Source organism: Moschus berezovskii, chromosome 13, assembly GCF_049115385.1.
Source record: "Moschus berezovskii isolate FMDL1 chromosome 13, NW_MosBer_1.0, whole genome shotgun sequence".
NCBI classification, from domain to species: domain Eukaryota; kingdom Metazoa; phylum Chordata; class Mammalia; order Artiodactyla; family Moschidae; genus Moschus; species Moschus berezovskii.
Genome location: NC_142472.1, coordinates 86,736,587 through 86,880,765, shown reverse-complemented (window position 1 = coordinate 86,880,765; position 144,179 = coordinate 86,736,587). Strand labels below are relative to the sequence as shown.

The 144,179-nt window shown below is 38.5% G+C and overlaps 1 pseudogene; it reads left to right on the top strand.

Annotated features, from left to right (window-relative positions):
* The first annotated feature begins 35,891 nt into the window (after positions 1-35,891).
* Positions 35,892-36,113, top strand: LOC148775881 (small integral membrane protein 15-like; annotated as a pseudogene).
* Positions 36,114-144,179: the final 108,066 nt, after the last annotated feature.

Genomic DNA, 144,179 nt, shown 5'->3' with positions numbered 1-144,179 from the left:
GGAGGCAATAATAGCACACTTTTTTAGAGCTTGAACAACTACGAAGCAATAATAATCAAATGTAAAAAGCACTACCACTGTCTCTAAAAAGGAAAGCACAGCATGTGCTATGGAAAATCACCAAACTGAATAAACAAACCCTCTGAAATTGCAAGGCACACTTCCAAAAAAATGCACTCCACTCAAATACACACATGCACAAGAAAATATGACAAGGGATCTTAGGTATTCTGATCACTGAGGCTACCAAATGGTTTACTTAAGTGATATAATCCCAAAGGACTTCAGAGTGCTGCGGACAAAATGATGACCTATTATAACAGTACTTCGTGAACTGTAGGGCAATTTCTTATGAATTGAAGATCTGCATCAAAGGGGAGCATTATATTTTCTTCTGTCTCACAGCCTCTCCTCCATTGGGCTAAACAGGGACAGTTGCTCTCTCTCAGTGAGAAAGAATAAGAGGTTTTAATTAATTTCAAACACAGCTTGCTACTCCTCTACCTTAACTTATGAGGCAGCTGCAAAAGTAACAGCCATCAGAGAGAGAGAAGGCAGCAGCCATTGTAAAATGAGATCCTTAACTCCTCTGACACACCATTCCATCCTGTGAGGAGCCATATATTCAAAGAGGAAAATGTGGCTTTTATAGGAATGCACCTACAACAGCAGAACTTCATCCTGAAAAATGAATCTCAATCGCTATTAAGTACTTACATGAATATCCTCAGAGACAGAATAGTAATATGTTTTCAACTTTGAATACAACTGATAGCATCCACATATGAGATTTCTAATTATGTCACTGGCATTGTACAGCTGTGAGAGGAAAAAAAAAGGCAAATACATGAAGAACTCTGTGAAAAAATGGATTTCCTTATTATATGTGTGTATTTTCTATTCTAGAAATGATATCATTGTCGCATTATGTGATAAATAGATACAAGTGGATCTATTACGAAAAAGGCATACTTTGCTGTGACAAAGGCTGGTTCTTATTTTATTCACCCCTAAGAAATTATAATATTTATTGAGAGACTTTCATGTGCCAGAAAGCCAGAATATTAATATATTACTGGTATTGCTTCAGTTCGGTTCAGTTCAGTCGCTCAGTCGTGTCTGACTCCTTGCGACCCCATGAATCACAGCACGCCAGGCCTCCCTGTCCATCACCAACTCCCGGAGTTCACTCAAACTCATGTCCATCGAGTCGGTGATGCCATCCAGCCATCTCATTCTCTGTCGTCCCCATCTCCTCCCGCCCCCAATCCCTCCCAGCATCAGAGTCTTTTCAAGTGAGTCAACATGTCGCATGAGGTGGCCAAAGTATTGGAGTTTCAGCTTTAGCATCAGTCCTTCCAATGATCACCCAGAATTGATCTCCTTTAGAATGGACTGGTTGCATCTCCTTGCAGTCCAAGGGACTCTCAGGAGTCTTCTCCAGCACCACAGTTCAAAAGCATCAATTCTTCGGCAATCAGCTTTCTTCACAGTCTGACTCTCACATCCATACATGACCACTGGAAAAACCATAGCCTTGACTAGACGGACCTTGGTTGGCAAAGTAATGTTTCTGCTTTTTAATATGCTGTCTAGGTTGGTCATAACTTTCCTTCCAAGGAGTAAGCGTCTTTTAATTTCATGGCTTCAATCAGCATCTGCAGTGATTTTGGAGCCCCCAAAAAATAAAGTCTGACACGGTTTCTACTGTTTCCCCATCTATTTCCCATGAAGTGATGGGACCAGATGCCATGATCTTCGATTTCTGAATGTTGAGATTCAAGCCAACCTTTTCACTCTTCTCTTTCTCTTTCATCAAGAGGCCTTTGAGTTTCTCTTCACTTTCTGCCATAAGGGTGGTGTCATTTGCATATCTGAGGTTATTGATATTTCTCCCAGCAATCTTGATTCCAGATTGTGCTTCTCCCAGTCCAGGGTTCCTCATGATGTACACTGCATATAAGTTAAATGAGCAGGGTGGCAATATACAACCTTGACGTACTTCTTTCCTGTTTGGAACCAGTCTGTTGTTCCATGTCCAATTCTAACTGTTGCTTCCTGACCTGCATACAGGTTTCTCAAGAGGCAGGTCCGGTGGTCTGGTATTCCCATCTCTTTCAGAATGCTCCACAGTTTATTGTGATCCACACAGTCAAAAGCTGGAGATGTCAAAAGATGGAGAAGCTCTATATAGTTAGCAAAAAAAGACCAGGAGCTGACTGTGGCTCAGATCATGAACTTCTTATTGACAAATTCAGACTTAAATTGAAGAAAGTAGGGAAAACCACTAGACCATTCAGATATGACCTAAATCAAATCCCTTATGATTATACAGTGGAAGTAAGAAGTAGATTTAAGGGACTAGATCTGATAGATAGAGTGCCTGATGAACTCTGGATGGAGGTTCGTGACATTGTAGAGGAGACAGGGACCAAGACCATCCCCATGGAAAAGAAATGCAAAAAAGCAAATTGGCTGTCTGAGGAGGCCTTATAAATAGCTGTGAAAGGAAGAAAAGCAAAAAGCAAAGGAGAAAAGGAAAGATATGAGCATCTGAATGCAGAATTCCAAAGAATAGCTAGAAGAGATAAGAAAGCCTTCCTCAGCGATCAATGTAAAGGAATAGAGGAAAACAACAGAACAGGAAAAACAAGAGATCTTTTCAAGAAAATTAGAGATATCAAGGGAACATTTCATGCAAAGATGGGCTCGATAAAGGAGAGAAATAGCATGGACCTAACAGAAGCAGAAGATATTAAGAAGAGGTGGCAAGATTACACAGAAGAACTGTACAAAAAATATCTTCACGACCAAGATAATCACGATGGCATGATCACTCACCTGGAACCAGACATCTTGGAATGTGAAGTCAAGTGGGCCTTAGAGAGCATCAGGACGAACAAAGCTAGTGGAGGTGATGGAATTCAAATTGAGCTATTTCAAACCCTGAAAGATGATGCTGTGAAAGTGCTGCACTCAATATGCCAACAAATTTGGAAACTCAGCAGTGGCCACAGGACTGGAAAAGGTCAGTCTTCATTCCAATCCCAAAGAAAGAGAATGCCAAAGAATGCTCAAACTACCGCACAATTGCATTCATCTCACACGCTAGTAAAGTCATGCTTAAAATTCTCCAAGCCAGGCTTCAGTAATATGTGAACCGTGAACTTCCAGATGTTCAAGCAGGTTTTAGAAAAGGCAGAGGCACCAGAGATCAAATTGCCAACATCTGCTGGATCATGGAGAAAGCAAGAAAGTTCCATAAAAACTGGTATTGCTTAGCTCTGAGTAAAACAGATATACCCACAAGCATTAAAACTGTGTGGAAAATTGTTCTACATTATTATATGTATGCAATTCTTATTATATGAATCTTATCATCATTCTATTACATTAGAAATACATACCTGGACTTGTCAAGATAAAGATATAATTCACTCTGAAGAGAGCTAGATCTTACTTTCATTTTTTCATAAATTCAAAAATTGTTATTGAGAACCTTCACTCAGCCCAAAGTAGTATTCAGTCCTAGAGAATACAATGAAAAGTGAAAATGTTAGTCATCAGTTCTATTTGACTCTTTGCAATACCATGGACTCTAGCCCACCAGGCTCCTCTGTCCATGGAATTCTCCAGGCAAAATACTGGAGTGTGCTGCCATTCCCTTCTCCAGGGGATCTTCCTGACCCAGGGATTGGACCCAGGGATCAAACCCTTTTCCCCTGCATTGCAGGTAGACTCTTTACTGTCTGAGCCACCGAGGAAGCCCATGAGAATGCAATACACAAGACAAAACAACAAGTCCTGCTTTCAGAGACCTAACAGTGCAGAGAAATAGTCAGAATTTAAAGCAGTGACTGCTCTTCATGGTAATGAGTATTCAGAGATAAGAGGTTAAGGGGACTATGGGAACATCTAGGACAGTGAAGATGAATCTGAAAAAAATCTCACCATAGATCTGATGTCAGATACAACAGATAAGTGGAGCAGTCTCTGGTAGGTATCAAAGTCTTAAGATAAAAGAGAAAAGTGACTTCATCTACGAACAAAGAGAGAATGGACATATGGCTGAACTAAAATGTGGTCAGAAGTGAGGCAGAACAAATCATCAGGGATAAATTTGAAGTTCCTTATCCCATGATGTGGGGTGTGAATTTTATCTCAAAGAATAGTAAATTCAAGATAGTGTTCTAATCAGGTGAATGATAAGATCAGATTGACATTTATTCCTCTAGTTGTAGTTAGAGAGTAAATTTGAATAAGGTGACTTTAGAATCAAGAGATTGGATGTGAAGATTGTTAACTTATTTAGTTAGTAACTGAGAATGGTAGAGCTAACATAGTAAGGATGACATATGAATGGAGAAACAACTGGACAGCAAAATTAGCAGGGAATGGACAAACACACACATAGAAGATTCAGAAGAAGCAGAGTTAAAGATGACACACACCTGAATTAGGAAACAGGGAGAATGGAGCACCTATTGATGAGACAGTAGCAAAAGAGGAGATGTAGCTTTAGGGGACCAAGAGAAATGGTAAGCTTGTTTAAAACTTGGCAAATGAACATAACACTAAGACATTTAAATAAGAGATATCCAGAAACCAAGTAGTAACAGGGTTCTGGAGTTCAGAACAGGGTCTAAGTTTGAGAACAGTCAGCACTATCAATTTTATGGTGTCACATATGGAAAGTGCATAAACAAAGGAAAAGAATCACAAAGGATATCAATGATTGTAAAGGAAGAGAGAAACACAGAGGCGACTGAGAGGTGATGATGAATGGAGAAGTTATGATGAAGTGAGATGCAGTTCTACAGAAATCAAGAAAAAAATCTATGTTTCAAAAAGTCTGACCTCCCTGATAGCTCACAGCTTGTTGTGAGATCAAGGAAAATGAAGACTGTAAAGGTCCATCCTCAAAGAAGTAATTTCTGCTATAGATAAAATCAGCTCCAAATAGAAATATGTTGAGAAGTAAGCTGGAGATGTAAAAATTAGAGTGAGCTCTTTAACGTGGTGTTGAGTAGAGGAAGAGATATTTTTCTCACAACAAGATACTGGAACTGATCTAGGCAAGAAGAAGTGGATATTCTTCACTTTGTTCTACAGCAGGAACTAACACAACATTGTAAAACAGCTATACTCCAAAAAAAAAATTTAAGATACTCTTTTGAATAAGGACTCTGGGAGTTGTCTTAGAAAGTATCAGTTCTCCATGGATCTCTTGTATTTCTGCATATCTTAAAAGCAGAGGCACTGACTTCCCTGTGTTTCAGAATTTGTACAGTAAACAGCCTTGGATAGTAGAATAAGTCTACAGCAAGTGGTAAGCATGCTTACTGACCCTTATAAGATAAATATTCAAGTTCCCTCAATTTGGGGTTTCTCTCTTATAACACAAAACACTACCTATGCAGGTGTCACCTGACCCTCTTCACACATCCTTGTGGAAACTGGGTCTCAGGGAACATGCACAAAAAATGATGAGACTCTGGCTATTTTAATACTGTGAGTGATAAAGTCCTTTTCCTCAAGCCAAGGAAGTCTTTTGTCCTCTGACAGTTTGATTATTTCCACTTCTGTCCTGGTTCTGTTCAGAACTTTGACTTTTCAGGATTTATGCCACCTTAAAAGTCATAGTAAAACTGTTACTGTTAAAAGAAAGAGCTTACTGCTTTACATTGTGTTCTCCCAAATATTTACTGTCAACTCCAATGAAGCTACAGACCAGCAGCATAAATTAGGAAAATGAGACTGCATCCTGCACGCCACTGACAAGCTTGCAAGACAATATTTCTTAGTTCTGCATTTGAGCACATCATTTAGAGTGCATATTTCCTGGTTATGTTCACTCTGCATACATATATACAGCAATAACTGCAGTGCTATCATTTTAATGACAAGTTACTGATATGACACAGATGTATGATTCTGGTAAGACACCACAGGTTGAATAATTTCTGAATGATGGAGGCTCTTTGGAAATACGTGACAATTATTCAAAGAATGCTATGTAATCTAAAAATGGTTATTCTCTTTTGAAAAATGAAGACTTTTTTAAAAAAAATAATATACTTCTACTTAAGGATATAATAAAATCCAACTATGACTTAAGTAAAATGCTACACTGACCAGGTGAATTAAGACTGACATGAACTGAAGACTTTATGCTAGCTTGGAGACTCACTGGTTAAAGTTATCTAAAGTCTTTTTTGAGTAAAAACAGCAAAATTCTGTAAAACAATTATCCTTCAATAAAAAATAAATTAATTTTAAAAAACTTTCAATCTTTTAAATAGATTTTGTTCCCTTAAAGAAGTATAGACCCTATCAGGCTCAAAATTATTGAAAAAAAGTCATATTAAACTCAGTTCAGTTCAGTTCAGCCGCTCAGTCGTGTCCAACTCTTTGCACTTCATTAAATGTTCAAAAATAAAAATCAATTGAAAACAATATAAAGTTAAAAGGACAAACACAGAAGGGACATGTATATACATTTAGTTCAAAGGAACATAAAAATATTAAAAGTAGAATTTTCACCTTGAAATCAAATGAATAGATCAGATATACCAGAGAAAAAATAACCAGAAAGATGAAATAGTTGTATTCTTTAATGTCTATTGAGAACATCATTATGCAGATTCCTCCCTGTCCGATAGGACTCAGTATTAGGTTTGACAAGGAGAGATTAGTAATCAACTAAACACTGCAAGTGTAGAGGGGGAGCATTCTAAAAATCATATTAAGCTCCAAGTAACTCTGGGCAGAATCATTGCCAGATGCATTGTGTATGGAATTACCAGTAAAATTTAAAAGATAGATAGGCATCATCATTCTCTCTGGTGAAAAGTCAGAACTCAAGAGCAGACACATTTATGAAACACAAAATTTTCAGTTTTTGTTTTTTAAAAAGTTCTTTTTGGGATGCAGTAGTTAAATGCCCACAATTTCTACTAGTAGAGAATCTGAGCAAACCCTACATGTCCTGAGAGTAGCACAACTGTAGATTATCACTAATGGCCATTTGAAGAGAAAATAGCATTTAACATATAATCATGCTAGAGTAACTATTCTTTTTTCACATTTTATAGTTTCCATCTTAGTATGCTATTATGCCAATATACGGAAATTTTCCTAGATAATCAAACAATACCTTTAAAATACCTACAGACCTTTTCAAACCCCAAAACAGAATCTTCCAAATAAATTGATCAGTATGGGAAATATTTAAGTAAGTTGACAACTGACTTGAGAGAGAAGCCAAGTTATCAAGAGAGAAATAGCTATACTTACAACTCTTTTAAAAATTATTAGCTTCAGTCCATGGGATACAGAGAAAAGGACAACCTGAGTTTTGAGTAATAAGCAACACAACTAACCTACAGTAAGCAATCAAGGACATGCTATTGCTTACCATTATCCATTTAAAAGGGTTCCGTTTGTGTCTATCTGGGCCATAGTGTGCAGGTGTATGAGTTTGGATGGTGCATGAGTTTGGGGAGGAGAGAAAGTGAAATCTGTTTTCGTGAACATGGAGGAAAATTTATGGAAAGGTGATTAGTAAACATGGTGGAAAATCTTATGAGCTTAAACCAGGAGAATATTTTGGATGAATCATTTAGGCTATTCTCATTATATATTCCTCCAAATATAGTTATTTTTTCCATGCTTCTAAATCTTCAGAAAAAATAACCCTTAATACTGCCAATAAGATGTTTCACATCTGGTAAAAGCAAAAACTTTATCATAAAATCTAAAGCCCTTTTATACAGTTTTATAGGCATACACCCTGGTCCTGACATCCAGAAAATGAGAGGAAAATTTAGTCAACCTTACTCACAAAATATAACTCTATTGTTCCTAATGTATGTAAGTTACTATCAAGACAGAGAGAAAGTATGGCATAAGGGACAGAAAACTGGAATTAAATGTTAAAAACAGATAATTTTAAGTCACAGTTCCAACAGCTACTAAGAAAGTCCTGGGAACTTACAATTTAATTGAACCTTTGTTGTCTCAGCAATAACTTGGAATTACTGAGTCACTATTAATAAATACAAAGAGATGTAACCTCAAACAAGATAGCAAAAGGGATAAAGCTTCTAAAGTTCTGTAACATTTCTAATCTTCCAGTAAAAAAGTCAGTACTATACTAGTCAAATATGGATTTCTCATCTACAACACTGCATTTAAAATTTCTTCCTGATGAAGTTAATTTTAAAATTATGTACAGAGACCATAACATAGACTTAATAAAATAGCTCAAGGGCATACTAGAAGCAATCAGTTCAGTTCAGTTCAGTTCAGGTGATCGGGCATTTACGACTCTTTGCTACCCCATGAATTGCAGAATGTCAGGCCTCCCTGTCCATTACAAACTCCCAGAATCCACCCAACTCATGTGCATTGAGTCAGTGATGGCATCCAGCCATTTTATCCTCTGTCGTCCCCTTCTCCTCCTGCCCCAAATCCCTCCCTTCATCAGGGTCTTTTCCAATCACTCAAATCTTCGCATGAGGTGGTGAAAGTATTGTAGTTTCACCCTCAGCGGTTGGTCATAACTTTCCTTCCAAGGAGCAAGCGTTTTTTAATTTCCTGGTTGCAATCAGCATCTTCAATGATTTTGGAGCCCAAAGAAATAAAGTCTGACTCTGTTTCCACTGTTTCCCCACCTATTTCCCATAACGTTATGGGACCAGTTGCCATGATCTTTGTTTTCTGAATGTTGAGCTTCAAGCCAACATTTTCACTCTCCTCTTTCACTTTCATCAAGAGGCTTTTGAGTTCCTCTTCACTTTCTGCCATAAGGGTGGTGTCATCTGCATATCTGAGGATATTACTATTTCTCCAGTCAATCTTGAATCCAGCTTGTGCTTCTTCCAGCCCAGCGTTCCTCATGATGTAAGCTGCATATAAGTTAAATAAGCAGGATGACAATATACAGCCTTGACATATTCCTTCTCCTACTCTGACCCAGTCTGTTGTTCCATGGCCGGTTCTAACTGTTGCTTCCTGACCTGCATACAAGAGGCAGGTCAGGTGGTCTTGTATTCCCATCTATTGAAGAATTTTCCACAGTTTATTGTTATCCACACAGTTAAAGTCTTTGCAATAGTCAATAAAGCAGAAATAGATATTTTTTCTGGAACTCTCTTGCTTTTCCGATGATTCAGCAGATGTTGAAAATTTGATCTGTGGTTCCTCTGCCTTTTCTAAATCCAGCTTGAATATCTGGAATTTCACAGTTCATGTATTGCCGAGAATTTTGAGCATGACTTTACTAGCGTGTGAGATGAGTGCCTCTTGATGAAAGTGAAAGAGGAGAGTGAAAAAGTTGGCTTGAAGCTCAACATTCAGAAAACAAAGATCCTGGCATATGGTCCCATCACTTCATGGGAAATAGATGGAAAAACAGTGGAAACAGTGTCAGACTTTATTTTTTTGGGCTCCAAAATCACTGCAGATGCTGATTGCAGCCATGAAATTAAAAGACGCTTGCTCTTTGGAAGGAAAGTTATGACCAACCTTGATAGTATATTAAAAACCAGAGGCATTACTTTGCCAACCAAGGTCCGTCTAGTCAAAGCAATGGTTTTTCCCGTGGTCATGTATGGATCCAACCAGTCCATTCTAAAGGAGATCAATCCTGGATGTTCATTGGAGGGACTGATGCTAAAGCTGAAACTGCAATACTTTGGCCACCTCATGCGACGAGTTGACTCACTGGAAAAGACTCTGATGCTGGGAAAGGTTGGGGGTGGGAGGAGAAGGGGACGACGGAGAATGAGATGGCTGGATGGCATCACGGACTCTGTGGACATGAGTTTGAGTGTACTCCGGGAGTTGGTGATGGACAGGGAGGCCTGGCATGCTGTAATTCATGGGGTCGCAGAGAGTTGGACATGACTGAGCGACTGAACTGAACTGAATTGAACTGAGATGAGTGCAATTGTGCAGTAGTTTGAGCATTTTCTTGTCATTGCTTTTCTTTGGGATTGGAATGAAAACTGAACTTTTCAAGTCCTGTGGCCACTGCTGAAATTTCCCAAATTTGCTGGCATATTGAATGCAGCACTTTCACAGCATCATCTTTCAGGATTTGAAATAGCTCAACTGGAATTCCATCACCTCCACTAGCTTTGTTCGTAGTGATGCTTCCTAAGGCCCACTTGACTTCACAATCCAAGATGTCTGGCTCTAGGTGAGTGATCACACCATCATGATTATCTGGGTCATGAACATATTTTTTGTACAGTTCTGTGTATTCCTGCCACCTCTTCTTAATATCTTCTGCTTCTGTTAGGTCCATACCATTTCTATCCTTTATTGAGCCTATCTTTGCATGAAATGTTCCCTTGGTATCTCTAATTTTCTTGAATATATCTCTAGTCTTTCCCATTCTGTTGTTTTCCTCTATTTCTTTGCGTTGATCACTGAGGGAGGCTTTCTTATCTCTCCTTACTATTCTTTGGAACTCTGCATTCAAATTGGAATATCTTTCGTTTTCTCCTTTGCTTTTTGTTTCTCTTCCTCTCACAGCTATTTGTATGGCCTCCTCAGACAGCCATTTTGCTTTTTTCCATTTCTTTTCCATGGGGATGGTCTTGGTCCCTGTCTCCTGTACAATATCAAGAACCTCCGTCCATAGTTCATCTGGCAATCTATCTATCAGATCCAGTCCCTGAAATCTATTTCTCCCTTCCACTGTATAAACATATGGGATTTGATTTAGATCATATCTGAATGGTCTAGTGGTTTTCCCTACTTTCTTCAATTTAAGTCTGACTTTGGCAATAAGGAGTTCATGATCTGAGCCATAGTCAGCTCCCATTCTTGTTTTTGCTGAAACTGAATAGAGATTCTTCATCTTTGGCTGCAAAGAATATAATCAATCTGATTTCGGTGTTGACCATATAGTGATGTCCAAGTGTAGAGTCTTCTCTTGTGTTGTTGAAAGAGGGTGTTTGCCTTGACCAGTGAATTCTCTTGATAAAATTTTATTAGCCTTTGCCCTACTTCATTCCGTGCTCCAAGGCCAAATTTGCCTGTTACTCCAGGTGTTTCTTGACTTCCTACTTTTGCGTTCCAGTACCCTATAAAGAAAAGGACATCTTTTTTGGCTGTTCGTTCTAAAAGGTCTTGTAGGTCTACGTAGAACCTTTCAACGTCAGCTTCTTCAGCATTACTGGTTGGGGCATAGGCTTGGATCACCGTGATATTGAATGGTTTGCCTTGGAAACGAACAGAAATCATTGTGTCATTTTTGAGATTGCATGCGAGTACTGTATTTCGGACTCTTTTGTTGACCATGATGGCTACTCCATTTCTTCTAAGGGATTCCTGCCCACAGTAGTAGATATAATGGTCATCTGAGTTAAATTCACCCATTGCAGTCCATTTTAGTTTGCTTATTCCTAGAATGTCAGCATTCACTCTTGCCATCTCCTGTTTGACCTCTTCCAATTTGCTTTGATTCATGGACCTAACATTCCAGGTTCCTATGCAATATTGCTCTTACAGCATTAGACCTTTCTTCTATCACCAGTCACATCCACAACTGGGTCTTGATTTTGCTTTTGCTCCTCCCCTTCATTCTTTATGGAGTTATTTCTCCACTGTTCTCCTGTAGCATACTGGGCACCTACCAACCTGGGGAATTCCTCATTCAGTATCCTATCATTTTGCCTTTTGATACTGTTCATGGGGTTGTCAAGGCAAGTATACTGAAGTGGTTTGCCATTCTCTTCTCCAGTGGACCACATTCTGTCAGACCTCTCCACCAAGTTTATATAAAGCCACTGTCCCAATTGTTGTGAGAGTTGGACTATAAAGAAAGCTGAGTGCCAAAGAATCGATGCTTCTGAACTGTGGTGTTTGAGGAGACTCTTGGGAGTCCCTCAGACTGCATGGAGATCCAGCCAGTACATCCTAAAGGAAATCAGTCCTGAATATTCGTTGGAAGGACTGATGCTAAAGCTGAAACTCCAATACTTTGTCCACCTGATGCGAAGAACTGACTCATCTGAAAATACCCTGATTCTGGGAAAGATTGAAGGTGGGAGGAGAAAGAGAAAACAGGATGAGATGGTTGGATGGCATCACCAACTCAATGGACATGAGTTTGGGTAAACTCTAGGAGTTGGTGATGGACAGGGACGCCTGGCGTGCTGCACTCCATGGGGTCACAAAAAGTTGGACATGACTGAGCAAAGGAACTGAACTAAACTGTACTGTCCCAATATAGATTACATAAAAGCTGCTCGATAAACAATAATTATTGTTAATAGTAGTTAGAAGTGGTAGTAATACTCCACCTCAGTTATGCTTTTGCTTTATTTTTAAGAGAAATAATTGAAGCAGTTGATTGGTTGAGCATCTTATGTGACAGACACAATATCCGATATCATTTGGAACATATTAACTCCAAGAATTAGATATTCGTTTCTCCACTTTGTATGTGAAGAAATGGAGACTTGTGTAGACTATGACTTGTCAAAGGCTCAAAGCTGTAACCAAGTTATGTTCACTTCCAAAGCTGTTCTTGTTCAGTTACAATCTATTGTCTCCCACATGTTCAGAGGTAATCCTAGTCTTACGAAAAAACGGCTAGAATAAATGTGTACTAGAAGGTAATCCTTCTATCTCCCCAGACTCTTTAGGCATTTACATGGGCTTTACAATTTTAAACTAACCCCTTAGATTCTTAAAATACACTGAAGAATGAAATAAAATGATAATTTTATTTGTTTAACAGAGCTTTAGTATTTTGATTTCCCTAATAAATATGAAGAATTATGGTAATGCATGCAATTAAAATTTCCTTTGTTAAATATCTCCATTACTGTATAAAGTAACTTCATTAAGGAGAAATATATTTCCTTACAAATTATAGCATATGTGTTTTACTACATCCTACTTGTCAATATTGTCCTACTAAATGTATACCATTAATGTCTCTCTAAATAACACAAAATTATTTTTAAAAAGGGATGAACTTTTTTGAGAGGTAGCATCTTGTGAGCCTGATGCTTTTTTGAATTTCACCTTTTTCTCAAGCGCACAAGGAACCTTTTCAGGGATAGATCACATCGTGGGCCATAAATCTAGCCTTGGTAAATTCAAAAAAATTGAAATCATTCCAATCATCTTTTCTGACCACAATGCAGTAAGATTAGATCTCAATTATGGGAGAAAAATGATTAAAAATGCCAACGTATGGAGACTGAACAACACGCTGCTGATTAATGAACAAATCATAGAAGAAATCAAAAGAGAAATCAAAATATGCATAGAAAATGAATGAAAATGAAAACACAACAACCCAAAACCTCTGGGAAACTGTAAAAGCAGTGCTAAGGGTCAAGGCTATGGTTTTTCCCGTGGTCATGTATGGATGTGAGAGTTGGACTGTGAAGAAAGCTGATCGCCGAAGAATTGATGCTTTTGAAATGTGGTGCTGGAGAAGACTCTTGAGAGTCCCTTGGACTGCAAGGAGATCCAACCAGTCCATTCTGGAGGAGATCAATCCTGGGTGTTCATTGGAGGGACTTATGTTAAAGCTGAAACTCCAATACTTTGGTCACCTCATGTAACGAGTTGACTCACTGGAAAAGACTCTGATGCTGGGAGGGATTGGGGGTAGGAGGAGACAGGGATGACAGAGAATAAGGTGGCTGGATGGCATCACCGACTCGATGGACATGAGTTTGAGTGAACTCCGGGAGTTGGTGATGGACAAGGAGGCCTTTCGTGTTGTGGTTCATGGTGTCGCTAAGAGTCGGACACGACTGAGTGACTGAACTGAAATGAACTGAACTGAAGGGGGAAGTTCATAGCAATACAGGCACACCTCACGAAACAAGAAAAAAGTCAACTAAATAACCTAACTCTACATCTAAAGCAACTAGAAAAGGAAGAAATGAAGAACCCCAGGGCCAGTAGAAGGAAAGAAATCATAAAAATTAGGGCAGAGATAAATGCAAAAGAAACAAAAGAGACCATAGCAAAAATCAACAAAGCCAAAAGCTGGTTCTTTGAGAAGGTAAATAAAATTGACAAACCATTAGCCAGACTCATCAAGAAAAAAAGGGAGAAGAACCAAATCAATAAAATTAGAAATGAAAATGGAGAGATCAAAACCGACAACACAGAAATAAAAAGGATTATTAGAGAATACTATCAGCAATTATATGGCAATAAAATGAATAACCTGGAAGAAATGGACAGATTCCTAAAAAAGTACAACTTTGCAAAACTCAACCAGCAAGAAATAGAAGATCTGAACAGACTCATCACAAGCATGAAACTAGAGGAAGTAATCAGAAATCTTCCAGCAAACAAAATCCCAGGTCCAGATGGCTTCACAGCTGAATTCTACCAAATATTTAGAGAAGAGCTAACACGTGTTCTACTCAAACTATTCCAGAAAACTGCTGAGGAAGGGAAACTTCCAAACTCATTCTATGAGGCCACCATTACCCTAATCCCAAAACATGGTAAAGACCCTACAAAAAAAGAAAACTACAGGACAATATCACTGATGAACATAGATGCAAAATCCTTAACAAAATTCTACCAATCAGAATCCAACAACACATTAAGAAGATCGTACATCATGACCAAGTGGACTTTATCCCAGGAATGCAAGGATTCTTCAATATCCACAAGTCAATCAACATAATACACCACATTAACAAACTGAAAAATAAAAATCATATGATTATCTCCATAGACGCAGAGAAAGCCTTCGACAAAATTCAACATCATTTATGATAAAAAAAAAAAAAAAAACCTCTAGAAAGTGGGAATAGAAGGGACATATCTCAACATAATAAAAACTATATATGACAAACCCACAGCAAACATTATCCTCAAAGGTGAAAAACTGAAAACATTTCCCCTAAAGTCAGGAACAAGACAAGGGTGCCCACTCTCACCACTGCTACTCAACATAGTCCTGGAAGTTTTGGATACAGCAATCAGAGCAGAAAAAGACATAAAAGGAATCCACACTGGAAAAGAAGAAGTAAAACTTTCACTGTTCGCTGATGACATGATCCTCTACACAGAAAACCCTAACAACTCTACCAGAAAACTACTAAAGCTAATCAATGATTACAGTAAAGTGACAGGATATAAAATCAACACACAGAAATCCCTTGCCTTCCTATACACTAATAATGAGAAAATAGAAAGAGAAATTAAGAAAACTATTCCATTCACTGTTGCAACAAAAAGAATTAAATACTTAGGAATATATCTACTGAAGGAAACAAAAGAGTTGTACATAGAAAACTATAAAACACTAGTGAAAGTAATCAAAGAGGACACTAATAGATGGAAATATATACCGTGTTCATGGATTGGAAGAATAAATACTGTGAAAATGAGTATACTTCCCACAGTGATTTATACATTCAGTGCAATCCCTATCAAGCTACCAATGATATTTTTCACAGAACTAGAACAAATAATCTCACAATTTGTATGGAAATACAAAAAACCTCGAATAGCCAAAGCAATTTTGAGGAAGAAGAATGGAACTGGGGGAATCAACCTGCCGGACTTCAGGCTCTACTACAAAGCCACAGTCATCAAGACAGTATGGTACTGGCATAAAGAGAGAAATATAGATCAATGGAACAAAATAGAAACCCCAGAGATAAGTTCACGCACCTATGGACACTTTATCTTTGACAAAGGAGGCAAGAATATAAAATGGAGAAAAGACAGTCTCTTTAACATGTGGTGCTGGGAAAACTGGTCAGCCACTTGTAAAACAATGAAACTAGAACACTTCCTAACACCATACACCAAAATAAACTCTAAATGGATTAGAGAGCTAAATGTAAGACCAGAAACTATAAAATTCCTAGAGGAAAACGTAGGCAAAACACTCTCCAACATAAATCACAGCAGGATCCTCCAAGACCAACCTCCCAGAATATTGGAAACAAAAGCAAAACTAAACAAATGGGACATAATTAAAATCAAAAGCTTCTGCACAGCAAAGGAAACTATAAGCAAAGTGAAAAGACAACCTTCAAAATGGGAGAAAATAATAGCAAATGAAGCAACGGATAAAGGATTAATCTCCAAAATATACAAGAAGCTCCTGCAGCTCAATTCCAGAAAAATAAATGACCCAATCAAAAAATGGGCCAAAGGACTAAACAGACATTGCTCCAAAGAAGACTTAAAGATGGCTAACAAACACATGAAAAGCTGCTCAACATCCCTCATAATCAGAGAAATGCAAATCAAAACCACAATGAGATACCATTTCACACCAGTCGGAATGGCTGATATCTAAAAGTCTACATGCAATAAATGCTGGAGAGGGTGTGGAGAGAAGACAACCCTCTTACACTGTTGGTGGGAATGCAAACTAGTACAGCCACTATGGAGAACAGTGTGGAGATTCCTCAAAAAACTGGAAATAGAACTGCTATATGATCCAGCAATCGCACTTCTGGGCATACACACAGGAAACCAGAATTGAAAGAGACACATGTACTCCAATGTTCACTGCAGCACTGTTTATAATAGCCAGGACATGGAAGCAACCTAGATGTCCATCTGCAGACGAATGGATAAGAAAGCTTTGGTACATATACACAATGGAGTATTACTCAGCCATCCAAAAGCATGCATTTGAATCCGTTCTAATGAGGTGGATGAAATTGGAGCCTATTATACAAAGTGAGAGAAGGCAATGGCAAGCCACTCCAGTACTCTTGCCTAGAAAATCGCATGGACAGGGGAGCCTGGTGGGCTGCAGTCCATGGGGTCGCTACTAGTCGGACACGACTGAGCGACTTCACTTTCACTTTTCACTTTCACACATTGGAGAAGGAAATGGCAACCCACTCCAGTGTTCTTGCCTGGAGAATCCCAGGGACGGGGGAGCCTGGTTGGCTGCCGTGTATGGGGTCACACAGAGTCGGACACGACTGAAGTGACTTAGCAGCAGCATACAAAGTGAAGTAAGCCAGAAAGAAAAACATCAATACAGTATACTAACGCATATATATGAACTTTAGAAAGATGCAAATGATAACCCTGTATATTAGACAGCAAAAGAGACACAGATGTATAGAACAGTCTTTGGGACTCTGTGGGAGAGGGTGAGGGTGGGATGATTTAGGAGAATGGCATTGAAACATGTATGTTGTCATATGTGAAACGAATCATCAGTTCAGGGTCGATACATGTTACAGGATGCTCGGGGCTGGTGTGCGGGGATGACCCAGAGGGAGGATAAAGGGAGGGGGGTTCAGGAGGGGGTACTCATGTACACCCAGGGCCGATTCATGTCAATGTATGGCAAAACCAACCAATATAATATTGTAAAATAATTAGCCTCCAATAAAAATAAATAAAAATAAATAAAAAATAAATGTGTAAAAATAATGAAATTGAGATGTACATTTAAAGCTTTGAATATTATGTCTAGACTACTTTCAACAAAGATTACAGACTCAGTTCAGTTCAGTTCAGTTGCTTAGTCGTGTCCGACTGTCTGCGACCCCATGAACCACAGCACGCCAAGCCTCCCTCTCCATCACCAGCTCCCGGAGTTCACTCAAACTCATGTCCATCGAGTCGGTGATGCCATCCAGCCATCTCATTCTCTGTCGTCCCCGTCTCCTCCTACCTCCAATTCCTCCTAGCATCAGACTCTTTTCCAGCGAGTCAACACGTCGCATGAGGTGGCCAAAGTATTGGAACTTTCAGCTTTAGCATCAGTCCTTCCAATGAACACCCAGGATTGATCTCCTTTAGAATGGACTGTTTGTATCTCCTTGCAGTCCAAGGGACTCTCAGGAGTCTTCTCCAGCACCATAGTTCAAAAGCAACAATTGAACAAAGATGACAGACTAGGCTCCAGTAATTCTAATTAGTATCAGGACAGTTGTAGTTTATCATTTTTATAAATGTTTCATATTTGTGATTACGTAATGCTATGCATGTTTGTCCTTTATTCTTATTACTTAAAAACCTTCCACAGATTGTTGTCAACCTTTTTTTTCCTAATGACTTAGCCCATTTTGTAAAAGCTCTTTTATATTTTGCATAGAAGCTTGTACCAACAAGCTTTTAATATGTATTTTTACAAAGCATTTACTGCTGCAATCTCTGGATAAACTGTTTTCTCGTAGACTATTCAAATGTAGTCTTACTACAAAATAGCAATGAAAATACATTTACAGGAAACAATACATTTGCAAATTCAATGCAAACCAATCCTTTTGAAATTTGACAGAAAATCTTATTACTTGTTTTAATACTGAGTCGGTAAGAAAATTTGTATAACAGGGAAAATAAAACAAAAACCTTCCTTTTGATCACAGTCCAGCTCTATTACTGTTGGCTCCTGAAGAACAGGAACTATTATTCCATCTGTCAGGCGAGTGTAATCTCCTCGGTTCTGTCTCATCTTAACAAAAATGTGAAGCAACAGACATTAAAGCGCTCAGCGCATCACAGCTCTTGGACAGACTGTGTTTTAGTTCTCGGGTCTCGAAAAGACCGTGGTATAGCTCTTAGACAGATCAGTGTTACAGCTCCGTGTTACAGCTCAGTTTATTTAGAAAATAGCAGGAAAATACATCATTGAGGCATAAGGGGATGCCGACCCAAAGACACGAAAAGAAGAGAGAGAGAAAGAGAGATGCACGGGAGAGAGAGAGAGAGAGACCCCCGGCCCTTTGGCTCCTTTTTTTATATGCTTTTTCCTCCCCCTGGGCCTGCCCTATATAAATTGGGCTAGCCACGAGTGCTGTTTGTTCTACCTGAGGTCCTCACTTTTGTCCTCGGACCTTCCTTTGTTCTATTTTCACAGGCTTTTCCCTTCCTTGTTTTTAGCCACTGCCATTCTGGACTCCTTTCTTCTATTCTAACTGCCTAACACATCCATCCTAGTATGAACTCAAAGCCATCCTAAGCCCTTCTCCCCAACCATATCACCAACATAAGCTGTTTCTTACCATTGGATCTGGTTTTGAGGCATAAAACAGATGCCCCCTCCCCCACCCCCTGCCCCTGGCTAAAGCAATTGTAGATTCATTCTGTGTTGACTGAAACTCCAAGAGGAAAAGAACAGGACAATTAAAGGGGGAGGCTGGGCTCTGCCCAGACCACATGTTTCTTGTTACCAAAGTCAGGAGACCTCCCTGAACAGACAGGTACACAGAAAGGCTCCTCACAGTCCCAAGGGGGAGCAGTGTCAAGGGATGCTCTACCCATACACCTTTGCAGTAGAAGCCATTTTGGCTAAGAGATGGTTGTGCACACTTGGAAGGATTCTGAGATATATCAAATATGGACTGTGAACCAGGTAAATCAGAATGACCAGCCAAAGGAAATTTGGAAGAAATATCCCATAAAAATGATTCAAATTATCATAAAAGCACAACTCAGCAACTCAGTGACTTTCCTTCTGAATCTGCCAGTATGCGTAGCTACATGTACTGTAATCTTTTTCCTCTTAATGACTTGCTTTCACTACTTTTCATCTTTGTGGAAATTCTTTTCTGCAAAGCCTAAGGGCCAGGGCCCTTGTCACTGACCATGGGTCTAGGGGCTAGGATCTGGTGCTTTCACTTCTGCAACCCAGCCTTAAACTCTGGTTGGGAACCTAAGCCCTGTTCCAAGCCATCGCAAGTTGAGGTCACCTGCGATGTTTGATTTTTTTTTTTCCATTATAGACTTATTTGATCTGAGGTGGTCATTACTCTTGTTTCATCATCTGACCAGATCTACTGATGAACAAGCTAGCTTAGATTCAGATTATCCCAGTCCAGTCACAGAAGCATGAGCTTCCTGCATGCCCTTAGTTCACATAGAATTGCTGTCTCACATATGTGTGTGCATAGTACTATAGTCAATTTTAAGACTGATTCATGATTAGGCTTCCAGTGCCAAGGACAGCTGAAGTAAGCTATCATTACCTCTGGCTACACACCACGTTCAAAAGACAGATAAAATAAGGATGTGCTTAGTTGCTCAGTCATGTCTGACTCTTTGTGACCACCATGGACTGTAGCCCACCAGGCTCCTCTGTCCATGGGATTCCCCAGGCAAGAACACTTGAGTGGGCTGTCATTCCTTTCTCCAGGGGATCTTTCCAACTCAGAGATCGAACCTGGGTTTCCAGCATTGCAGGAAGATTGTTTAGGACAAACTGGCAAATTTTCATAGATAAACATGTAGACATTCTCATTCATAGACTACCAAAAATCTCTTTTAGGAGAACCAAAGAGGGAGACAAAAAATTATATATTTATGCTAAAAAATCAAGATGAGACTGTACATTTATCTAGGGGAGAAGAGGACGTACTTGTGAGGAATTTTTAAAAATCTCTATGACATTGTGAAACTCTTTAGTGGCATCTTCTATATTGTTTCATATTATTATTCTTTACCTATCTGTCTTATCCCCAGAGTCTCAGATTCTGCAAGTGGAACTCAAGAGCCAGTTCTTGTCAGCAGCTTTAGAACATGAAGCAAAAGGCAACTGAAGCCTATTTAGTAAGAGTGGGCACAGGAAGAAATGTCTAAAGCACCATATCTGAAGGTTGACATCAAGACTCAGAACAAAGAAAAAGTCAGAAGGCAAAATCAGGCAAGTTTTCCTGATACGGATGCAATAGGGAGTAAAATTTTTTAAAGAGTGTCACTGATATTCCCATGGGCAGGCAAGCATCTGTTACAGACACTGCCACAGTTCAGACTTGTAGACTGCAAACTTTTAAATGTCAAAGATGCTATATTTCTGACATCTTTCAAAGACAGCTCAAATGTCACCTCATTTGTGAAGGCAACTTTGACAGATCCCTATATGAGAATTAATTTCTTGATTCTTAGTGTTCCCAAAGCCACTAGAATGTCTCTTGCTTTTCTTTTATGGCCAAATGTTTATTTTCTCCCTCATCTAACAGAGCTTCTTGAAGTTGAAGTCCATATTTTATTTATATTTTTATCTACCTTCCCTGTCTTGGAAGATTGGCATAGAAGAGGTAATTAATAGACACTTGTTAGACTGGCTTGAGGTCCCCATCATACACAGAAGTGTGGAAAGATTTAATTAGATTAGAATAGAAAGGACTACATATATGAAAGTAATTGAATATATGAAATTTCGGTCATATGTCCTGGGAGGCTTGAGTTAGCAATAAAGACAACAGGGGTCACCCAAAGAGAGGCCGATCAGTTCTGAACAATGAAGACGTGCAGGAGAAATGAAGAAAGTTCAGTGCTGTATCTTGGGAAGGAAGCCAATATGGGAACATAACCTTGAGACTCATACAGCAGAGAAATTAATTTAACCTGTGGGAACAAATTATATTGCCAAGGGAAAAATGAGATGAAGATTAACGACAAAACTTTAAAGAATTCCTATATTTACAGGGTGAGAAGAAAAAAATTTCCCACATATGAAGAAAGGAGAAACCTTATAAGTGGGGGGGAAAAAAATGAAATAATACCCAGTATGAAACCCTAGAAAGGATTTAAGAAACTATGGAGGCAAACATATAATTAAGCAAGGGTACTCAGTTGTTCAGTCGTGTCTGAGTCTTTGCAACCTCATGGACTGTAGCCCTCTAATAGGTTGTTGCTGAGTCATGAAAGATGCCAGGATTCTTAGCCTCCAGAGGAGAGGAATTCAATCCGGGGCCAGGGATGTGGCTTGACTGCTCAGAACTTTTGTGTGATAAAGTTGCATTAATGCAATCTCAAAAATGACATAATGATCTCTGTTCAAGTCCAAGACAAACCAGTCAGTATCACGGTAATCCAAGTCTATGTCCTGAACAGTAATGCTGAAGAAGCGGAAGTTAAATGGTTCTATGAAGACCTACAAGAGCTTTTAGAACTAAACCCAAAAAAGATGTCCATTTCATTATAGGGGACTGGAATGCAAAAGTAAGAAATCAAGAAACACCTGGAATAACAGACAAATTTGGCCTTGGAGAACAGAATGAAGCATGGAAAATAATAAAAGACTTTGCCAAAAGAACACACTGGTCATAGTGCCTGGTCAAACACCCTCTTCCAACAAAAAAAAAGAGAAGACTCTATACATGGACTTCACCAGATAATCAACACAGATATCAGATTGATTATATTCTTTGCACCCAAAGATTGAGAAGCGCTATACAGTCAGCAAAAACAAGAACAGAAGCTGACTGTGGCTCAGATCATGAGTTTCATTTTGCAAAATTCAGACTTAAATTGAAGAAAGTAGGGAAAACCATTACACCATTCAGATATGACCTAAATCAAATAATTTATGATTATGCAGTAAAAGTGAGAAAGAGATTTCAAGGACTAGATCTAACAGAGTGCCTGATGAACTATGGATAGAGGTTCGTGACATTGTACAGGAGACAGGGATCAAGACCATCCCCAATAAAAAGAAAAATGCGAAAAAGCAAATGGCTATCAGAGGAGGCATTACAAATAGCTGTAAAAAGAGAGGTGAAAATCAAAGGAGAAAAGAAAAGATATACCCATTTGAATGCAGAGTTCCAAAGAATAGCAAGGCGAGATAAGAAAGCCTTCCTCAGTGATCAGTGCAAAGAAATAGCGGGAAATATAAAATGGGAAAGACTAGAGATATATTCAAGAAAATTAGAGATACCAAGGGAACACTTCATGCAAAGATGGGCTCAATAAAGGACAGAAATGGTATGGATTTAACAGAAGCAGAAGATATTAAGAAGAGGTGGCAAGAATACACAGAAGAACAGTACAAAAAGATCTTCATGACCAAGATAATCACAATGGTGTGATCACTCACCTAGAGCCAGACATTTTGGAATGTAAAGTCAAAAGTGTGTCTTAGAAAGTGTCACTACGAACAAAACTAGTGGAGGTGTTGGAATTCCAGTTGAGCTATCTCAAATCCTGAAAGATGATGCTGTGAAAGTGCTGCACTCAATATGCCAGCAAATTTGGAAAACTCAGCAGTGGCCAAAGGACTGGAAAAGGTCAGTTTTCATTCCAACCCCCAAAAAAGGCAATGTCAAAGAATGCCCAAACTACTGCACAATTGCACTCATCTTACACGCTAGTAAAGTCACGCTCAAAATTCTCCAAGCCAGGCTTCAGCAATAAGTGAACTGTGAACTTTCAGGTGTTCAAGTTGGTTATAGAAAAGGCAGAATAACCAAAGATCAAACTGCCAACGTCCATTGGATCATCAAAATAGCAAGAGAGTTCCAGAAAAACATCTATTTCTTCTTTATTAACTACACCAAAGACTTTTATTGTGTAGATGACAACAAACTGTGGAAAATTCTGAAAGAGATGGGAATATCAGACCACCTGACCTGCCTCTTGAGAAATCTGTATGCAGGTCAGGAAGCAACAGTTAGAACTGGACATGGAACAGAAAACTGGTTCCTGATAGGAAAAGGAGTATGTCAAAGATGTATATTGTCACCCTGTTTATTTAGTTTATATGAAGAGTATAGCATGATAAACACTGGGCTGGATGAAGCTCAAGCTGAATTCAAGCTGAGAGAAATAAGAATAACCTCAGATATGCAGATGACACCACCCTTATGCCAGAAAGCGAAGAAGAACTAAAGAGTCTCTTGGTGAAAGTGAAAGAGGAGAGTGATAAAGATGGCTTAAAGCTCAACATTCAGAAAACTAACATCATGGCATCTGGTCCCATCACTTCATAGGAAACAGTGGCAGAGTTTATGCTCTTGGGCTCCAAAATCACTGCAGATGGTGACTGCAGCCATGAAATTAAAAGATGTGTACTTCTAGGAAGAAAAACTATGATAAACTTAAAAAGCATATTAAAAAGAGAGACATTACTTTGCCAACGAAGATCTGACTAGTCAAGGCTTTTCCAGTAGTCTTGTTCACTTCAGTTCAGTTCAGCCGCTCAGTCGTGTCCAACTTTTTGCGACCCCATGAATAACAGCACACCAGACCTCCCTGTGCATCACCAACTCCCGGAGTTCATTCAAACTCATGTCCATCGAGTTGGTGATGCCATCGAGCCATCTCATTCTCTGTTGTCCCCTTGTATGCATGTGATATTTGGACTATAAAGAAGGCTGACTGCTGAAGAACTGATGTTTTTGAACTGTGGTGTTGGATAAGATTCTTGAGAGTCCCTTGGACTGCAAGGATATCTAAGCAGTCCATCCTAAAGGAAATCAGTCCTGAATATTCATTGGAAGGACTGATGTTGAAGCTGAAACTCCAATACTTTGTCCACCTGATGCGAAGAGCTGACTTATTTGGAAAGACCCTGATGCTGGGAAAGATTGAAGGCAGGAGGAGAAGGGATGACAGAAGATGAGATGGGTGGATGTCATCACTGACTCAATGGACATGAATTTGAGTAATCTCTGGGAGTTGGTGATGGACAGGGAGGCCTGGGGTACTGCAGTCCATAGGATTGCAAAGAGTCAGACAGGACTGAGTGACTGAACTGAACTGAACTGAAAGTATAAAAGAGATAGAGAAAGCTTCTAACATAGACATCAGAAGGGGAAATAAATAGTGCCTCCCTGCTAGCCTTCAGCAGTATGTTCAGTTCAGTTCAGTCACTCAGTTGTGTCCGACTCTTTGTGACCCCATTAATCACAGCACACCAGGCCTCCCTGTCCATCACCAACTCCTGGAGTTCACTCAAACTCATGACCATCGAGTCTGTGATGCCATCCAGCCATCTCTCTCTGTCCCCGTTTCTTCCCTCCCCCAAACCCTGCCAGCATCAGAGTCTTTTCCAGTGAGTCAACTCGTCGCATGAGATGGCCAAAGTATTAGAGTTTCAGTTTTAGCATCAGTCCGTCCAATGAACACCCAGGATTGATCTCCTCTAGAATGGACTGGTTGGATCTCATTGCAGTACAAGGGACTCTCAAGAGTGTTCTCCAACACAACAGTTCAAAAGCATCAATTATTCGGCGCTCAGCTTTCTTCACAGTCAAACTCTCACATCCATACATGAGACGGGAAAAACGATAGCCTTGACTAGACGGACCTTGGGTGGCAAAGTAATGTCTCTGCTTTTTAATATGCTATCCAAGTTGGTCATAACTTTCTTTCCAAGGAGTAAACGTCTTTTAATTTCCTGACTGCAATCAGCATTTGCAGTGAATTTGGAGCCCCCAAAAATAAAGTCTGATACTGTTTCCACTGTTTTTCCATCTATTTCCCATGAAGTGATGGGACCAGATGCCATGATCTTCGTTTTCTGAAAGTTGAGCTTCAAGCCAAACTTTTCACTCTCCTCTTTCACTTTCATCAAGAGGCTTTTGAGTTCCTCTTCACTTTCTGCCATAAGGGTGGTGTCATTGGCATATCTAAGGTATTGATATTTCTCCCATCAATCTTGTTTCCAGTTTGTGCTTCTTCCAGCCCAGCGTTCCTCATGATGTACTCAGCATAGACGTTAAATAAGCAGGGTGACAATATACAACCTTGACGTACTCCTTTTTCTATTTGGAACCAGTCTGTTGTTCCATGTCCAGTTCTAACTGTTGCTTCCTGACCTGCATGCAGGTTTCTCAAGAGGCAGGTCAGGTGGTCTGGTATTCCCATCTCTTTCAGAATGTTCCACAGTTTATTGTGATCCACACAGTCAAAAGCTTTGGCATGGTCAATGAAGCAGAAATAGAAGTTTTTCTGGAACTCTATTGCTTTTTTCATGATCCAGCAGATGTTGGCAATTTGATCTGATTCCTCTGCCTTTTCTAAAACCTGCCTGAACATCTGAAAGTTCACAGTTCACATATTGATGAAGCCTGGCTTGGAGAACTTTGACCACGACGTTACTAGCGTGTGAGATGAGTGCAATTGTGCGGTAGTTTGAGCATTTTTTGGCATTGCCTTTCTTTGGGATTGGAATGAAGATTGACCTTTTCCAGGCTAATAGAGTTTTGCCAAGAGAACGCACTGGTCATAGCAAACACCCTCTTTCAACAACACAAGAGAAGACTCTACACATGGACATCACCAGATGGTCAACACCGAAATCGAATTGATTATATTCTTTGCAGCCAAAGATGGAGAAGCTCTATACAGTTAGCAAAAACAAGACCAAGAGTTGACTTTGGTGCAGATCATGAGCTCCTTATTGCCAAATTCAGACTTAAATTGAAGAAAGTAGGGAAAACCACTAGACCATTCAGATATGACCTAAATCAAATCCCTTATGATTATACAGTGGAAATAAGAAATAGATTTAAAGGACTAGATCTGATAGATGGAGTGCCTGATGAACTCTGGACGGAGGTTCGTGACATTGTACAAGAGACAGGGACCAAAACCATCCCCATGGAAAATAAATGCAAAAAAGGAAAATGGCTGTCTAAGGAGGCCTTACAAATAGCTGTGAAAAGAAGAGAAGCGAAAAGCAAAGGAGCAATGGAACGATATAAGCATCTGAATCCAGAGTTCCAAAGAATAGCAAGGAGAGATAAGAAAGCCTTCCTCAGTGATCAATGCAAAGAAATAGAGGAAAAAAACAGAATAAGAAAAACAAGAGATCTCTTCAAGAAAATTAGAGATATCAAGGGAACATTTCATGCAAATATAGGCTCGATAAAGAACAGAAATGGTATGGAACTAACAGAAGCAGAAGATATTAAGAAGAGGTGGCAAGAATACACAGAAGAACTGTACCAAAAAAGATCTTCACGAAGAAGATAATCACGATGGCATGATCACTCACCTGGAGCCAGACATCTTGGAATGTGAAGTCAAGTGGACCTTAGAGAGCATCACTACAAACAAAGCTAGTGGAGGTGATGGAATTCCAGTTGAGCTATTTCAAATCCTGAAAGATGGTGCTGTGAAAGTGCTGCACTCAATATGCCAGCAAATTTGGAAAACTCAGCAGTGGCCACAGGACTGGAAAACGTCAGCCTTCATTCCAATCCAATCCCAAAGAAAAGCAGTATGTTATGTACCTGCTAATTAGAGAAAGGAAATGTCCCAAAACTCAGTGGCACCAGGTCCCTCACCCACAACGTGTGTTTTGAGATAACATTGGCTCAAGGTTATTCGTCCCAGACCATAAAACGATTTTCATGAATCTTGAAGAAAGATAGTTTGTCAAGCAAATATATAATTTCATTAACATAGATTAGGAGAACAATTTTATGAGTGAAACATACTGGTTTATTGAGCCCTTACCCGTTCTGAGTCTTAAGTGGAAGAGATTTGAAGAAAGACAGAGTCTAGGGCAAATACATAGCTCTTTAACATAGCTTAACAAAAACATTTGTATCAGAAAAATGCATTGGTTTGCTTAAGTTTGTGAAAAGTTAAGTTCAGATGAAACCAGGTGTTGTCATGGCAATACAGAATTTTAAGGGAAACTTCCTTTTTCAAGTTGTATAGAGAAGGTAAAAAGATATGACACTTGTAGCTTGTTTCCTCCTGCCACTTAAGAGAGAGGTAAAAACTATCTGATACTTGCAGCCTTTTCCTCCTTTTGGAGACCCCTAGGCTTGGACGGAGGAGCCTGGTGAGCTGCAGTCCATGGGGTCGCAAAGAGTCGTACACGACTGAGCGACTTCACTTTCACTTTCCTGCATTGGAGAAGGAAATGGCAACCCACTCCAGTGTTCTTTCTTGCCTGGAGAGTCCCAGGGACGGGGAAGCCTGGTGGGCTGCCCGTCTATGGGGTCACACAGAGTCGGACACGACTGACGTGACTTAGCAGCAGCAGCAGCAGCAGCAGGCTTCTCACTTCCAGGCTCCTCTGTCCATGGAATTTTCCAGGCCAGAATACTGCAGTGGGTTGCCATGCCCTCCTCCAGGGGACTTTCCCAACCCAGGGATCAAACCCAGGTCTCCCACATTGCAGGCAGATTCTTTACACTGTGAGCCACCAGGGAAGCCCAAGAAGACTGGAGTGGATAGCCTAACCCTGCTTCAAGGGATCTTTCTGATCCAGGAGTCGATCTGGGTTCTCCTGCATTGCAGGGGGATTATTTAACAGCTGAGCTATCAGGGAAGGGAGTGCAGTGGATTTAAAACTCTGAAGCTGGCAGGGAACAAGGTGAATTTGAGCCAAAAGTTGAAAGAGATACACAGAAGTGAAAAATGTCAAAAATTATCTTGAAAAAAATGAATGAACAGTGTAAAGGATATACTGCCTGAAAAATGCAATGAATCCAGAGGAAGAGCTTGAAATACAAAGGAATTTGTAACACTAGGAGAAAGACAAGTTTCAGTGCAGGGAATCATGCAGGCAGTTTTAAAGGCAGTTCTAACCAAGGTGGAGGCCTTGCTTAGGACTAGGCAAAAAAAATGATACAATAAGCCAGGAATGGTGGAACCAGCAAGATTGGGATTTTGAATCCAGTGATTCAGAAAATCTTACAGCCCAAATTATCTATTAGTTTTCCTTTGAAGACTTGATAGGTCATTCAGAAAGTTTCAGTAATGAATAATCAAGTCACTTATCTGAGCAAGAAACTCTAGGAAAAAGTTTGGGCATGCTAATGAAGACAGTAGAGTAGCAAAATAATGTTAATGTAGACAAAAAGTATAGTTTTTTTCAGTACTAGGACTATATAAAATATTTCTTCATATCCTGAATGCCTACCATAGTGCCAGCATTTGTAGTTATTTTCCATAGATGCCTACCAAAAAATGAACTTACTTTTATTTTTGCAGATGATATTTAGACGACAAGGGGGAGACATATATAACATGTATCAATAAATAACAACTTAAATCAGCCCAGCTATGTAAATATTAGTTCAGTTCAGTTCAGGCAGTCCCTCAGGTGTGTCCGACTCCTTGCGACCCCATGAATCACAGCACTCCAGGCCTCCCTGTCCATTACAAACTCCCAGAGTTCACTCAAGCTCACCTCCATCGAGTCGGTGATGCTATCCAGCCATCTCATTCTCTGTCGTCCCCTTCTCCTCCTGCCCCCAATCCCTCCCAGCATCAGGTCTTTTCCAGTGAGTCAGCTCTTCACATGAGGTGGCCAAAGTATTGGAGTTTCAGCTTCAGCATCAGTCCTTCTAATGAACACCCAGGACTGATCTCCTTTAGAATGGAATGGTTGGATCTCCTTGCAGTCCAAGGGACTCTCAAGAGTCTTCTCCAACACCACAGTTCAAAAGCATCAATTCTTCAGCACTCAGCTTTCTTTACAGTCCAACTCTCACATCCTTACATGACCACTGGAAAAACCATAGCCTTGACTAGACAGACCTTTGTTGACAAAGTATTGTCTCTGCTTTTTAATATACTCTCTAGATAGATCATAACTTTCCTTCCAAGGAGTAAACGTCTTTTAATTTCATGGCCGCAATCAGCATCTGCAGTGATTTTGGAGCCCAGAAAAATAAAGTCTGACACTGTTTTCACTGTTTTTCCATCTATTTCCCATGAAGTGATGGGACCAGATGCCATGATCTTTATGTTCTGAATGTTGAGCTTCAAGCCAACCTTTTCACTCTCCTCTTTCACTTTCATCAAGAGGCTTTTGAGTTCCTCTTCACTTTCCGCCATAAGGTTGGTGTCATTGGCATATCTCAGGGTATTGATATTTCTCCCGGCAATCTTGATTCCAGCTTGTGCTTCTTCCAGCCCAGCGTTCCTCATGATGTACTCTGCATATAAGTTAAATAAGCAGGGTGACAATATACAGCCTTGATTTACTCCTTTTCCTATTTGGAACCAGTCTGTTGTTCCATGTCCAGTTGTAACTGTTGCTTCCTGACCTGCATACAGGTTTCTCAAGAGGCAGGTCAGGTGGTCTGGTATTCCCACCTGTTTCAGAACTTAGTTTCTTGTAAAAATAGCTCCCATTTAAAATTTTCCAGTTCTCAAGGATCATGCCTTTCCTTCACATTAATGCTTTTTTTTAAAAGTGTATTTTGAATTAGAATGTGTTTTTTTTACTAAGTTAAGACAATGAATTTAAATCAACCCCTTACTCAATTTTTAATAAATATATACCATGAATTTAAGCCTTAGAGCATTAAAAAATGACCATTAAAATCATCTTCTGCTACAACTAAGCAGCCAGCTATTATTTTTCTACGAAAGATTTACAGTTAAATCACATTTCTGTATAATTTGTTTTAGGTGATTTTTCTGGCCTTTCTAGAATCCCTAAAGTCATACTTGCTTTGCTGTGGCTGATAATTATGTTGCTTCATTCATTCTTCAACTCAGCTCCATTAACAGAGGTAAATAATAAGAAACCTACTCATGAAATGGACTTTTTTTATACCTGCACTCCTTGGAATAGTTTTGAATCTACACATGGTAAATAATGATAATGATATTTCTGAAAGTAATGATAGCAATAATGAGACTGATATTTATTGAATACCTGCTATATTTCAAGCATCATAGAAAGTGCTTAAAATTATCTCATTTAATTCTCACAGCAGTCTTATAAAGTACATATTATTAGTATCTCCATTTCATAGAAACCAGTGTTTGGAAAAATGAAATAATTTGGCACAGCTAGTAAGTGACTGAACCAGAACTTGAACTGTGGGGCTTGATCAGATTCCAGGATCTGTGAGACCTTTGAGGTCAAATATTACATCTCGTGTATTTCTATATCCTAGGAATTATGACAATGACTAGTGTATTTGTTGTTCAGCCCCTAAGTCAGTCCTATCTGACTCTTTGTGATCTCATGTACTACAGCACAGCAGGCTTCCCTGACTACAGCATAGTGAGAATTTAACACATATTTGTGAACTGAGTGCTACTGTTGAAGAAAAAATCAACAATAATATAATACAAAAAATTAATTGGTTAAAATGGCACAAATATAGAAATGCTCAGTTTTCATAAAAGTTCTAATAGAAGAGTTTGACATGTTCTTTACATAACATCACATTACTTTGTCCAAAATATTTTGTGCATACAATCATAGTATCGTATCAATTATACTCTTCCCTAATATTTTATAACAAAAATGCGACAATATGTGTTTTGCTCATAATAATAAAAACAAAGTCAGTGAAACATTGAGGCATGTCTGTTCTAATCTCAAGACAAAATACTTGGAATTTCTCTGATGTAAGGGTTGTTTTGTCCTCAAATCTTCTCATACTAAGTTTATATTATACCCTTTGCCTTCAGAGATTATAGAATATGAATAATTTATCACATAAACTGAAGTATTATGTCAGATATGCAAAACTCATACAAAACTAAAATGACAGCCAGCAGCATACATGGAAAGGAAGACAGACTCCAGCCCAGTATAGGCCCCAAGACACATCACCCCCACAAATTCTCTCAGCAAATATTAAACACTGAGATAATACACTTATGAAAAACAAATATCCCTACAGACAAAAAGAGTCACTTTGTTAATAACTGTCTAACTGCGACATCCATAAATTTTATCCTGAGTTCTTACTAAGCTAATCATAGTCTTCATTCAATTATTTGCTGCCTTAAGCATAGCAGATCATACTGGGGAATTAGAAGGAATTGTTTACATCTTGAACATCCTTGCCAAATGAAAATAAAAGAAAGTTGAAGTGTTGTTATCTCTCATCAATTGTTTTAACTATCTTTTCTCTCTCTGTGCTGAATTAATAGTGTTGGCTATACTGTTGCATTGATGTTACTGCACATTATATTGATGTAATAGTCTGCCTATTGTAATCATTTTACCACTAAGATAATGCACAAAGGTTGATGCTAAGTAATATCAATTTTTAATAACATGATTATTTATCATTATTAAAATTCTCATGACTCTTTTTATCATTAGAAATTTTTCAAATTAAAGATGGGCAGAGGGAGTGTGCTTCAATGTTTGAAAGATGTTACAGAAGGGGACCAGCCTCAAGAATCCTGGTAATAACAAGCAATAAAGCAGTGGGATAGGCTTCAGAAAGCTTCAGGCGGATAGCCTTGTGGGAAAGGAAGGAAAGAATAACTCACGACCTCTCATCCATGGTAAAGTAACTGTGAATTATTCATTCACTTGTTTTAGCAAATCTATATTGAAGACTTACTAGATGCTGAAATATAATGGTAAACAAGGTAATAATAAACAGAGAAATAAATAGTCATGGAGCTTAAGGTTTAGGGTAGAGGGTCATCATACACCAACCAAGCACAAATAAATATAAGTGGAGCTTTGTGATCAGAGAGAGGGAAAGCTTCATGATAGTAGGAAAACATCAAATAAGGTGAGTGACAGTGTCAAAAAGTCAAGGATGCTTCCTTGAGGAAGTAATGATTAAACTGGGATCTGAGGGAGGAGGTGGAGTTAGCTAAAAAGTGTTGTTTGTCTGTACATAGCGTAGGAGCATTCAGACACAGGGAAGAGCATTTGGAAAGGTTCTGTATTAAGGGAGCAGGGAACATTCAAAGAATTGACAGAAAAGAAAGTTGTATGACAGAGAGCTGGAAGGAATATGGGGAAGGATGATGGTGAAGAGGTAACGAGAAGCCACCCCTCTATTGTCTTGTAGCAAAAGCGTTAGTTGCTCAGTCGTGTCCACCTCTATGCGACCCCATGGACTGTAGAGTGCCATGCTCTGCTGTCTACATAATTCTCCAGGCTAGGATACTGCAGTGAGTTGCCATTCCCTTTTCCCGGGGATCTTCCTAACCCAGGGATCAAAGCCCAGGTCTCCCACAAGAGGTGCAGATTCTTTACCATCTGAACCACCATTGCCTTGTAACCAAGATAGTATTTTTAATCTCAAGAACAATGGGAAGCCACAGATGGTAGAGGGAAGGTGAAGGCTGGGTATAATCCAATTGGATTTTGAAAGTGTTTCTCTGCTGAGGTGTGCAGAATAGATTTTCACGGGCATGAGCAAGTACAAAGAGAGCATTTAGGAGGGCATTTTAGTACTTGAGGGAAAAGATAAGGATAAGTCGGAGAAGGCAATGGCACCCCACCCCAGTACTCTTGCCTGGAAAATCCCATGGGCGGAGGAGCCTGGTGGGCTTCAGTCCAGGGGGTCGCTAAGAGTCGGACACGACTGAGCGACTTCACTTTCACGCATTGGAGAAGGAAATGGCAACCCACTCCAGTGTTCTTGCCTGGAGAATCCCAGGGACGGGGGAGCCAGGTGGGCTGCCGTCTATGGGGTCGCACAGTCAGACAAGACTAAGTGACTTAGCAAGGATAGAGTGGTATAAAATGAGATAGGCAGAATTGAATAAATTTAAGCTATCTGTATACAGACATAGAGATTTAGATTATCTATACATATGAGGAGAAAAAAAGGAGAAGAGTTTGGTAGAGGATAGATGTTTAGATAGCATCACTGACTCAATGGACATGAATTTGAGCAAACTCCAGGAGACAGTGAAAGACGGAGAAGCCTGGCATGCTGCAGCGCATGGGTTTGCAAAGATTTGGACATGACTTAGTAACTGAAAAACAAAACCAAATACATATGAAGATGACCTAAGGAGCAGTATATGGACTGGATGTTAAAGAGAGGGGGGAAAAGCAGCATGATTGAACAATAGATTTCTGGACTTCATTAATGGCTCAATGGAAGTGAAAAGTTGTTGCTGAAAGAAAAGACGCCAGGATTCTTGGCCTCCAGAAGAGAAGAATTCAATCCGCGGCCAGAGACAAGGCTTGATCACTCAGAGTTTTTGTGTAATATAGTTTTATTAAAATATAAAGGAGATAGAGAAAGCTTCTGACATAAGCATCAGAAGGGGGCAGAAAGAGTACCCCCCTGCTAGTCTTCAGCTGGATGTTATATAGTCACTCAGTTCAGTTCAGTTCAGTCGTTCAGTCGTGTCCGACTCTTTGCAACCCCATGAGTCACAGCACGCCAGGCCTCCCTGTCCATCATCAACTCCCGGAGTTCACTCAAATTCATGTCCATCGAGTCGGTGATGCCATCCAGCCATCTCATTCTCTGTCGTCCCGTCTCCTCCCACCCCCAATCCCTCCCAGCATCAGAGTCTTTTCCAGTGAGTCAACTCATCGCATGAGGTGGCCAAAGTATTGGAGTTTCAGCTTTAGCATTAGTCCTTCCAATGAACACACAGGACTGATCTCCTCTAGAATGGACTGGTTGGATCTCCTTGCAGTCCAAGGGACTCTCAAGAGTCTTCTCCAGCACCACAGTTCAAAACCATCAATTCTTCGGCGATCAGCTAGCAGTCTGTTAATGAAATAAAGGAATGTCTTAAAACTCAGAATGGCACCAAGCCCCTCACCCATAAGATGCATTTTGGGATAATCTTGACACCAGATGATTCATCACGGGCCATAAAATGATTAACTTGAATCTTGTAGAAGGGCAGATTGTCATACAAATAGTTTCGTTTACATAGATTAAGGAACTATATCTGAGTATAACATACTGGTTTGTCAAGTAGGTTCTGAGCCATTTGGCAGAATCGACTTGAAGACAGAGTCTGGGGTAAATGCATAATACATTAACATAACTTAAGACAAACATTTCCATAAAAAAATGCATTGGTTAACTCAAGGTTTGAGAATAGTTAACTTCAGGTGAAACCAGGTGTCATTATGGCAACACAGTATTTTAAGAGAAACCTCCTTTTAAATTTGTATAGAGAAGAAAAAAAATATATCGCTACTTTGTTTCCTCCAGCTGCTCAAGAGAGATAAAAATGTCTGACACTTACAGGCTATTTCCTCACTTTGGAGACCCCTGGCCTTCCTGCCTGTTACCCTCTCAGAAGTATCTTTGAGAGAGGAAGATATGGGACATTGCAGAGGAGCAGACTGGATTTTGGTTTTTTAAATGTGTGGAACTGGATATGCCCTTGAGACATCAAGGAGGAGAGTTAGGGAAGGCAGTTACATATATGGGTCTCCAGTTCAAAGCAGAGGAGATCTGTAATGGCAGTTTATATTTGGCAGTGTATAATAGGAAGTGGGGAATCATCTGTGTTTTGTGTTCTAATTGATGGTCAATAGGCGATTTTGATTTCTAAGAAAGCATCTATAAACCTAGTATTTATCATTAGAGCAAACTTATTTAATTTAACTTTAATCTTTAAAAAAACTCTTTCCTTTTTCAACTCACCCCAAACCCTTTTGGAAGCAGCCAGGCATGAAGGTACCTGCAGTGCAGAGGGAGGGGACTAGGGAATCCCATGGGCCAGTGCAGATATCGGAGTTTGAGGGCAGCAAGGAGGGCCTGCAGGGCAGAGGCTGGAGTGGGAGTGGTCCTGAGCCAGAGAGCAGGGCCCAGCATGGTGCAGAGGCTGTTCACACAGGGAGCGGTCCCAGGGTCGAACGTGGGACCCCCATAGGAATGAAAAGGACATGGAGGACAGAGTGGTCCTCTGCAGGATATGGGACCCAAAGAAAGTAAGAAGGGCTCCCACAGACAAGAGTGGGGACAGCCCAGAACAGGGTTTCAGAGTGTGGGTGAAATGTGGTGAGCACACACACTAGTGAAGGGGTTCAGGGACCTGCTCAATGTAAATGAGGGCTCCTGAAAATTTGGCCAAGATTAGGGCAGAACATGTGTAAGATGAATTTGGAGCAAATTATTGTACTTGAAAATAAGACTGTGCTCAGAGAGTGACTGGAAATGACAAAAGGACAAAAACAAAACAAGCTGCAATAACAAAAACACCCACATCCTAAAGAACTGACCAAATAAAGGAAATTTTGAGTATCAGAAGGAATAGTCATAGAATGAATCACAATTCATTGAATAAAATAGGAATCTGACAGTGCTTACTAATAGAAATAACTAAGTGAATAAATTAAATATTGGGTGGGCTTCTGGCCTGGAGTATATAGAATTTAAGCCTTCTCTCAAAAGTGTATTGGTAGAGTTAAAGAAGAAGACAGCCAACCAAAGGTCATCTGAAAGTGTGACTGGCTGATAATCCCTGGACAAAATTAGAGATCACTTCTCAAGCATAAGGCCTCCATGAAGATGTTTGATTTAAAGGCTTGGGCTAAGTATGTTGTGGAATGGACTGCAAAGGACTCATATGGTTTCCTTACAACAGTTATTTTGGCTCTGACTCCATTGTTTCTAGCAAGTGCTGTGCTGTCTTGGAAAGTGGCCAAGATGATTGAGGAGAGGGAAAAGGAGCAAAAGAAATAAAAATGTCAAGAAAACATTGCAGAAGCTAAACGACTAAAAAAGGATTGAAGGAATGAACAGGCTGTGCGTCCAGAGGAAAATTGTTTAGAAAATTATGCATCTTTGAAAGGACCCATTAAGGTTTCTTTTTGGATCTTATGACAGTATTACTAAATGCAGTCTGAGTCTATGGAAGAACCACGTCAGTTCTCACCTGTACTGTAGCAACTTTTTGGCTTCGGTATAGAAGTCGGTTGACAGTTACTGTAAATTGGCATTTATTATGCTACAGATTTTTATAACTGACTTTCATTTGCCTTTTTGCAGCTTATGTATGAGTACTAAAATGAAAACATCCTCTAAAGAAAAGTGACTTTAGATTATGAACTCTATTCAAATAATGGCTTAAAATGTGGTCCTGTTCTGGACAAAGGAGATTAAGAATGCAAAAATCAAGAGTTGTTCTGAGCAGAAAAGCGTGGTTTGGCTTAAAAGATATACGGTGTATTAATTACAGCACTTATCATTATTACTTATTTCTTGGAAGAGAATCATTTCTGGTTTCCTCAAAGCAAAATAATATTATTCAATGAATACTTCTCTATTTTCTGTATTTTTCTTATTTTAGCTTTTGAGATACTGGTAATTACCAGATAGTCTGCATTTTTAAAAATCTAATTTTATAAAGAATTTTCTTGTTATCTTGACTGTGTAGAATACCACCTACTGGATATAATCATTTTTGTACTATGAACACTGCCATTTTCTTAGAGATGACTTGAGTAGAGTAACACTATGATTAAAAGTTTAAGAGTAAAAATGCCAAATGTGTAGTACCTTGGAACCAGTTTATTCTCACTTGTGCTAAGTAGACATGTGACGTAGTTAATATGTCTTATCAGATAATTTGCTGATTATATAGATACCACTTTTGTCTTTTATTCCATTCTTTGTTTTAATTCATGTGGTGGAGATGTCCTTTACTTTTTGATCATACAGGTTCATGGTGAAAATTAAAATTTCAACTTTCTTCTAAGGAAATTTTAAAGAGTTACAGTTATATCATGTGTCATAAATGGTAAAGAAAGTCTTAACATTTGGAAAAATTTTGTTTGCATTGTATTAATTGGTTGAAAAAGGTGTAAATTGTGTCAAAATGAGAATGTTATAATTAGAAATAAAGAGGTAAAGAATATTTCCTTCAGTTAAATAGTATAATTGGAACATTTTACTTTTTAACATGGCTTTTTAAAATGCATTGTTGAGGAGCACGGGAAGATGGAAGATGAATATGACGGGGTGACCACTTTCTCCCCCACAAAATCAGCAAAAGAACATTTGAAAGCTGAGTAAATCCCACAAAACAACTTCTGAATACTGGCAGAGGACATCAGGCACCCAGAAAAGCAGTCCGTAGTCTTCAAAAGGAGATAGGAAATAGTATAAAAGATAAAAAGAGAGGCAAAAGAGGGAGGGACGGAGCTCTGTCCTGGGAAGGGAGGCTTAAAAAAAAAAAAAAAAAAAGAGAAGTTTCCAAATACACGGAAACACGGGCAGTCTGTGGAGAGACTTGGAACCTCAGAGGGCCACATAACTGGGAGAAAAAAGACATAAATAATTAAAACCCACAGACTAAGTGCCCAGAAGAAACTCTCAGCGGAGAAGTGGCGCAGATGCCCGCACCCCCCACTGGCAGGCGTGGGCTGGGCAGGGAGGCGCAGCAGCAGCGCTTAGAGAGAGGATCGGGACTGAACGCCCTGAGGGCAAGCTGAGGGCGCTAACGGGAGGCAACTAAGCAGACTGTGCAGCGGAAAGCCCCAACCTAAGACCCTACCAATCCCACTCACAGAACAAAGGACTGAGCACAGCTAGCTGGTTGCGGGGGGCCCATCCCCCAGCCCCCGCCAGAACAGGCAGGGTGGGCGGCCAGTGCTGGAAGGGGCAACCGCAGCCCCAGAGGCTTCCCATACCAAGCTGCAAGCAGGCTTCATTGCTAACCAAGACTTCTTGGGTTCCGGCCGGTCGATATCCGCCTGAGAAGGTGCGCCGGTTGTACACCAATAAAACCGAGCAGCAGGGACTGGGGAGGCAATAAGTTGCAGAGATCGTGCTTGCCAAATGCCTGGTCACCTGAGCTGCTCGGACTGGGGAAGGCACAAAACGCAGCCCCAGCCAAGCCTGTGCCTTTGTGGAGTACCTGAGGACCTGAACCTGTGCCACTCAGACCTGGGAAGTGCATGCCACCTAGCGCCGGCTATGGACAGCTCCCAGCAGAGCAACCTAGAGCCTGACCAGCATAAACAGAGAAAGCACACACGCCACAAGCGGGAGCATTCCCAGAGTAGTCGAGACACTGTGAGCACTCCCCAGAGATGCCAGTGATATTTGTTAGCAGTGTTCCTCCCTCCCCACAGCACACTGAACAGGTGAGCCAGAAAAAAAGTGTCCACCACCGCCCCCTGGTGTCAGAAAGGGAATTAGACACTGAAGAGACCAGCAAACAGAAGAGCTTTTACAACAGAAGGAACTGCCTTGGAAGTAACAGAGGGAGAAGTCTTGAGCCCACTGCAAGAATAAGACTGAAAACCAGAGGGAGAGGCTTAAGTCCAAATCCTGAGAACACCAGAGATCTCCTGTTCCAGGGAACATTAATTGATAGTTCAGTTCAGTTCATTTCAGTTGCTCAGTCGTGTCCAACTCTTTGCGACCCCATGAATCACAGCATTCCAGGCCTCCCTGTCCACCACCAGCTCCCAGAGTTCACTCAAACTCATGTCCATCGAGTCGGTGATGCCATACAGCCATTTCATTCTCTGTCGTCCCCTTCTCCTCCCGCCCCCAATCCCTCCTAGCATCAGAGTCTTTTCCAGTGAGTCAACTCTTCGAATGAAGTGGCCAAAGTATTGGAGCTTCAGATTTAGCATCAGTCCTTCCAATGAACACCCAGGACTGATCTCCTTTAGAATGGGCTAGTTGGATCTCCTTGCAGTACAAGGGACTCTCAAGAGTCTTCTCCAGCACCACAGTTCAAAAGCATCAATTCTTCGGCGATCAGCTTTCTTCACAGTCCAACTATCACATCCATACATGACCACTGGAAAAACTATAGCCTTGACTAGACGGATCTTGGTTGGCAAAGTAATGTCTCTGCTTTTTAATATGCTATCCAGGTTGGTCATAACTTTCCTTCTAAGGAGTAAGCGTCTTTTAATTTCATGGCTGCAATCAGCATCTGCAGTGATTTTGGAGCCCAAAAATAATAAAGTCTGACACTTTTTCCATTGTTTCCCCACCTATTTCCCATGACGTTACGGGACCAGATGCCATGATCTTTGTTTTCTGAATGTTGAGCTTTAGGCCAACTTTTTCACTCTCTTCTTTCACTTTCATCAAGAGGCTTTTGAGTTCCTCTTCACTTTCTGCCATAAGGGTGTTGTCATCTGAATGTCTGAGTTTATTGATATTTCTCCCGGCAATCTTGATTCCAGCTTATGCTTCTTCCAGCCCAGCATTCACATATTAGTAGAGAATAAACTGTGAAAATAAAAAAAAAATAAAAAAAAAACCTGAGCTTCTAACTTAAAACCTAAAAGAAGAACAACTCAAGCCTAAAGTAGAGGAAAAGAAATAATACAAATTAGAGCAGCAATCAGTGAAATTGAAAACAGAAAGACAATAGAAAAAATTAACAAACAAAAATCTGGCTCTTTGAAAAGTTCAGTAGAAGTTTGATGAACCTAACTAAGTAGAGGCTGGAAGAAGCTGCTGCTGCAGACATCTCAGCTTTAGGAAGACCAGATGGCCTCCAGAAACTGAAAAAGACAAGAAGATTGTCCCTGAGCCTTTAGAATGGAATACAGGCATGTCAGTGCTTTGATTATCGCCTAAGACCAGTGATGTACTTTTGACCTCTTGAACAATTTTCAGAATGAATGGATAGAAGCAGAGCAGAGAATAACTCAGAAATATAGCAGCTTTGAAATCCTGAGCAGAAGCCATTCTGACATGGATGAAAAGATTTTCTCCTACAGAGGCAGGGGTTGGAAGTGGCCTGCAATGGGGACAAGAGCACAGGCAGCAGCAGTCCTGGGAGACATGTCTTGGCACCAGTCCTTTGTGGAGGTAGCCTGTAGCCCTCCTCAGATATGCAGATGATGCCACTGCCATTATCACTTCTAGAAAGCAAAGAGGAACTAAAGAGCCTCTTGATGAAGGTGAAAAAGGGGAGTGAAAAAATTGGCTTAAAACTCAACATTCCAAAATTAATTGATAGGTGCTCATCAAATGCCTCCGTACATACACTGAAACCAGGCACTACCCAAGGATCAATAAGTTTCAGTGAAAGACATACCACGCAAATTCTCCAGCAACACAGAATAGCGCTGATCTTCAATATAAAGGCTGCCCAAAGCCACTCCAAACCTATTGAAATCTCAAACTCATTACTGGACACTTCATTGCACTCCAGAGAGAAGAAATCCAGCTCCACCCACCAGAACACCGACACAAGCTTCCCTAACCAGGGAACCTTGTCAAGTCACCCATCCAACCCCACACACAATGAGGTAACTACATAATAAAGAGAACTCCACAAACTGACAGAAGACGGAAAGGTCACCCCAAGCACAGCAATATAAGCAAGATGAAGAGGCAGAGAAATACCCAGCAAGCAAAGGAACAGGGTAAATGCCCACCAACACAAACAAAAGAGGAAGACATAGGGAATCTACATGATAAATAATTTTGAATTTTAATTGTGAAAATTATTCAGAATCTGGAAAGCAAAATGGAGTTACGGATAAATAAACTGGAGAAAAGCATTGAGAAGATGCATGAAATGTTTAATAAGGAATTAAAGGAAATAAAAAAGAGTCAATATGCAATGAATAATGCAATAGATGAGATCAGAAACACTCTGGAGGGAACAAACAGTAGAATAATAGAGGCAGAAGACAGGATAAGCAAGCTAGAAGATAGAATTGTAGAAATAAATGAAACAGAGATGGAAAAATATAAACAAATTAAAAGAAATGAGGACAATATTAGAGACCTCTGGGGCAATGTTAAACGCCCCAACATTCGAATCATAGAAGTCCCAGAAGAAGAAGACAAAAAGAAAGACTATGAGAGAATACTTGAGGAGATAATAGTTGAAAACTTCCCTAAAATGGGGAAGGAAATAATCACCCAAGTCCAAGAAACCCAGAGAGTCCCAAACAGGATAAACCCAAGGCAAAATACTCCAAGACACATATTAATCAAATTAACAAAGATCAAACACAAAGAACAAATACTAAAAGGAGCAAGGGAAAAGCAGCAAATAACACCCAGGGGATTCCCATAAGGATAACAGCTGATCGTTCAACAGAAACTCTTCAGGCCAGGAGGGAATGGCAAGACATACTTAAAGTGATGAAAGAAAGTAACCTACAGCCCAGATTACTATACCCAGCAAGGATCTCATTCAAATATGAAGGAGAAATCAAAAGCTTTACAGACAAGCAAAAGCTGAGAGAATTCAGCATCACCAAATCAGCTCTCCAACAAATACTAAAGGATCTTCTCTAGACAGGAAACACAGAAACGGTATATAAACTCAAACCCAAAACAATAAAGAAAATGGCAAAGGGATCATACTTATCAATAATCACCTTAAACGTAAATGGGTTGAATGCCCCAACCAAAAGACAAAGGCTGGCTGAATGGATACAAAAACAAAACCCTCATATATGTTGTCTACAAGAAACCCACCTCAAAACGAGGGACACATACAGACTGAAAGTGAAGGGCTGGAAAAATATATTCCACGCAAATAGAGACCAAAAGAAAGCAGGAGTAGCAATATTCATATCAGATAAAATAGACTTTAAAACAAAGGCTGTGAAAAGAGACAAAGAAGGAATCTACATAATGATCAAAGGCTCAATCCAAGAAGAAGATATAACAATTATAAATATTTATGCACCCAACATAGAAGCACCACAATATGTAAGACAATTACTAACAAATATGAAAGGGGAGATTAACAATAATGCAATAATAGTGGGAGACTTTAATACCCCACTTATACCCATGGATAGATCAACTAAACAGAAAATTAACAAGGAAACACAAACTTTAAATGATAACAATAGACCAGTTAGACCTAATAGATCTCTATAGGACATTTCACCCCAAAACAATGAATTTCACCTTTTTCTCAAGTGCACACGGAACCTTTTTCAGGATAGATCACATCCTGGGCCATAAATCTAGCCTTGGTAAATTAAAAAAAAAAAAAAAAATTAAATCATTCCAAGCATCTTTTCTGACCACAATGCAGTAAGATTAGATCTCAATTACAGGAGAAAAACTATTTAAAATGCCAACATATGGAGGCTGAACAACACGCTGCTGAATAACGAACAAATAATAGAAGAAATCAAAATATGCATATAAATGAATGAAAATGAAAACACAACAACCCCAAACCTCTGGGACACTGTAAAAGCAGTTCTAAGGGGAATATTCATAGCAATACAGGCACACCTTAAGAAACAAGAAAAAAGTCAACTAAATAACCTAACTCTACATCTAGAGAAACTAGAAAAGGAAGAAATGAAGAACCCCAGGGTTAGTAGAAGGGAAGAAATCATAAAAATTTGGGCAGAAATAAATGCAAAAGTAAAAGAGTCCATAGCAAAAATCACCAAAGCCCAAAACTGGTTCTTTGAGAAGGTAAATAAAATTGACAAACCACTAGCCAGACTCATCAAGAAACAAAGGGAGAAGAACCAAATCAATAAAATTAGAAATGAAAATGGAGAGATCACAACCAACAACACAGAAATACAAAGGATTATTAGCGAATACTATCAGCAGTTATATGGCAATAAAATGGATAACTTGGAAGAAATGGACACATTCTTAGAAAAGAACAACTTTCCAAAACTGAACCAGGAAGAAATAGAAAATCTAAACAGACCCATCACAAGCACGGAATTCAGTTCAGTTCGGAATTAGATGCTGTAATTAGAAATCTTCCAGCAAACAAAAGGCCAGGTCCAGACGGCTTCACAGCTGAATTCTACCAAAAATTTAGAGAAGAGCTAACAACTATTCTACTCAAACTCTTCCAGAAAATTGCTGAGGAAGGGAAACTTCCACACTCATTCTATGAGGCCACCATAACCCTAATCCCAAATCCTGGTAAAAATCCCACAAAAAAAGAAAACTACATACCAATATCACTGATGAACATAGATGCAAAAATCCTTAACAAAATTCTAGCAATCAGAATCCAACAACACATTAAGAAGATCGTATATCATGACCAAGTGGGCTTTATCCCAGGAATGCAAGGATTCTTCAATATCCGCAAATCAATCAACGTAATACACCACATTAACAAACTGAAAAATAAAAATCATATGATTATCTCAATAGATGCAGAGAAAGCCTTCAACAAAATTCAACATCCGTTTATGATAAAAACCCTCCAGAAAGTGGGAATGGAAGGGACATATCTCAACATAATAAAAGCTATATATGACAAACCCACAGCAAACATTATCCTCAAAGGTGAAAAACTGAAAACATTTCCCCTAAAGTCAGGAACAAGACAAGGGTGCCCACTCTCACCACTACTATTCAACATAGTTCTGGAAGTTTTGGCTACAGCAATCAGAGCAGAAAAAGACATAAAAGGAATCCAAATTGGAAAAGAAGAAGTAAAATTTTCACTATTTGCTGATGACATGATCCTCTACACAGAAAACCCTAAACTCTCTACCAGAAAACTATTAGAGCTAATTAATGATTACAATAAAGTGGCAGGATATAAAATCAACACACAGAAATCCCTTGCCTTCCTATACACTAATAATGAGAAAATAGAGAAATTAAGGAAATTATTCCATTCACCGTTGCAAGGAAAGAATGAAATACTTAGGAATATATCTACCTAAGGAAACAAAAGACTTGTACATAGAAAACTATAAAATACTAGTGAAAGTAATCAAAGATGACACTAATAGATGGATATATATACCGTGTTCATGGATTGGAAGAATAAATACTGTGAAAATGAGTATACTTCCCACAGTAATTTATACATTCAATGCAATCCCTATCAAGCTACCAATGATATTTTTCACAGAACTAGAACAAATAATCTCACAATTTGTATGGAAATACAAAAAAACCTCGAATAGCCAAAGCAATCTTGAGGAAGAAGAATGGAACTGGGGGAATCAACCTGCCGGACTTCAGGCTCTACTACAAAGCCACAGTCATCAAGACAGTATGGTACTGGCATAAAGAGAGAAATATAGATCAATGGAACAAAATAGAAACCCCAGAGATAAGTCCACGCACCTATGGACACCTTATCTTTGACAAAGGAGGCAAGACTATAAAATGGAGAAAAGACAGTCTCTTTAACATGTGGTGCTGGGAAAACTGGTCAGCCACTTGTAAAAGAATGAAACTAGAACACTTCCTAACACCATACACCAAAATAAACTCTAAATGGATTAGAGAGCTAAATGTAAGACCAGAAACTATAAAACTCCTGGAGGAAAACATAGGTAAACACTCTCTGATATAAATCACAGCAGGATCGTCCAAGACTCACCTCCCAGAATATTGGAAATAAAAGCAAAAATAAACAAATGAGACCTAATTAAAATCAAAAACTTCTACACAGCAAAGAAAACTATAAGCAAGTTGAAAAGACAGCCTTCAGAATGGGAGAAAAAATGAAGCAACTGATAAAGGATTAATCTCCAAAATATACAAGAAGCTCCTGCAGCTCAATTCCCGAAAAATAAATGACTCAATCAAAAAATGGGCCAAAGGACTAAACAGACATTGCTCCAAAGAAGACTTAAAGATGGCTAGCAAACACATGAAAAGCTGCTCAACATCCCTCATAATCAGAGAAATGCAAATCAAAACCACAATGAGATACCATTTCACACCAGTCAGAATGGCTGCTATCCAAAAGTCTACATGCAATAAATGCTGGAGAGGGTCTGAAGAGAAGGGAACCCTCTTACACTGTTGGTGGGAATGCAAACTAGTACAGCCACTATGGAGAACAGTGTGGAGATTCCTCAAAAAACTGGAAATAGAACTGCCATATGATCCAGCAATGGTACTCCTGGGCATATACACCGAGGAAAGCAGAATTGAAAGAGACACATGTACTCCAATGTTCACTGCAGCACTGTTTATAATAGCCAGGACATGGAAGCAACCTAGATGTCCATCTGCAGATGAATGGGTAAGAAAGCTTTGGTACATATACACAATGGAGTATTTTTCAGCCATCAAAAATAATGCATTTGAATCAATTCTAATGAGGTGGATGAAACTGGAGCCTATTATACAGAGTGAAGTAAGCCAGAAAGAAAAACATCAATACAGTATACTAACGCATATATATGGAATTTAGAAAGACGGTAACCTTAACCCTGTATATGAGACAGCAAAAGAAACATAGGTGTATAGAACATCTTTGGGACTCTGTGGGAGAGGGTGAAGGTGGGATGATTTGGGAGAATGGCATTGTAGCATGTATATTATCATATGTGAAATGAATCACCAGTCCAGGTTCGACTCATGATACAGGATGCTCAGGGCTGGTGCATGGGGATGACCTGGAGGGAGGATATGGGGAAAAAGGAGGTGGGAGGGGGGTTCAAGAAGGGGAACACATGTACACCCAGGGCGGATTCGTGTCAATGTATGGCAAAATCAACCAATATATTAATGTAAAGTAATTTGCCTCCAATAAAAAATAAATAAAATGCATGGTTGATAATTTTGTTTTCAATAATTAATAGCTTATTAATCTTTTCCTCACCTCTAATAATGAATTTTAAATTGCAAAATATTGTCCAATAGCCAATTGGACAATTGTCCAATTTAAAAATGAAACTAGATATTGAAATAAATTTCATACTTTTTATTTAAAAATTAAAAAATAAATGTTGGATGAACAATGAGCTATTTACATAGGATCATGTCTCACCCCTCAAAGTACTTTTTAATTTCTAAGGGAAGAAAAGACTGGCAGAGCCACCTTTATCAAGGAAACATTACTATCACCAGTTATGAAACAAATCATGTACTATATGATTATATACAACATTATTTCTGGGTTATTCCTGCCAAAGATGCACAGCCTGCTGAAGTGAATCATGAGGAAGCATCAGACAATTCCAAACTGAGGATGATTAGTACAAAGTGGTGTGATATCTCCAAATGTGTCAATCTTGTGAAAACCATGAAAATATTAGGCAACTGCTCCAGACTGAGGGGACTAAGGTGACATGATAACTAAATACTACATGTGAGCTATACAGATTGCTCTTTTGATATAAAGGTTATTACTGGTATAGGTGGTGAACATTGACTAGGATCTGACTGTCAGATTATAGTAATATGCTGTTTTTAATTTTTTGATTTGTTGGTTGTCTTGGGGCTATGTAGGAGAAAGTCCCTGTTTTTAGAAAGTATGCTCTAGTCTATTTAGGGTAATAGAGGACCATATCACCAATTAACTTTAAATGGATCAGGACAATAATGCTATATGCAGAATATATATAACTTTTCTCTAAGTTTGAGACTGTGTATTTTGAAGAGGACCAAATCATCTGAAATTTACTTGTAACCAATTATGAAAAATAGATTACTGTTTATTTGAAACAAAGAAGAAGACAAAATAAAATACCACCTAATGGAATAAATATTGTGCTTCAATATTTTTTCAGCCTCCTTTTAATCAACAGTGCATCTAAACTCATTTTTAAAGCATACAAAATTTGACATAGGAAAATGATGAAGAGCATGAGGAAGACACAGGTACACAACCCGAAGGCAATAAAAAATAATGCACTTCTATCCTTGTGGTCTCAAGCATTTCAGATATTAGTTAATTCTGGCTTCTAATACTGAAAATCACTATTATCATATTACAGAAGTTCCTTCCCATCTAACAGTACCGTTCGTTTTTGATAATGTCTTTGGACAAGCAGATTATCCAAGATGTGAATTAAGTGCTTACCAATTTGATATTCTTTCAAGCCAGAATGAAGCACTGAATGAATCACTAGGTTTTAGTAACTTGAAAGTGCTTGATCTTCACTATAGCCTCTTAAGAACGTGATGTGCCACTTATTTTTCTTTTACCTACATTTTACTTTTGAACATCTGATTATCTAAAAAGATAAGATGTAAATATTTTAAGATGTTTCTCTCCTCTCATCTATATTTATTGCTTGATTGCTATCACTATTCTAAAGTAAACAATAAGTTCAGCAGGGTTAGGATCCTGAGACCTAAAGACATAATAATGCTTCTGTTGGAACTTAACAACTGACTACCTTCTAAAGCTATTTACTCTAGCTTTTCACATTATGATCTAACACTTCATTCATTTTAGAAAAGGAGTGCATGGAGGGAGGAAGTACAAGAGGAAGGAGAGTTTAGGTAAAATTCCTTCAATAAGAAAGTTGTTGCCACAATTAATAAATGTATCAAAAATAGATGCTAAATGCAAAGATTTATTAGTGTTATTATTAAAATAAATCTGTCTATAGACTTTTAATTGTAAAGCTTGTTCTAAATCTTACATAATAGATGTGAAAGCGGAGAACTGAAGGAGGTGATTTACTCAGAGGATACTCAAAGTCTTGAATTTACGGAAGAACCATGACTTAAAAGCCTGGTTTCTGGTTAAAACCTTTTCTCTAGGCCAAACTGAAAAAAAAGCATATAGTCTTGATAATTCGGTATTAATATTAGCCTATTAATTATTAATTTATTTTGTAGTATCAGACACTCAGGTGATTTGAGTTAACATGGTTTAACAGAAGGATCCTTAGCTCAGGACACATGGATTACTTCATTGCTTTAACTAACTGAATAATTTTGGATAAATTAACTAGCTTCAGTCTCTTCATTTGTAAAATTAAGAGATTTTAAATTGGGGTTTCCTTAGACTCATTTCTATTCTTAAAATTTCAGTCTAGAAACTTAATGCTGGTGTGTTCTGTGCCCTAGAACGTTCTGTGATGTTGCAAATGTCACCTGTCTTTTCAGCTTTAGAATTTCTTTACAATAAGAATGGTTTGTTTCAGTGATGATGCTAATATGAAGGAGTGGAAAAGTTGATTATGTTCTTCCATACTTCTTTTTGTGTAAGTTGGTAGTTTTAGAGAAATTTTGAGATGTGTTGTCAGATTTTTGTAATAATTTTATGAGCTATGGCTTTTGCTACATTGTCATATTTGGTTTACAGTTAGAGTCATTCAAAGACAAAGCTAACTATGGCAGCTTATACTGTTTTACTGTGTTTGTTTTTTTTTTCCCCCTCTTTCGATTGTGTGTAGCTTATTCTGGTGTAAAATAATTTGTTATTGTCTAACAGTCCATACAGCTGTACGCATTATTTCCCAACTCAGGGATCAAACCCAGGTCTCCCGCATTGCAGGTTGGTTCTTTACCAGCTGAGCCACAAAGGAAGCCCACACATTATCATATTTTTAGAAAAACTGAGTTTATCCACTAAAAAAAGAGAAACTTTAGAGATGAAGCTACAGAGAACAAAGGATTGCCATTTTTATAATTAAAATTCATAGTCTTAGTTTGTAGGATAGAAATATGAAACTCAGACATGCATTGAGACATGAAGTATTTATGTCTGAAGCATTGCTACTGTTACTTTGAGATTCCATCCAAAATATATGATTCTTGCTTTTCTATTATTTTTGTTTTCCAGATAGATGTTTAAAGAGCTAGTTTATACTTTTTACGTTTTATTATTAATGTTTGGGATTTAATGGTATATTAAGAAAGTAGGAATTTTTTTTTTTATTTTAAATTGTTGATCTTATAGGTGTAATAACTAATTTTCTCAACAAGTAGAGTCTTTGAAGAGTTCTGGTGAATATAGGCCGTAGTCCATGGGGTCGCTAAGAGTCGGGCATGACTGAGCGACTTCACTTTCACTTTTCACTTTCATGCATTGGAGAAGGAAATGGCAACCCACTCCAGTATTCTTGCCTGGAGAATCCCAGGGACAGAGGAGCCTGGTGGGCTGCCGTCTATGGAGTCACACAGAGTCAGACACGACTGAAGCGACTTAGCAGTAGCAGCACTAAAATAACCAGACAAGCGACCTCTTTCTGAAATTAAACAATAATTATTAATAATACATGCAGAACGGTGAGAAAGGAAATGCAAAATTGGTATCTCTTCAATCCACGTTCATGTTATCACAGTAGTTCATGTATAACATGGCATCATCAATAGTTACCTGCTCTTGGTCAGAATAGCTATCTCCCCTCCATCCTCCACACCATTATCCACAAAACAAATATACTCTGCTTCCATGTGGCGTCTTATTTTCTTTAGTCTTTTTCTTGAGGCACTCCCAATAAAACAGATAGCATTCAAAAATCAAACCATTTCCCCCTTTTTAGCCTGAAATCCTTTTGTTAATGCCCACCATCCCTGAAAATCCTGGAGAGTTAATATACCCCCTCCAAATAAGACCTAGAGTTTCATGCACAGCAACTGCTTTAGTGCTCATAGGCAATGAAAGCATGAATTTCATTAGAGTCTTGAGTCTACCAGGTTCACTGAAGTCCACGAACATAAGCTTCTTTCTCCACCAGGTACTCTGCATCCGTATGGTAACATCTTTGCTTCAGTAGTGTGATTGTTTCAGAAGCCCTTGAAAAGTCAAACACAATGACAGAAAACCTGCTTCACTTTCTGCCAAACAGGAGGGGATCTCTCCCTTCCCCCTCCCCCACCTTTTTGTTACTATAGCACTTGGCTCTTATTAAATGTCTCCCATGGACTTCAAATACCAATCAGTATTTTCATGAAATTGCCACTTCAGGTTGTGTTTGCCACCCTCAGTCCACCTAGGACTCACAAATAAGACAACAGAGGGTCTATTGTGATCAATCTGAGTGCTAGAACTCTGCTATCATAACAACCCCTCTTTTCTGAATATTGGATATTATAATGGGAGCAACTGTCATGTGTTTAAATGAAGCTTGACTCTTTGTTCCCTTAGGATCTTTTTTATTTTCTCAAGAAGGCTTGTTTTTGGCTAGCTCATTCATTCTTCTAGTGAAGCTCACAAATGTATTAATTCTAAATGGGCAAAGGTTAGTCTCACACCAACAGTTTCTTTTTTATCCTCACAAATGTGTAAAAGTTGTTACATATTTTTGTTTCTTCCATTTTAGAATATTCTTATATTTAATCTACAATTGATACTAAGATGAGAGAAGTTAGACAAGATGACAGAGAGAATATCTGCAATAAAATACAGCAAAAGAGAATTATGCTAATGAATTAACCTCCCACTAACGTGAATAAATTTTCTGTGATTGTCTTTTACCTTTCCTAAAGTTTCTATTTAAAATTAAAAGATTTTTATTGAGTATTGTGATAATTTCATGTTTTTAGTCACTGTAACATGGCCTTTCTTGATGGAAGGGCATTTGTACATTCACCCTTCACTCAATTAGCAACGTCCACTGTGCTCCAGACAGGCATGCACACAAATAATTGCACTATAGTGGGTAAGGGCACATTAGCAGTTTGGACAAGGACTAGGGGATTAGAAAGGAAAGTATCATCAATTCTGCTTGGTTGAATGAAAGAAAGCTTAACAGAGGAAAACATACATTAGACTGAGTCTTGCAGGATGAAATTTCAGAGTCTATCAGGTGAGCGATAAGGAAAAACATTACAGGCAGAATAAAAGTTTGTGCAAGGAATGAAATAATAAGGCTTGTTCAGGGAACTGTAAATAGTTCTACATACTTGAAAAGTCCCAGAAGCCAAAGATTTTGGCATCAGAAAAGCTGGATTTGAGCTCAGCTCTGACATTTACTATCTGTGTAACTTAGATCGAGTCATTTGACTTTTCAACACCTCAACTTTAGCAATTTGAAACATGAAAACAGTGATATTCACCTCAGTTTTTTTCAAGGATGAGAAAATATGATCTTTTATAGAGTCTTGTCACAGTTCATGGCATGTAGAAAATGCTCTATAATTGTAAACAGTTATTATGGTTGACATTATGACTGCTGTTGCTGTTAATCTAGGGAAAAGAAGAGATAGAGTTGAAGAGGTGAGTGTGGATCAAGTTGGACTTGAATGTTCTGCTAAGAAATTTGATCAACGCATTTCTAAATGTTAATTTCACTGATAATGTCTTTCAAAATTTAATTAAATTCATCTTTAAAACTTGCCATCTTTTATCTGCACCATTTAACCTTCTAATTATATTCATCAGTCTTCAATACCTATACTGATCCCTTCTTTGTCACACATTCTTTCAAATGTCAGTTTTCTTTTATGTTTAGCTATGTAATTTTAGTTGTTTTTCAAATATATACAAATTAATTTGTATTTACATCTTCACTTGTAGTCGAAAGAATTAAACTTTTGGCTTGTCACTTTTATCATAAAACTTCTCAAAGCTTTCTTTAATTTTTCATTGAACTCACTTGTTTAAATGATTAGATTATCCTACATGCTTTAGTGGAGCTACAAGACTGACATAACTATGTTAATTATGAAATATAAATAGAGTTTTCATTATATGTTGTCTTAAACTTGTTTTTTTAATCTATCCTATAATTTACAAATGTGGACAGATCATTTTGTTCAGATTTGTTGGTCTGAACAAAAAAAGAAGCTGTGTATGGAAGCTATCAAGAAGATACTTATGCATGAAAATGACTTTGAGCTTGAAGAGCATCCTATGAAATTATGTTATTTTGCTATATTTCAAAGTAATCATTTCCATAACTCTCACCAATGATATATTTGCATTGCCAAATCCCTTCTACTGAACTAGCAATATCTGAAAAATTTCTCAGACATAAAAATGTATGAAAAAAAATATGTAATTTAAAGTAGTTGTCTTTTGCAAGCTGAATATGCCAGAAGACTACTTTTACAATTTTCTCAAAGTAGAATCATTAAAAAATATATTTATGCAAAAAAAAAAAAAAAAAACCCTCAGAAAAGGAGATCAGATTTGTGATCAATAGAGGTTGAAGCTGAGGGAAGAGGAATTAGAGGATGGTGGTCAAAATGTACAAACTTTCAGTTATAAGATAAATGAGTAACGGGGATATAGTACACAACATGCTGGCTATAGCTAACATAGCTGTACGATATACAGCAAGGGTGTTAACAAAGTAAATCCTTAGAGTTCTCATCAAGAGGGGAAAAACATACTGTGTTTGTTTTTTTTTTAAAGCATGTGACATGATGGATGTTAGCTTGTTTCAGTAATTTCAGGATATTATAAGCCAACTCCTTATGCTGTATACCTTGAACTTATACAGTGATATATGTCAATAATAACTCAATAGAACTGAAAAAAAATTGAAGAAAAAGCTTTTCTTTAATTAACATGAATGAACCTTTAAATATTAAAGCATTTATAAAGGACATATTTAACATCTTTATTAATATATAACTCGTAAAATTCACCCATTGAAAGTAGAAATTCAGTAGTGCAACCATTAACGAAATCGAGACACAGAACATTTTCATCACCCCATTATCTTGTATCCATTATAGTCACCCCCCATACCTGCCCCAATCCTGGAAATGATATCTACTTTTCATCTCTATTAATTTGCCTTATCTGCACATTTCATATAAATGGAATCATACAATAAGTGATTTAATAAGCTTCATTCACTTAGCATAATGCTTTCAAATTTCATTCATGATGCAGCATGTATCAGTAATTCACTGATTTTACTCAGTCAGTTCAGTTGCTCAGTCGTGTCTGACTCTTTGCAGTCCCATGAACTGCAGATTGCCTGGCTTCCCTGTCCATCACCTACTCCTGTACCTCACTCACACTTATGTCTATCAAGTCGGTGATGCCATCCAACCATCTCAACCTCTGTTGTCCCCTTCTCCTCCTGCCTTCAATCTTTCTAAGCATCAGGGTCTTTTCCAATGAGTCAGAGCTTCACATCACGTGGCCAAAGTATTGGAGCTTCAGCTTCAACATCAGCCCTTCCAATGAATATTCAGGACTGATGTCCTTTAGGATTGACTGGTTTGATCTCATTGCAGTCCAAGGGATTCTCAAGAGTCTTCTCCAACACCACAGTTCAAAAACATCAATTCCTCAGCGCTCAGCTTTCTTTATGAGCCAACACTCACATCCATACCTGACTACTGCAAAAACCATAGCTTTGACTGTATGGACTTTGTCGGCAAAGTAGCATCACTGCTTTTTAATATGCTTTTTAAGTTTGTCATAGTTTTTCTTCTAAGGAGCAAGCGTCTTTAAATTTCATGGCTGCTGTCACATCTGCCATGATTTTGGAGCCCAAGAAAATAAAGTCTGTCACTGTTTCCAATGTTTCCCCATCTATTTGCCGTGAAGTGATGGGACAAGATTACATGATCTTTGCTTATTGATATTGAGTTTTAAGCTAAACTTTTCACTCTTCTCTTTCACAATCATCAAGCAACTTTCTATATCCTCTTCAGTTTCTTCCATAAGGGTGGTGTCATCTGCATATATGAGGTTGTTGATGTTTCTCCTGGCAATCTTGATTCCAGCTTGTGCTTCATCCAGCCTGGCATCTAGCATGATCTATTCTTCATATAAGTTAAATAAGCAGGGGGACATTATATAGCCTTGATGCTCTCCTTTCCCAATTTGGAACCATTCCATTGTTCCATGTTTGGTTCTAAATCTTCCTTCTTGACCCGCATACAGATTCCTCAGGAGGCAGGTAAGGTAGTCTGATATTCTAATCTCTTTAAGAATTTTCCACATTTTGGTGTGATCCACACAGTCAAACTCTTTGGCATAGTAAATAAAGCAGAAATAGATGTTTTTCTGGAACTCTCTAGCTTTTTCAATGATCCAACAGATGTTGGCAATTTGATCTCTGGTTCCTCCGACTTTTTTAAATCCAGCTTGAACATCTGGAAGTTCTCAGTTCACATACTGTTGAAGCCTCACTTGGAGAATTTTGAGCATTACTTTACTAGCGTGTGGGATGTATGCATCTGTATTGTAATTTGAATCTTCTTTGGAATTGTTTTTCTTTGGGATTGGAATGAAAACTGACTTTTCCAGTCCTGTGGCCACTGCTGAGTTTTCCAAATTTGCTGGCATATTGAGTGCAGCACTTTCACAGCATCATCTTTCAGGATTTGAAATAGCTCAACTGGAATTCCATCACCTCCACTAGCTTTGGTTGTAGTGATACTTCCTAAAGACCACTTGAGTTCACATTTCAGGATGTCTGACTCTAGGTGAGTGATCACACCATCATGATTATCAGAGTTGTGAAGAGCTTTTTAGTATACTTCTTCTGTGTATTCTCATCACCTCTTAATATCTTCTGCTTCTGTCAGGTCCATACCATTCCTTTTATTACGGAATAATATTATTTTGTATGGACAAGGGGACGACAGAGAGTGAGATGACTGGATGGCATCACCAACTCGATGGGCATGAGTTTGAGCGAACTCCGGGAGTTGGTAATGGACAGAGGCCTGGCATGCTGCGATTCATGGGGTCTCAAAGAGTCAGACATGACTGAGCGACTGAACTGACTGACCGTATGGACATAGCTTGGGTTTCCTTCATAGCTCATTGGGCTTCCCTCCTAACACAGTCAGTAAAGAATCTGCCTAAACGAAGGAGACCTGGGTTTGGTTCCTGGCTCAGGAAGATCCTGGAGAAGAAAATGGCAACCCACTCCAGTTTTCTTGCCTGGAGAATCCCATGGACAGAGGAGCCTGGCAGGCTACTGTCTATGGGGTTGCAAGAGTTGAACATGACTGAGAAACTAAGCACACACACAGATGGATATAACACAGTTTTTTAATCCATATATTTATTATTGTATATTTACTTTTGTGGAGGTATTTTGCAACACAAATTTTTTTATTATTATATAGTTTGTTTTCCTTTGTTGCTTGTACCTTTGGTCTCATATCTAAGAAACCATTGTCTAACATTTAGTCACAAAGATTTATTCATAATTTTCTTCTGAGATTAATAATTTAGCTCCTACATTAAGTTTATTTTTTTTTTATTTAAGATTTTATTTTTTGGTGTGGTATAAGGAAGGGATCCAGCTTAATTTTTGTATAATAATAACCAGTTATCCAGCACCATTTGTTGAAAAGGCTTTATTATTCATTATATTATATGCATCCTTGTAAAAATCAACAGAATGAATATATAAAGATTAATTTCCAGACTCTTAAACCTATTCCATTGACCTATATGTCTAGCTTCATCCCACTACCACATGACTATATTAATTACTGTAGCTTTGCAGTAAGTTTTGAAATCAGGAGTTGTAAATACTCTAATTTTGTTATTTTTTCCTCAAGATAAATCTGGTTATTTGGGTTATTGTGTTTCCATGTGAATTTTAGAATTAGCTTATCAATTTCTGCCCAAAATATGGTAGCTAGAATTTTGAAAGGTATGCTGTTTAATCTTTAGATCAGTTTGGGGAATATTGTCATCTTAGCAATAAGTTTTCTAATCCATGAGCATGAGATTCAAGATTACTTAGAACTTAGTAAAAAAAAATTTTTAATTAGTATTTTTCAGTGTACAAGTCTTGTGCTCCTTCTGTTAAATTTATTCCCAAACATTTTGCTATTTTTGAGGCTTATTATAAATAAAAGTATATTTTAAATTTCATGTTCAAATTGCTCACTGCAATGTGTAGAAATACAATTCAGTTTTTGTATATTCGTCTTGTATACTGCAGCAGCTGAATTCACTTATTAGTTCTAAATGGCTTTAGTGAATTGCTTATGATTTTATACATACAAGATTATGTCATCTGTGAATGGAGAAAATTTTAGTTCTTTCTTTACTATTGGATACCTTTTATTTCTGTTTCTTATCTAAGTACTCTTGCTAGAACTTCTAGTACAAAGTTGAGTGTAAATGACTAGAAAGGACTTCCTTATCTTGTACTTGATTTCTGGAGGAAAATATCCAGTGCTTTATTGTTAAATACAATGTTGACTGCAGGGCTTAGTAGATTTTTTATCATATTGAGGAAATTCTCTACGGCTTCTAGTTTGTTCAGTTTTGTTTTTTTTCACAGAAGGATGTTGAATTTTGTCAGATGACTGCTCTGCATGCACAGAGATGATCATGTGATATTTGTCCCTTTTTTCTATTAATGTGATGTATTCATTGATTGGACAGGGAGGCCTGGCGTGCTGCGGTTCATGGGGTCGCAAAGAATTAGACATGACTGAGCGACTGAACTGAACTGACTCATTAATTGGGCTTTCCAGGTGGTCCTAGTGGTAAAGAACCTATCTGGCAATGCAGGAGATGTAAAATGGGTTCAATCCCTGAGTTGGGAAGATACTCCGGAGAAAGGAACAGCAACCCCCTCCAGTATTCTTTCCTGGAGAATTCCATGGACAGAGTAGTCTGGTGGGTTACAGTCCAGGGGGTTGTAAAGAGTCAGACATGACTGGCATGCTTAGCACACATTACACTGTTTATCAGATATTACACCATTCTTATATTTCTCTTTTTTTATAGTCAAGTGGGCCTTAGATAGAATCACTATGGACAAAGTTAGTGGAGATAATGGAATTCCAGCTGAGTTTTTTCAAGTCCTAAAAAATAATGTCATGAAAGTGCTGCACCCAATATGCCAGAAAATTTGGAAAAGTCAGCAGTGGCCACAGGACTAGAAAAAGTCAGTTTTCATTCCAATCCCAAAAAAAGGCAATTCCAAAGAAGGTTCAAACTACCACACAATTGCATTCATCTCACATGCTAGCAAAGTAATGCTCAAAATTCTCCATGTGAGTCTTCAACAGTATGTGAATCAAGAACTTCCAGACGTTCAAGCTGGATTCAGAAAAGGCAGAGGAACCAGAGATCAAATTGCCAACATCTACTGGATCATAGAAAAAGCAAGAGAGTTCCAGAAAAACATCTACTTACACTTCATTGACTATTAAAGCCTTTGACTGTGTGGATCACAGCAAATTGTAAAAAATTCTTAAAGAGATCAGAATACCAGGTCACTTCACCTGTCTCCTGAGAAATCTGCATACAGGGCAAGAAACAACAGTTAGAACAAGACAAGGAACAATGGAATGGTTCCAAATTGGGAAAGGAGTGCATCAGGGCTGTATATGTCACCCTGTTTATTTAACTTATATGCAGAGGACATTATGCTAAGTGACAGACTGGATGAAGCACAGGCTGTAATCAAGATCACTAGGAGAAATGTCAATAACCTCAGATATGCAGATAACATCACACTTACAGCAGAAAGCAAAGAACTAAAGAACCTCTTGATGAATGTGAAAGAGGAGAGTGAAAAAAAGCTGGTTTAAAACTCAAATTCAAAAAGCAAAGATCATGGCATCCGGTCCCACACTTCATGGCAAATAGATGGGTAAACATTGCAGACAGTGACAGACTTTATTTTCTTGGGCTCCAAAATCACTGCACATGGTAACTGAAGCCATGAAATTAAAAGACACGTGACCTTGGAAGAAAAACAATGACAAACCTAGACAGCATATTTAAAAACAGAGACATTACTTTGCTGACAAAGGTCCATATAGTCAAAGCTATGGGTTTTGCAGTAGTCATGTATAGATGTGAAAGTTGGAGCCTAAAGAAAGCTGAGCACCCAAGAAATGATGCTTTGAGTTGCAATGTTGGAGAAGATTCTTGAGAGTCCCTTGGATTGCAAGGAGATCAAACCAGTCAGTCCTAAAGGGAATGAGTCCTGAACAATCATCTGAAGGACTGATATTGAAGCTGAAACACCAATACTTTGGCCACCTGATGCGAAGAACTGACTAATTGGAAAAGACCCTGATTCTGGGAAAAAGTGAAGGCAGGAGGAGGAGGGGATGACAGAGGATGAGATGGTTGGATGGCATCACTGACTCGCTCTACATGAATTTTAGCAAGTTCTGGGAGTTTGTGATGGACAGGGAATCCTGGCGTGCTATAGTCCATGTGGTCACTAAGAGTCAGGCATGACTGAGCGACTGAACTGAACTGAACTGATGGTATGTTATCATTTTCATATGTTGCTGGATTATGTTTTCTAGTACTTTGCTGAATATTTTTGTATAGTGGAAGAAGCAAATTTTACCACCCTAAAATGTATCTCCTGATGATTAATTGAGCATTATTATTTCTAAGAGACAAGATTTGAGACATTTTCTTAACTGCCTAAAAGAATTTAGATAACGGGCTAGATCCTCAATTACAGCCAGCACCAGAGACGATGCTTTAGCCACTGGGTAGTGCCTGACTCTTGTGACCCCATGGACTGTAGCCTTCCAGGCTCCTCTGTCCATGAGCTTCTCCAGGCAAGAATACTGAAGTGGGTTGCCATTTTCTTCTCCAGGATTTTTCCTGATCCAGGGTTTGAACCTGGGTCTCCTGAATTGCAGGCAGATTCTTTATTTACTGAGCTATGAAGGAAGCACCAGAGATATCTGAAAAGAATTAGGGCTGGGATGTAGCTGGGCATGGAAGAATCAGAGTCCAATCTATGTTGCATGGTCATCACATGGTAAATATTTTTTAACCAAATATTAACATTTTTCATCTTGAGAAGTGCCTTTGAAGTCTCAGACCACTACCTGCAATATTCTCTTTTTGTCTTTAGCTAAAGATGGTTAAGGGCTTTGGCCATTTTGGCACATTACTTAGGTTTCCTCGGTCTTTCCTAAGGACACATGTTACTAAACTTTCGTTTGACCTTCTCCTTTAATTCTGTCTCTGGTAAACTCAATACTTAGACCAGCCAGAAGAACCTGGAAGAGTCGAGGAAATTGTTTTCTTTCTCTCTGACAGTGTCTATATTCATAAAATATTTTGTTCTGTACTTTTCTTGTGATCACTTTCCCTGGTTTTGGTGTCAGGAGAATATTAACCTCATGGAATGAGTTGGGAAAATTACACAATCACTTTCTAGAGTTGGTTTCAGTAATTTGCTTTTCTAGAAATGTGTCCATTTTATTAAAATTATCTAATTTATTGATGTATAGTTATTCACAATAATCCTTTATAAACCATTCTATTTCCGTAAGGCCAGTGATGATGTCCTATCCTATTTCTGTTCATTTGAATTTTCTCTTTCTTTTTTTTTTTTTTTTTGATAACACTAGTCAAAAATTTGACAATGTTGCTGATCTTTTTAAAAAATCATTTTTTTATTTTTTATCTCCTCTATTACTGTTATATTCTCTGTTTCATTTATTTCACTTTTAATCTTTATTACTGTTTTCTTTCTGCCTGACTGGATTTAGCTTGTTCTTTTTTGTTTAACTTCTTTTTTTAAGTTTTTACTTTATATTGAAGTATATTGAAGATTGAGCTTCCCAGATGGCACAGTGGTAAAGAATCTGCCTGCAGTGTAAAAGACCCAAGAGATGCAGGTCTGACTGAGCAACCACACAAGCACACACACTTACTGAAGATCAACAGTGCCATGTCAGTTTCAGGTGTGCAGCAAGTGATTCAGTTATACATATACATGTATCTATTCTTTCTAAAATTTCTTTTCCACATGTGCTGTGCTTAGTTTCTCAGTCATGTCCCACTCTGAAACCCCATGGGCTGTAACCTACCAGGCTCCTCTGTCTATGAGGATTCTCCAGCAAAGAATACTGGAGTGGGTTGCCATGCCCTTCTCCAAAGAATCTTCCCAACCCAGGGATAGAACCCAGGTCTCCTGCATTGCAGGCAGATTCTTTATAATCTGAGTCACCAGAGAAGCCCAAGAATACTGGAGTAGGTAGGTAGCCTACCTGTTCTCCAGAGGATCTTCCTGACCCAGTAGTCAAACCAGGGTCTCCTACATTGCAGGCAGATTATTAACCACCTGAGCTACTAGGGAAACTCCATTTTTCCACTTCAAGAAATTGCATATAAGAATATTGAGGAGAGTTCCCTGTGCTATACAGTATGTGCTTGTTGTTTATCTATTTTATACATGTCTAGTTTATTAATGTGAAAGATAATGCTATTGATTGAGATTTTTCTTCATTCTTTAACATAGGTGTTTGCAGCAACAAATTTCCCTCTGAGCACTGCTTACCTCAAATCCCAAAACTTGTGGTATAATGTGTTTTGCTTTCATGTATCCCTGGGAGTTGCTAATTTCCCTGGTGGTTTCCTTTGATCCATTATTTATGAAACAGTGCATTGTTCAATTTCCACAAATTTCTTAATTTACCAAATATTCTTATTGATATATCATTTCACTCCAATATATTCAGAGAACATAAACTTTAGTGATTTCAATCCTTTTAAATTTAATGAGACTCATTCTGTGGCTTGAGTAGAAAATTGTTAGTTGGAAACTTACATAAGTAAAAATCAAGGTTTATAAAAATCCTGTTTTGCAGTTTAAAAGAATGCAACAAGCCCATTTACCCTTAGGGCAGAAAGTGACGAGAAACTCAAAGGCTTCTTGATGAAAGTAAAAGAGGAGAGTGAAAAGGTTGGCTTGAAGCTCAACATTAAGAAAACGAAGATCATGGCATCTGGTCCCATCACTTCATGGGAAATAGATGGGAAACAGTGGAAACAGTGTCAGGCTTTATATTTTGGGGCTCCAAAATCACTGCGGATGCTGATTGCAACCATGAAATTCCTTGGAAGGAAAGTTATGACCAGCCTAGATAGCATATTAAAAAGCAGAGACATTACTTTGTCAACAAAGGTCCGTCTAGTCAAGGCTCTGTTTTTTCCCGTGGTCATGTATGGATGTGAGAGTTGGACTGTGAAGAAAGCTGATCGCCGAAGAATTGATGCTTTTGACCTGTGGTGCTGGAGAAGACTCTTGAGAGTCCCTTGGACTGCAAGGAAATCCAACCAGTCCATTCTAAAGGAGATGAATCCTGGGTGTTCATTGGAAGGACTGACGCTAAAGCTGAAACTCCAATACTTTGGCCACCACATGCGACGAGTTGACTCACTGGAAAAGACTCTGATGCTGGCAGGGATTGGGGGTAGGAGGAGACAGGAACGACAGAGAATGAGATGGCTGGATAGCATAACCGACTCGATGGACATGAGTTTGTGTGAACTCCTGGAGCTGGTGATGGACAGGGAGGCCTGGCGTGCTGTGGTTCATGGGGTCGCAAAGAGTCGGACACGACTGAGCGACTCTACTGAACTGAACTTAACTGAGCAAGCCCATTTACAACATTAAAGTACTATTGCTCCTTTTGATAACCTTGAATGCATTAATTTCTATAAAAATAGTGACTTAAATATTAATATATTTCTCCTTTCTAAACTTGTATTCAAATAAGGCTCTCTGACTTCAGATTATACAAGATTGTACAACAAATCTACAATCATCAAATCAGTATGGTAAAGGCACAAAAGAAGACAGAGATCAACAGAACTGTATAGAAAGTCCAGAAATAGCTCACATACATATGGTCAGTTAACCGACAGTCAAGGAGGTACAGTGGTGAAAAGACAGTTTCTCCAATAAATAGTTCTGGGAAAGTGAAAGTTGCTCAGTCGTGTCCAGTTCTTTGCGACTCCATGGAGTATACAGACCATGGAATTCTCCAGGCCAGAATACTGGAGTGGGTAGCCTTTCCCTTCTCCCGGTATCTTCCCAACACAGGAGTTGAACCAGAGTCTCCTACATTGCAGGTGGATTATTTACAAACTGAGCTATCACTGGATAACAATACGTAAAAAATGAAATGAGAATATTTTCTAACAGCATGCAGAAAAATAGATTTAGAATTAACTAAACCTAAATGTAAAAACAGTTACTAGAAAACTCTTAAAGAAAAGCATAGGCAGAACACTCTTTGATATTAATCACAGCGATATATTTTGGATCAGTAACTAGAGTAATGGAAATAAAAATAAACCAACAAGACCTAATTAAACTTAAAAGTTTTTGCACTGCAAAAGAAATCATAAACAAAACAAAAAGATAATCTACTTTGCTATACACCTGAATTTAACAGAACAATGCTGTCTATCTGAAAGTAGCAAACTTTGTAAATCAACTATATGTCAACAAATAAATAAATCTTACATTCATATCATCTTGTTCTTTAGCAGTTAACATTGTATTTTTTCTGTGATACTTTCACTTCACCAGAAGCAAGTGTAAACACTAAATTATTGTTTTTAAAAGTAACACTGACTTTCTTTCCAAATTCACATTATATTAAAAATTTTCAAAATTACTAATGGAGAAAATGTTGTGAGAACAACGTTGAATATTCTATAATCTATTGGTAACTAAAACTAGCTGGAACCAAATTTGTAGCTTCCTCTCTCCATAATATTCTCCCTTACCCCATATATGGGCCAAACTCTACATATAACATATACCCAATAAAAGAATGTTTTATTTTTCCCACAAAGTTATTATCATACTGTAACCAACAAATTAGAGAAACCAAGGGAATATTTCATGCAACGATAGGCACAGTAAAGGACAAAACGGTATTGACCTAACAGAAGCAGAAGATATTAAGAAGAGGTGGCAAGACTACACAGAAGAACTATACAAAAAAGCTCCTCAGGACCCAGATAATCATGATGGTGTGATCACTCACCTAGAGCCAGACATCCAGAAATGCGAAGTCAAGTGGGCCTTAGGAAGCATCACTACAAACAAAGTTAGTGGAGGTGATGGAATTCCAGTTAAGCTATTTAAAATCCTAAAAAGTGATGCTGTGAAAGTGCTGTACTCAATATGTCAGCCAATTTGGAAAACATAGCAGTGGCCACAAACACGTTGAAAAGGTCAAGTTTTCATTCCAATCCCAAAGAAACACAATGCCAAAGAATGCTCCAACTACTGAAAAATTGCACTCATCTCACACACTAGCAAAGAAATGCTCAAAATTATCCAAGCCAGGCTTCAGTAGTACATGAACTGTGAAATTACAGAGGTTCAAGCTGGATTTAGAAAAGGCAGAGGAACCAGGGATCAAATTGCCAACATCCATTGGATCATCAAAAAAGTGAGAGAGCTCCAGAAAAACATTTACTTCTGCTTTATTGACTATGCCAAAGCCTTTGACTGTGTGGCTCACAATAAACTGTGGAAAATTCTTCACGAGATAGGAATACCAGACCACCTTACCTGCCTCCTGAGAAATCTGTATGCAGGTCAAGAAGCAACAGTTAGAACCGGACATGGAACAATAGACTAGTTCCAAATCTGGAAAAGAGTATGTCAAGGCTGTATATGATCACCCTGGTTTTTTAACTAATATGCCGAGTACATCATGAGAAATGCTGGACTGGATGAAACACAAGCTGGAAACAAGATTGCCGCGAGAAATATCAATAAACTCAAATATGCAGATGACACCACACATATGGCAGAAAGCAAAGAAGAACTAAGGAGTCTCTTGATGAAAGTGAAAGAGGAAAGTGAAAAAGTTGGCTTAAAGCTCAACATTCAGAAAACTAAGATCAAGGCATCTGGTAGCATCACTTAATGACAAATAGATGGGGAAACAATGGAAACAGAGAGAGACTTTATTTTGGGGGACTCCAACATCACTGCAGAAGATGAGTTCAGCCATAAAATTAAAAGACACTTGCTCCTTGAAAGAAAAACTATGACCAACCTAGACATCATATTCAAAAGCAGAGATGTTCCCTTGCCAACAAAAATCCGTCTGTTCAAAGCTATAATTTTTCCAGTGGTCATGTAGGGATATGATAGTTGGACTATAAAGAAAGCTGAGTGCCAAAGAATTGATGTTTTTGAACTGTGTTGTTGGAAAAGACTCTTGAAAGTCCCTTGGACTGCAAGGAGATCCAACCAGTCTGTCCTAAAGAAAATCAGTCCTGAATATTCATTGGAAGGACCGATGTTGAATCTGAAACTCTAATATTTTGGCCTCCTGATGCAAAGAATGGACTCACTGGAATAGACCCTGATGCTGGGAAAGAGTGAAGGGGGGAGGAGAAGGGGACGACAGAGGATGAAATGGTTGGGTGGCATCACCAACTCAATGGACATGAGTTTAAGTAAACTCTGAGGCTTGGTGATGGACAGGGAGGTCTCGCGTGCTGCAGTTCATGGGGTCTCAAATAGTTAGACACAACTGAGCGACTAAACTAAACTGAATCAGTACCAGATAAGATATATTTCATTTCAGCACATATTACTAACTTTTATTAATAAATATTTATTCTATGTATAGTGCTAAACATGTAAGATATATTTCCTGGATTATGAATTTCCAAATTTATTACACCTTATTGACTGTTCACGTACTGTACTTCTATCTGATTAGTGTTAAGGTATTTCACTCTTTGTTCCATTTTATCTTTTTCAAGATTCATTGATTACATTTCTGTCCCATTGTGGTATTATAAACAATTTGAGATCTCTTAAATTTTACTTGTAAATTCTTCAATGATTTCTCCAAATTCTTATACGTGATTCAGCAATTGTATAATTTTTAATACTAGCAATTTTTTGCTATATAAGTAAATATCCAAGAACACATATTATTTGAAGAAATAAGCTCTGAGAAATATAAATTTTACTTACAATGATTTTATACTCTATATTAACATTAAAAAAGATGATACATATCGAACAATACAAGCTAAAGATATCCGAATTATATTTTCAAAGAGATTAATAAATATTTGAAAATGTATACAAGTGTTATTTTACCTATCCATTAGCTTTGTCAACATTATAAATTAAGCATTGCTTTTACCTACCTATCATAATCTTCTGTGAACGCTGAAGTAATGATATAAATATTTACTCAGCTAAACATTCAAAAGAAAAATAAGAGAATTTTGTACTTTATGGGCACATGGAAATTGGATTATAAGCAAAACTTTAAAGCAAGTGTGTGGACTACAAATGATTACTGATAAAGAAAGTTACAGAAAGGAACATTATTATTATTTTTTTGACAAATTTAGAATGCTCACTTTATACCAAGGTGAAATGAAGATGTGATGTTTTAAAACAAGTTCAGAGTATGATACTATGTAAGCATAATAGAGGCCTTCCTAGGTAGTCCTAGTGGTTAAAAAAAAAAAAAAAAAAGCCTTCTGCCAAAGCAGGAGACATAAATGACACAGGTTTGATCTCTAGGTCAGGAAGATTCCCTGAAGGAGGGCATGGCAACCCACCTCAGTATTTTTGCCTGGAGAATCCCATGGATAGAAGAGCCTGACAGATTAGTCCATAGGGTTGAAAACAGTTGGGTGTGACTGAGGGACTAAACACAGCACACCACTGGTATTATTAGTAAAGTCAATCTGCAGGTGACACCAACCTTATGGCAGAAAGTAAAGAGGAACTAAAGAGTCTCTTCATAAAAGTGAAAGAGGAGAATGAAAAAGCTGGCTTAAAACTCAACCTTCAAAAAATGAAGATCATGGCATCCAGTCCCATCACTTCATGGCAATGGGGAAACAATGGAAACTGTGACAGACTTTATTTTCGTGGGCTCCATAATCACTGTAGATGGTGACTGCAGCCATGAAATTTAAAGATGTTTGCTCCTTGGAGGAAAAGCTATGATTAACTTAGACAGCATATTAAAAACAGAGACACTACTTTGCGACAAAAGTCCATATAGCCAAATCTATGGTTTTTGCAGTAGACATGTATGGATATGAGTGTTAGACCATAAAGAAAGCTAAGCGCTGAGGATTTATGTTTTTGAACTGTAGTGTAGGAGAAGGCTCTTGAGGGTCCCTTGGACTGTAAGGAGATCCAACCAGTCAATCCTAAAGGAAATCAATCCTGAATATTCATTGGAATGACTGATATGAAGCTCCAATACTTTGGATACCTGATGGGAAGAGCAAGTTTTCATTAGAAAAGACCCTGGGAAAGATTGAAGGCAGGAGGAGAAGGGGAAGACAGAGGATTAGATAGTTGGATGGTATCACCGACTCAATGGACATGAGTTTGATGGATGGAGAGTACCAAACTCCGGGAGTTGGTGATGTACAGGGAAGCCTGGCATGCTTCAGTCTCTGGGGTTGCAAGGAGTCGGACAAAACTGAGCACCTGAACTGAACTGAAAGGCTATATATAGTTGTTCATTATCTCACTAAAGATTTTTTCTAGATGGGAGATATGGTTTCCCAGCAACCACTCAGGAGAATAAATGCAAGTGTCTTTGCTGCTACTTATCAGAAAGCTACATCTTTTTAAAATGTGAACTGGATTAACTTCCACTCCCTCCATGCTGTCCCAAGGGAATTCTTGAAGGCACGAGAACAACTACTGGATTTGGCTAATCTCTAGCAGTGTCTCTCAATCTTAGTTGATTATTGGAATCCTGGGGCATTTGATTCCCACCCCATCACTTCTGAAAAAAATGGTCTGGAGAATAGATTGAGGATTTTTCAAGCTAATTATTGATTTTAGTTCACTGAAGGTTGAGAATCACTTCTCCATAAGTAAGTATAGAGAATTTTTCCTATAAACATGCACAGTCACACATGAGCAAGTGTACACACACACATTGACTTCACTGGGTTATTTCACTTTTGCAGAGTGCCTCACTCCTCCAAAGTAATAAAGCAATCTTTATTTCTGGTCTAGGAAAGATTATCTGAGATTGCTTCAATGTTAAGATGTAAAGATGTGGGAGAATCAGGTGGAAAGGTGAGGGAGCAGATGAATGAGAGAAACAGGAAAATAGAGGTAGACCCTCTGATGCGTATCTTCTGTGCATTCTGTTATTTTCATGTTCTGTGGTCTAGCAGAATAAGAAAGGGTTCCAGAACCTTTGCGTGAGTTGTATTTGCTTCCTCTTAAATATTTATATATTTATGATCTCATGCATTCACAGATCCCTTTCTTCCTATCATTAATCAATGCTGTGTCAACTTGTACACCTTTTGAAAACCCAAAATGTCCTCAGCCATGCACTTCTCAAAACTACCTCTGGCTGCCTGTTGTGAGTTTAACTACTACGTCTTAAACAATTTTATCAATAAATAGCACATTCTTTCCTTCAGGTCTTTTATGTGCAAAAGTGTAGGAAAAAAGTTTCCTCTGCTTCACAGTTCTTAACTGAGTTCTCTCACTTTAGCTAAATATTTAATTGTACCCTCTGGTCTCATATTTCTAGTTATAGCAATCAAAAAGTTCACTCATTATAATTTCCTTCCTATACTTAGATGTTTTAATTCAGGTATTATTGATCTCTAAATTTTCAAAGAAAAAAATAGCATTTTAACTAGAAAAGAATTCATCAGTATCAAGGAATATCAGTTCAACCAGTCATCTCCATGAAGCTTTGAAAAAACAAGAGCCAGATCATGCATATTTTCTTGCTTTTTTAAATGTGTTTTCTGCAAACGTTAACTATGATCTAATTTCTCTGCTTTCATGCTGATTGCCCCTAATTAAATTGCAAATATCTGTGTCTTTCTCTGTAGTGTTCTTTATCAGATCCACTTTTGTTTTTTTCTCAATTGCCAAAATTAATTTATTGACTGGAATTATTTTTTTTAAAGTAATGACTCTAAACTACAAGTCTTCTTTTCAGAGATATTATGTATAAAAGCTTGTTTGTCTTTAACTGCTTTCTTATAACATACAAACCTGAGTTTTCAACTCACATTTATATCTATCTCTGTTGAAATGAGTTAGTGAAACATTTAAGGAATTAGATATCAGGCAGTCTATATATGAATCTTGAATTCCTTCTAATTCAGTTCAGTTCATTTCAGTCGCTCAGTCGTGTCCGACTCTCTGCGACCCCATGAATCACAGCAAGCCACACCTCCCTGTCTATCACCAACTCCTGGAGTTCACTCAAACTCACCTCCATCGACCTGGTGATGCCATCCAGCCATCTCATTCTCTGTCGTCCCCTTCTCCTCCCGCCCCCAACCTTTCCCAGCATCAGAGTCTTTTCCAGTGAATCAACACATCGCATGAGGTGGCCAAAGTATTGCAGTTTCAGCTTTAGCATCAGTCCCTCCAATGAACACCCAGGATTGATCTCCTCTAGAATAGACTGGTTGGATCTCCTTGCAGTACAAGGGACACTCAAAAGTCTTCTCCAGCACCACAGTTCAAAAGCATCAATTCTTCAGCAATCAGCCTTCTTCACAGTCCAACTCTAACATCCATACATGACCACGGGAAAAACCATAGCCTTGACTAGACGGACCCTGGTTGGCAAAGTAATGTCTCTGCTTTTTAATATACTATCTAGGTTGGTTATAACTTTCCTTCCAAGGAGTAAGATCTTTTAATTTCATGTCTGCAATCAGCATCTGCAGTGATTTTGGAGCCCAAAAAAATAAAGTCTGACACTGTTTCCACTGTTTCCCCATCTATTTCCCATGAAGTGATGGGACCAGATGCCATGATCTTCGTTTTCTGAATGTTGAGCTTCAAGCCAACCTTTTCACTCTCCTCTTTCACTTTCATCAAGAGGCTTTTGAGTTCCTCTTCACTTTCTGCCATAAGGGTGGTGTCATCTGCATATCTGAGATTGTTGATATTTCTCCCAGTAATCTTGAATCCAGCTTGTGATTCTTCCAGCCCAGCGTTCCTCATGATGTACTCTGCATATAAGTTAAATAAGCAAGGTGACAATATACTGCCTTGACGTACTCCTTTTCCTATTTGGAACCAGTCTGTTCCATGTACAGTTCTGACTGTTGCTTCCTGACCTGCATACAGGTTTCTCAAGAGGCAGGTCAGGTGGTCTGGTATTCCCATCTCTTTCAGAATGTTCCACAGTTTATTGTGATCGACACAGTCAAATGCTTCGGCATAGTCAATGAAGTAGAAATAGATGGTTTTCTGGAACACTCTCGCTTTCTCCATGATCCAGCGGATGTTGGCAATTTGATCTCTGGTTCCTCTGCCTTTTCTAAAACCTGCTTGAACATCTGGGAGTTCACGGTTCACATATTGCTGAAGCCTGGCTTGGAGAATTTTGAGCATGACTTTACTAGCGTGTGAGATGAGTGCAATTGTGCGGTAGTTTGAGCATTCTTTGGCATTGCCTTTCTTTGGGATTGGAATGAAGACTGATCTTTTCCAATCCTGTGGCCATTGCTGAGTTTTCCAAATTTGCTCGCATATTGCATGCAGCACTTTCACAGCATCATCTTTCAGGATTTGAAAGAGCTCAATTGGAATTCCATCACCTCCACTAGCTTTGTTCGTAGTGATGCTCTCTAAGGCCCACTTGACTTCACATTCCAAGATGTCTGGCTCCAGGTGAGTGATCATGCCACCGTGATTATCTTGGTGGTGAAGATCTTTTTTGTACAGTTCCTTTGTGTATTCTTGCCACCTCTTCTTAATATCTTCTGCTTCTGTTAGTTCCATATCATTTCTGTTTCTTTATCGAGCCCATCTTTGCATGAAATTTTCCCTTGATATCTTAAATTTTCTTGAAAAGGTCTCTTGTTCTTTCTATTCTGTTGTTTTCCTCGATTTCTTTGCATTGATCACTGAGGAAGGCTTTCTTATCTCTCCTTGCTATTCTTTCGAACTCTGCATTCAGATGCTTATATCTTTCCTTTCCTCCTTTGCTTTTTACTTCCCTTCTTTTCACAGCTATTTGTAAGGCCTCCTCAGACAGCCATTTTGCTTTTTCGCATTTCTTTCACATGGGGATGGTCTTGGTCCCTGTCTCCTGTACAATGTCACGAACCTCCGTCCAGAGTTCATCAGGCACTCTATCTATCAGATCTAGTCCCTGAAATCTATTTCTCACTTCCACTGTGTAATCATAAGGGATTTGATTGAGGTCATATCTGAATGGTCTAGTGGTTTTCCCTACTTTCTTCAATTTAAGTCTGAATTTGGCAATAAGGAGTTCATGATCTGAGCCACAGTCAGCTCCTGGTCTTTTTTTTTGCTAACTGTATACAGCTTCTCCATCTTTGGCTGCAAAGAATATAATCAATCTAATTTCGGTGTTGATCATCTGGTGATGTCCATGTGTAGAGTTTTCTCTTGTGTTGTTGAAAGAGGGTGTTTGCTATGACCAGAGCATTCTCTTGACAAAACTCTATTAGCCTTTGCCCTGCTTCATTCTGTGCTCCAAGGCCAAATTTGCCTGTTACTCCAGGTGTTTCTTGACTTACTACTTTTGCGTTTCAGTACCCTATAATGAAAAGGACATCTTTTTTTGTGTGTTCGTTCTAAAAGGTCTTGTAGGTCTATGTAGAACTTTTCAACGTCAGCTTCTTCAGCATTACTGGTTGGGGCATAGGCTTGGATCACCGTGATATTGAATGTTTTGCCTTGGAAACGAACAGAAATTATTCTGTCATTTTTGAGATTGCATGCGAGTACTGTATTTCAGACTCTTTTGTTGACCATGATGGCTACTCCATTTCTTCTAAGGGATTCCTGCCCACAGTAGTAGATATAATGGTCATCTGAGTTAAATTCACCCTTTCCAGTCCATTTTAATTCACTGATTCCTAGAATGTCTATGTTCACTCTTGCCATCTCCTGTTTGACCACTTCCAATTTGCCTTGATTCATGGACCTAACATTCCAGGTTCCTATGCAATATTGCTCTTTACAGTACCGCACCTTGCTTCTATCACCGGTCACATCCACGACTGGGTTTTGTTTTTGCTTTTGCTCCCTCCCTTCATTCCTTCTAGAGTTATTTCTCCACTGATCTCCAGCAGCATACTGGGTACCTACTGACCTGGGGAATTCCTCATTCAGTATCCTATCATTTTGCCCTTTGTTACTGTTCATGGGGTTCTCAAGGCAAGCATACTGAAGTGGTTTGCCATTCCCTTCTCCAGTGGACCACATTCGGCTGTGGTCCATGTGATCAGATCAACTAGTTTCCTGTGATTATGATTTCAGTATGTCTGCCCTCTGATGCCCCCTCGCAATACCTACCGTCTTATTTGGGTTTCTCTTACCTTGGCCATGGGATATCTCTTCACAGCTGCTACAGCAAAGCGCAGCCGCTGCACCTTACTTTGGACGAGGGGTATCTCCTCAAGGCCCCCCCTCCTGACCTTGGACGTGGAGTAGTTCCTCTTGGCCCTCCTGCGCCCACGCAGCCACCGCCTATTGTACGTGGGGTAGCTCCTCTTGGCCCCCGGCCCTGGCCTCAGGCGTGGGGTAGCTCCTCTCGGCCGCGCCTCTTTGCGTGGTCGGTTGCGCCAGCCCCGGTGTCTCTCCGCCGCCGGGGCCAGCGTCTCTCGCGTCTGCGCTGCCGGGCCAGGCGTCTCCTTCTAATTAGCTGTCATTAATTTAGAAAGTTATACAACTTCTTTGAAATTCATGGTAAATTCCTCTGCCTTACTTTATAGTTATTGATAAAATCTTAAGAAATATATACAGGTTAAAACATTTGTAAACTATAAAACACTATATAAATAATGTCTATTTTTTATGAACTTTTCTATGAACACTGATCTTTTCCTCCAAAATTAACAGGCAATTAAAATACTCTATAGTTAGAGAGGTGTTTTTGAAAGACTTCTCAAACCTTTGTCCTCCAAATTCAACTTTTCCTTGTTAACTTGAACTTATGGCAAATCCCACCATCAGAGGCCATTATGTGATTTAAATATGTGTATCTCCAAACAGGGGCCCAGGGATAAAGAATCTGCCTGCAATGAAGGTCCAATGGAAATATGGGTTCAATGCCTGGGATGGGAAGATCCCCTAGAAGAGGAAATGGTATCCTGTTCCAGTATTTTTGCCTAAAATAATTCCATGGACAGAGGAGCCTGATGGGCTACAGTCCAAAGGGTCAGACATGACTGAGAGACTGAGCACGCATGCTCTCTAAGATGAGATGCATAGAAGAGAGATGGCATATATTTAGTGACAGTTTTGAGATTAAATGCATGGACTATAATGCCTGAATTTAAAACCCAGCTCTATCGTTTATTAGTTTTATGACCGTAAGCAAACTTTTTAACTTTCCAGTAGCTTAATTTCTTTATGTGTAAAATAGGGAAAATTACAGGATCTACCTAGTAAGGTTGCTGCGACAGTTAATTAATACATATCAAGTGTTTAGAAACAAAGCTGGCACATAGTAGAAATTAAATGACTGTAACAATTTTTTATTGCTGTTATCATTACGAGTTCATGCCTCTTCCTTATACCAGCTGTTACTTTGCCCATAAACTCTACCCCGTCCTCCCATTGTTGTTATACATAAATGCCATTATTTCCAGGAGGTCTACCCTGACTTCTCACCTCCCTCCCCTTGGAGTGAACACAACAGAAGAGCAGAATAAAGAGGAGAGATGAATGGTCATCAAAGAAATTTGTTTCTTCATAATTTTACTCAAGAATTGTCTGACCTATGGAAAATATAAAATGCCTGGGAAAACCACAGTGCATCTCTTTCCTTTGCCTACGCTCTGCTCAATGTGATATCAAGAATAAGTAGTGAAGGATTACTTTTACCCATGGGAAAAAACCACTCTCTTCTGCTAGTTGACTATATCAAAGCAAAACTTGAACTGAGGAATATTAAACAGTTAAGATTTTATTCAAAGTACCATGAACAGAATTTTATTCCAAGTACCGACAATTCATATTTGAAACTCTAATCTCAGTGTGACATATTTGGAGATGGATCTTTGGGAAGCAATTAGGTTTAGATAAGGTTTTGAGGATGGAACCCTAAAAAAAAAAAAAAAAGGAATTAAGAAGAAACATCAGAGAGCTTGCTTGTTCTTTCTTTCTGCCAGGTGAGGACAAGGTTGAAGACAGCCAGTTACGATCCAGAACAAGAACTCAGTTACTGAACCCCTGATATTGGACTTCCCAGCCTCCAAAACCATGAGAAATAAATTTCTAGTGTGTAAGGAGATCAGTCCTGGGTGTTCATTGGAAGGACTGATGCTAAAGCTGAAACTCCAATACTTTGGCCACCTCATTCGAAGAGTTGACTCACTGGTAAAGACTCTGATGCTGGGAGGGATTGGGAGTAGGAGGAGAAGGGGACAACAGAGAATGAGATGGCTGGATGGCATCACCGACTTGATGGACATGAGTTTGAGTGAACTCCGGGAATTGGTGATGTACAGGGAGGCCTGGCATGCTGAGATTCATGGGGTCACAAACAGTCAGACACGACTGAGTGACTGAACTGAACTGGACTGAAGCCACCCAGTATATTTTGTTATGATGGCATGAGCTGACTGAGATACAAAGTTATTGCAATAGAGGAAAGAGGACAGAATTCAATTTGAACTTAACTTCACTAAAACAAAAGGAAGAGGGTTTTTCAGTGCCAGGGCAACTAGTGGGAAAGAACTAGAGGATGTTAGAAGAGGGAGATGGGTCAATGAGATATGCTGAACAGATTGATAATTACTGAGCTTGCATGTCTCTTTGATTAATCCATCTGAACTTTTATTACAGGGGAGGGGTCTCAACCAAAACTTAAAAGGACAGAGAAAAATGACTATTCCTCCCTCCACTGGTAGTAAATAAAACAGAAAAACAAGCAGCATACATTTGTAAGTGCAATTAATTCTCTCCTGATTTTTGTCAAAGAAATTATCTCTTCAAGTTTTAAACTAAATAGCAATTGAGGATTGAGCCAGTGTTTAAATATGAATAAAAAAATTTGTTTTGACCCTAGAAATTACCAATAACTCTACAAAGAAAATAACTTTTCATAAGGTAACCTTCTTCCTTGAAAATACACATGGAATTCACTCAAATGATGTATTGCCAGAAAGTCAAAATATCACTAATTTTCCTTGCCCTGAAAAAAAGAGGCATCCATGCTGACTTCAAAACAGCTGATAAGATGCAAAGTTACCAAGGTTAAAATATTGATTTTATAAGCCCTTTTTAAATCTATTAGTGAAGGGATGCCTATATTATTCAAACAAATAAACAAAAATATGTAGTAAAGTCAAACTTCCATAAAAAATAAAAAGTAAATCTTAGTGATGAAAATGCTAAAATGGGATCTATATAATAACTCAAAATTATTGAAGGTATAAATTAGTTTCATTTTAAGATGCTGTGCATGGGTAGTTTAATTTCTAATTTTAAAAAATCTTTCTTCCCCTCCCTATTTGGGGAAACACTGGTATGAGTACAAATCTATGACCAGGAACCATTTATCTTCAAGAATCAGAATTTCCTTAGAGAAATCAAAAGGTTGAGAAACTCATAAACAAATTGTCTTACATACTTTTTTTTTTTATTCCTGTCATGTGAAAGAGAAGACATAAATAAATAAACCCATAGTTGATGCTATATTAGGTTCAGAAAGAAAGAATATCAAGGTTACAACAGAAGGGAAAATATTGACCTAACCCCTTGGCCTGGATGGCTACAAACCTCTCAAGTTCTTGCAACACCACAACTTATTCTGAACACTGAGTAACTCAAGTTACACAGAAGCATAGAATCATCTTAAAGACGACCTTAACTACCTAAACCTGCTTATTCAAAAACTTTTGATACTGCTTTTCTTTCTAAAAAATGGCTGTTATAAAAATGTATTCTCGATTTAGATTCAGGAAAAAGAAAAATTTGAAAATTTATTTATGGATCTACATAACTTAATCTTGTTTCAGTCCTAAGTAGAAAATAAACTTTATTCTCTTTTGGTTGAATTGATGAACAGATAGGAAAAAAAAAAAAAAGTTATACTGGGGAAAAGGTGGGGAGACAAGAAAAAGATTTGGTAGATAAATGGAGATGTTCTTTGCACAAAGCTCCCGTCTACATAAAAACATAAATTTGATGTTTGGAGAGGTAATCCAAACCAAGATCCACTTCATTTGTATATATAAATGTCTTGGATAAACTAGTGAACTTTATCCTGATTGGTCTTCTCTGTGGCTCAGCTGGTAAAGAATCTGCAATGCAGGAGACCTGAGTTCAATCCCTGGGTTGGGAAGATTCCCTGGAGAAGGGAAAGGCTACCCACTCCAGTATTCTGGCCTGGAGAATTCCATGGACTGTATGGGGTCGCAAAGAGTTGGACACAACTGAGAGACTTTCAGTTTCAAACAGGATTAGAAAATAGAATGTTATCAGTGTGACTTCACTGTATTAGCTTTAACATACCAGGAAACATAATATCTTTCTGTGGTGTAGAACTTTGCTAATTATTTGTATTATCTTTTATTCCAGTTTCACAACAGGTAGTAGATAAATTATAATTGGTACAGCTCTAAAGACAATATATTAAGGAATAAACAAAATAGAAAAAAAAAATAAATCTCTGCTTATTAACTTAAAAATCCTCAATAAAGGCAGTTAAGAAATGGTTTTAAAACGTTCCCTTCTGACAGCAATTGAATATTTGTCTGTTGCTATTGTAAAGTGAAGAGAGAGTCACTGTGTAGCAAAGTAATTTGTATCCATCCAATGCAGACTTTTGTAGTTACTTATACCTCAGCAATCATTGAAGATAAGACTGAGAATTTACACTGGAACAGAGGCAGTCATGAAAAGACTGTTTTATTCTGAAATATTTTTCACTGGCACATATCTAATAATAAATATTGGAGATCAACAAATCTGTGACAAAATTCTTATCTAAAAATCCAAGACCTAGGTGAATTCCTGTGGGTTTCTTTTCAAGAATCACAACAAACTAAAAACAGCCTCAGGAGCATACTAAGATATTTGCTTTCCAAATCATTTTGTATCTCAAGCAGTATATTATTTTGCAGATGTTGTTATTCAGTCACTAAGTTGTGTCTGACTCTTTGAGATCCCAGGAACTGCAGCACACCAGGCTTCCCTGTCCTCCACTATCTCTCAGTGTTTGCTCAAATTCATGTCCATTCAGTCAGTGATGCTATCTAACCATCTCATCCTCTGCCACTTCCTTTTCCGTTTGCCTTCAATCTTTCCTAGCATCATGGTCTTTTCCAACGAATCGGCTCTTCACATTAGGTGACCAAAATAATGGAGCTTCAGTTGCAGCATCAATTCTTCCAATGAATAGTCATGGTTTATTTCTTTTATGGTTGTCTGGTTTGATCTCCTTGCAGTCCAAGAGACTCTCAAGAGTCTTCTGAAATGCCACAATTTGAAAGCTGCAAGTGCTATATTTTGCATATATTGATGGATGAACCTTTAAAATCATAAAGTCTCTTTTGAAAGTTTGTTGATATCTAAGATCTGTCCTTTGATAAGGAACTCATTATTTCTTATTGTCAACTGCAAATTGGGGCTTGCCATGGGCATTTACTGTACCTATTTACCTTTGAAAGGATTAAATCATATGCTGCAGCTACTGCTGACCTTCAACACCCCCTGAAGGGGTTCAGTGTGGAAAGCAGAAATGAGGTACTCTGTGCTCAGGGGAAAATGGGCAGGACAGGTCTTCATATAATCAGATATTCTCAGGAGCTGATTTTATGATCCTAATTCTTGTATCTCCTCATATCTAGAAAAGCATTAAAATCCTTAATGGTTTGACCCTTTCTCATGACTGACAGAAGCTTCTTGAAATTATCATAAACTTTCTACCAAAAAAAAAAAAAAATTCTGCTTGATTACATGTGCTCCCCCTTTACCAAAATTATATGTATAATGTCCTTTCCCCTATCTCTTTGGAGGTAGTTTCTCAGAGCTAACTGAGGTGCTGTCTCCTGGGCTGCAGTCCTCATTTTGCCCCATATAAAACTTAACTCGCAACTCTCACATTGTGCATTTTTAAGTCATTATTACAGATATAAAATTTAGAACAAAGAAAGATGGATATAGGTCACTTTATATTATTTTCATACTTGCATAGTTAATTCGGCTTCCTAGGTGGTATTAGTGGTAAAGAACTTGTCTGCCAATGCAGGAGATGTAAAAGATGTTGGTTTGATCCCTGGGTTGGGAAGATCTCCTGGAGGAGGGCATAGCAATCAAGTACAGTATTCTTGCCTGGAGAATCCCAGAGACAGAGGAGCCTGGTGGGCTACAGTTTGCAGTGTTGAAAAGAGTGAAACACAACTGATGCAAGTTAACACACACACACAGTTAATGACATGTATTAACTAGACTATATTAATTGATAACTCTTCAATTATGCATATACAGTAAATGTTAATTTTAGGAATTTAATTCTTGAATTTTATAATGTATCCCACAATTAACACTTTTCTTTTTTCTTGAGATAATATAGAAGTTTTGCAGCTCTGAGGTACAATCCAAAACAAAACTTAATCACAGACGTCAAGGAGTCAAAACACATAAGTACAGCATTTGTGGGTACACTCGGACCTTCCAATAAAATAGGTAATGTCAGTTCCAAAGAGGACTTAGATCCTCGATCTCTGAAAAAAAGTCTATATATCAACATTTTAAAGTGACTTAAGTAAAATGATTGAGTCAACTTCGACCAACACTTATGTAAACATTTATTTCAACTAAGGATTCCCTTGAGTTAGCAAATGATATTTCAATGAATATTTAACATTTCACCTGACTTGTAAATACTTGAAATTGCCCTTACCATTAAGAGAGCAGTTATTTCTCCAGTCCTAAAATTACCATAGGGAAAAAAATGTCAAAAACTAAATTCCAGGGAATTGTTAATCCCTTAGGAATTCCCTAAGTAAAGCAGACTTCCGATTTCAATGTCCAAATAATTAAACTTTAGCCTCAGGGGAAAAAACAAAAACAGTCTACTTCTAATGTAAACATTTTACCCAGAGACAGAAACTACAAATAATATTCTAAAGTTATTTTGCTCAATAATGACTTCCCATATCATTTTATAAAATTAACATAGCTTTGATACTCAAACTTGGCAAATATATAAATAAGAAAGAAAACTGTGGAGCAATTTCACTAAAACATACAGACATAAAAGTCTGATAAAACATCAGTCAAACCTAATCTGACAGTTTATCAAGTAGATTACATACCATAACCAAATATAAAAGATTTAAAAATATAGATAGAAGGTTCAAAATTAGAAAATCAATTCAGACATTATATGTTATCAATAGATCAAAAGTTTTCAAAAACACTTTTTTAAGGAGTTTTTCTTAAAATTATTATGATATATGGCTGGCCAAAATCCAATAGTATTCATAATAAAGAAATATTAAAGGGGTTACAGCAAATAGAACAAAGCAAGGCTGTTATCACCAATATTGTCTAAATATATATAGCTATGTTGGAACACAGCCACAACTGTTCGTTTACATATCATATGACTGCTTTCCACAAGGGCAGAGTTGAGTATTGTGACCAAACCTGTAATACCTAAAATATTTACAACTGCTGATTTCTGATTGTAATTAACAATAAAAATAATAACTTGACTAAAGTATTACTGGAATAGGGTGAACTACCCATATTTGAACTAAACAATTTGAACTTTTGATGTATGTATAAACCTATGAAGCCATCGTTATAATCAAATAATCAATATACCATTTTTTCCTGAAAATTGCTCATGCTGTCTGTGAAAACCCCCTTTTCCTCCAGTCAACCACAAGGCATGCCACTACATTAATTCAGACCTACTTTAATTTCTTTTAGCAATGTTTTGTAGTTTCTGCACAACTTTAGTCAGAGTTATCTAAAAGTATCTCATAAATTTTTATAATCTTCCAAGACCAAATCAGGAAGAACAGTTGATAGAATAGTGGTGAACATACCTGCCTTTCAAGACTGAATCAGGAAGATAGATAGATAATGTGAACAAGCTAATCACTATTAGTGAAATTGAATTAATAATCAAAAAACTCTCAGCAATCAAAAGTCCAGGACCACACAGATTCACAGGGGAATTCTAATAAATACATAAAGAAGAATCAATATTTATTCTTTTCAAACTAGTCCAAAAAATTGAAGAGGAGGGAATACTCCTTCATTCTATAAGGCTTTTATTACCCTGATATCAAAACCAAGCAAAGACTCCAAAAAGAAAATTATAGGCCAATATTCCTGTAAAATCCTCAGTAAACTGTTGTGAAATTAAATTCAACAATATGTAAAGATGATAATACACCATTATCATTAGGAATTTATTTCAGAAGTGCAAGCATTGTTCAATATCTGTAGATCAATCCATGTAATATACTATATTAACAAAATGAATTATAAAATCACATGATCATCTCCATAGATTTAGAAAAAAACATTTGACAAAACTTAACCCATTCCTGATGAAAAGTCTCAACAAAGTTGGTATAGAGGGATTATATCTCAACATAGTAAAGAATATTTATGATGAACTCAAGGCTAAACTGAAAGTTTTTCTTCTAAAATCAGAAATAAGACAAAAATGCCTATTCTTGCCATATTTATTTAACCCAATATTGTTAAATCCTAGCCGTAGCAATCAGTCAAGAAAAAGAAACTAAATGTATCCAAATTAGAAAGGAAAAGTAAAACTAGTCATTATTTGCAAATGTCATACTACTCCGTTCCATTCAGTCACTCAGTTGTGTCTGACTCTTTGCGACCCCGTAGACTGTAGCCTACCAGGCTTCTCCGTCCATGGGATTCTCCAGGTAAGAATACTGGAGTGGGTTACCATTTCCTTCTCCAGGGGATATTCCCGACCCAGGGATAGAACCCGGGTCTCCCGCATTGGAGGCAGATGCTTTAACCTCTGAACCACCAGGGAAAAGTATGGAAAACCCTAAGGACTCCACAAAAAAAGCTATTAGAAGTAATAAATGAATTCAGTAAAATTGCAGGATTAAATATTAATATATGGAAACTTGTTGCTTTTTTATAAACTAATAATAAACTATCAGAAAAAAAAGAAAAGAAAACAATCTAACTTACAATCACATCAGAAACAATAAAACACCTATGAATAAACTTAATCCAAAGGTGAAAGACCTTTATGCTAAAAACTATAAGACTTTGATGAAGGAAATTGAAAAAACTACAATATATGAGAAAAATATATCATGTCCATGGGCTGAAAGATTTAATATTGTTAAAATATTTATAATACTGAAGTAATTTATAGATTTAATGCAATCATTTTCAAAATTCCAATGGCACTTTTCAAAGAACTAGAACAAACAATCCTAAAATTTGTTTGAAACAGCAGAAGATCCCAAACTGCCAAACCAATCTTGAATAAGAAGAACAAAACTGGGCATATCACACACTCTGCTTCAGACTATACTGCAAAGCTACAATAATCAAAACAACATGGTACTGGCACAAAACCAAACATATAGATCAATGGAACAGAAGAGAAAGCCCAGAGATAAACTTTCAAAAATCTGGTCAATTAACCTCTGACAAAGGATGCAAAAATATACAATGGGGAAAAGATAGTTTCTTCAATAAATGATGTTGAGAAAACTAAACAGCTGCATGTTAGAAATGAAATTAAAACATTTTGTCACACTGTATACAAAAATATACTCAAAAGACCAGAAACCATAAAATTCCTAGAAGGATTCTTAGGTAGTATCCTCTTTGATCTAAGACTTTGCAATATTTTTGGGGGGATCTATATCCTCAGGCAAGGAAACAAAAGAAAAAATAAACATATAAGTCCTAATTAAACTTAAAATTTTTTTGGTACAGGCCACTATGGCAAACAGTATGAAAGTTACTCAAAAACTTAAAAATGAAACTACCATATGACCCAACAATTCTACTTTTGTGTACATATCTGAAGACATGATAACACTAGGTAGAACAGACTTATACACCCCAATATTAATAACAGCATTACTTACAATAGTCAAAATATATAAGCAACTTAAGGGCCCATTAACGGATGAATGGATAAAAAATATACATATACTAGTTGAATATCACTCAACCATAAAAAGAATAAAATTTTGCCACTTGCTAAAATATGGATTGACCTGGAGGGAATTATGCTTAGTGAAAACACAGAAAATTTCTATATCTCTTCACTTATATGTGGAATCTAAAAATTAAACAAAGAAATAAATATAACAAAACAGAAACAGACTCATATAGAGAACAAACTTGTAACAACTAGTGGTGGAAAAGTTGGAGAAAGGGGCAAGATAGGGGAAGGATATTAAGAGGCATAATCTACTAGGCTTATAATAAGGTGAAAGAATAATACAATAAATATATAATAAATAAGATACAAGAATGCAATGTACAGCACAAGATATAAACAATAATTTATAATAACTTTAAATGGAGTATATCTGTAAAAATATGAAATCATTATGCTGTAACCTGAAAATAACATTACAAGGCAAATATCTTCAATAGTAAAAAAGGAAAAAGAATATTGCAACAGTTCAATGATATTTGTGTGTACTGATTTTTAGCCTGAGTAGAATTAGCAAAACAAAACCCTCAAGCTAAACAAAAATACACTTTGGCAAGAGAATTCAGGAAAATATTCAATAGTTAAGAATGTACACATTAAAATTCAAGTTATACAAACCATTTATAGCTCACAGACTTAATACATTTTAAGTATCAAAGAAACCAAAATGAGGACAATTAATATAGAAATTTATTAAATAGAGATTCTTTGATCAACTCTAAGAGATTTTTAGGTGCTGGAATATAACAGAGGACTTACTCAGGATCGCTCAGTGAGTCCACTACACATGCAAGGCCTTTGAAGACCTCCAGGAACATCTACTTTCCAGTCTTCAGTTCAGTTCAGTTCAGTTCAGTCGCTCAGTCGTGTCCGACTCTTTGCGACCCCATGAATCACAGAATTCGAGGCTTCCCTGTCCAACACCAACTCCCGGAGTACACTCAAACTCATGTCCATCAAGTCGGTGATGCCATCCAGCAATCTCATTCTCTGTCGTCCCCTTCTCCTCCAGCCCACAATCCTTCCCAGCATCAGAGTCTTTTCCAGTGAGTCAACTCGTCACATGAGGTGGCCAAAGTACTGAATTTTCAGCTTTAGCATCAGTCCTTCCAGTGAACACCCAGGATTGATCTCCTCTAGAATGGACTGGTTGAATCTCCTTGCAGTCCAAGGGACTCTCAAGAGTCTTCTACAGCACCACAGTTCAAAAGCATCAATTTCTCGGCGATCAGCTTTCTTCACAGTCCAACTCTCACATCCATACATGACCAAGGGAAAAACCATAGCCTTGACTAGACGGACCTTGGTTGGCAAAGTAATGTCTCTGCTTTCGAATATACTATCTAGGTTGGTCATAACTTTCCTTCCAAGGAGTAAGCGTCTTTTAATTTCATGGCTGCAATCAGCATCTGCAGTGATTTTGGAGACCAAGAAAATAAAGTCTGACACTGTTTCCACTGTTTCCCCGTCTATTTCCCATGCAGTGATGGGACCAGATGCCATGATCTTTGTTTTCTGAATGTTGAGCTTCAAGCCAACCTTTTCACTCGCCTCTTTCACTTTCATCAAGAGGCTTCTGAGTTCCTCTTCACTTTCTACCATAAGGGTGGTGTCATCTGCATATCTGAGGTTATTGATATTTCTCCCAGCAATCTTGATTCCAGCTTGTGCTTCTTCCATCCCAGCCTTCCTCATGGTGTACTCCGCATATATGTTAAATAAACAGGGTGACAATATACAAACTTGATGTACTCCTTTTCCTATTTCTAACAAGTCTGTTGTTCCATGTACTGTTCCTGACCTGCATACAGGTTTCTCAAGAGGCAGGTCAGGTGGTCTGGGATTCCTATCTCTTTCAGAATGTTCCACAGTTTATTGTGATCCACACAGTCAAAGGCTTTGGTATAGTCAATGAAGCAGAAATAGATGTTTTTCTGGAACTCTCTTGCTTTCTCCATGATCCAGCGGATGTTGGCAATTTGATCTCTGGTGCCTCTGCCTTTTCTAAATCCTGCTTGAACTTCTAGGAGTTCACGGTTCACATATTGCTGAAGCCTGGCTTGGAGAATTTGAGCATGACTTTTCTCGTGTGTGAGATGAGTGCAATTGTGCGGTAGTTTGAGCATTCTTTAGCATTGCCTTTCTTTGGGATTGGAATGAAGACTGACCCTTTCCAGTCCTGTGGCCACTACTGAGTTTTCCAAATTTGGTGGCATATTGAGTGCAGGACTTTCACAGCATCATCTTTCAAGATTTGAAATAGCTCAACTGGAATTCTATCACCTCCACTAGCTTTGTTTGTAGTGATGCTTTCTAAGGCCCACTTGATTTCACATTCCAAGATGTCTGGCTCTAGGTCAGTGATCACGTTATTGTGATCATCTTGGTCATGAAGATCTTTTTTTGTACAGCTCTTCTGTGTATTCTTGCCATCTCTTCTTAATATCTTCTGCTTCTGTTAGGTCCATACCATTTCTGTCCTTTATCGAGCCCATCTTTGCATGAAATGTTCCCTTGGAATCTCCGGAGCTGTCATCTCTCGCGTCTGCACCGCCAGAGTCGGCGTCTAACACGTCTGCACCACCGGAGCTGGCGTCTCTCACTTTCCAGTCTTACATATCAGCTAAATCTATATTTGTAAACTACAGAATATAAATCATTTGCTTTATTAGCTAACCATTTGTTCTAATTTGCCTGATATGATTACTGGTACAGGGTTACTCCATTTAACAGGATAATATTATTGTCATATTTTCTGGATTTTTTGGCCACTTTTTTCACTGTTCACAACTTTCTCAAATCTCTCTACTATTTTTGAAGCCATAAAATACATCATGCGATGATCTTACTTTAACTATAAAACATGCTCACAAAGAGCATCAAATATGTGCCAAGTTCTAAACCTCATCTTAAAGAGTAGACATAATTCTTCATTTAACAGATTAAGACACTGAAACACATGGAAGTTGTTATCCCTCCCCCATTAGACTTTAGTTACAAAGTGGCCTCTCTAGAACTTAGACTAAGGATTATATAATTACATAGTCCCTGATACACCCAAATTAACTGTCCTCTATGTTTCCAGACTTTCTTTTCTAAGCATAAATAAACCAATAACAAAAGTCGTTTTCTCTAAATGCTCTTGATATCATCATTCTCCATTGTAGAATTCCAACTTAGCTTTCAGTCATCATTTATTCATAAATTATTCTTTCCCCAAATTGTCCAGCTTTTAAATTGTATTTATGTGAATCTTATACTCCCCACTGCTATCAAGCAAATCTGCATCATTAACTGATTTGATAATATGTGTTGATTTATGTGTTTAGATCATCCTTTTTGATTCTCAGTCCCTTTAATTTACATCTCTGTCTCATACAAGTTTTCTTAACTCTAACAAGGCTCAAGGTTACCTACAGTAAGCACTCCAAGAATCATTTCGGATTCAGGTATATCATTTTTGTACAGCTGCAGTTCTTACACACATGTACGTGGTTTACACAGATAAGTCCATCTGTTTGTTTATTTGTGTTTATTATTCCTATACTGTCTGTCAGTACTGTTATGTGTATCCTTTGGAATTCTGCATGGAACTTGATACAGTGGCCAAGTGAATGCTTATGCTTTATTCACCACTGCTACACATACTATCCAAAATCACTGCAGATGCTGATTGCAGCCATGAAATTAAAAGACACTTACTCCGTGGAAGGAAAGTTATGACCAACCTTGATAGTATATTAAAAAGCAGAGACATTACTTTGCCAACAAAGGTCCATCTAGTCAAAGCTATGGTTTTTACCATGGTCATGTATGGATGTGAGAGTTGGACTGTGAAGAAAGCTGATCGCCAAAGAATTGATGCTTTTGAACTGTGGTGCTGGAGAAGACTCTTGAGAGTCCCTTGTACTGCAAGGAGATCCAACCAGTCCATTCTAAAGGAGATCAATCCTGGTTGTTCATTGGAAGGACTCATTCTAAAGCTGAAACTCCAATACTTTGGCCCCCTCATGTGACGAGTTGACTCACTGGAAAAGACTCTGATGCTAGGAAGGGTTGGGGGCGGGAGGAGAAGGGGGCGACAGAGAATGAGATGGTTGGATGCATCACCGACTCTGTGGACATGAGTTTGAGTGAACTCCGGGAGTCGGTGATGGACAGGGAGGCCTGGCGTGCTGTGATTCGTGGGATCGCGGAGAGTCGGACAAGACTGAGCGACTGAACTGAACTGAACTGAACTGACACAAACTGAAAAAGGCAAGAATCAGTTCATATATACATGCAGAGAATAGTTAACCACAGGAAAAAAACCTTTATCTAAATTACCTATGTGAAGCCAAATTTCGTATAGTAAAATTCAAAGGCAATATGGTATCAAATACATCTGAATATATCTATGATCACTAAATTTTGATCACCAAATCTACATTGCATTTTTGAAGTGGGGTTGGAGGTTAAAAATAGCAGTACCCTATAGCACACATGAGCGATAAGTCACTTTGGCACAGATTTGAAATATGATTAAGATGGTTAGCTCTTGGGAGGCTTTCAACAACTGTTTATTAATTGAATAAATGCCTAAAAGAATGGTGTGCTTTGTTTTAATGCTGTGATTCTGTCATTACAGAAATGGGATAGAGTAGAACTAAAGGGAATTTTTTTTTCTCTATACATTATTCATACCCTTATCTCAGAGCCACACTATATAAACTCAGAAATCGAAATTTAACGATTTGGTCATTTGCAACCTAAGAAAAATCCTAATTTTATGTAGTGAAAACATATTATAAATATTACATTTCAGACTTAAATTGAAGAAAGTAGGGAAAATCACTAGACCATTCAGATATGACCTCAATCAAATCCCTTATGATTAAACAGTGGAAGTGAGAAATAGATTTAAGGGACTAGATCTGATTGATAGAGTGCCTGATGAACTCTGGACGGAGGTTCGTGACATTGTACAGGAGGCAGGGACCAAGACCATCCCCATGGAAAACAAATGCAGAAGAGCGAAATGTCTGTCTGAGGAGGCCTTACAAATAGCTGTGAAAAGAAGAGAGGCGAAAAGCAAAGGAGAAAAGGAAAGATATAAGCATCTGAATGCAGAGTTCCAAAGAATAGCAAGGAGAGATAAGAAAGCCTTCCTCAGTGATCAATGCAAAGAAATAGAGGAAAACAACAGAATAGGAAAAACAAGAGACCTCTTCAAGAAAATTAGAGATTCCAAGGGAACATTTCATGCAAAGATGGGCTCAATAAAGGACAGAAATGGTATGGACCTAACAGAAGCAGAAGATATTAAGAAGAGGTGGCAGGAATACACAGAAGAACTGTACAAAAAAGATCTTCACGACCAAGATAGTCACGATAATGTGATCACTGACCTAGAGCCAGACATCTTGGAATGTGAAGTCAAGTGGGCCTTAGAGAGCATCAGGACGAACAAAGCTAGTGGAGGTGATGGAATTCCAGTTGAGCTATTTCAAGTCTTGAAAGATGATGCTCTGAAAGTGCTGCACTCAATATGCCAGCAGATTTGGAAAACTCAGCAGTGGCCACAGGACTGGAAGAGGTCAGTCTTCATTCCAATCCCAAAGAAAGGCAATGCCAAAGAATGCTCAAACTACCGCACAATTGCACTCATCTCACACGCTAGTAAAGTCATGCTCAAAATTCTCCAAGCCAGGCTTCAGCAGTATGTAAACCGTGAACTCCCAGATGTTCAAGCAGGTTTTAGAAAAGGCAGAGGCACCAGAGATCAAATTGCCAACATCCGCTGGATCATGGAGAAAGCAAGAGAGATTCAGAAAAACATCTATTTCTGCTTCAATAACTATGCCAAAGCCTTTGACTGTGTCGATCACAATAAGCTGTGGAACATTCTGAAAGAGATGGGAATCCCAGACCACCTGACCTGCCTCTTGAGAAATCTGTATGCAGGTCAGGAAGCAACAGTCAGAACTGGACATGGAACAACAGACTGGTTCCAAATAGGAAAAGGTGTACGTCAAGGTTGTATATTGTCACCTTGCTTATTTAACTTCTATGCAGAGTACATCATGAGGAATGCTGGGCTGGAAGAAGGACAAGCTGGAATCAAGATTGCTGGGAGAAATATCAATAACCTCAGATACGCAGATGACACTACCCTTATGGCAGAAAGTGAAGAGGAACTCAAAGGCCTCTTGATGAAAGTGAAAGAGGGGAGTGAAAAGGTTGGCTTGAAGCTCAACATTCAGAAAACAAAGATCATGGCATCTGGTCCCATCACTTCATGGGAAATAGATGGAAAAACAGTGGAAACAGTGTCAGACTTTATTTTTGGGGGCTCCAAAATCACTACAGATGCTGATTGCAGCCATGAAATTAAAAGACGCTTGCTCCTTGGAAGGAAAGCTATGACCAACCTTGATAGTATATTAAAAAGCAGAGACATTACTTTGCCAACAAAGGTCCGTCTAGTCAAGGCAATGGTTTTTCCCGTGGTCATGTATGGATGTGAGAGTTGGACTGTGAAGAAGGCTGATCGCCGAAGAATCGATGCTTTTGAACTGTGGTGTTGGAGAAGACTCTTGAGAATCCCTTATACTGCAAGGAGATCCAACCAGTCCATTCTAAAGGAGATCAACCCTGGATGTTCATTGGAGGGACTGATGCTAAAGCTGAAACTGCAATACTTTGGCCACCTCATGAGACGAGTTGACTCACTGGAAAAGACTGCGATGCTGGGAAAGGTTGGGGGCCGGAGGAGAAGGGGACGACGGATAATGAGATGGCTGGATGGTATCACCGACTCTGTGGACATGAGTTTGAGTGTACTCCGGGAGTTGGTGATGGACAGGGAGGCCTGGCGTGCTGTAATTCATGGGGTCGCGGAGAGTCGGACACGACTGAGTGACTGAACTGAACTGATGATTTTTCAAGAAAATATAATATGCTGATCTCATTAAATTTGCAAGAAAATTCATCAAAATATTAAAAAGGCAAATAATTGAAAGGAATAACAAACTTGCTCAATTTCATTTACAACAATGAAAATAATAAAAATATGAATATAATTTTATTCTAAGAAACAGTAAAATCCTTGGTAATTGCCCAACTTCTAACAGCTTTCAATTCTTTATTTTTGAGTAAAAATTGCAATTTCCAAAGGCAAAAATCTAATTGCATATTGTTAAATCTGTTTCCTTCTGAATTCATAAAAAGTAAAAATAATTTTAATGTACATAACTGAAAAATAGCTACTTTGTATTTACAAAGCATTATTAATTTTAAAAAAAGTTTTCTCGCTTTCTGTTGCTAAGCCATCAGCATTTTATTCTGTACTTAAATTATATTCTTTAATGTGTGCTTTGAAATTCAACACAATGTATTTGAAATAGTAATCATTTTTCTTTACAGTGAGTAAAGCTAAAAACTACTCAACTCTTGTACTAATTATTTTATTTTGCTCCTCAGCAAATTAGTGAGCACAAGACATGAAGCTAGGATAATGATTACAAACTCATAGTTGTCAAAAGATTTTATTTAGTAAACAATGATTTTAGCTTGAAACCCATCTTCAAATTTCAAACATAAACCCTCCCCCAAATTTATTATATTTAGTTAAGATACTTTCACATCAATTTGTTAAGCTCAAATAAAAACTCACTTGAAATTCTCTCTAGGGTATTCAGTTTGGCCAGTTATTATTACTAATTTATCCATTCTTAAAAACAAGATGATGACTGAGGTCTTAAAATATAAGCAGTCTAATATTCTTGATAATACATTTTCTTTTTTATTGTGACAAATGACATATGATATCATATCAATTTTAGGTGTACAACACAATTATTTGGTATTTGTATACACTGAGAAATTACCACTACTAGGAGTCTCAGTCAGTTCAGTTGCTCAGTCGTGTCCAACTCTCTGCGACGCCATGGACTGCAGCACACCAAGCTCTCCCGTCCCTGGGATTGTCCAGGCAAGAAAACTGGAGTGGGTTGTCATTTCCTTCTCCTTCTCCAGTGCGTGAAAGTCAAAATTGAAAGTGAAGTCGCTCAGTCGTGTCCAACTCTTAGTGACACCATGGAGCCTACCAGGCTCCTCCATCCATGGGATTTTCCAGTAAAGAGTACTGGAGTGGGTTGCCAGCATCAAGATGTAAAAGCTTTCAGTTCAGTTCAGTCACTCAGTACTGTCCAACTCTTTGCGACCCCATGAATAACAGCACGCCAGGCCTCACTGTCCATTACCAACACCTGGAGTTCACTCAAACTCATGTCCATCGAGTTGGTGATGCCATCCAGCCATCTCATTCTCTGTTGTCCCTTATTCCTCCTGCCCCCAACCCTTCCAGCATCAGAGTCTTTTCCAGTGAGTCAACTAGTTAAATGAGGTGGCCAAAGTACTGGAGTTTCAGCTTTAGCATCAGTCCTTCCAATGAACACCCAGGATTGATCTCCTTTAGGATGGACTGGTTGGATCTCCTTGCAGTCCAAGGGACGCTCAAGAGTCTTGTCCAACACCACAGTTCAAAAGCATCAATTCTTCGGTGATCAGCTTTCTTCACAGTCCAACTCTCACATCCATACATGACCACGGGAAAAACCATAGCCTTGACTAGATGGACCTTAGTTGGCAAAGTAATGTCTCTCCTTTTTCATATGCTATCTAGGTTGGTCATAACTTTCCTTAGGAGTAAGCGCCTTTTAATTTCATGGCTGCAATCACCACCTGCAGTGATCTTGGAGCCCAAAAAAATAAAGTCTGACACTGTTTCCACTATTTCCCCATCTATTTCCCATGAAGTGATGGGACCAGATGCCACGATCTTAGCTTTCTGAGTGTTGAGCTTTAAGCCAACATTTTCACTCTCCTCTTTCACTTTCATCAAGAGGCTTTTGAGTTCCTCTTCACTTTCTGCCATAAGGGTAGTGTCATCTGAATATCTGAAGTTATTGATATTTCTCCCAGTAATGTTGATTCCAACTTGTGCTTCTTCCAGCCCAGAATTCCTCATGATGTACTCTGCATATAAGTTAAATAAGCAGGGTGACAATATACAACCTTGACATACTCCTTTTCCTATTTGGAACTAGTCTGTTGTTCCATGTCCAGTTCTAACTGTTGCTTCATGACCTGCATATAGGTTTCTCAAGAGGCAGGTCAGGTGGTCTGGTGTTTCCATCTCTTTCAGAATTTTCCAGTTTATTGTGATCCATACAGTCAAAGGTTTTGGCATAGTGAATATTGCAGAAATGGATTGTTTTCTGGAACTCTCTTGCTTTTTTGATGATCCACCTGATGTTGGCAATTTGATATCTGGCTCCTCTCTCTTTTCTAAAACCAGCTTGAACATCTGGAAGATCACGGTTCACATATTTCTGAAGCTTGCCTTGGAGAATTTTGAGCATTACTTTACTAGTGTGTGAGATGAGTGCAATTGTGCGGTAGTTTAATCATTCTTTGACATTGCCTTTCTTTGGTATTGGAATGAAAACTTACTTTTTCCAGTCCTGTGGCCAATGCTGAGTTTACGAAATTTTGCTGGCATGCAAAAGTAGGAAGTCAAGAAACACCTGGAGTAACAGGCAAATTTGGCCTTGGAGCATGGAATGAAACAGGGCAAGGCTAACAAAGTTTTGCCAACAGAACGCACTGCTCATAGAAAACACCCTCTTTCAGCAACACAAGAGAAGACTCTACACATGGACATCACCAGATGGTCAACACCGAAAGCAGATTGATTATATTCTTTGCAGCCAAAAATGGAGAAGCTCTATACAGCTAGCAAAAAGAAGACCGGGAGCTGACTGTGGCTCAGATCATGAACTCCTTACTGCCAAATTCAGACTGAAATTGAAGAAAGTAGGGAAAACCAATAGACTATTGAGGTATTACTTAAATCAAATCCCTTATGATTATACAGTGGAAGTAAGAAATAGATTTAAGGGACTAGATCTGATAGAGCGCCTGAGAAACTATGGATGGAGGTTCATGACATTGTACAAGAGACAGTGATCAAGATTATCCCCATGGAAAAGAAATGCAAAAAAGCAAAATGGCTGTCTGAGGAGGCCTTACAAATAGCTGTGAAAAGGACAGAAGCGAAAAATAAAGGAGAAAAGGAAAGATATAAGCATCTGAAAGCAGAGTTCCAAAGAATAGCAAGGAGAGATAAGAAAGCCTTCCTCAGCGATCAATGCAAAGAAATACAGTAAAACAACAGAATGGGAACAACTAGAGATCTCTTCAAGAAAATTAGGGATTCCAAGGGAACATGTCATGCAAAGATGGGCTCGAAAAAGGACAGAAATGATATGGACCTAACAAAAGCAGAAGATATTAAGACGTGGTGGCAGGAATACATGAAGAACTGTACAAAAAAGATCTTCATGACCCAGATAATCATGATGGTATGATCACTCAGCTAGAGCCAGATATCCTGGAATGTGAACTCAAGTGGGCCTTAAAAAGCATCACTACGAACAAAGCTAGTGGAGCTAATGGAATTCCAGTTGAGCTATTTCAAATCCTGAAAGATGATGGTATGAAAGTGGTGCACTCAATATGGCAGCAAATACAAAAATATCAGTTCAGTTCAGTTCAGTCGCTCAGTCGTGTCCGACTCTCCGCGACCCCATGAATCACAGCACGCCAGGCCTCCCTGTCCATCACCAACCCCCGGAGTACACTCAAACTCATGTCCACAGAGTCGGTGATGCCATCCAGCCATCTCATTCTCCCTCGTCCCCTTCTCCTCCGGCCCCCAACCTTTCCCAGCATCACAGTCTTTTCCAGTGAGTCAACTCGTCGCATGAGGTGGCCAAAGTATTGCAGTTTCAGCTTTAGCATCAGTCCCTCCAATGAACATCCAGGGTTGATCTCCTTTAGAATGGACTGGTTGGATCTCCTTGCAGTATAAGGGACTCTCAAGAGTCTTCTCCAACACCACAGTTCAAAAGCATCGATTCTTCGGCGATCAGCTTTCTTCACAGTCCAACTCTCACATCCATACATGACCACGGGAAAAACCATTGCCTTGACTAGACGGACCTTTGTTGGCAAAGTAATGTCTCTGCTTTTTAATATACTATCAAGGTTGGTCATAACTTTCCTTCCAAGGAGCAAGCGTCTTTTAATTTCATGGCTGCAATCAGCATCTGCAGTGATTTTGGAGCCCCAAAAAATAAAGTCTGACACTGTTTCCACTGTTTTTCCATCTATTTCCCATGAAGTGATGGGACCAGATGCCATGATCTTTGTTTTCTGAATGTTGAGCTTCAAGCCAACCTTTTCACTCTCCTCTTTCACTTTCATCAAGAGGCTTTTGAGTTCCTCTTCACTTTCTGCCATAAGGGTAGTGTCATCTGCGTATCTGAGGTTATTGATATTTCTCCCAGCAATCTTGATTCCAGCTTGTGCTTCTTCCAGCCCAGCGTTCCTCATGATGTACTCTGCGTAGAAGTTAAATAAGCAAGGTGACAATATACAACCTTGACGTACACATTTTCCTATTTGGAACCAGTTTGTTGTTCCATGTCCAGTTCTGACTGTTGCTTCCTGACCTGCATACAGGTTTCTCAAGAGGCAGGTCAGGTGGTCTGGGATTCCCATCTCTTTCAGAATGTTCCACAGTTTATTGTGATCGACACAGTCAAAGGCTTTGGCATAGTCAATGAAGCAGAAATAGATGTTTTTCCGAAACTCTCTTGCTTTCTCCATGATCCAGCGGATGTTGGCAATTTGATCTCTGGTGCCTCTGCCTTTTCTAAAACCTGCTTGAACATCTGGGAGTTCACGGTTTACATACTGCTGAAGCCTGGCTTGGAGAATTTTGAGCATGACTTTACTAGCGTGTGAGATGAGTGCAATTGTGCGGTAGTTTGAGCATTCTTTGGCATTGCCTTTCTTTGGGATTGGAATGAAGACTGACCTCTTCCAGTCCTGTGGCCACTGCTGAGTTTTCCAAATCTGCTGGCATATTGAGTGCAGCACTTTCAGAGCATCATCTTTCAAGACTTGAAATAGCTCAACTGGAATTCCATCACCTCCACTAGCTTTGTTCGTCCTGATGCTCTCTAAGGCCCACTTGACTTCACATTCCAAGATGTCTGGCTCTAGGTCAGTGATCACATTATCGTGACTATCTTGGTCGTGAAGATCTTTTTTGTACAGTTCTTCTGTGTATTCCTGCCACCTCTTCTTAATATCTTCTGCTTCTGTTAGGTCCATACCATTTCTGTCCTTTATTGAGCCCATCTTTGCATGAAATGTTCCCTTGGAATCTCTAATTTTCTTGAAGAGGTCTCTTGTTTTTCCTATTCTGTTGTTTTCCTCTATTTCTTTGCATTGATCACTGAGGAAGGCTTTCTTATCTCTCCTTGCTATTCTTTGGAACTCTGCATTCAGATGCTTATATCTTTCCTTTTCTCCTTTGCTTTTCGCCTCTCTTCTTTTCACAGCTATTTGTAAGGACTCCTCAGACAGCCATTTCACTCTTTTGCATTTCTTTTCCATGGGGATGGTCTTGGTCCCTGTCTCCTGTACAATGTCACGAACCTCCGTCCAGATTTCATCAGGCACTCTATCAATCAGATCTAGTCCCTTAAATCTATTTCTCACTTCCACTGTATAATCATAAGGGATTTGATTGAGGTCATATCTGATTGAGCTACTGGAGCTCAGTGGAGAAATAACTATAGAAGGAATAAAGGGATGGAGCAAAAGCAAAACCAATACCCAGTTGTGGATGTGACCACTGATAGAAGCAAGGTCCGGTGCTGTAAAGAGCAATATTGCATAGGAACCTGGAATGTTAGGTCCATGAATCAAGGCAAATTGGAAGTGGTCAAACAGGAGATGGCAAGAATGAACGTCGACATTCTAGGAATCAGTGAATTAAAATGGACTGGAATGGGTGAATTTAACTCGGATGACCATTATATCTACTACTGTGGGCAGGAATCCCTTAGAAGAAATGGAGTAGCCATCATGGTCAACAAAAGAGTCCAAAATGCAGTACTTGGATGCAATCTTAAAAATGACAGGATGATTTCTGTTCGTTTCCAAGGCAAATCATTCAATATCACAGTAATCCAGGCCTATGCCCCAACCACTAACGCTGAAGAAGCCGAAGTTAATCGGTTCTATGAAGACCTACAAGACCTTTTAGAACTAACACCCAAAAAAGATGTCCTTTTCATTCTAGGGGACTGGAATGCAAAAGTAGGAAGTCAAGAAACACCTGGAGTAACTGGCAAATTTGGCCTTGGAGCACGGAATGAAGCAGGGCAAAGGCTAATAGAGTTTTGTCAAGAGAATGCAGTGGTCATAGCAAACACCCTCTTCCAACAACACAAGAGAAGACTCTACACATGGACATCACCAGATGGTCAACACCGAAATCAGATTGATTATATTCTTTGCAACCAAAGATGGAGAAGCTGTATACAGTTAGCGAAAACAAGACCAGGAGCTGACTGTGGCTCAGATCATGAACTCCTTAATGCGAAGTTCAGACAAAAATATAGTGCATCCCAATTTATGGGATAAAATAAGAATCTATGAGTCCATAGAGACATTAATTAGTTAATTAATTAAAAAATGCTTCTTTAAGCAAAAAATTAACTAATCAATATGAGTGATTGATGAAGTTTGAAAATAACATTAGCTAATCAGTATAAAAGACTGATGAAGCTAGAAAATCATCTATGGTGGTCAAAATTAATAGGTAAACATTTGGTCCATAAAATAGTAGGTTGAAGTTAAAAGAGATAGATAATTATTTTTAAATATGGAATAACCTAGATCTCTTCCACAGAAACTCTTTGTGGAATTAGCTATGACAGTCTATAAGCATTTGTATTCACTACTCAGATTAATATTCAGAAAATTGTATAGCATTTTTAAACTTTGGCACAATTTGTCAATTTTTAAAAATTCCACAGCATTGCAGCATTTAAAAAACTAAGGAGAGAAAACGTTAGTATACATAAATTATAGGGATATGTTTAAAGATTAACAAGATGAGTAAGTAGCATGCTAGTTATCAATATAGATTAATTTGATATCTTTTGTACAAAAGTACATAACAAGCAGGGAAAACGTCTCCATATTTCTAATTATCATTGATTTTGATCACTGATTCAATACAGCTTCTCAGTGGATTCCTTCGAATTCCTACTTTTAAAAACGACGAGGAGGTAGTGTGTCTGAAAAATTTCACATTGCTTTACGCTCTGATCATCTTTATGGAAATAAGAGGCAGGATATATAACCTTCTAGTCTGCTGAGGTGGAGAACCCTTAAAGCCAGACTACAATCTATTAATGTTCTACTAAAATATTTCCAGAAAAATGCGATAATTGAAGTACAATAAAATGTGCATTTCACTAAGTCATTTATAAAAGTAAAAAGGTACATACTCCAATTTAATTTTATATTCATAAAATTTTACTTTTTAAATTACATGTATAATCAAACCCTGGCAAATTAATACTGGAAACAAATTAAATTGAAGAGTGGAATGAATTCCTTACACCTCATCAAAAATATTCATCTTATGATTGTCTAAGTTTGCTATTTAAGTATAATTTTCTTAGTCTTTACCAATATCTTATCACTTAATATTATTATGTTATAGTGACATTTAAATTAAAAGAGCAGATTTTTTTATTCTTTTGGTTCAAACAGTGTTCCAGATGAATAATCTACGTGGATAGAATGTCTTGAGCCCACATTTACTGTGAATAAGCTTTGTGAGAAATGCATGAATATTCAAGTCCCCTAAATTATTAAGTCAGATATTCTAACAAAATCTGCTGAATACTGACTGTCAAACTGGTGCCATCAGCCTGAAGGATCAAAATTAACTTTTGTAATACAAACATATATATATAGTAAGATACCTAGTTTACAATGTCAAGAAGCTGACTAAGTTCATGTTCACAGCATGTAAAGTAGATCAGAAACTGATCCTTTGCTAAGTTCAGTTCAGTCACTCAGTCATATCAGACTCTTCATCCAACCATCTCATCCTCTGCTGTCCCCTTCTCCTCATGCCTTCAATCTTTCCCAACATCAGGGTCTTTTCAAATGAGTCAGTTCTTCACAACAGGTGGCTGAAATATTGTAGTTTCAGCTTCAGTATCAGTCCTTCCAATGAATATTCAGAACTGATTTCCTTTAGGATGGACTGGTTGAATCTCCAAGCAGTCTGAAGGACGCTCAAGAATCTTCTCCAACACCACAGTTCAAAAGCATCAATTCTTTGTCACTCAGCTTTCTTTATAGTCCAACTCTCACATCCACACATGACTATTGGAAAAACCATAGCTTTGACTAGACAGACCTTTGTCGGCAAAGTAATGTCTCTGCTTTGTAATATGCTGTCTAGCTTGGTCATAATTTTTCTTCCAAGGAGCAAGGGTGACAATATACAGCCTTGATGTACTCCTTTCCTGATTTGGAACCAGTCTGTTGTTCCATGTCCAGTTCTAACTGTTGCTTCCTGATCTGCATACAGGTTTCTCAAGAGACAGGTCAGGTAGTCTGGTAGTCCCATCTATTTAAGAATTTTCCAGTTAGTGGTGATCTACACAGTCAAATGCTTTGGCATAATCAATAAAGTAGAAATAGATGTGTTTTTGTTTTTGTTTTTCTGGAACTCTCTTGCTTTTTTTGATGATCCAGCAAATGTTGGCAATTTGATCTCTGGTTCCTCTGCTTTTTCTAAATCCAGCTTGAACATCTGGAATTTCATGATTCACGTATTGCTGAAGCTTGGCTTGGAGAATTTTGAGCATTACTTTGTGAGATGAGTGCAATTGTGTGGTAGTTTGATCATTCTTTGGCATTTCCTTTCTTTGGGATTGGAATGAAAACTGACCTTTCCTGGTCCTGTGGCCACTGAAGAGCTTTCCAAATTTGCTGGAATATTGAGTGCAGCACTTTCCAGCATCATCTTTTAGGATTCGAAATAGCTCAGCTGGAATTTCATCACGTCCACTAGCTTTGTTCATAGTGATGCTTCCCAAGGCCCACTTGACTTCCCATTCCAGGATGTCTGGCTTTAGCTGAGTGATCACACCAGTAATTATCTGGATCATGAAGATCATTTTTGTATAGTTCGTTTGTATATTCTTGCCACCTCTTCTTAATATCTTTTGTTTCTGTTAAGTCCATACCATTTCTGTCATTTATTGTGCCCATCTTTGCATGAAATGTTCCCTTGTGATCTCTAATTTTCTTGAAGAGATATCTAGTCTTTCCATTTTATTGTTTTCCTCTATTTTGCATTGACCACTGAGAAAGGCTGTCTTATCTCTCCTTGCTATTCTTTGGAACTCTGTATTCAAATGGGTATATATTTCCTTTTCTCTTTTGCCTTTCACTTCCCTCATAGCTATTTGTAAGGCCTCCTCAGACAACAATTTTGCCTTTTTGCATTTAATAATGGCCAACATTATTTAAATATTAATATATTAAAATGGTAATATCAAACAGATATTATTTTATCATGCAGAAAAGAAATATATTTTCTAAGGAGAGATAAAAGTTCTCCTATGAAATTACTCAGATGGTAAAGAATCTGTTTGCAATGTGGGAGACTTGGGTTCAATCGCTGGATTGGGACAATCCCCTGGAGGAGGGCATGGCAGCCCATTCCAGTATTCTTGCCTGCAGAATCCCATGGACAGAGGGGCCTAGTGGGTTACATTCCATGTGGTCCCAAAGAGTTGGACATGACTGAGTGACTAAGCACACACACACCAAATACACATATTCTAGAAAAAAAAAATTAAAAGTTTTTTCTAATTCTCCAGACAGTGTGAAGTTTGAAGTTAGAATTCTCTTAATTTGAACCATGTTTGAGTTCTTGCTCCGTTCCAAGTAAATCCTTTCAAGCATCACAAGTGCCCTTCCTTTTCCTGGGCGAGAGCCAATGCCATATATTCTATACCCTTGAGGACATTTTGCCTCTTCTTCCATTATGTCTAACACTGACTTCTTTTGCCTTATTAAGATGGAAAAGTGTTCATTCAATCCCTTAGAGTTACAAACCCAGAGAATAAATTTAATCTTGCAGTTGTTTTAAGCCACTTACATTAAATAATTAATTACGGATTGCTTGAAGATGGGTTAGAGTGGAGCTGACTGGCATTTCTTAGTGTCCTACTCTGTTAATTACAAACTTTGTTTTCTGAGCAAACATTGTATTAGACATCTCAGCTCTCTTCAGGAAGGATAGGCCTAATGTGGCTCTCCTTCTTTAAAACCAACAGTCATCATCCCTTCTTGTGATTCAAATCTTTTGATACTGGGCAGATAGCCATCTTTCCTTCTTGTTTCAGGAATTTTAATCCTGTATTCCAAAACGCAACCAAGAATGCTCTTTATTCTCACACCCAAGATGTCTCTGATCAAAGAGATTAGTCATCCCAGAATTCCAGTTTCTCAAGTAGCCATGCAACTGAGGAAAGTCCAGGATTTTTAATACCTAAATACATATATATTGCTTAGATATCCTAGCATCCCAGAGCTCTCCACATTGACAAATACAGTTAATGTCCAAACTCAGTACTATTTTTCCATTTTACTTCTGGCCTCTAAAAATCTGTAGAGAAATTTAAGTCCTTAAAACATTTTTATTATTGCAATTATCTGGAGCTACTTAGATATAAAAGCAAATAACAAAATAACTCTCAGTTTTTCCTCTTCATTACTAGAAGAAAATTCAAAAAATGTCAAGAGAATTGTGATTTTATTAGCAGAAAACTGAAATAAATATCTCAAATAAGTTCAGTTCAGTTCAGTCGCTCAGTCGCGTCTGCCTCTGTGACCCCATGGACTGCAGGACCCTGGGCTTCCCTGTCCATCACCAGCTCCCAGAGTTTACCCAAACTCATGTCCATTGAGTTAGTGATACCATCCAACCATCTCATCCTCTATCATCCCCTTCTCATCCTCTATCATCCCCTTCTCCCGCCTTCAATCTTTCCCAGCATCAGGGTCTTTTCCAGTGAGTCAGTTCTTCACATCAGATGGCCAAAGTATTGGAGTTTCAGCTTCAGCATCAGTCCTTCCAATGAATATTCAGGACTGATTTCTTTTAGGATGGACTGGTTGGATAACCTTGCAGTCCAAGGGACTCTCAAAAGTCTTCTCCAACACCACAGTTCAAAAGCATCAATTCTTTGGCACTCAGCTTTCTTTATGGTCGAACTCTCACATGCATACGTGACTACTGGAAATACCATAGCTTTAACTAGATTGGCCTTTGTTGGGAAAGTAATGTCTCTGCTTTTTCATATGCTGTCTAAGTTGGCCATAGCTTTTCTTTCAAGGAGCTAGCATCTTTTAATTTCATGGTTGTAGTCACCATCTGCAGTGATTCTGGAGCCCAAAAAATAAAGTCTGTCACTGTTTCCAATGTTTCCTCATCTGTTTGCCATGAAGTGATGGGACCAGATGCCATGATCTTCGTTTTTTGAATGCTGATTTAAGCCAACTTTTTCACACTCTTTCACTTTAATCAAGAAGCTCTTTGGTTCTTCTTCACTTTCTGTCATAAGGGTGGTGTCATCTGCATATCCAAGATTATTGATGTTTCTCTTGGCAATCTTGATTTCAGCTTGTGCTTCAGCCAGCATGGCATTTCACATGATATATTCTGGATATAAGTTAAATAAGCAGGGTGACAATATACAGAGTTGATGTACTCCTTTCCTGATTTGGAACCAGTTATTGTTTCATGTCCAGTTCTAACTGTTGCTTCTTGACCTGCATACAGATTTCTCAGGTCAGGTGGTCTGGTATTCTTATCTCTTTAAGAATTTTTCACAGTTTGTTGTGATCCATACAATCAAAGTTACATGAAATTAAATTTAAACCTGCAAAATTTCAATTTTAGTCAGCAAATGTCAGCAGGTACCATTGTGCTTTTCTATTGCCTGTGAGCTTTGATTGGAAGAGTTGCACAGCAACAATTTGTTCCTAGGTTAGGACTCCCCTTGTGGGTCAAATGGTAAAGAAACTGCCTGCAATGCAGGACACTGAAGTTTGATCCCTGAGTCAGGAAGATCACCTGGTGTAGGGAATTGCAACCCACTTCGATATTCTTGCCTGGAGAATTCCATGGACAGAGGAGCCTGGTGGGCTACAGTCCATAGGGTTGCAAAGAGTCAGACATGACTGAAGTGTCTTAGCATGAACACAGGGCTGGTATGACTAATGTACCTATCAGTCGTGTAAAACAATCATTAAGACAAAAAACATCAATTTGTCAGAAATTTGATGCTGATTTTGAACAAAGCTATTTAACATCTCATGATACATGAGTCAGTGAAGACAAAAATGGAACTATAAATTAGTCAAGTAGAAAATATCATTCTCAAAAGTTGTATGTTAGTAACTTGGAAGAAAACCTCAAAGTGCTTTTAAGGAAAGCTACAGTACTTTTTCTATTCATACTTTTGGTGCAAAATAAAATATTTTGCATCAGAGACTTCACTCTAAGGCAATGATTTTCAACTGGGGATGATTTTGTTGCCCAGAGGCCAGATATCCAGCAATGGATATCTACAACAACTTTCTCAAAGTTGTTGTAGCTTGTGATGAGGTGCTGCTGGCAACCAGTGAATCAAGGCAGAGGATGCTCCTAAACATACTACAAGGCATAGGATGGTCCATACAACAAGCATAAAAGTAGTTCACAATGTCAAGAGTACCAAGATTGAGAAATCTATCTGTAAGATAAAGCAGAATTTTTGAAAAAAAATGATATCTTTAATTAATGAACTTAAGTTTGTGTGACATTTCAGGCTACCGTTTACCTTCATAATATTGATTAGATCCTTATGCTTCCATAGTGGCTCAGATGGTGAAGCATCTGCTTGTAATGCAGGAAACCTGGGTTCAATTCCTGAGTCCATAAGATCCCCTGGATCAGAGAATGGCAACCCACTCCAGTATTTTTGCCTGGAGTATCCCATGGACAGAGGAGCCTGGCAGGCTACAATCCATGGGGTCGCAAAGAGTAGGACACAACTAAGAGACTAACACTTTTTCCCTCCCCCCCACAGTGTTCTTAATAGAATATATTATAATGAAAAGTGAAAGTATTAGTCACTATCATGTCTGACGCTTTGCCACCCCGTGGACTGTAAAGTGCCAGGCTCCTCTGTCCATGAAATTCTCCAGGCAAGAATACTAGAGTGGGTTGCCATGCCCTCCACCAGGAGATTTTCCCAACCCAGGGTTCAAACCCAGGTGTCTTGCATTGCAGACAGATTCTTTACCATCTGAGCCATCAGCAAAGCCCCATGTTATAATACCATGTGCAGAAACACAGAGGACACTGCCAAGTTGAAACTGATACAAAAAGTTGGCCTCCAAATGTGAGCAAGTTTTAGGAATATTTACCAATTTTCTTTCCTTATCATTGGTTTCAGATATTCACAAGTGTGAAATATTTTTAAGAAAACTCTTTACAATAGCTAGGATGTAGACGCAACCTAAATGTCCATTGGCAGACGAATGGATAAGCAAGTTGTGGTACATATACACAATGGAATATTCCGTTCAGTTCAGTTCAGTCGCTCAGTCGTGTCCGACTCTCCACGACCGCATGAATCACAGCACACCAGGCCTCCCTGTCCATCACCAACTCCCGGAGTTCACTCAAACTCATGTCCACAGAGTCAGTGATGCCATCCAGCCACCTCATTCTCTGTCGTCCCCTTCTAATCCCACCCTCAACCTTTCCCAGCATCTGAGTTAAATTCACCCTTTCCAGTCCATTTTAATTCACTGATTCCTAGAATGTCTATGTTCACTCTTGCCATCTCCTGTTTGACCACTTCCAATTTGCCTTGATTCATGGAGCTAACATTCCAGGTTCCTATGCATTCTTTTACTCAGCTATAAAAAAGAACTCATTTGAGTCAGTTCTAATAAGGTGGCTGAAACTAGAGCTTATTATACAGAGTGAAGTAAGCCAGAAAGAGAAACACCAATACAGTAATGCATATATCACACCAATGCATATATATGGAATTTAGAAAGACAGTAACAATGACCCTATATACAAGACAGCAAAAGAGATGCAGGTATAAATAACAGACTTTTGGATTATGTGGGAGAAGGCGAGGATGGGATGATTCGAGAGAATAGCATTGAAACATGTATATTACCATATGCAATATAGATGACCAGTGCAAGTTTAATGCATGAAGTAGGGCTCTCAAAGCCGGTGCTCTGGAACAACCCAGAGGGATGCGGTGGGGAGGGAGCTGGGAGGGGTGTTCAGGATGGGGGAACACATTCACACCCATGACTGATTCACATTGATGTATGGCAAAAACCACAACAATATTGTAAAGTCATTAGCCTCCAATTAAAATAAATAAATTAATATATTTAAAAAAATCTGTGAGAACACTTTCAATGAATAAACAACAGAATTCTAAATTTGAAATTCTAAATTTCAACAGAATTTGAAAATAAAACATTGTGTCACAGATTGATTAGCATATATCACTATTAATAGTGCATACAATAATGGAGTGCCTTATCTTACAATAAAGGCATCTTAATGAATTTGATATGCATGTTTGTATGCTCAGTTGTATTCAACTCGTTGTAACCCCACAGACCATAGCCTGCCAGGCTGTCAGCAGGCAAGAGATGAGAAAATCTTCATTATTGGCAACTGCACTAGAATTAAGAACCATCACTGATTCTGAGAAAATTTTACATGGGCTGCGCTGGAGATGGTCCCTCTCCTGAGAAGTTTGCCTAAGCCTTGGCTGATTCTTGGCTTCTGGCAGCTGCATTACCTTCTTTGGTTTGAAGATTGGTGGCCCCACTAGCTGAGAGCTTCAATTCCATTTGCATTGACTCAGTATCCGTTGCTTTGCTCTGGCTGAAGTGTTGACAACATCTACTCAGCTGTTTTAGTGAATTTCTAACATTTCCTTGGCTGTATCTGTTTGTTTCTGGTTTTCAGAATACATCTGTGGCTATTGGACTTGGACCTGCAATCTTGCAAAATTCCCTTACTGTTTCTCATAATTTATTTGTGAATTGTTTTGGAATTTCTGTGTAGACAATCACTTAATCTTTATTACTGAAAGTTTTAGTGCTTCCACTAAGGATGATGGTTGTTTCTTTATATCTATACTAAATAAGACTGAATAGAGTTATGATTAAAAGCAGTGAAATTGAGTCTGTTTGTTATGTTCTTAAGCTCAGTAAGACATTTTTCATATTTCACATCTGTAAAGTTTTATTTGCTCACTAGCTTTCAATTATTAGATTTCAATTATTTTAATTAACATTAATTTTTCTATACTTATATCTATAAATTGCCTATTTCATCAAAATGTTCAAGTTTACAACACAGATATGTTTAAAATACCCTCCTTTTTTAGTGTCTGTAATATATTTTCAAGCTTTCCAGGTGGAGAAACCTGGAACCCTGCTTGCCAATGTAGGAGACACAGAAGATGTAAGTTCAGTCTCCAGATCAGGAATATCCCCTGTAGGAGGGCATGGAAACCCACTCCAGTGTTTTTGCCTTGAGTGTCCCAAAGGCAGAGGAGTCTGGCAGGCTACAGTCCATAGGGTCACAAAGAGTCAGACATGACTGAAGCAACTTAACATGCAATATATTTTCATTTTTCATTCCTAATACGGGTCATTGGTTCCTTCTTTTTTTTTGTTTTTCCTTTATCAGTCTCACTATAAGTTTATCAATATTTTAGCTTTAAGGAACAACTTTTTCCATTGTTTATTCTTTCTGCTGCAAATTATCTTTTGATTTCTTTAATTTCTGTTCTTTTCATTTCTTCCTCTGCTTTCTTTAGGCTTGTTTTCTTATTTTTTTTTCTAAATTCTTTAAAAAAAATGCTCAACTAATCACTTTTAACTTCTCTTTCTAATATGTGCTTTTAAGTTTACTCATTTCCCCTCTAAACTTAACTATAACTACCTCCTACAAGACAAATTAAAGCAGAGGACATTGTCTCCAACATTTCTTGAAGACTGAATTTTTTCTTTTTTATGTCAAGGTTTGCAGTGACTTCTACCTCCAACCAATACTAACTTCTATTTAAATTTCTTTAATCTCCGTAGTTTGGGAAATATTAGATCTACAAAATGTATTGATTTTTTTGGATGCTAGTATATTTTGGTTTTCTACTTGCTTCACAGTCTGTCCCACAACTGTTCAGGTTAAAGGCTTAGGATTATCTTTGTTCACTCTTAACTGTGTACATTCTGAAGTATGTATACTGTCACATATGTGTCCATTAGCATGTGCATATACACAAAAATAGATTCAAGGAATGAGATCTGGTAGGCAGAGTGTCTGAAGAAATATGGAACAATGTTCATAATATTTTACAGGAGGCAGTTACCAAAACCATCCCAAAGAAAAAGAAATGTAAGAAGGCAAAATGGTTGTCTAAGGAGGCTTTACAAATAGCTGAGGAAAGAAAAGGAGTAAAAGTCAATGGAGAAAGGGAAAGATATATTCAACGGAATGCAGAGTTCCAGAGAATAGCAAAGAGAGACAAGAGGGCATTTTTAAGTGAACAATGAAAATAAATAGAGGAAAACAACAGAATGTGTAAGACTAGAGAACTCTTCAAGAAAATTGGAGATATCCAGGGAACACTTCAAGCAAGGATGGACACAGAAAAGGACAGAAAAATGGAGAAGACCCAACAGAAGCAGAAAAAAAGTAAGAAGAGGTGACAAGAATACACAGAAGAACTAAGGAAAAAAGGTCTTAATGACCTGGATAACCATGATGGTGTGGTCACTCACCTCTCAAAGAAGCGCAATGCCAAACAATGTTCAAACTACTGTACAACTTGTCTTATTTCACATGATAACAAGGTTATGATTAAAATCCTTCAAGCAAGGTTTTATCAGTATGTGAATTGAGACCTTCCAGATGTACAAACTGGGTTTAGCAAAGGTAGAGGAACCAGAGATCAAATTGCCAACATTCCTTGGATCATAGAGAAAGCAATTCCAGAAAAACATCTGCTTCCTTGACTATGATAAGCCTTTGACTATGTGGATCACAACGAACTGTAGAAAATTCTTAAAGAGATGAGAGTACCAGATCACCTTACCTGTCTTCCAAGAAACCTGTATGGAGGGCAAGAAGCAACAGTTAGAATTGGACATGGGACAACGGACTAGTTCAAAACTGGGAAAGGAGTATGACAAGGCTGCATATTTTCACCCTGTCTATTTAACTTCTATGCTGAGTACATCATTAGAAATGCCAGGCTGGCTGAATCACAAGCTGGAATCAAGATTTCTAGGAGAAATATCAACAACCACAGATAAGCAGATCACACCACTCTAATGTCAGAAAGTAAAGAGGAATTAATGAGCCTCTTGATGGGAGTGAAAGAGGAGAGTGAAAAATTGGCTTAAAACTCAACATTCAAAAAACTAAGATCATGGCATTTGGTCCCATCACTTCATGGCAAACAGAAGGGGGAAAAGTGGAAATAGTGACATATTTTATTTTCTTAGGCTCCAAAATCACTGTGGATGTGACTGCAGCCATGAAATTGAAAGACGGAAAGAAAGCTGTGACAAAATTAGGCAGCACATTAAAAGCAGGGACATCACTTTGCCAGCAATGGTCCGTCTAGTCAAAGCTATGGTTTTTCCAGTAGTCATGTATGGATGTGAGAGTTGGACCACAAAGACGACTGACAGCCAAAGAACTGATGGTTTCAAAGACTCTTGAGAGTTCCTTGGACTGCAAGGGGATTAAACCAGTCAATCCTAAAGGAAATCAGTCCTGAAAATTCACTGGAAGGACTGATGCTTGACCACCTCATGCAAAGAGTTGACTCACTGGAAAATACCTTGATGCTGAGTATGATTGAAGGCAAAAGGAGAAGGGGGCAGTAGAGGATGAAATGGTTAGACAGCATCACCAACTCAATGGACAAGAATTTGAGCAAACTCAGAGATAGTGGAGGACAGAGGAGCCTGGCATGCTGCAGTCAATGGGGTTGCAGAGTCAGACGTGACTTACTGATGGAAAAACAACTTGGAACTGTGTCCATTCCTAAGTGTGCATACTCTCACATGGGTGTGCATCAGCATTTGCCCATACACACATATGCAACCATGTAGAAGCCTGGAATGCTGCAGTCCATGGGGGTCACAAAGAGTCAGACGTGACTGAGCAACTGAAATGAACCGAACTGAACACACTGACAAATCCTGTCAATTCAACCTCAAAGGCATATCCACATCCCATGTATACACCCTTTGTTTCCCACAAATATTGAGTAAATCATTAAAAGACCCTCCTAATTGGGTTCTATGTTCAGTGGCTTACTTCCCTATAATCCACCTGCCAAAGAAGCAGAATAATTTTAAAATATATTAATTTCATTCTAATTATACCATCATTCCAATCAGAACTCTTTTTTTTTTTTAACCAGTGATAAGGAGAATATTTTATTTTATTTTTTTAATTTATTTATTTTTTATTGGAGGCAAATTATTTTACAATTGATTGGTTTTGCCACACACAATCAGAACTGTTTAAGGAATTACCATTGCACCAGAACAAAATATAAATTTCTTCACCTGATTAGTCCATCTTATGCAACTTGGACCCTGCCTTCCTGTCCAGCTCATCTCCCTCCATGCTTCTATTTCCCCTACTGTGCTCCAGTCTCTTCAGTTCAGTCCAGTTCAGTTCAGTCGCTCAGTCGTGTCCGACTCTTTGTGACCCCATGAATCACAGCACGCCAGGCCTCCATGTCCAACACCAACTCCCGGAGTTCACTCAAACTCATGTCTACAGAGTCAGTGATGCCATCCAGCCATCTCATCCTCTGTCGTCCCCTTCTCCTCCCGCCCCCAATCCCTCCTAGCATCAGAGTCTTTTCCAGTGAGTCAACTCGTTGCATGAGGTGGCCAAAGTATTGGAGTTTCAGCTTTAGCATCAGTCCTTCCAATGAACACCCAGGATTGATCTCCTCTAGAATGGACTGGTTGGATCTCCTTGCAGTCCAAGGGATTCTCAAGAGTCTTCTCCATCACCACAGTTCAAAAACTATTCCTTAAACACAACCAGTTTATTTTTTCTTTGGTGTCTGGCCTTAGCTGTTTCCTCTTCCTGGAATGCTCTTACCTGAGGTCTTTTCAGGCTAGTTCCTTCTCTTCTTTTGGATTTTATTTTTGCCACCAAATTTAGCCACACAATCACTTTATCACACTTGTCAGTTGCAATTTTGTGAAAAACTTCATATATATATATAAAATCTGAAAGATACAGAAAAATATCTTTCAGAAATTCAGCATTATAAAAATGTTGTTTATCTTTGTTCACTACTTTATCCCCAGCCTCTAGAAAAGTACCTGTCACCTAATAAGAACTTAATAAATAAATAAAAGTGAATCCTCGAGACAAAATACAAAATTAAAAAAAAAGAAAATTTGTTCCAAAGTAGCTCAGAAGAACTGTATTAATATTATTATCTTTATTCCAGAATGATTTGAAGGCTCAGAGAAGAAATTAGGAAACCAAAATGCATGATTCTCCGATTCAAAACCATCTTTTATTAACCATTTTTCTGAGAGCACTGCCACAGGCAACTTGGAAGATTTTGAACCAGGAGGAAGACTCATAAAACATCAAGAAGTACCTCTCACCTCCTCCTTCAATTCTTGCAAAGCATGTTAGTAAGAACATTTGAGCTCTCTTTACAGAATCTGTTGAAAATGGCTTAGGCAGAGAAATCATTTTCTCTCAAAACACATTCGGTTTTGCTCTGATTTTACTTTTTATTTTATTCTCTAATAAAATTGTTCAATGACTGATCTCATTCCTCTAAAAGGTTAAAGTTCCTTGACCAGTGCTGAGCGAGGGGAAATTGTGGGGACAGGGGGCATCCAGACAAGACAACATCTGCTATGAGTTCACTAGGGTGTGAAGGGTCGTCACACTTTGTTTGATCTCAGTGCAGATGACAGCAGGTGGGGCTAGGTTACCCTGGAAGCTACCTTTGGCCAAAATGCCCAGCATGGACTGGCCACCTGCAGTGCTAGGCAGAGCAGGAACAACTGAAGCTTGACCACTGTGACCACTACGGTTTCCACTCATTCCTTCCCTTCAAAGGGAAGTGTTAAGAAAATCTTTGGGCTGGAAAAGCAAATGGTTGAGAATCAACTTAAAATGATTATACAAAAATTTTACTCAACCTTCAAGATCTAATCAAATAAATATGATTAAGAAAAAGCTGCCTTAGCCTTGTCACTAGCCCTGTTGTGTCATGTCCCCTAAACAGCCACTGCCAGATGGGCAGGAAGCAAGCAGCACATTTGACTAAGGAAGGCCACTGGTGCTTTGGGAAGTAAGAACTCCTCAAGATTTTACAACAAACAGAATTATTATAATTAAAATTCTGTGCAGATTATTTTACTTCCAGAAAACATCTTATTAAAAATGGAATCTTCTCTTTTAGAAGTAGGGTTTTAAAAGATCTTATATTTGTGAAAGTATGAACCAATTATTTACTTACAGAACTGAAGAACTAAAATTATTGACAGTGGGCTTCCCACAGCAGGGTACTACTGCCCATATTAAATTTGCCCTCTTCACGAGATCAGGGCCTAGAATGAGTGACATGTTACCCTCTCCAAGTGTTCTAAATTTTGGAAGCTGTTCAATTTCCTCCCCCAAACTCTTTGGTTAGAAGTATGTACTAAAAGGTCATTCAAAGTAACTTAAACTCAGAAGTGGAAATTCAATATCATGGCACAGAATTTTATTACACAGTCTCAGAACACATCTGGACCTCAAGAACAGAACCAGGGACATAGGCTGGCTCCCAACCTCTAAATTCTGTTTCATTTCCTTTCTGCTGAATTCTTTCCTTGCTTTCTTTGGCTGCAAACTGGACTCTTGTTTCTTTTGTCACCCAGGCAGAGATGCAGGCATGCTTGCTTTTTTTTTTTTTTTTTTAATGTTTAAGTACTTAGATTTAAATTTCTATAAGACCTCTTCTAGAAACAAAAAAAGAATGACTACTGACCTGAGTTTAGCCAAATAGTAATAACAATGAAAATTCTGTGAAATCTTCAGATCTTCTAGAATGCCACAAAGTTGAGCTAATAATTCTAAAGTGGTGACTTCTAAAATGGGGTTCATTTACATCAGAGATTTTTAAGATGATGCACCAGGATGCTAGGAGGAATTCTAATGCTGCTGAAAAAAACTAGAATCTAATTTTGCTTTTATCCTGTTCTCTTTTTATTGCACTTACAACTTCAATGCTAAAGAACTAGAAATTGGACTAATATCTGGTCTGTCCCAATCCACAATTGAACAAAGAATCAGGTTCTAAAAATAAAGTACCAGCAGTTAATTTCAAATTTATGGAACACTGGCCACAGTCTTATTATGGATTATTATGCAGAATGCTCAGTGCTCTAAATATCTTTAGAAACTTTATCTTGTAGTTTTTCAATCTGCTAATTATCTTCAGTTCCACATTGTTGAACTGGAGAAGTTCAGTTCTAATGACTTTAATATTGCCTATTGTTGATCTGACACTAAATGCAGGCATGGGACCACCAAGACACTTTCACAGAAGAACTGCTGAAGGTAAATGGCTTAACTTGTCTACAAAGAGAAAGAACATTTATTTACTAATTCCTTCATATTTTTTTTCAAATTAGTTGTTATGATTAGCATAATAATAGGAAGGCTGTGTGGTCTCAATTGCCATTATGAATCATCTAGAATAAAGTTGGACACCAATGTATAATCACTCTATAGTCTTCCCAGTACAAGGAAAAATGTGAGCTGTTAATTGTATGGAATCAATGCGCAAGTCAACATTTGTACAGAACATTCATGGTTGTGTGCATGCGTGTGTGTGTTTTCCTTTTCCTTTGTTACTTGATTATGTTGCTTGTGAAGTGGATCTATGAGTATATCTGTAGCAATAGTGCTGGTGCTTCAGTAAATATATATTAAAAAAAATTAAATCAAGTAAAAACTGAATCCAAAAAAAAAAAAAAGGAATTTATCAGCTTAGTAAATATTTATATAATATTTAATATTTAAATACTAAATCAAGGTCACAAGATTCAAAGTTTGTTGAATCCTAAGGGCTCGCAAGGAGTCAGACACGACTAAGCAACTGAACTGAACTGAACTGAAGGAAAAACTAATATCAAATCCCAGGCTATCTATAAAAGACTCCCTGTTTCCAGACTCTGAATTCCAATTTTAAGGTGCCTAGCAGATATACTTTAACAGATAATGCTTACAGCAGCCTGCACAAGGAGAAGTATTATTTGTGAGGCAAAGATGAATAAAACCTTATAGAACATAATGAATGAAACTTTTGCACTGTGACTGGGAGGAAATAAATAGAGCTAATTAAAGATTCTGGGGAAGAATGAGTCATCAGATCAATTGGTGAATAATTTTCTTTACTCTCTAATTGTAAAAATGATTTGAAAACTAATCAAATCTTAAGCCAAGTTCCAATAATTTGATAGGTGAATTGAGACCTACGAGGGCTAGAATTTTAGAAGCAAAACTAGTGAACATAGATTAATTGGGGATAATATTACTCCACTCCTTTCTGGAGCTTCCCTTGGTAATTCTAGGTTTACTTAAAAAAAATCTAGCTTATATAATTGTGATTTTATGTTTAAAGGTGATTGCAAACATCCTGTATACTTTGGAGTTGCTTCTAGGCAAGTTCCATAAGGATCTTGAATAAGACCAGGTTCCTATTAAAGACTGGGAAGTTAAAGATCTGAATGTAAGTCATTAAGTTTGTGTGTGACATGTCATGTAACTTCTTTGGTCCTCAGTTCCATCACTAGTAAAATGGAAATGATAACACTTATATCAAAAGGTCCCTGTGGAGAATTAAGAAACTATAGAGCAGAATGGGCCTCAGAAGCCTTTGGCTGTTCTGTCTTCTGGCTGCAGATTCTCAGGGTGCATGAGTAAACAGCACTGGGTTATTTGGCACTTCTTGCCAGCTCCCATCCATGAATAAAAGGAAAATCTTGGAGAGATGCTGGGATAGCTTCAGAGGCTAGAGACAAATAGGGACCCATAACACCCTCAGACATTTTGCAGCCTCCCTGGGATGTTACACCATATTCAGTTTCCCAGGACAGAAAGATCTTTGATAGATGAACCAATTTTGTACCACCCACAGATGCAGATTATTTGGACAAATCATTAATTCCCATGATATTTTTGCCTGTTGCAGTTGTTCATGGCCTGCCTCAAACATTGATTCTCCTAAACACTTGCTGATACCAGTCAAAGGTATGAGTTACCGCCACTGAAAATCATGATGCATTCTAAGTATCTTTATGAAAGTATTTCAACCTACCTTATGTTTTATTTGGTGTATATTTGTCTTACTGCCTATATTAATCAACTGTTACTATTGTAGTGCTGCAGATAAAATAAACCTAAGTCTCAGTGGTTTACAAACTAAACCGCTGATTTTCTCTCTTGTGTGTTTTCATCAGTCTCCCATGACCAGTGGCTACTGGGTGCATGTGGGGATTCAAAGTAGTACAAGAAGGTAAGCTAAATCTCACAAACACATCTGAAGCCTCTGCTGTGTCATACCTATTGACAGTCAGTGGTCAAAGCAGGTCATATGGTGATGTCAAGGCAATGAGGCTGTGGTATGTATTTCACACATACCAGTGAGAGGCATGAACATGGCACAAGAAAAGGAGTAAAAAATCAAAAACAATCACCCAGTACCAAAGTACTCACACTGTAGAGTGAGCTGTACTTTTCCAAATATGTGAGGTTCACTTATCTAATCTAAAAGCCTAAGTGCTTTGGCTTCCCTGGTAGCTCAGCCGGTAAATCGCCTATCTACAATGCGGGAGACCCTGGTTCGATCCCTGGGTTGGAAAGCTACCCTGGGGGAGGAAATGGCAACCTACTATACAGTACTCTTGCCTGAGAAATCCCATGGACCGAGAAGCCTGGTAGGCTACACTCCATGGGGTCGCAAAGAGTTGGACACGACTGAGCGATTTCGCTTTCAAGCCCTTTAAAAGCATTTGCTGTCTCATCAATCAGTTCACTGTTGAATACTGGAATCTCACAGTAATCTCTATTCCTAGCACAGTGCCAGGCATGAAGGAGACATACAACCAATATTTACTGAAGTAATTTTGTCAGTAAAGAGGAGCGGAGAACTTCCTTACCCTAGTCATTAATGGCTATCAGACACTGAGTGGGGGCTCCCTACACCGTGTGTGGCCTCTCTGAAGCCACAAATCTGATCTGAAAACCCAGTCAAGAACTCTTCAGTGTCCCCAAACTGTGGACTCCGAGAACCATGCAATGTCTGGAGTGCTTAAATAGGATTATCACCCTCGTAGTCACTTAAACACAATAGAGTTCTGTAATTTTTTCTGTGGTTTGTCACACAAAGCAGCACATTCCACCAAGAGAGACAAAAATAGAGCTCTGCCTTTCTCATAGATCCATCTTATCACCAAGCCAGATATGCTCCTCCAAGGACCACTTCACTTTCATTTTTCTCATTTTTATTTCGCAATTTCCTTTAAACATGAAAATGTACAAGACCTAAAGATATAAATGTTTGGTGAATGGAAAAGAAACTGATGATTTTTTTGTTTGCTCACTGTATCTATGGAAAAGGAAATTTTACAAAATTTCTCAGATGATTTATTAATTCTGAATTTATACAAACAGAGTGTAAAATTTATTTTTCTATCTCTTGATTATATAGTAACACTGAAGTTTCAGCTACAAAGATTTCTTGGTGCCCAGTGATTGATTAATTATCTCCTGGAAAATAATTTCCAAATGTGACAAGGACATCATCCATCTTCTCACACCTACTAAATTTTCTTCTTCCTTCACCTTATCTACACTGTCTTTTCGTATTACTACCCTGCAGGGTTAGATCAAGGTTTTGTGAAGCCTAAGGTTTATATGATTACGGAGAAGGCTGTTTAAAGAGAAAACGGTAAGTTTCATTATTTCAGCTTAAATGAAAAATGCCTTTGAGTGAGGAGCCTCCAAAATTTAAGCTACATTAACTTGAGTTGGACTGTGAAGAAAGCTGATCACTGAACAATTGATGCTTTTGAACTGTGGTGCTGGAGAAGACTCTTGAGAGTCCCTTGGACTGCAAGGAGATCCAACCAGTCCATTCTAAAGGAGATCAATCCTGGGTGTTCATTGGAAGGACTGATGCTGAAGCTGAAACTCCAATACTTTTGGCCACCTCATGTGAAGAGTTGACTCACTGGAAAAGACTCTGATGCTGGGAGGGATTGAGGGCGGGAAGAGACGGAGATGACAGAGAATGAGATGGCTGGATGGCATCACCGACTCGATGGACATGAGTTTGAGTGAACTCCGGGAGTTGGTGATGGACAGGGAGGCCTAGCGTGCTGTGATTCATGGGGTCGCAAAGAGTCGGACACGACTGAGTGACTGAACTGAACTTCAGTATTAATCCATGTATATTCCCATTATAACTAGGGTTGACAGATAAAATATAGGATGTCCCCTTAAATTTAAATTTCAGATAAACAGCAAATAATATCTTATTATACATGCACAGTCCTTGAGATACATTTAAATTAAAATTTATTCTTTATTTATATGAAGTTCATCTTTAACTGTGTATCCTATACTTTAATTTACTAAATCTGGCAACTCTACTTAAAAGATGAAGTGTAAAAATATACACCTAAATCACCAAAATAAGACTATCAATACCCACTTGAATCTTCTTAAGACTTCTCTGACTTCCATAGATAATTAAAAATTAATAAATATTTTGGAATTTATTTTTTGCTCATCCTTGGGAAATTATCATGAATTTTAAATTAATCTCCACATTAAAAACTTCTGTACGGAAGGTATGTAGAAGGAATAAGTGTTTCTCATTCAAAGATAAATTTGGTAGCAGAGATTGTGATGATTTGAAAAATGTCAATAGATCGCCACATTGAAGAAAAGTTAGTTTGTCATACTCAAATTGCCTCAGTAATGTATTTAGTCTCTCATGGCCTTTACAGTCAAGAAGGACCCAATAATGTTCAAGTCTAGAAAGTTGTATATTAGTGAGTGATAGTTCCCATTCAATTAAGGAAAAGACAAGAGGGTTAAACACAAATAGGAGACTTTGCATAGAAATTCTGTTCGCATCTAGTGGGTAGAGGTCAGAGATGCTGCTAAATATCTACAACGTACAGAACATCAACCAAAAAATCATCTGATCCAAAATGTCAATATAGTTCCATAACTGAGACATCCTACCTAGTTTTTTAATGTCTGTGTAAAATATGGAATCTTGATAAAAGCACAAAATTTCTGATGTGGTCTGACCAGTTTGAATAAAGAGCAACCATTATATTCTTTAACTTATACTCACACCTAAATTAATTAGACTAAAATAAAATGCATTACTATTTTCACTAGCCAGTCACAATAGCCAGGGAATCCATTATGAAAATTAAACTCATAGGCTTCACTTGTGACTCATCTGGTAAAGAATCCATTTGCAGTGCAGGAGACCTGGGTTCGATCCCTGGGTTGGGAAGATCCCCTGGAGAAGGGAAAGGCTACCCACTACAGTATTCTGGCCTGGAGAATTCCATGGACCAAGGAGCCTGGTAGGCTATAGTCCATGGGTTGCAAAGAGTCAGACACAACTGAATGGCTTTCACTTTCACTTTCAAATCTACTGTATTAATCAGTTTTTTGTCTATTATTGTTTATTCATTTTGGTTTTAACCTGTAGTTTTACGTACTGAGAAATTTCTACTCTAAATTAAGGTTTCTGAATTCCCCACTCTGGTCCATGGGAAAATTGTCTTCCATGAAACCAGTGCCTGGTGTCAAAATGTTGGGGACAACTGGCATGCAGGTTTCTAGATAAGGTGTCTCAACCAGCATCCTCCATGACACCACCACTGCTCTAGAGTCTGTAGTCTAGACTAAAATGATCATTTGACTGCTGGGAAGCCTTTCCTCTCAATAGCTATAGCTTACTGATAAAACAGGATCTCTGTCATAACTGCCCAGATAAGCAATATGGGATTCAAGTACTAATGCCATTGGCAAAGCATTTGTCATTTCAGACTAGCAGGGATAGATTTTCTGATTTTTACAGACAATTTTTAACCTTGGATGATATATGCACAGACATACATCTCATTCCTTATTTAGATATTTGCAATTTACAGGTGGCCCTAGAACAATCTCATGGCTAGCAATGCAACCTTCCATCCAGTTCAAAATTCACATATAACTTTAATGTCAGCTCTCTGCATCTGTGGTCAGCCACTGAAGATTCAAACAAGCAACAATCATGCAGTACTTTAGTACGTATTTACTGAAAGGTATCTACATATGGGTAGACACATGTGGATATACACACATTGCTTATCTTTTTTAGTTTGAAAAGCTATTTTATTTTTATTCTGTTCCGTTCCGTTCCGTCGCTCAGTCGTGTCCAACTCTATGCGACCACATGGACTGTAGCCTACCAGGATTCTCCGTCCATGGGATTCTCCGTCCATGGGATTCTCCGTCCATGGGATTCTCCAGGCAAGAATACTGGAGTGGGTTACCGTTTCCTTCTCCAGGGGATCTTCCCGACCCAGGGATCGAACCCAGGTCTCCCACATTGGAGGCAGACGCTTTGATATATATTAAATATTTGACAGATAACACTGTGCAAATTTTGGGTGTACTGCAAAATGGTATTTTGTATATTCTAATATGATCACCACTGTACAGATAGTTAGCTCCTCTATCATGTCACATAATTATCATTTCTCTTTTGTGATGGGAATAATTAAGATCTAGTTTCTTAGTTAATTTGATGATTATAATACAATAAAGTCTATATTCACTATAAAAATAAAAACAAAATAAATTTAAATTTCTGATCTAAATTTGATGTCTGTCCTTTATATCTTTATCAAAATAACGGCACAAATGACAAGAAGACTCAACCACATATCATTAAACTGTAAATGTACCTTGAGAGCTGGAAACTGGTCAGTTAAGCAGATTTTCAATAATAGACTTTCAATAATAAGTTCTTAGCAATCTGCTATCTGCCAACAGTATTGTTGTTGTGGTGGTGGTTGTTGTTGAGTCGCCCAAATGTGTCTGACTATTTGTGACCCCATGGACTTCAGCATCCCAGGTCTCCCTGTTCCTCACCATCTCCTGGAGTTTGCCCAAGTTCATGTCCATTGCATCAGTGATGCTATCCAGCCATCTCATTCTCTGACACACTCTTCTCCTTCTGCCCTCAATCTTTCCCAGCATCAGGGACAGCAACATTCTCATTATCTAAATCTAGACTCTGAGCTCACTCCAGTAAAGTGCTAAAACTCTACATCCCAAAACAATGCTGTGTGAGTAAATATGAGTAGACTCAGTTGCAAGCCAGGGACACTGGGAGTTTATGAGACTAAGGAACATTCCCAAAGTCACACCACAGGCAGTGAATGGGCAGGAGAGACTTTTATACCACATCTCCATATTTTCCAAACATCATGAATGATCTTTCTACATTGTTTCAAAAACAACATCAAGTAGCTGCCATTACTGAGTCCTCAAAACAAATCTTTCAGTTTAGTTCAGTTTAGTCGCTCAGTCTTGTCGGACTCTCCGTGACCCCATGAATCGCTAGGCCTCCCTGTCCATCACCAACTCCCGGAGTTCACTCAAACGCATGTCCACAGAGTCGATGATGCCATCCATCCATCTCATTCTCTGTCGTCCCTTTCTCCTCCCGCCCCCAACCTTTCACAGCATCAGAGTTTTTTTCCAGTGAGTCAACTCGTCGCATGAGGTGGCCAAAGTATTGCAGTTTCAGCTTTAGCATCAGTCCTTCCAATGAACACCCAGGGTCCATCTCCTTTAGAATGGACTGGTTGGATCTCCTTGCAGTGCAAGGGACTCTCAAGAGTCTTCTATAGCACCACAATTCAAAGCATCAATTCTTCGGCGATCAGCTTTCTTCACAGTCCAACTCTCACATCCATGCACGACCATGGGAGAAACCATAGCCTTGACTAGATGGACCTTGGTTGGCAAAGTAATGTCTCTGCTTTTTAATATACTATCTAGGTTGGTCATAATTTTCCTTCTAAAGAGTAAGCGTCTTTTAATTTCATGGATGCAATCAGCATCTGCACTGATTTTGGAGCCCAAAAAAATAAACTCTGACACTGTTTCAACTGTTTCCCCATCTATTTCCCATGAAGTGATGGGACCAGATGCCATGATCTTCGTTTTCTGAATGTTGAGCTTCAAGCCAACCTTTTCACTCTCCTCTTTCACTTTCATCAAGAGGCTTTTGAGTTCCTCTTCACTTTCTGCCATAAGGGTGGTGTCATCTGCATATCTGAGGTTATTGATATTTCTCCCAGCAATCTTGATTCCAGCTTCTGCTTCTTCCAGACCAGCGTTTCTCATGATGTACTCTGCATAAAATTTAAACAAACAAGGTGACAATATACAAACTTGACGTACTCCTTTTCCTATTTGGAACCAGTCTGTTGTTCCATGTCCAGTTCTGACTGTTGCTTCCTGACCTGCATACAGGTTTCTCAAGAGGCAGGTCAGGTAGTCTGGTATTCCCATCTCTTTCAGAATGTTCCACATTTATTGTGATCCACACAGTCAAAGGCTTTGGCATAGTCAATGAAGCAGAAATAGATGTTTTTCTGAAACTCTCTTGCTTTCTCCATGATCCAGCGGATGTTGGCAATTTGATCTCTGGTGCCTCTGCCTTTTCTAAAACCAGCTTGAACATCTGGAAATTCACAGTTCACGTATTGCTGAAGCCTGGCTTGGAGAATTTTGAGCATGACTTTACTAGTGTGTGAGATGAGTGCAGTTGTGCAATAGTTTGAGCATTCTTTGGCATTGCCTTTCTTTGGGATTGAAATGAAGACTGACCTTTTCCAGCCCTGTGGCCACTGCTGAGCTTTCCAAATTTGCTCACATATTGCATGCAGCACTTTCACAGCATCATCTTTCAGGATATGAAAGAGCTCAATTGGAATTCCGTCACCTCCACTAGCTTTGTTCATAGTGATGCTATCTAAGGCCCACTTGACTTCACATTCCAAGATGTCTGGCTCCAGGTGAGTGATCACGCCATTGTGATGATCTTGGTGGTGAGGATCTTTTTTGTACAGTTCTTCTGTGTATTCTTGTCACCTCTTCTTAATATCTTCTGCTTCTGTTAGTTCCATACCATTTCTGTTTCTTTATCGAGCCCATCTTTGCATAAAATTTTCCCTTGATATCTTTAATTTTCTTGGGTCTCTTTTTTTTTTCTATTCTGTTGTTTCCCTCTATTTCTTTGCATTGATCACTGAGGAAGGCTTTCTTATCTCTCCTTGCTATTCTTTGGAACTCTGCATTCAGATGCTTATATCTTTCCTTTTCTCCTTTGCTTTTCACTTCTCTTCTTTTCACAGCTATTTGTAAGGCCTCCTCAGACAGCCATTTTGCTTTTTTTCATTTCTTTTCCAAGGGGATGGTCTTGGTCCCTGTATCCTGTACAGTGTCATGAACCTCCATCCAGAGTTCATCAGGCAATCCATCTATCAAATCTAGTCCTTTAAATCTATTTCTTACTTCCACTGTATAATCATAAGGGATTTGATTTAGGTCATATCTGAATGATCTAGTGGTTTTCCCTACTTTCTTCAATTTAAATCTGAATTTGGCAATAAGGAGTTCATGATCTGAGCCATAGTCACCTCCCGGTCTTGTTTTTTCTAACTGTATAGAGCTTCTCCATCTTTGGCTGCAAAGAATATAATCAATCTGATTTCGGTGTTGACCATCTAGTGATGTCCATATATAGAGTCTTCTCTTGTGTTGTTGAAAGAGGGTGTTTACTATGACCAGTGTGTTCTCTTGGCAAAACTCTATTAGCTTTTGCCCTGCTTCATTCCGTGCTCCAAGGCCAAATTTGCCTGTTACTCCAGGTGTTTCTTGACTTCCTACTTTTGCATTCCAGTCTCCTTTAATGAAAAGGACATCTTTTTTGTGTGTTAGTTCTAAAAGGTCTTTTAGGTCTTCATAGAACCGTTCAACTTCAGCTTCTTCAGCGTTACTGGTTGGGGCATAGACTTGGATTACTCTAATATTGAATGGTTTGCCTTGGAAACGAACAGAGATCATTCTGTCGTTTGTGAGATTGCATCCAAGTACTGCATTTCGGACTCTTTTGTTGACCATGATGGCTACTCCATTTCTTCTAAGCGATTCCTGCCCACAGTAGTAAATATATTGGTCATCTGATTTAAATTCACCCATTCCAGTCCATTTTAGTTCACTGATTCCTAGAATGACGACCTTCACTCTTGTCTCATGTTTGACCACTTCCAATTTTCCTTGATTCATGGTCCTAACATTCCAGGTTCGTATGCAATATTGCTCTTTACAGCATCGGACCTTTCTTCTATCACCAGTCATATCCACAACTGGGTATTGGTTTTGCTTTGGCTCCATCCCTTCATTCTTTCTGGAGTTATTTCTCCACCGATCTCCAGTAGCATACTGGGCACTTACCGACCTGGGGAATTCTTCATTCAGTATCCTATCATTTTGCCTTTTGATACTGTTCATGGGGTTCTCAAGGCAAGTATACTGAAGTGGTTTTCCATTCCCTTCTCCAGTGGACCACATTCTGTCCTTAGTGTGTTGAAAATTTCCATAGCAGTAAAAATTAAAATACAAAGTCAATGATTTGGAAATAAATACATTTTCCCTTTATAAGTAATTTTTCTTTATAATATTTTCATTATTTATCAATGCAGTTTAATGTAATTTATTTCAAAATATTTTTCTGATAAAATTCTTAAAAATAATTAGATCTCAACCTTTAAAAGGTAATCAGAATCTCAATTAAGCCCTCATTATATTCAAAGCATAAAATCTGTCATTTTTTAATTTGAAGCCTTACTAACCATGCTGACTTTGAGTAAAGTATTAAATTCATATTTGATTTATTATCAAATGCAAAGTGCTTCCATTTCATTTTAGATCCCTCACCTTTAAACAACATTTAACAGGGCTGAAAGCTGTTGCTGAATTTGACAAGTGTTAATGTATCAAGTAAATGAGACAACTGCCATTTTTACGTGTATGAATTATTTGGCAGTATTATGAGTCAGTCTTACCCTGAAATGAGAGTTAATTATTGAGCTAGCTGTAAGTAAACTACTCCTGTGCTGAGTTCAAAGGAAATGTATATATATATTAAAAAAAAAAACAAACAAACAAACCAAACTCCTCCTTTTCAGTCTTTTTTAAACCTTTCCAAATATTATATTTTCTTGAAAAAGGAAGTACTGCCAAAAATATTGAAAGAACCAGACACCTTCATTACTATTTAATTACTGTAGACTCATCCAGATGGCGGCAAGGGGTCTGTAGTTGATTTCCTGTTTCACACATGTAAGACAGAGAATGGGTTTTCACAGATCCTTGAAATGCACACCAGCAGAGAAATAACCATTAGCAACCATTCGCTTCATGAACTTGATTGCGCCCCAATGCCAAAGAGAAAATGGAGTCTCACTCCAGTAGACTGCCAAAACTACTGTGTCAGTATTAGGGAGCTTGATTCAATTATTAATATTGAAGAGGTGGTTTGAAAAAATACATCATGTACATAAAAACTATCATGCTTGAGAACTCAATATGCTAAACCCTTTATGTATTCCTGTAATCCTCATCACCACTTGTTATAGTTAATTTTATGTGAAACTTGACAGGACCAGAGGTGCCCAGATATTTGGTGACACATTATTGTAGATATTTCTGTCTACAATATGTTTGGATACTCACATTTAAATTGTTAGACTGAGTAAAACAGTAAGTAAGTCTCCTTAGTGTGGATGTGCCCTATCCAGTCAGCCGAAAGCTTAAATAGACCAAAAAGCTGACATTTCCCCAAGTAAGAGAAAATTACTCTTGCCTGACTACCTTCAAAGTGGGACATCAATGTTTTCCCTGATTTCTAATTAAAACTGAAACATTGGCTCTTCCTGTGTTTTGAATCTGTTAGCATTTGAAGGGGAAGTAAACTATCAACGCTTCTGGGTCTTCAGCTTGCTGACTGCTAATCTGGAAACTTTTCAACCTCTGTAATCACATGATCTATTTCCTTACATAAATACATATCTTATATATATATATATATATAAGATATGTATTTATGTACATATATTTCTAAAGTATTTGCACATTCTATTGGTTCTATTTCTCTGGTGAACACTAACAAATATATCATCTTATTAATAGTTGCACATTTATCTGCACTTTTCAGCTGGAAAATAAAAAGCAGGTTTTGAAATTTTATATTGTTTTTCCAAGGTTTCTTCTCTTGTTAAACTCTAAGCTCTTTAAGAACAAGTATTTTTGTCTATTTTATTTGCTGATGTATCTTAATTGCCTAGGATGGTGTGTCACATAGCTCTATCTGTTAACTAAATAAGTTACTGAATTCAGCTGGAAAGTGGCTTGAAATTAGATCTGGCTGCTACCTAAATCTGCTCCTTTAGCCTTTATGATGAACCATCTCAGAGTTTCTTTATATTTTCAGAAGTCAATCTTTGGAAGAATAATGTTTAAAAGATTATTATTAGCTATTTAAGCTCAGTTGTAAGCCTATTAATTCCTGAAAAATGATGGAATCAGGATTCAAAAAGATCCTCCAAAATGGAACAATGCACTTGTAAGATGAAATTTGATTAGGAAAAAAAGTAAAACCATTTCCTTTATTCCAAAATCACTAAACTTATGGCTCTCAGAGGCATAACTTAGCATGAGTATAAATTAAAATGTCCCAGGAGGATTAAGTGACAGAGAGCTTGATATAAATCAAGACTGAGTATTGATTGCCAAAGGAATTAATGAAATTCTTGGCTGCAGTGACAGAATATTTTGTCCAAATCAAGATAAATAATAATTACATTATATTATGCCACTATAGAAAACCACATTGAAGCTACACACTTCAAGAAGAGGTAAACTAGAGTACACTCGAAAGACTCAAGAAGATGATGAGAATCAAAGCCACATTTGTACAAAGATTAGCTGAAAGATAAGATACTTGCCAGAAGAGGAAAGCATGTCAATAGATTAATGACTTCGAAATTTGTAAAGTCTAAAAGATATTAGATTTTATTTCCAAATTTGCCCCAAAAGATAGACTTTCACCTAATGAATAAAAAGTTAATGCTAAAGTAGACAGTCTCAGTTTTCCAAAAGTGAGATGGATAATCTCATAAAAGTAGTTAAATTCTCAATCTCTGATGCTGTTTAAAATGGACAAAGGTATATTTTAGATTTATTTGGCAGCTAAGCTTCAGACAGATTGTTGAAATAGAAGACCATTGTAATTCTTGACATAACTGCCATGGTTCTCTAAAAGGATATTAAAAAAAAAAAAAAAAGAATCAACATGATCAGGATGATTGAAATGAGACAAAAATTTTAAAAACAAATATCTATTAAGGAGTTAATATCCAAAATATATAAAGGACTCATATAACTCAATTGCAAAAAATAGCAATAATCCAATTAAATGTGCAAATGACCTCAATAGACATTTTTCAAAGAAGATATTCTTAAGGCCAATGGCCAGTAGGTATAAGAAAAGATGTTTGACATCACTAATAATCAGAAAATGCAAATCAAAACCATAATGAGATATCACTTCACACCTGTTAGAATGGCTATCATCAAAAAGATAGGAAATAATAAATACTGATATGAATGTGGAAGGAAGGGAAGTTTTGTATACTATTGGTGGGATTGTGAACTGGTATAACTACTATGAAAAACAGTGTAGAAATTACTCAAAAACTTAAAAACAGAACTACCATATGACAGCAATTTCACTTCTGGGTATGTTTCCAAAGGAAACAAAATTACTGTCAAGAAGAGATATCCGTGCCCTGTGTTCACTGCAGTGTTATGTAAAATAGCCAAAACATGGAAAGAATTTAAGGGACTATTAAGAGATGGATGGATAAAGAAAATACAGAAGATACAGATTAGTATGGGAGATATAGATATGGACATAGATGAATATTTTTCAGCCATAAAATGAAGGAAACCCTCATTTGTGACAGTATGGATGAACTTTGAGGGCATTATGCTAAGAGAAATCACTCAGACAAAGACAGACAAATACTGTATGATTTCACTTATATGTGGACTCTTTAAAAAACAAATCCATCATTCTAGCAATAGCAGAGAAGAGAAAGAAACAAAAGGAATCCAAATTGAAAAAGAAGTGAAAGTATAATTATTTGCAAATGACCTGATACTATACATGGAAAATCCTAAAACATTGCCAGAAAACTAATAGAGGTCATTAATGAATTCAGTGAAGCTTCAGGATACAAATTAACACAGCAATTGGTTCTATAGACCAACAATGAAAGATCAGAAAAAGAATTAAGGAAACATCATTTACTAGTGCATCAAAGAGAATAAACTACCTAGGAATAAACCTACTTAAGGAGGCAAAATATCTGTACTCCAAAACTGTAAGACACTGATGAAAAAAAATCAAAGATGACACAAATACATGGAAAGATATACCATGTTCCTGGATTGGAAGACTCGATCCATTCAAAATGACTATACTACCTAAGGCAAACTATAGTTTCAATGCAATTCCTGTAAGATTATCAATGGCATTTTTCACACTACTAGAAAATGTTTTTTTGTTTTTTTAATTTCTGTGAAAACACAAAAGACCTTGAATTGCCAAAGCAATCTTGAGAAAGAAAATGGAGCTGGGAGAATCTGGCTTTCGGACTTTAGTCTATACTACAAAGCTACAATCATCAAAACAATATGACCCTGTCACAAAAATAGAAATATAGATCAATAGAATAAGATGGAAAGTCCAGGAATAAAGTGTGCACCTATGATCATCTAAGCTGTGACCAAAAAAAGAATCAGTAATATATAGCAGTCTCTTTAATAAGTGGTACTGGAAAAACTGAACAGCTTCGTGTAAAAGAATGAAATTAGAACATTCTCTAACACCATACAGAAAAATAAACTCAAAATGGATTAAAGACATACTGAAAAATTCCTGAGGAAAACAAAGATAGAACACTCTTTGATATAAATCTCAACAATGTATTTTTGGATCCATCTCCTAGAGTAGTTGAAACAAAAACAAAAATAAACAAGTAGGATTTAATTAAATTTAAAGCTTTTGCACAGCAAACTATAAACTAAACAAAAAGACAACCTACAGAATGGAAGAAATTATTTGCAAATGATGTGACAAATAAGGGCTTAATCTCCAAAATATACAAATGGCTCATACAGCTCAATATAAGCAAAACAGGCAGCCCAATAAAAAATTTCACTGAAGATCTAAACAGACAATTCTACAAAGAAGACATACATATAGCCAAAAGGAACATGAAAAGATGTTCAGTTCAGTTCAGTCGTGTCCGACTCTTGGCAACCCCACGAATCACAGCACGTCAGGCCTACCTGTCCATCACCAACTCCCGAAGTTCACTCAAACCCACTTCCATCGAGTCGGTGATTCCATCCAGCCATCTCATTCACTGTCGTCACCTTCTCCTCCTGCCCGCAATCCCTCCCAGAATCACCAGTCACATCCACAACTGGGTATTGTATTTGCTTTGGCTCCATCCCTTCATTCTTTCTGGAGTTATTTCTCCACTGATTTCCAGTAGTATATTGGACACTTACCATCCTGGGGAGTTAATCATTCAGTATCCTGTTACTTAGCCTTTTCATAATGTTCATGGGATTCTCAAGGAAAGTATAATGAAGTGGATTGCCATTCCATTCTCCAGTGGACCACATTCTGTCAGACCACTCCACGATGACCTGCCCACCTTGGGTGGCCCCACACAGCATGGCTAAATTTCATTGAGGTAGATAAGGCTGTGGTCCGTGTGATAAGATCGATTAGCATTCTGTGATTATGGTTTCAGTGTGTCTGCCCTCTGATGCCCTATCGCAATAACTACCATCTTATTTGGGTTCAGTTCAGTCGCTCAGTCATGTGCGACTCTTTGCGACCCCATGAATCATAGCACGTCAGGCCTCCCTGTCCATTACCAACACCCGGAGTTCACTCAAACTCATGTCCATCGAGTTGGTGATGCCATTCAGCCGTCTCATTCTCTGTTGTCCCCGTCTCCTCCCGCCCACAATCTTTCCCAGCATCAGAGACTTTTCCAGTGAGTCAATTCGTCACATGAGGTGGCCAAAGTATTGGAGTTTCAGTTTTAGCATCAGTCCTTCCAATGAACACCCAGGATTGATCTCCTTTAGAATGGACTGGTTGGATCTCCTTGCAGTGCAAGGGACACTCAAGAGTCTTCTCCAACACCACAGTTCAAAAGCATCAATTCTTCGGCGATCAGCTTTCTTCACAGTCCAACTCTCACATCCATACATGACCAAGGGAAAAACCATACACTTGACTAGACGGACCTGGGTTGGCAAAGTAATGTCTCTGCTTTTTAATATACTATCTAGGTTGGTTATAACTTTCCTTCCAAGGAGCAAGCGTCTTTTAATTTTATGGATGCAATCAGCATCCGCAGTGAATTTGGAGACCAAAAAAAAAAAAGTCTGACACTGCTTCCACTGTTTTTCCATCTATTTCGCATGAAGTGATGGGACCAGATGCCATGATCTTCGTTTTCTGAATGTTGAGCTTCAAGCCAACCTTTTCACTCTCCTCTTTCACTTTCATCAAGAGGCTTTTGAGTTCCTCTTCACTTTCTGCCATAAGGGTGGTGTCATCTGCATATCTGAGGTTATTGACAATTCTCCTGGCAATCTTCATTCCAGCTTGTGCTTCTTCCAGCCCAGCGCTCCTCATGATGTACTCTGCATATAAGTTAAATAAGCAGGGTGACAATATACAGCCTTGACGTACTCCTTTTCCTATTTGGAACCAGTCTGTTGTTCCATGTACAGTTCGGACTGTTGTTTCCTGACGTGCATACAGGTTTCTCAAGAGGCAGGTCAGGTGGTCTGGGATTCCCATCTCATTCAGAATGTTCCACACTTTATTGTGATCCACACAGTCAAAGGCTTTGGCATAGTCAATGAAGCAGAAATAGATGGTTTTCTGGAACTCTCTTCCTTTCCCCATGATCCAGCGGATGTTGGCAATTTGATCTCTCGTGCCTTTGCCTTTTCTAAAACCTGCTTGAACATCTGGAAGTTCACGGTTCTCACATTGCTGAAGCCTGGCTTGGAGAATTTTGAGCATGACTTTACTAGTGTGTGAGATGAGTGCAACTGTACGGTAGTTTAAGCATTCTTGGCATTGCCTTTCCTTGGGATTGGAATGAAGACTGACCTTTTCCAGTCCTGTGGTCACTGCTGAGTTTTCCAAATTTCCTGGCTTGTTGAGTGCAGCACTTTCACAGCACCATCTTTCAAGATTTGAAAAAGCTCAACTGAAATTCCATCACCTCCACTAGCTTTGTTCGCAGTGATGCTTTCTAAGGACCACTGGACTTCACATTCCAAGATGTCTGGCTCTAGGTCAGTGATCACGTTGTGTTGATAATCTTGGTCATGAAGATCTTTTCTTTACAGATCTTCTGTGTGTTCTTGCCACCACTTCTTAGTATCTTCTGCTTCTGTTAGGTCCATACCATTTCTGTCCTTTATCGAGCCCATCTTTGCATGAAATGTTCCCTTGATATCTCTAATTTTCTTGAAGAGATCTCTTGCTTTTACTATTCCGTTGCTTTCCTCTATTTCTTTGCATTGATCTCTAAGGAAGGCTTTCTTATCTCTCCTTGCTATTCTTTGGAACTGTGCATTCATATGTTTATATCTTTCCTTTTCTCCTTTGCTTTTCGCTTCTCTTCTTTTCACAGCTATTTGTAAGGCCTCCTCAGACAGCCATTTTGGGGTTTTTTTGCATTTCTTTCCCAAGGGGATGGTTTTGGTCCCTGTCTCCTGTACAATGTCACGAAACTCCGTCCAGCGTTCATCAGGCACTCTATCTATCAGATCTAGTCCCTTAAATCTATTCCTCACTTCCACTGTATAATCATAAGGGATTTGATTGAGGTCATATCTGAATGGTCTAGTGGTTTCCCTTTCTTCAAGTCTGAATTTGGCAATAAGGAGTTCATGATCTGAGCCATAGTCAGCTCCTGGTCTAGTTTTTGCTAACTGTATAGAGTTTCTCCATTTTGACTGCAAAGAATATAATCCATCTGCTTTCGGTGTTGACCATCTGGTGATGTCCATGTGTAGTCTTCTCTTGTGTTGTTGGAAGAGGGTGTTTGCTATGATCAGTGTGTTCTCTTGGCAAAACTCTATTAGCCTTTGCCCTGCTTCATTCCGTGCTCCAAGGCCAAATTTGCCTGTTACTCCAGGTGTTTCTTGACTTCATACTTTTGCATTCCAGTCCCCTATAATGAAACGGACATCTTTTTTGAGTGTTAATTCTAAAAGGTCTTGTAGGTCTTCAAAGAACCGTTCAACTTTTGCTTCTTCAGCATTACTGGTTGGGGCATAGGCTTGGATTACTGTAATATTGAATGAATTTCCTTGGAAACGAACAGAAATCATTGTGTCATTTTTAAGATTGCATCCAAGTACTGCATTTTGGACTCTTGTTGACCATGATGGATACGCCATTTCTTCTAAAGGATTCCTGTCCACACTAATAATTATAATGGTCATCTGAGTTAAATTCACCCATGCCAGTCCATTTTAGTTCACTGATTCCTAGAATGTCTATGTTCACTCTTGAAATCTCCTGTTTGACCACTTCCAATTTGCCTTGATTCATGGTCCTAACATTCCAGGTTCCTATGCAATATTGCTCTTAACAGCATTGGACCTTTCTTCTATCACCAGTCAAAGCCACAATTGGGTATTGGTTTTGCTTTGGCTCCATCCCTTCATTCCTTCTGGAGTTATTTCTCCACTGATCTCCAGTAGCATACTGGGCATCTATCGACCTGGGGAATTCCTCATTCAGCATCCTATCATTTTGCCTTTTGGTACTGTTCACTAATTATTCAGTTCAGCTACAAATCAAACTACAATGAGATATTACCTCACACTGGTCAGAATAACCACATCAAAAAGTCTACAAAGTTAAAATCTGGTGAGGATGTGGAGAAAAAGGACCCCTCTTACACTTTCAGTGGGAATGCAAATTGGTGTAACCATTAAGGAGAGTATTATGGAAATTCCTTAAAAACAAAAAGTGGAGATACCATAGGAACCTGAAATACAGCTCTTGGGCATATATCTGGGGACAGCCATAATTTTAAAAAACGCATTCACCTGATGTTCATAGCAGCACTATTTACAACAGCCAAGACATAAGAGCAAACTTAATGTCCATCAACAGAGGAATGGATAAAGAAGAAAATGGTACATATATACACAATGGAATATCACTCAAGTATTTAAAGAAAAAGAATGAAATAATGCCATTTGCAGCAATTTTGGTGAACCTAGAGATAATCATGCTATGTGAAGTAAGCCAAAGCAAATATCATATGATATTGCTTAAATGTAGAATTTAAAGAATGATACACATGAACTTATTTACAAAACAGAAATAGACTTGTAGAAATAGAACACAAACATGGTTACCAAATGGGGAAGGATGAGGAGGGATAAATTAGGACTTTGGGACTAAAATATATACACTGATATATGTAAAATAAATAATCAGCGAGGACCTAAAGCACAGGGAATTCAATATCTTATAATAACCTACAAAGGGAGAGACTGAAAAAAGTGTGTATATATATATATATATATATATATATATATATATAGTGTGTTATATATATATGTGTGTGTGTGTGTGTATATATATATATATAACTGAATCACTGTTGTACATCTGAAACTAACATAATATTTCAAATCAACTGCAATTCAGTAAAAATTTTTAAACAATAAAGTGAACCAGACTCATAGAAATAAAGAACAGATTATTGGTTGCCAGAAGCAGGATTAAGGAAAATTGGTAGAGGTGATAAGGGTACAAACTTCCAGTTATAAGATGAATAAGTTTTGATGGCATAATGAAGAGGATGGTGACTATGCACATCAAAACACTACATTTTAACTAAGAGAGCATATTTTAAGATAACTAAGAGTGTAGTTATTTTTAAGTAACTAAGAGACTATTTTAAAAATTCACACCACAAGAAAAAACTTGTAAGTACTTGAGTGATCTATTTCTTCAGTTCAGTTAAGTTCAGTTCAATTCAGTCGTTCGGTCGTGACTGACTCCTTGCAACCCCAAGAATCACAGCACGCCAGGCCTACCTGTCTATTACCAACTCCCGGAGTTCACTCAAACTCAAGTCCACAGATTCGGTGATGCCATCCAGCCATCTCATCCTCTGTCATCCCTGTCTCCTCCTGTCCCCAATCCCTCCCAGCATCAGAGTCTTTTCCAGTGTGTCAACTTGTCGTATGAGGTGGCCAAAGTATTGGAGTTTCAGCTTCAGCATCAGTCCTTCCAATGAATACCCAGGACTGATCTCCTTTAGAATGGACTGGTTGGATCTCCTTGTAGTCCAAGGGACTCTCAAGAGTCTTCTCCAGCACCACAGTTCAAAAGCATCAATTCTTCAGTGATCAGTTTTCTTCACAGTCCAACTCTCACATCCATATTGACCACAGGAAAAAAACATAGCCTTGACTAGACGGACCTTGGTTTGAAATGTATTGTCTCTGCTTTTTAACGGGCTATCTAGGTTGGTCATAACTTTCCTTCCAAGGAGTAAGCATCTTTTAATTTCATGGCTGCAATCAGCATCCACAGTGATTTTGGAGCCCCAAAATATAAAGTCTGACACTGCTTCCACTGTTTCCCTATCTATTTCCCATGAAGTGATGGGACCAGATGCCATGATCTTTGTTTTCTGAATGTTGAGATTCAAGCCAACTTTTTCACTCTCCTCTTTCACTTTCATCAAGAGGCTTTTGAGTTCCTCTTCACTTTCTGCCATAAGGGTGGTGTCATCTGTATATCTGAGGTTATTGATATTTCTCCCAGCAATCTTGATTCCAGCTTCTTCCTGCCCAGTGTTCCTCATGATGTACTCTGCATATAAATTAAATAAGCAGGGTGACAATATGCAGCCTTGATACTCCTTTCCCTATTTGGAACCAGTCTGTTGTTCCATGTCCAGTTCTAACTGTTGCTTCCTGACCTACATATAGGTTTCTCAATAATAACAAGGAGAGATAAGAAAGCCTTCCTCAGCGATCAATGTGAAGAAATACAGGAAAACAACAGAATAGGAAAGACTAGAGATCTCTTCAAGAAAATTAGAGATACCTGAGGGAACACTTCATAAAAAGATGGGCTCAATAAAGGACAGAAATAGTATGGATCTAAAAGAAGAGGTGGCAAGAATACACAGAAGAACGGTACAAAAAAGATCTTCATGACCAAGATAATCACAATGGTGTAATCACTCACCCAGAGCCAGACATCTTGGAATGTGAAGTCAAGTGGGCCTTAGAAAGCATCACTACGAACAAAGCTAGTGGAGGTGATGGAATTCCAGTTATTTTAAATCCTGAAAGATGATGCTGTGAAAGTACTGCACTCAATATGCCAGCAAATTTGGAAAACTCTCAGTGGCCACAGGACTGGAAAAGGTCAGTTTTCATTCCAATCCCAAAGAAAGGCAATTGCAAAGAATTCCCAAACTACTGCACAATTGCATTCATCTCACATGCTAGTAAAGTCATGCTCAAAATTTTCCAAGCCAGGTTTCAGCAATACGTGAAACGTGAAATTCCAGATGTTCATGCTCATTTTAGAAAAGGCAGAGGAACCAGAGGTCAACTTGCCAACATCAGCTGGATCATCAAAAAAGCAAGAGAGTTCCAGAAAAACATCTATTTCTGTTTTATCGTCTATGCCAAAGCCTTTGACTGTGTGGATATCAATAAGCTGTGGAAAATTCTGAAAGAGGTCTATGTGTTAGCGAACTTTATTTTAGTCATTTTGCAGCATGGACATCTACAAAATCATTTTATTATACACTTGAAATTTATATAATGTTTTAAGTCAATTATATCTTAATAAATTGGAAAGAAAAAAGACATAATAATGCTTCATCACAAGACTGAACAAAATTACAAGGAGAGAGGTGGTTTAAGATGGTGACTTAAGAAGATCCTGAACTCACCGCCTCCCATGGACGCAGAAAATCTATAGCAAAGAGATGGGAATCCCAGACCACCTCACCTGCCTCTTGAGAAACCTGTATGCAGGTCAGGAAGCAACAGTTAGAACTGGACATGGAACAACAGACTGATTCCAAATAGGAAAAGGTGTACGTCAAGGTTGTATATTGTCACCTTGCTTATTTAACTTATATGCAGAGTACATCATGAGGAACGCTGGCTGGAAGAAGCACAAGCTGGAATCAAGATTGCTGGGAGAAATAGCAATATCCTCAGATATGCACATGACACTACCCTTATGGCAGAAAGTGAAGAGGAACTCAAAAGCCTCTTGATGAAAGTGAAAGAGGAGAGTGAAAAGGTTGGCTTGAAGCTCAACATTCAGAAAACAAAGATCATGGCATCTGGTCCCATCACTTCATGGGAAATAGATGGAAAAACAATGGAAACAGTGTCAGACTTTATTTTTTTGGGCTCCAAAATCACTGCAGATGCTGATTGCAGCCATGAAATTAAAAGACGCTTGCTCCTTGGAAGGAAAGTTATGACCAACCTTGATAGTATATTAAAAAGCAGAGACATTACTTTGCCAACAAAGGTCCATCTAGTCAAGGCAATGGTTTTTCCCGTGGTCATGTATGGATGTGAGAGTTGGACTGTGAAGAAAGCTGGTCGCCGAAGAATTGATGCTTTTGAACTGTTGTGTTGGAGAAGACTCTTGAGAGTCCCTTATACTGCAAGGAGATCCAGCCAGTCCATTCTAAAGGAGATCAATCCTGGATGTTCATTGGAGGGACTGATGCTAAAGCTGAAACTCCAATACTTTGGCCACCTCATGCGACGAGTTGACTCAATGGAAAAGACTCTGATGCTAGGAAAGGTTGGGGGCGGGAGGAGAAGGGGACGACAGAGAATGAGATGGCTGGATGGCATCACCGACTCTGTGGACATGAGTTTGAGTGAACTCCGGGAGTTGGTGATGGACAGGGAGGCCTGGCGTGCTGTGATTCATGGGGTCGCGGAGAGTCGGACACGACTGAGTGACTGAACTGAACTGAACTGAACGTTTCCTGAAAGGAATCTGAGAACTAGTTAAGAGCTACTCCAAAAATATAATAGAAGGGTCATTAGAGACAAGAGTGGCAGAAACAATCTTACCTAAATCCTACCTCTGACAGTGAGAGGGATTTCATAAATACAGATTCCATAAGTATAGATTTTTGCTCCACATAAGGCATCCCAATCCTTGGGACCTGCATTGGAGACCTAAAGCCCCCTAACCATCTGACTGAAAACCAAAGGGGCCTACATTCATAAACTCTGTTCTGTATGGGAAATAAAGATCTAGCTTTAGAAGGACTCATTCACGGACTCATTTACCCTGGGAATCACTGAAAAAGCACCAGTTTGAAAAGAGCCTAGATCATGTGTAAAGAAGACTAAAAGTCCAATTTAAAGTACCTATCAAAGAGAAAGAAGCCTATTTAGGACTCTCTCCTGAGATAGAGGTACTGGTGGGAGATATTTTTATATTCTCTGTCCTTATAGCACAACTGCAGGTGGCACCATTTTTACCTTGTCACTTTAATCTACTAGTGCAGGCAGGTGAGTGCCCCACTCCCTGTACCATGCTGAGGTCCTGCCAAGGATGACAGGTAAGCACTTCAACCCCTGAACTGCTTGCCTCCAGAGCCGATAGGCATGTGCAGACCACACAGCCCCTTGATCATCAGGCTGTTTTGGCAAAGGGAAATTGCATTTCTGGGTCTGAAACAGTTGGAGAGACAATTTGAGAAACAACAAAAGCTGGACAGGTTAAATAAGGTTCATCTCCTCCACAAGGCTACTCCATTAAGATTGGGAGAGATACGCATCTTGTCTATACAGAGAAACAAACACAGAAGATCAATAAAATGGGGAAGTAGAGAAATATGTTCCAAATGAAAGAATAAGGTAAACACCCAGAAAAAAAATAAATAAATGAAATGAAGATAAGTAATCTACCTGATAGAAATACACCTTTGCAAACAAAGGTCCATATAGTCAAAGATATGGTTTTTCCAGTAGTCATGTACTATGAGAGTTGGACATAAAGAAGTCTGAGTGCCAAAGAATTGATGCTTTTTAACTGTGGTGTTGGAGAAAACTCTTGAGAGTCCCTTGGACTGTCAGAAGATCAAACCAGTCAATCCTAAAGGAAATAAATCCTGAATATCCATTGGAAGGACTGATGCTGAAACTGAAGCTCCAATACTTTGGCCACATGAGTGAAGAGCTAACTCATTAGAAAAGACCCTGATGCTGGGAAAGATTGAAGGCAGGAGGAGAAGGTGTTGACAGAGGATGAGATGGTTGGATGGCATCACTGATTCAATGGACATGAGTTTGAGCAGGCTCTGGGAGTGGGTGAAGGACAAGGAAGCCTGGCGTGCTGCAGTACATGGGGTCACAAAGAATCAGACATGACTAAGTGACTAAGCAACAACAACAAAACTTGAGAGGGAGTTAAAGTAATAGGCATAAAGATGCTCATTGAACTTGAGAAAAGAATGAATGATCACAGAAAACTTTAACAAAGAGAGATAAAATATAAGAAAATATGAAACATGTGTCACAGAACTAAAGGATACCTCAAAAGAACCAAAAAATACACTGGGGTGAGGGGAGAACAACAACAGACTATCTAAAGCAGAGAAAGAATTAGTAATCTGGAGGACAGAGCATGGAACTCACCCAAATAGAGCAATAAAAAGATGAAGGAGCTTAAAACAGTGACACTAGCTTAACAGGTTTATGGGGCAACATCAAGTGGAATAGCATTTGCATTAAAGGAGTTCTAAAATAAGAAGAGAGAAAGCGGCAGAAAATTTATTTGAAAAAAATAATGGCTGAATATTTGCCTAACATAGGAAATGAAACAGACATTCATGTTCAGGAAGCTCAGAGAGTTCCAAGCAAGATGAACAGAGAGAGACACATCAAGACATGTTTCAATTAAAACGAAAAAGAAAAAGAGAATTTTAAAAGCAGCAGGAGAGAAACAACTTGTTCCATACAATAGGACTCCCATAAGACTATAAATAAATTTCTGAGGAGAAACTTTGTAGGCCAGAAAGGAGACGCAGAATCAAAATGCTTAAAGGAAGAACTTCCAAACAGGAAAACTCTACCCAACAAGGTTATCATTCAGAATTGAAGGAGAGATAAAGAATTTTCAGACAAGCAAAAACTAAAGGAGTTTTATTATCATTAAACTAGCTCTACAGGAAATGTTAAAAGAACATCTTTATCTGAAAATAAAGGGCACTATTTGATAACAAGAAAATATAAAAATCTCACTGGTAAAAGTAAATATATAATAAAGGTAATGGATTAATCATTTATAAAGCTAGAATAAGTTAAAAGACAAAAATGGGTGAAAAAAATTATAAGGATTAGTTAAAGGAACACAAAAAGACATAAAATGTGGCATCAGACCATAAGGGGGGGAGTTGGGATTAAAAATGCAGTTTTAGAATGCATTTCAATATGCTATAAACTTAAAATAGAGTCATATGTGTAGGCTGTTACATGTGAGTTCCATTGTAACCATAAAGCAAAAGCCAACAATAGATACACAAAAGGCAAGAAAAGAGGAATTTAAGCATAAAACTTCAGAAAACGGCCAAATCACAGGGAAGAAAATAAGAGAAGAAGGGAGGAGAGAAGAACTATGTGACATCCTGGAAACAATGCACAAATGGCAATAAGGGCAGACCTATCAATAATTACTTTAAATGTTAATGGACCAACTGTGTCCATCAAAAAACAAAGTGGCTAAATGGATAAAATAGTAAAAGAGTCATCCATATGCTACCTACAAGAGACTTACCTCAGACTTAAAGATACACACAGACCGAAAATGAATGGGTGGGAAAAATGCTTCATGCAAATGGAAAACAAAAAATGATGAAGTGGTTATCTTATAAAAAAAAAATAGACATCAGACTAATAAAAGATAAAGATGGGCAATATATAATAATAAAAGAGTCAATCCCACCTAAAGATATAACATTTGCAAATATATTTACACCCAACATGTGGTGGTTAAGTCGCTAAATCATGTCCGACTCTTGCGACCCCATGTCTGTAGCTTGCAAGGCTCCTCTGTTCATGGGGATTCTCCAGGCAACAATACTGAAGCGGGCTGCCATTTCCTTCTCCAGGGGATCCTATATCCAACATTCAGTTCAGTTCAGTTCAATCGCTCAGTCGTGTCTGACTCTGTGACCTCATGAATCGCACCACGCCAGGCCTCCCTGTCCATCACCAACTCCTGGAGTACACCCAAACTCATATTCATTGAGTCGGTGATGCCATCCAGCCATCTCATCCTCTGTCGTCCCCTTATCCTTCTGCCCCTAATCCCTCCCAACATCAGAGTCTTTTCCAACGAGTCAACTCTTTGCATGAGGTGGCCAAAGTATTGGAGTTTCAGCTTTAGCATCAGTCCTTCCAATGAATACCCAGGACTGATCTCCTTTAGAATGGACCGGTTGGATCTCCTTGCAGTACAAGGAACTCTCAAGAGTCTTCTCCAACACCACAGTTCAAAAGCATCAATTCTTCAGTGATCAGCTTTCTTCACAGTCCAACTCTCACATCCATACATGACCACTGGAGAAACCTTAGCCTTGACTAGACGGACCTTTGTTGGCAAAGTAATGTCTCTGCTTTTTAATACGCTGTCTAGGTTGGTCATAACTTTCCTTCCAAGGAGTAAGCGTCTTTTAATTTCCTGGCTGCAATCAGCATCCGCAGTGATTTTGGAGCCCAAAAAAATAAAGTCTGACACTGTTTCCCAGTCTATGTCCCATGAAGCGATGGGACCAGATGCCATGATCTTAGCACCCAACATAGGAGCACCTAATTACATAAAGCAAATAGTAACAGACCTAAAGGGAGAGATTTCCAGAAATACAATAGTAGTACACTTCAATACTCTAATTACATCCATCAATATATCATTCAGACAGAAAATCAATAAAGAAATATTAGCCTGGGATGAATCAAGATGGTAGGCTAGAGGAATGTCTAACTCATCTTCATGCTATGAAGAGAACAAAAGTATATCTAAATGTGGAGAAATTTTCACTGAAAACAAACTGGAGACTAGTAGAAATACTCTTATATAACTAAGACTGTGAGAATTATCCACAAAGAATTGGGTAGAAAGAGAATAGAGCTATCAGGTTGGGATTTGCACACTTGGGAGGAGACAGAAGAAAAGGGGGATTATCTAAGATCACAGATCTTTCCGGAATAGTGAGGGTTCTGAACCATGTGCTCCCTAGCCTTTTGGTCCAACGTTAGGATGTTAACTCCTTTTAGCTTTAGTAATTTGAACTGGAACTGACAAAAGGCCTGTAAGAAACTTAGACTCTACCTCTGAACTGTCTACATACTTGTTTACTCCTACAAACAAGCCAGAAGAAGCAAATAGAAACTGTTGCAAACAAAAGAGCCAGATCAGACCTGGAACAGAAGGTGAACAGGGCCACTGCTGATGCCTGTGGGGGCAATGGATCAGGTGCAATATGGGACTCTGACTGGTGTCAAGACAATCACAGTCACACCCTGATATATGCCAAGTGCTTGCTCCATCCCTTCTTGCTCCAGCATTGTTCCCCTCTCAGGCAAAGGCACCAGTGCTGGGTGAGGGGGAGAGTACACTGAGAGGGAATGGAAACAGCTCTCACCAAACTCTTAGGGCTTCTGCCTTAGCAATATGGGACCTATCTCTACTCCCAATAGAGTCGTGTTGGTACTGAATAGAGAAGCCCCAGCTCACACTTGGGCCTGGCTCTACCCCCTCCATTTCCAGGTCCAACTCCTACCAAGGTGATAGCACAAAATAGGGGAAGATGAGACTTTTACTTACTTGATATCCAGTTCAGTCGCTCTGTCTTGTCCAACTCTTTGCAAATCCATGGACTGCAGCACACCAGGCTTCCCTGACATCACCAGCTCCCGGAGCTTGCTCAAACTCATGTCCATCAAGTCGATGATGCCTTCCAACCATCTTATCCTCTGCTGTGCCCTTCAGTCTTCCTCCTGCCTTCAATCTTTCTCATCCATCTTTCCCATTAAAGCTACTGCATAAGGACAATTTTTATAAGGATACACCCACACAGGAGACCCTTTCAAGAATGTAATAGGCAAGTGGCTCTCCTAATTTCATAAAGACAAAGAAAGTTAAACAAAATGAGAAGACCAAGGAATTTGTTTCAAAAAAAGAAAGGAAACCTGAAAAAACAGTTAAAGAAGCATAAGTAATTTACCAGATAATGAGTTTAAAGCATTAGTAATGGAAATGTTAACTGAATCAGGAAAAAGAACAGATAAACACTGATAATTTTAACATGGAACTAGAAAAAAGAAAAAGAACCAGTCAGAACTGAACATCATAATTGAAATAAAAAATACACTAGAAGGAATGAATAGAATACTAGGAGACAGAGAAGAATACTTAAGTGGTCTGGAAAATGGAATAATGGAAATAATAAAATCAGAAGAGCATTATTTAAAAAAAAAAAAATAAGAACAGTTTAAGAAACATCTTGGAAAATATTAAAAATACCAAATTTATACTACATGTGTACAAGAGGAGAAGAGAAAGTTGTAAAAAAAAAAAAATGTACTTGATGAAAAAATATCTGAAAACTTCCTGAAACTGAAGAATAAAACAGATATCCAGCTATAGAAATCACAGAAGGTCCAAAAAAAGATAAACTCAAAAATACCAACATGAAGACATATCACAATTAAAGCAGCAAATTTAAAGACAGAATTCTAAAGACAGCAAAAAATAAATAAAAAAGAAATAAAGAGACAGAGAGTTGTAAAAAGGATACCTCAACAATGTTATTAGCAATGTTACAGTAGAAACTCTGTAGGCCAGAAAAGAATGTCATGGTACCATTAAAGTGGTGAAAGGAAAAAATCTGAAACATAGCAGACTCTACCCAGCAAGATTATCATCTAAAATTTAAGTGAAGAAAAAGATTTTCTCAGACAAGCAAAAACTAAGAGTTCATTAATAGTCAATTACACTCATCACATTTATAAGGAAATTGCACTCATCTCACATGCTAGTGAAATAATGCTCAAAATTCTCCAAGCCAGGCTTCAATAGTATGTGAACCATGAACTTCCAGATGCTCAAGCTGGATTTAGAAAAGTCAGAAGAACCAGAGATCAAATTGCCAACGTCTGTTGGATCATCAAAAAAGCAAGAGAATTCCAGAAAAAAATCTACTTCTGCTTTATTGACTATGCCAAAGCCTTTAACTGTGTGCATCACAGCAAACTGTGGAAAATTCTTAAAGAGAAGGGAATACCACAGCACCTGACCTGCTTACTGAGAAATCTGTATGCAGGCTAAGAAGCACCAGATAGAACCAGACATGGAACAACATACTGGTTCCAAATTGGGAAAGGAGTATGTCAAGGCTGTATATTTTCACCCTGCTTATTTGACTCTATGAAGAGTACATCATTTGATTTGCTGGGCTGGAAGAAGCACAACCTGGAATCAAGATTGCCAGGAAAAATATCAATAACCTTGGATATGCAGATGACACCACACTTATGGCCAAAAGCAAAGAAGAACTAAAGAGCCTCTTGAGTAAATGAAAGAGGGGAATGAAAATGTTGGCTTAAAACTCAACATTCAGAAAACTACGATCATGGCATCTGGTCCCATCACTTCATGGCAAACAGATGGGGAAACAATGGAAACAGTGACAGACTTTATTTTCTTGGGCTCCAAAATCACTGCAAATGGTGACTACAGCCATGAAATTAAAACACGCTTGCTCCTTGGAAGAAAAGCTCGACCAACTTAGACAGGACATTAAAAATCAGAGAACTTACTTTGCTGAAAAATATCCATTTAGTCAAAGCTATGGTTTTTGCAGTAGTCATGTATGGATATGAGAGTTGGACTACAAAGAAAGCTGAGCACCGAAGAATTGATGCTTCTGAACTGTGATGTTGGAGAAGACTCTTTAGAGTCCCTTGGATTGCAAGGAGATTCAGCCAGTCAATTCTAGGGGAAATCAGTCCTGAATTTTCATTCGAGGGACTGATGCTGAAGCTTAAATTCCAATACTTTGGCTACCTGATGCAAAGAACTGACTCCTTTGAAAAGGCTCTGGTGCTGGGAAAGATTGAAGGCAGGAGGAGAAGGGGACAACAGAGGATGAGATGGTTGGATGGCACCACCGACTTGATGGAAATGAGTTTGAGCAATCTCCAGGAGTTGGTGATGAACAGGGAGGCCTGGTGTGCTGCAGTACATGGTGTCGTAAATAGTTGCACAAGACTGAGTGACTGAAATGAACTGTACTGATCGATGATCACTGAAAATGTCATTGGCTTAATGCTCCAGTCAAAAGTGATAGAGTAATGTTTTGCCAAGTTTTACTTTTGTTTTAGATACAAAGGATTCCTTAACAAAGGAAACGACTTGTTACATACAAATACAATATTTCAATTTTTAATAGAGGATTATATGACTTAATTTAAATATGCAGTCATTAAAAGAAAAGAAATAGAAACAATAAAGAAAAGTAAAAGCATATATGTCACCAAATTGAGCCAAAATCTACATCCAGATGCTGGGAAGTCCCAAACGACAGCAACCCGGTGTTCTGTTGGAAAAAGTGTCCCAGGAAGTGAGTCCAGGCCATTGATGAGACTTCAAATTGCAGCTTTGGGGGTTCTTTCTTATAGTCCCAGGCCACAAACTTATATCATCATCAATTTTCATCAAAAAAATGCTGTTTTGTATAGGACAGAGAGACCAATTTCTGCCCCCACAAACTCATTAAAAGATCATCTGAATGCTGAGCAACTTCCACAAGACAACCTCTGAACGCTGGTGGAGGACATCAGGCACCCAGAAATGCAACCCAATCTCTTAAAAAGGAAGTCAGACAAAATATAGATGACAAAAACAGAGACAAAAGATTTAGGGATGGAGACCTGTCCTGGGGAGGGTGTTGTGAAGGAGGAGAAGTTTACCCACAGTAGGAAACCCTGTCATAGGCATGGGGAGTGGGGAGTTTTGGAATCTCAGAGGGCAACATAACCGGGAGGGGGAAAAAAAACCCCACAGAATATGTGCTTAACAGCAACTGCCAATGGATAAGTGGCCCAGATGCTGGCATCTGCAATCAGTGACTGATGGCTGGGCAGGGAGTGGGGACTGCATCATAGGTCCTTAGGGTAAGGACCAGGCCTGAATGCCCTGAGGACAATCTGAGGGAGCTAATGTGAGATAACAACCCAAACCACTGAATCTCCAGAGATAGCAAAAAAAAAAAAAAAAAAAAAAAGAAAGAAAACTTTCCTGCTCAAAGAACAAAGGATTGAGTGAATGCCAAAGGAAAGTAATCCCTATAGGGCCCTCCCTCCCCGGAGGCAGAGAGGTAGGAGTGTGACAGCCAGAGCTGGAAGACAAGGGACTTCTGCAATCTTGGCCCCAGAGACCACATCTTCCACCAAAATTTGAGCAAGTTCCCAGTTGTTAACCACATCTTCCTGGGATCCTGGACTGTTGACATCTGCCAAGAGTGTCACAGCCTGATATCAACTCCCCAGAGTAGACACATGGACACCTAGGATTGTGCTTTCACAGCACACCCAGGAAAATGAGCAGCCCAGACAGAGGAGGTCATTAAGAGGCATGGCCCACATGGGACAGTGTGCTCACCCACAGTCACCTGACCTCCTCAGACATGGGAAGGACTCAAAAAGCATAGCCCATCTGGGTGTGTGCCCTTGCAGAGCACCCGAGAACCTGAGCGGTTTAGACCTGGAAAGTGCACAAAACACATGGTGCACGTGGGACAGTGCCCTTGAAGAGCACCCTGGAGACTGAGCCGTGTAGACACAGGAAACACACGCTGCCTTGGGCTGTGGCAAACCCAGTGTGGTCCATCAGCTGCACGCACTCTCCATGCATGCCAGCAGTATTTGTTTGCAGTGTCCCTCACTCCCCACAAACATTCATTGGAAGGACTGATGCTGAAACTGAAACCAATACTCTGGACACCTGATGTGAAGGACTGACTCATTTGAAAAGACTCTGATGCTTGGAAAGATTGAAGGCAGGAGAAGAGGATGACAGAGGATGAGGGGATTGGATGGCATCAACGACTCAATGGACATGCATTTCAGTAAACTCCGGGAGTTGATGATGGACAGGGAGGCCTGGTGTGCTGCACTCCATGGGGTCGCAAAGAGTCGGGCACGACAGAGTGTCTAAACTGAACTGACCTGAAAAAGCTAATCTTCAGTATCCATTTTCACTTAGAGATTTTGTTATTGTGGATTGTTCTCTTTCTTTTTGACTCTCCCTTTTCTCCTTCCTCCCTCTTCTCTTATCTACATAATTATGTGAACCTCTCTGGGTGTTCCTGGCTGTGGAGAACGGTTTCACCAATAATCTAGGGATTTTACTTCTATGCAGAATGGATGGAGAAGTGTTGAAGCTACTGTAAGAGAAAGACCAAAAACCAGAGGTATAAGGCTCAACTCCAAAACTTTAGACCAACAGAGAACTCCTGACACCAGCGAACATTATGGATAAGAGCTCACCCAAAAGTCTCCACTAAGCTGCTAAGTTGCTTCAGTTGTGTGTGACTCTGTACGACCCCATAGACGGCATCCCACCAGGCTCCTCCATCCTTGGGATTCTCCAGGCAAGAACACTGGAGTGGGTTGCCATTTCCTTCTTCAAAAGTCTCCACACCTACAATGAAACCAAGCTCCACCCATAAGCCATCAAGATCCAGTGCACGGCACACCACACTAATTCTCCAGAAAAACAGGAACACAACCCTGAACATTAAAAGATGGGCTATCCAAAGCCATGCCAAACCCATAGACACCCCTAAACACACTACTGGACACTTTATTGCACTCCAGAGAGAAGAGATACTGCTCGACCCACCAGGACACAGACAAAAGTTCCCTTAACCAAGAAACTTTTACAAGCCATTAGTCCAACCCCAACCACAGGAAGAAGATGCCACAATTAAGAGGGACCACGAACTTTCAGCCTGAAAAAATGGCATCTCAAATACAGCAATCTAAACAAGATGAAAAGGCAGAGAAATATTCAGCAGGTGAAGGAACATGATAAAACCCACCAAACCAAACAAAAGAGGGGGAGATAGGGAGTCTACCTGAAAAAAAATTCAGAATAATGACAGTAAAGATGATCCAAAATCTTGAAAACAAAATGGAGTTACAGATAAATAGACTAGAGACAAGGATTGAGAAGATGCAAGAAATGTTTAACAAGGACCTAGAATAAATAAAAGAGTCAATCAATAATGAATGATGCAATCTCAAAAGCACTCTGGAGGGAACCAGCAGTAGAATAACTGAGGGAGAAGAGAGGATAAGTGAGGAGGAATATAGAATGGTGGAAATAAACGAAGCAGAGAGGAAAAAAGAAAAAAGAATGAAAAGAAATGAGGACAATCCCAGAGACCTCTGGGACAATGTTAAATGCCCCAACATTTGAATCATAGGTGTCCCAGAAGGAGAAAACAAAAAGGAAGGGCTTGAGAAAATATTTGAGGACATAATAGTAAAAAACTTCCGTAATATGGAGAAGGAAATAGCCACCCAAGTCCAAGAAACACTTAGAGCCCCAAACAGGATAAACACAAGGTAAAACATCCCAAGACACATATTAATCAAACTAATGAAGATCAAACGCAAAGAGCAAATATCAAAAGCAGAAGGAAAAAACAACAAAAAATACACAAGGGGATCCTCATAAGGATAACAGCTGATCTTTCAACAGAAACTCTTCAGGCCAGGAGGGGATGGCAGGACATACTTAAGTGATGCAAGAGAAAAACCTACAACCCAGCAAGATTACTGTACCCAGCAAGGATCTAATTCAAATATGAAGGAGAATTCAAAAGTTTTACAGGCAAGCAAAAGCTGAGAGAATTCAGAACCACCAAACCAGCTCTTCAACAAATGTTAAAGGATCTTCTCTAGACAGAAAACACAGATAAGGTTTAAAAAACAAACCCAGAACAACAAAGTAAATGGTAACAGAAACATACTGATCAATAATTACCTTAAATGTAAAGAAAGTTACCTAAAATAATTACCTTAAATGAAAAGAAAATTTTTGGTTTAAATGCACCAACCAAAAGTAAAATACTGGCCATGTGGATCCAAAAGCAAGACCCCCATATATGCTCTCTACAAGAGACCACCTCAAACTTAGGGACACATACAGACTGAAGTGAAGGACTGGAAAAAATATTTCATGCAAATGAAGACCAAAAAAAAGCAGGAATAGCAACACTGATATCATAGTATTTGAATAGACTTTGAAATAAAGGCCATGATGAGAAACAAAGAAGGACATTACATAATGATCAAAGGATCAATCCAAGAAGAAGGCATAAAAATTATAAATATATATGCACCCAACATAGGAGCACCTCAATACATAGGGCAGATTGTAACACGTATGGAACAGGAAATTAACAGTAACACAATAATAATGGGAACTTTAATACTCTACTCTGTTCACTGTTCAAACAGTAACAAAGGGCAAAATGATAGGATACTGAATGAGGAATTCCCCAGGTCGGTAGGTGCCCAGTATGCTACTGGAGATCAGTGGAGAAATAACTCTAGAAGGAATGAAGGGATGGAGCAAAAGCAAAACCAATACCCAGTTATGGATGTGACCTATGATTGAAAAAAGGTCCGGTGCTGTAAAGAGCAATATTGCATAGGAACCTGGAATGTTAGGTCCATGAATCAAGGCAAATTGGAAGTGGTCAAACAGGAGATGGCAAGAGTGAACGTCGACATTCTAGGAATCAGTGAACTAAAATGGACTGGAATGGGTGAATTTAACTCGGATGACCATTATATCTACTACTGTGGGCAGGAATCCCTTAGAAGAAATGGAGTAGCCATCATGGTCAACAAAAGAGTCCGAAATGCAGTACTTGGAT